General features: G+C 46.4%; 1 protein-coding gene across 1 annotated transcript; it reads right to left on the bottom strand.

Moving 5' to 3' along the window:
• Positions 1-22,728: 22,728 nt before the first annotated feature.
• Positions 22,729-108,886, bottom strand: LOC138651133 (zinc finger protein 287-like). Its single transcript, XM_069741148.1, has 10 exons — positions 108,799-108,886; positions 74,678-74,805; positions 72,564-72,684; positions 72,289-72,402; positions 70,477-70,590; positions 63,982-64,089; positions 55,823-55,927; positions 52,722-52,838; positions 49,159-49,266; positions 22,729-23,936 (listed from the first exon to the last, which is right to left on the bottom strand). Exons 2-10 carry the CDS (start codon positions 74,699-74,701, stop codon positions 23,158-23,160), a joined length of 1,590 nt encoding a protein of 529 aa, XP_069597249.1. The 5' UTR covers positions 74,702-74,805; positions 108,799-108,886; the 3' UTR covers positions 22,729-23,157.
• Positions 108,887-144,179: the final 35,293 nt, after the last annotated feature.

Genomic DNA, 144,179 nt, shown 5'->3' on the forward strand with positions numbered 1-144,179 from the left:
TCAAACTTTCAAGGAGAAATGCATGTACATGATGTCCTGGCTTTACTCTTAAAATAAGGGCCACCTGATTCATACCTGTTTCTTCACAGAATGATTGACCTTACAAATTGAACTCCACACTGCTATTTTCAACACCCCCCACCTCCCCAGGGATTCAATTCATATTTTAATACATAGACTAAAAACATGCAGATCATGAATGCAGAGTCCGTTTTTCTTAGAATCTATGGCACCAACTGGTAAATTGTTTGACATGTTGTAATATAATTTAAACCAAAAATAATGATTAATCCAGTTAGTCATATTGGACTGCTATTATTTTGAACATTACTGTATACACTGCTGCTATGTATATATTAATATATCATGATCCAAAGCTTTATGTTTGCCTTTTAATTAAACACCCTTTTATTCAGCCACGTTTTACATTTAACCATGTTCTGAGTAATATAGTCCCGTGCTGTGTGCATGAGCTTTTTCAGTCTGTTTGGTCCATCTTGTGTCACATCTTTATCCGTGCCTGTCTCAGATCACGTGACCAGCTACTGATCATGTGACGTCCTGTGTGTTCGGAAGACCGTTCGCGTAATTTGATCTAGCCTCCTGGATGATGCCCTGCATGCACGGGATTCACCGCTGTAGTCCCAGAAAGGAAAAGGGCTACTACCATTGGCCCAGACTGATATAAAAAGTGCCTCCTACTGATCTAACACTAGGTCCCCTGACGAAGGCCAACACCAAAATATTATGACATGGCGCCATTCCAACAGGAAAAGATGAACACAGGTTTGAATGTATGCCCTATACTTTTTAACTATGTACTACTGAGCTTTATACAGTATGATCATTTACCCCATCTCCACATGTTGTGTGCTGCCCTTTGTGTGTACTCCTCGTTCCTAACCACCTTTTGATATTTATTATGACAAATAAAAGATATCTTTTATTTACCCATGGCTATGCATTATTTCTGAATAGGTTTCTTATTATGTAGGAGTAGAGACCCCGATTCTAAATGCTGGGTCACTTCTGCTCTGCTAGTTCTCTTAATGATAATAAAAAAATAGAAAAAACGCAATAGCACTCACCAATCAGTGGCAATTCAAACGTCCTTTATTAGAACATGCAGCAAATCATCTTCACGGTTCAAGGGAGGGAGTGAAAGTAGGAGTGTGACAGGCAAGACGACGACGATCGTTTCGCGCTAATACCAAGCGCTTCCACGGGTCTGTGTCCAGGAGGAAGTGACGCCTAGATAAGCAGGTAAGAAACAACCAGCTCCTCCCACGCCACCTCCCCCCGGGACAACCACAGTGCACAGTGTGTGTAAAATAACAAAAAACAAAACAATTAAAGACAACAACGGCTAGAGCACCTTATTACACACAGCAATATAGAATAAGAACGGTAGCCAATTATAATAGACCAATCTATCCAGAATACTAATTATGTCCTCTATTCCAAGACATACAAAGGAATCCACACCTGAATTCACCTGACTCCGAGAAAAAAAAAAAAAAAAAGGCAGAGAAATATGTATACGGCTTACAAATACTTGCTGAATAAACCTGTACAAAACAGAATAATTACTTACAACCACAAGAGTACAAGATGGGGATCAATCTAGGATGACGATCAATATAGAACAGCAAATATACGCAAAAACAACGTTAGCGTTCTATAAAAAAACAGACATGTCAACACGATCATTGAGACCTGCCGGGCCAGTGGCTCTTGTCCGTATGATCCATTTAGTTTCTTGCCTCAGTAAGATTTTGTGCAGATCACCACCCTGCGCCGGTAGATTAACTCTTTCAAGGCCCGCAAACATTAACACCTCTGGGTTACCCTGGTGTTCTTCTCTTATATGCTCAATTAATCTCGGGACACCTTTCTCGGTTTCAATAGATTTAAAATGTTCACGGAAGCGTACATATAGGCAGCGGATCGTCTTACCAATGTAGAACCTCCTGCAGGGACAGAAGACCACATACACCACATGCTGCGTTTTGCATGAGATGAAGTACCGCACTTGATGCATAATGGGGCCAATATGTACCGTTGGACCCTGCATATGAAACTGGCAGAACCGACAGTGGCCACAGCGGTAGTTACCCAAAGGTGCGGCACGTTCCAGCCATGTAGATCTTTCTTTCGTGATCCGATTATGTACTAGCGAATCTCTAATACGTGCACTTCGTCTATTAGATACTAAAGGGCCCCCTATGGTCCTCCCTGTAAGATCCCTATCTCTCTCCAGTACGTGCCAATGTCTGCGAATAGACGCTCTTATTTCCCTATCTAATGGGCCGTATTGAAAGCAGAAAGTAAACCGTTGTCCGGAAGCATCAGGTCGCCTCCCCTTACTATCCGGTGATAACATCTCAACCCGTTTTACGGCGGACCTCAATAGCTCCTCTGGGTAACCTCTGTCACGAAACCTCCCACAAAGCTCCTTAGACTGGCGTTCATAGCCTTCTTGCGTGTTATTTACTCGCCGTGTTCTCAACAGATGGCGATATGGCAAAGAACCCTTAGTGTGGTGAGGATGAAAACTATTAAAATGAAGAATAGAATTTACCGCGGTGGGTTTCCGGAATATGGAAGTGTGTATGCTACCATCTACCACCTCCACCATGACATCTAAGAAATCAAGATGGAAACCCCCGTTTACATTTGCCCCTCCATTAACCCAGAGGTGTTACTGTTTGCGGGCCTTGAAAGAGTTAATCTACCGGCGCAGGGTGGTGATCTGCACAAAATCTTACTGAGGCAAGAAACTAAATGGATCATACGGACAAGAGCCACTGGCTCAGCAGGTCTCAATGATCGTGTTGACATGTCTGTTTTTTTTATAGAACGCTAACGTTGTTTTTGCGTATATTTGCTGTTCTATATTGATCGTCATCCTAGATTGATCCCCATCTTGTACTCTTGTGGTTGTAAGTAATTATTCTGTTTTGTACAGGTTTATTCAGTAAGTATTTGTAAGCCGTATACATATTTCTCTGCCTTTTTTTTTTTTTCCTCTGAGTCAGGTGAATTCAGGTGTGGATTCCTTTGTATGTCTTGGAATAGAGGACATAATTAGTATTCTGGATAGATTGGTCTATTATAATTGGCTACCGTTCTTATTCTATATTGCTGTGTGTAATAAGGTGCTCTAGCCGTTGTTGTTTTTAATTGTTTTGTTTTTTGTTATTTTACACACACTGTGCACTGTGGTTGTCCCGGGGGGAGGTGGCGTGGGAGGAGCTGGTTGTTTCTTACCTGCTTATCTAGGCGTCACTTCCTCCTGGACACAGACCCGTGGAAGCGCTTGGTATTAGCGCGAAACGATCGTCGTCGTCTTGCCTGTCGCACTCCTACTTTCACTCCCTCCCTTGAACCGTGAAGATGATTTGCTGCATGTTCTAATAAAGGACATTTGAATTGCCACTGATTGGTGAGTGCTATTGCGTTTTTTCTATTTTTTTATTTACATGGACACTTTGTTTCACGCAAGCACCGCCTTTCACCTGATCGGACTACCTTTTGTTGGGAAACTCTCCACATTGAGTTTATAATCTCTGCAAAGTCGAGCTGTGCCGCTCACTTTTTTTCTTTTTCTGGTCTCTTAATGATAAGCCCATTCCATGTAATACTCCATATTCATGAGCTCTGCTTAACTTTTTCCCCCATTATTGATTGCAGCTTTCTGCTCAAGCATAATGTAGGAAGAAAACTGTCAAACTAAAGTTGGTTTTAATCCTTAATGTCTATCTAGTTAACGTAATAATCTAATCGATTTTCTAATATACTTCAATTATAAAGTCTCTATTGTTCCCTTTTTTACACTGCTTTGTTATACTGCGATTTAGATGTTGTTTCTTTTTAGAATTTCCTGCCACTGCTGAATCCCCACCCTGCGGCAAAGCATCACCAGTAAGGTCTGTTTCAGGGGCTTGGCTAGTCCGTGCTCTACTGAGCATGCGTCGGTTGTCAATTCCAACACATGCTAAGTATGTGCTCACTGTGCGGTATTCCTTTTAAATCAACAGTGAGTGTTCTCCCTCACCAGTTCTAATGGAACAGTGATGAACCGGAATGAGAGCGCACTGTCAATCCACACTGTAAAGGAAAGGTGTTGAGCATGGAGACCAAAGATCAGCTTAGCCCATGAAATGGACATTACTACTGATCTTCATTTCAGGGTTTCAAGGTAAAGATAGCGGCTGTGGCAATGACCGCAGCAGCGGCCCACTGTTGATAATCCCAGCATGCAGTGGGGAAGAGGTATGGAATATCTTACTGCACTATTAAATAATAAAGTGCTTTGAAGAATTTTGGAGTTTTTGGGATGTTTATTGGTTACAGAAAGATTACAGATAGATGGTCACCTCGGTTGTGGCATTACAACTCAAAGTCATATCAATTAAATAGCTCCCCTTTACTTTGTCTTACGTGTGCGATTTTTTAATTTTGGTTATTAAGCTTTTGGATAAGTATTTCCATATTGTTATTTCTCAGCTTTGCCTTTACTCTATATTGCTGAATTGTATTAAGTGTAATTTGATTACATTGGTTGGAAAGTTTTTATGGATTTAAGCTATGTGCACACGTTCAGGATTTCTCGCAGAAAATCCCTGAGAAAAAAACTGACATTTTCTGCAAGAAAAATGCATGCGTTTTTGCAGCGGTTTTTTCCGGACACTTCCCAATGCATTTTGTAGTGGGAAATCCGCAAAAAACCCACAAAATTAATGAACATGCTGCCGTTTTTACCACGATGCGTTTTTTTCGTGGAAAAAAACGCATCATGTGCACAAAACATGCGGAATTCATTCTAAATGATGGGATGCTTATTGTATGCATTTTTTTTGCGGTTTTATAGCGTTTTTATCGGGAACAACTGCGAAAAAATCGCAACGTGTGCACACAGCCTTGTACTGTAAACCCTAATGAATAATCAGATTAAAAAAATAAACGTCATCAAAACGGAGGGAAAAAAAGCAGGAAAATAGAATGGAGGGACTTTATAATTTAAGTATATTACAAGTGTTTAAATTATTACATTAAATAGATAAATATATAGGATTTCATTCAACTTTGGCTCTGGACCACCCATTTAAAATTAATTCTCTTACTGTGTAAGCCATAAAAGATGTAGCAGACTTGGCCTACGGCTACTTTCACACATCAGGTTTTTGCCGTCAGGCACAATCCGACGAATTTGGAAAAAAACGGATCCGTATTTTTTCTATTAGACTTGTATTAGCGCCGGATGGCCTAACGTTTCATCCGTTTTATGCCGTATCTGTCGAAAATTAGTTTTCCGGCGTACAGAGGAACGTTTTTTCTGTCTGGTGAAAAAACGCACAGCAACGGTTCTGGCAAAAAAAAAACGGATGAAACGTGAGGTGAAATAAGTGAATCCGGCTACCGATTCTGTTTTTTTACCTTGAGCATGGCCTGTAGCTGCATTTTCCCATTCTTGATTTTTTTTTTCTCTCTTTCCCAGTTCTGATCCGGCCAAAAAAAAAAAAAAAAATTGATCCTTTGCATCAATTTTTCAAAATTTACAACGGATCCGTTTTTTTTCAAGAGTTGCCGGACTCAATGACGCCGAAAACCTGATGTGTGAAAGTAGCTTTACTCGTGCATCAGTCTTCCGTTATATATATATATACATATATATATATATATATATATATATATATATGTATATATATATATATAAAAGACAGGAAACAAAGGAATAGGTAACAAAAAAAGGAGTTTATTGGAAGATATTACAGGATTTATGACAACCATAAAGAATCACATATACAAACTCAACTCCTAAGAAGCACTCATTCTAAATGGGAAGGTTACAGTAACAGCTAACAATCGTCATCTAGAAGTACCTTAGGTTCTATTAATTTCAGACACACAGAAAACCAAGTAACATGCGTAACACGTGTTGAAGAGCGATGCATGTTACACACAACACTGATAGACATATACAACAACAGTTGTAAGACTGATCTTTTTTTCCCACAAGACAAGAAAATTAAAAAAAATAAGCGAAAAAACAGTAAAGACTTTGCATATATAATATTTGGTTTCAATGTCTTCATTGTAACTGGGTACAGTAACGTATTAGACTGCTTCAAAAGCAGGAAAACAAAATTGGAAGAGGGGAATTATATAAACTATATCTGAACTTGCATTCACTGTACTGAATGTTCTCAAATTAAAATTAGCTGCAGTCTGGACTTCAAATTTTAATTTAAAATGCATGATAAATAGTATTTTAAGAGTGCTAGACAAATGTGAAATTAGTATGATGAAATGTATCGTACATAGGAGATAAAATGAGTGATAGACAATACTGTGGAGTGCTTACAAATTAACAAAATAACTTTAAAAATCTAGTTTCAATTAAAAATTCAAGACAAACGAGGCATTTTTTTTTATATCCAGGGGTACAGAAAATCTTATTTGAAAACAGTGGGTCTCGCTACCCAATGTGACAATTTGAATGAGAAGGATATAGTTAACCAAGGGAATAATGGTAGCGTCAAGGGGTGGTTTTAAAGCATCCCTTTTTAACAATGTGAGCGGGCAATTGGCAGGGAATCATTCTATGACATCTATATGCCTTATTTAAAATAATCAACAAGGCCAGAGTATAAATGATGGAAAAAAACCTGCAAATAATTTATTCAATGTAACAGTCGACATCTTAAAATTACTAAGATATGCGTTAGAAGAAAAGTTGCATGTAAAGAAGCTGCGGAGACACCATCACGTGTTTCTCGACGCAAGCAGTGAATAGCCAGGCCTTTCCCCGGGAAAGGCCTGGCTATTCACTGCTTGCGTCGAAAAACACGTGATGGTGTCTCCGCAGCTTCTTTACATGCATCTGCATATTTCCCATAAGAAATGGGGGCAGTGTTCTGGATCACTGCGTTGAGAAACACGTGATGGTGTCTCCGCGGTGTTGGATGTTTTGGTCTCCCCGAGGCCAATCATCTGTGCCTTTTTAGAAGAAAAGTTGGTTATCATACTTACCATTGTTGCTTTTTCTCCTAAAAATGTAACACATTTTAACTGTTTGGAGATCAGATATACAGATTCAGATTGGGGAAACCAATACGATTAGACAATTAAGAGGAAAAAAAAAAATTGATTGATCCAGGGAATCATCATGCTTATAGAGAATATCCCTTTGGAGTCTGCAATTAAAAATCTGAGGTCTATGGTCGATTCTACTGGGAAAGGCCTCCAATTTAGTTTTTAAAACCCGTTTCAGATCGATAAATCTTAAAAGAGAATCTGTCAGCAGGATCTTACACCCAAACTGTATTAGGCATGCAGCTGTTGCAAACAAAAGTCCATAAGATATCTTTACTAGCCAGTCTGTCCATCTGTTACTGAAAAATTACTGCTTAAATTAATATCTAAATGAGGCTGAAGTGCTTTCGGCGTGTGGAAGCACTTCCCCAGCTATATATCGCATCCAGTGTCGCCTTCTGCTACTTGAATGACAGGTACTTTGCTTGAAGTCAAAGCAGCAAAATTGTCAGTCGAGCAGCAGATGGTGCTGGGAGATTAAGCTGGGGAGAGCAGAGGCTTGGGGAAGTGCTTCTACATACCAAAGCACTTGCATATTAATTCAAATGGTGATTTCTCTGTAACAGACTGGTTAATTGAAGATATGGATGGACTTGTATTCTCAATAGCGGTGTGTATATGAGTAGTTTGGGTTGGGAGAGGGTGTGAAATCCTGCTGACAGATTCTCTTTAAGTAAATTTGGCATTTATGACAGCAAAAAATAAATGTAACATTCAAAAAGAGATAACTTCTTTAGTGAAGGGTTTGAATACAATGAGTAGGATTCAGCATTTGACAGCAGTGCTGGTGAGTTATCCTTAGCGCAAAAGCAGAAGTGCAATCTTGCCATTACTCCCAACCTTCTCAAAGACATGAAGCACACTCAGTTCGGCAGAGTGTGCAATGGCAAGAGAAGCCTCTTTCAAATGCCTCTTTGGGAACATAAAATTGAATAAGTTGCAATCCAACATGCCCGATACTCTATAAACCAATTGTCACCAGCGTGAATCGGGTAACCCAACTGAAGTCAGCAGGTGAGGCCAACTTTTCTTTTTTTTTCTTCCCAACTTCACTTTAATGGGAAGGCACCAGTACTGCTGTCACAACCCATATCACATCTTATAAAGTGGTAGAAAGGATGCAACTTCAAATTAGCTTAACAAAACTAGCCAACACTATTCAAAAGAATGGAAGGAAATGTACATACAACACTGTCAAGCCTCATTGTAGAGCTGCAGAAGCCTGAAACCTGAAGTGCAGAAATTATGTAAATGCTGAAATCAGTCAAGTGTATGGTTGTGAATAACTAGAGGGTCTGAGCACTGGTTTTGATGAAGGGGGCAGTTATTTATGTAATCTTGGTCTGGGGCATTTCCCCCAGCTACCTCTCTGTGGTATATTAAGCTAAGGGCACAAGCACATGGCCATGGTACAGACATGTAGTATGGTGCCCTTGCACTACTAGGAGCAGACAATATATTTTTGATCTTAAAAAAGTAAATTGGGTAAAGTCTAAACACAAACTGAACTTCTGAGTTCTCCCTCGGAAGCAATGCTTTTCTGGTAGATAATGGTGCCTCACAGAGGAACAATATGGAGGCAAACAGAGTGCCTACAAGTCACTAATATTGACCCATAAAAACTCAATGCCATGTTAGTGTTTGGGCAAACAACTTTCCTAGAGTCAAGCTCCATCACGGAGTGTTCAGACCAAGAAATGGTTGAAAACAGGGAACAAAATTTTATGGACAAATGCAGTTATAGCCGAAAGTGTTGGCACCCTTGAAATTGTTCCAGAAAGTGAAGTATTTCTTCCAGAAAATTATTGCAATTACACATTTTGATATAAACAGAAAAAAAGTAATTAGACATTTCACAAGAAACCCCATAAATAAGCCAGACAAAATTCTTAGCATCCTCAGCTTAATATTTTGATTGCATACCCTTTGGAATAAATAACTGCAATCAATCACTTCCTATAACCACCAACAAGCTTCTTATACCTCTCAACTGGAATTTGGGATCACTCTTATTTTGCAAACTGCTCCAGATCTCCCATAGTTGAAGGGAGCTTTCTCCCAATTTTAAGATATCTCCACAAGTGTTCAATGGGATTTAAATCTGGACTCATTGCTGGCCACTTCAGAACTTTTTAGCACTTCATTTCCATCCAGTTCTGGGAGCTTCCTGAATATGTTTGAATATGTTTGGGGTCACTGTCCTGCTGGAAGACCCATGACCTAGGAGGCAAACCCAGCTTTCTGACACTGGGCACTGCATTGTGACAAAAAATCATATGGTAATCTTCAGATTTCATTATGCCTTGCATACAGTCAAGGCACCCAGTGCAACAGACAGCAAGACTACCATAAAACATCTTTGAACCTCCACCATATACCATATTTCACTGTAGGTACTGTGTTCTTTTTTTTGCAGGCCTCATTTGATTTTTGCTAAACAGTAGAATGATGTACTTTACCAAAAAGCTCTATATTGGTCTAACCTGTCCACAAGACCCTTTCCCTGAAGTATTTTGGCAAACTGCAGTCTATCTTTTTTTATGTCTCTGTGTCAGCAGTGGGGTCCTCCTGGGTCTCCTGCCATAGCGTTTCATTTCAAATATCGTTGGATAGTTCAAGCTGACACTGATGCACCATAAGAGTTCAGGAAAGCTTGAATTTCTTTGGATTGAGGCTGCGTATCCACTATCCAGCGTTGCAACGCTTCATCAATTTTTCTCTGTCGTCCACATCCAGGGAAATTAGCTACAGTACCATGGGTTGTAAACTTCTTAAGTTGCGCACCTAGGTCAAAGCAACATCAAGATCCCTGGAGATGGATTTGAAACCTTGAGACTGTTGATACTGTTTAACAATTTTGGTTCTCAAGTCCTCAGACAGTTCTCTTCACCTTTCTGTTCTCCATGGTAAGTGTGGCACACACAGACACACAATGCAAAGATTGAGTCAGCTTCTCCCATTTTTATCTGGTTTCAGGTGTGATTTTCATATTGTCCACAACTGTTACCTGCCACAGGTGAGTTTGAACAAACATCACATGCTTGAAACAAAGTTGTTTACCCACAATTTTGGAAAGGTGCCAACAATTTTGTCCTGCCCATTTTGGGGATTTTGTGTAAAATTACGGTATGTCCAGTTTGCTTTTTTTTCTGTTTTTTTGTGTTGTTCTAGTATAGACAAAAGAAATTAATATGTATATAACAAAAATGTGTAATTGTAATAATTTCCTAGGAGAAATACCTAATTCTCAGAAACATTTTCAGCCATGACTGTATATACTTAAAAGGATGGTCTAGTTAAAACAAGTTTTACCTCATCTGCACGATAGGTGATAATTTGCTGATTGGGTTGTGTCCCATTGCTAGGAGCCTGCACCGACTAACAGATTGGTGAATTTTGATCCCCGACCATATACTGTACTTTAATCACCATTACAAAATGGCATGGCAGGATAGATGCCCGACCACCACTCCATTCATTCTCTATCGTGCTGGCAGAAGAAGACAAGAACAGTGTTCGACTGGCCCAGGAGGAATAAATAGAATACAGGTCAATCATCCGTAATGATGCTCCATTCTAACGGGGATAAAAGTTCCAAAGTTAGTGCCAATTAGTGCGACTGCAGGTGGTCAAACCTGAGCCAAGCAACATAAACAGGTAATAACTTGTTTGAACTGGAACACCCCTTGTAGTTTTGGTGTCCTTGTCAGTCAAATTGGTTTTAATGCTGTGAAGTTAACACCATATATTAGCCTCTATCATACATTTAAATAGTCATTTATTTTTTATACCCGTGAATTTGTAGGACCTACCGATAGTGTAACTAAATAAGCCACATTTCTTAAAGGTTTACACAGTTTACCTAAAAGTTTTGCCCAAGCATCTGAAGGTCAAACATATACAAAACTTGCATGGGAAGTGGCGTGCCATGTAGCACACAAACATTTTCACTGACACACAAATAAGGAAAACATCGATATTAAAACCCAGGCTTCTGAACAGACATACTTAAGATAAAGGTTCACTTTCTTAAATTGAGTAGAAAGAATCAGGAAGAAATGGATATTGTTGTAACCAAGAAAATGATACAATAAAAAAAAAGTAACAAACAGTAACATATATTATATGTTCTCCACAACGCGCCAACTTGGATACCACGTGGGAAATTTCGGCAGATTAATTTCCTATTCAGGAGTTTAGTATGGGGGAGACAGCACCCGCGTATTAGATTGGAGACGCTCCAGCGACCCAAAGAAGATGGTGGATTGGCTTTGCCCAACCCTGGAATATATTTCCTTGGGGCCCAATGCCAACATTTAAAGGGCTGGGCACATGGGGTGTCTTCCAGTGCGGTACAGCATCTGATGGAAGAGGTGACGAAAAGATGTCCAGTGATACAATGCTTAGAAGATTGATCCCTGGGTGCGCTTGGGAAAACGTATCCAACTATATTTCTGATACGCAAGCTGTGGTATAGAGTGAAACAAATTTGTGGGGTTACATGTCTAAGTTTTCTCCGTTATGGTATAATAATAATTTACCGGAGATTGTGGCGTTGGGAGTTCTTTCAGAGTGGCAGGCCAAGGGAATTCAATATGTGCATCAGATAGAGGAGCAGCATGAGCTGAAGTCTTTTTCCAGGTTGCAGTTGGAGTATGGTCTTAGGGCTTCCAGGGACTACCAATATGCGCAGATGAGACACACGTTTCGAGCTCAAAACAGGGGGGACTGCCTTAAAATCCAAGGTGATTTAGTGTTGGAATATGTGTGCGGTGAGAGGACCACGAGGAGGGTTATTTCCCCCTATATAAAGATCTACTACATACTTATTTACTGGGATTCCCGATCAAGGCGAGAGCTAAGTGGGAAAGAGAGTTAGGCCGCCTGGAGGATGAAACGTGGGAGTGGGTGCTGGAATGGATACCAAAATTGTCATTGAGTGAACTGTATAGGCCGTCTCAGATTTATATTATACATAGAGTGTACAGGTCTCCGGACGTTTTGTATAAAGCAGGGTTGCAAGCTAATTCTGAATGCCCGAGGTGCAAGAATGAAAATGCCAGAATATTTCACATGATGTGGCCGTGCCCAAGACTGGCTGTTTTTTGGTTGGTGGTTTTGAGTCGTGTGGAAGGAGAGTATAGGTGCAAGGTACCAAGGGAACCGTTGGTGTGTTTGCTGGGTTATGTAGAGGAGATTAGTGTGGATAACACCCTGAAAATAGCAATTGCTAGATTATTATATATGGCTCGAAAGCGAATAGCAAGGAACTGGATAAAAGTATCTTAATTATGTGAAGCAGGGTCTTGCTTTGGAAAAAGGGGTTTATAAGAAGAGAGGGAAAATGGAAGTGTTCGACAAATTGTGGACTTCTTGGCTTGAAATGGATTGAAAGCTAGATAAAGGGGTAAAGGCGAAAATGAGTTAGGGGCCTATTGTTGAAAGAAATATTGTATACGCGGTCTTAATGGTGTTGGGGTCCAGTATGTACCTTTGGGTGACTTGTTAATAAAAGAGCGTGAGCTGTCTTATTGGGATGGGGGGAAGGGGGGGTTAAGTTGGGGTTGATGGGGTTTGTTACTGTTAAAATCTGAAATGAAAATATTATTGTAACATGAACAATGTGATATTATTCTTAATAAAAATCTATTTGAGTTAAAAAAAACAAACAGTAACATAAGGTCAAATTAAAACTCAGTGTAGTTTTCACGACAGTGCAGCCACCACGATCTATCTACATGACTCACACAACTCATTGTCGCTGCAATCACTTTTTGCATGTAAAGCTTTATTTTTATATATATATATTTTATTTTACTGTGTTTTTTTTTTTTTTTTTACTTTTAAGAAGACGTGCAGCCTACACTACTTATAAAAAAAAGCTTCTATCCCTAACCTCTACAGCCTGATGAGTAATGGACCAAGGACGCTTCTCCCTTAAACTTGATCAATTCAGAAAATCTGTGATTACCTAGAACAACAAACAGTTATGGCGGTAGAGCAGCTTTGAAACAGTTATTCTGTTGAATCAAGAGGTTTCTAGATAACAAACCACTGTGGATTTAAGACTGCATAGAGCAACAGAAACCACGTCAGTACGATCACGTGTGATGGTTGAACACACGTGTCCCTTAGGATCCGGATACAAACGTAGAGTCTTTTGTGCAAACATGAGTAACTTTTAACACACTAGAGTAGAAAAGAAAATTTGAAAAATAACTTATATAACATTTATATTAAAGTTGTCATCACAAGGAGCATAAAGCAGAGAATCCCATGAACTCAAAAGAAAAGTGAAAGAATCAAGACCATGTTGAGTGCCCATCTTGTCGTGCTATGTTTATTAATAAGAAGGTCCATAAAGGGGTTGCGTTGTTTTGAAACTGCATTACTAAATACGCTAATAGAGAATCTTAAGGATAGTTTCTCTTGTCAGGTCCCTCACATATTAGCCTAAGCGGCTACATAAAAGGATCTCACTATCGAGGTCTTGAAACGCTGTATAATTACACAGTCTATTGATTCAAATATGATCTGTGCATAATTTTCTAGGTCATAGAGCCGTAACTACAATGAATATATGAAACTGGGTTCCTTGATCTCTGGAGAAATCAATGCGTGGAAAACACTTCCGAAAACAATATATACATGGTGCTAAAGGGATCAGGTTTGACCAATCGAAATCTAAGACCCGTTTTAAAAAAAAAAAACGTTTGTTGCCATTGGTAGAAACAGCTACAGTCATTGCATGAATTCATTGCCATCTGAGGAAACCATGTTGGTATTCAAGGCTAGCCTTCCTATGGATACGCACTTACAATGTACTGTTTGGGAGGGGGGTACTCATTTCCCCTTGTTATGGCTTGTGTTGAAAGAAAACCCCCTAATGAGGACGGGTACTACAGAAATTAAATTACACTTTTCCTCACTCTCTGCAAATTGCCAGAGGAGACAGTAGGTCAACAAATGCCAATAGTTATCTCCTGAATTATCCAGCACGTGAAGCAACACGGAAGTAGAAAATCCAAACTATAAAAGGAACTTGCATAACAATCCTTGATTTCAATAAGTTGGCACCCAAGTCCTGCACATTGAAAGGATTTTCAGAAAATCTAAACTAATGGTCTATCAATAGGATGGCCCATTCATATGTGATTCCTGCAGGATTGATCCCACGGAGGCCCATTGATCAGTCGAATGCAGGGTCCTCAGGACTCCAGCAATTGCTTTGCTCCAATAAGTATTACATAGGAAGAGTATCAAGTTCGCAAATGTCACTGTGTCCGATAATGAAACTCATTCCTGTTCAAGTAAATGGGACTGACCTGGAGTACTAAGAATACGTATACCGACAAGCTACAGTCTCTGAATACATACTCACTGGAGCACTGCAACCACTTTTTCTTCTGATCTGTTTGATTCGGAGGGATGGATTACTAACACAGTCATGGCTGACACAATTTTGGTTTTCATAACGTTTGCGGCTTCAGTTTTTATAGTGGAAATTAAACATTAACTCTAGATTGTTAGGAACAGTGATCAGATGATTTGTAAAAAAAAATTGCAAAAGGCATTCCATGCCATGAAATGTAACCACAAAATCCACACATCTACTATATTTCAGCCCTGCCACAAAATGGCCCAGTTAAAACATTTCATTGATCGTCAGTCAATATAATTCAATCAGCATGACAAAGTGATAGGAGCAGACTGGTTGCTTTAAGACAGGGCTGGTGCTTGAAAAAAAATGTCTTCTTCTATTAACCATTGTTTCTGTTTCTGTGCAGTCATCATAGCATGGCATCAAAACGATTTTTTTTTAGGCTTCTAAGATTATACCTATATCAATAATTTATCAGATTATAAAGAACTATTAATAGAGACTTTCAACTGCTGTAAAGAAGGTTTCAGGACACCTGAAAGTCCAGCAATGTCTACTAAAGAGGATTCGACTACGGGATTGCTCAGGCATGGCAGCAGGCTGGTATCGGTGCATTTCCATGCACACCAAAGTGAAGTTTTTTTTGGAGGCTGGTGTCAAAAAGAGGGATTTTTGGTTCTTACCATAAAATCTCTTTCTTGGATCCTTCATTGGGGGACACAGGTAACCATGGGTGTATGCTTATGTCACTAGGAGGCTGACACTATGCAAATAAAGAAGAAGTAACTCCTCCCCGGCATTATACACCCTCCGACAGGCACTAGGCAACTCAGTTGGTGCAAAAGCAGTAGTAGGAACAGGTAATATAAAAAGTCAACCTATGTACCAACCCACAACAATGGCACAGCCAACACGGTACAACTTCAAGGGAGGGTGCTGTGTCCCCCAATGAAGGCTCCAAGAAAGCGATTTTACGGTAAGAACCAAAAATCCCTCTTTCTTTCTCGCTTCATTGGGGGACACAGGTAACCATGGGACGTCCAAAAGCAGTCCCTAGGGCGGGATATTCTGCAGAAAAAGAGGAGTTAGGTCGGCCTGTGAGAAACCGCCGCCTGCAGTATCCTCATACCCAGGCTCGCGTCCGCGGAAGCCTGAGTATGCACCCCGTAGAATTTAACAAAGGTGTGCAAGGATGACCACGTAGCGGCCTTGCAAACCTGCGAGGCCGAAGCTTGGTGGCGAACTGCCCAGGAAGCTCCCACTGCCCGGGTAGAGTGAGCCCTCAGCCCCGAAGGAGGCTGTTTGTCCTGGGCACGGTATGCCTCCAGAACCGCCGAACGGATCCAACGAGCAATCGTGGACTTGGAGGCGGGAAGTCGCTTTCGACGCCCATCCGAGATGACGAACAGAGGATCGGCCTGACGAAAAGAGGCAGTTCTGGCAAGGTAAATCCTGATAGCCCTGACCACATCCAACTTGTGAAGCGATTTCTCCAAGGGATGAACCGGGGAATGCAAAAGGAAGGGAGGACAATGTCCTCATTGATGTGAAAGGATGAGACTACCTTCGGTAAGAAGGAAGGAACCGGACGAAGAACCACCTTGTCCTGATGCAGGACTAGAAAGGGAGAACGACAGGATAATGCCGCCAGTTCGGACACCCTTCTGATGAAGGTGATGGCGACCAAAAAGGCTACCTTCCAGGATAGAAGCGAGAAGGAAACGTCCTGAAGCGGTTTAAAGGGCGCCCGCTGGAGGGCGTCTAAGACGAGATTGAGATCCCAAGGCTTGACAGGAGAACAGTAAGGGGGAGCTATATGAGCAACCCCCTGGATGAAGGTCCTCACCTGAGGTAGGGAAGCTAGGTCTCTTTGAAAAAGAATGGATAGAGCGGAAAACTGACCCTTCAAGGTGCTAAGGGAAAGACCCGAATCTAGGCCCGTTTGAAGGAAGCTGAGAAGGGAAGGAAGGGAAAAGGTCATAGGAAACAGATTGTTGTCCTGGCACCACTGAAAAAAGGCCTTCCAACATCTGTGGTAAATACGCGAGGAAGTCTGTTTCCTCGCCCTTATCATAGTCTGGATGACGCTATGCGAAAAACCCACGTTCTTCAGGACCGCGGCCTCAACCGTTAAATTCAGAGACTGAGAATTCGGGTGGGAGAGGGGCCCCTGTGAAAGAAGGTCCAGAATATTTGGAAGCCTCCACGGAACGTCCGATAGCATGTTCACCAGTTCCGCGTACCAGGCCCTGCGAGGCCAATCTGGCGCTACCAAGAGTACGGGGACTCCTTCTGTCTTGATCTTTTTTACTACCCTTGGGAACAAGGGGAGAGGCGGGAACAGATAGGGCATCCGGAACTGGGCCCATGAGATCACGAGAGCGTCGCATCCGACGGCCCTCGGATCCCGAGATCTGGAGACGTACTGGGGAACCTTGTGGTTTGCCCGGGAGGCCATCAAGTCTACGTCTGGAACGCCCCACCGCTGGCAAATCTGGCTGAAGATTGAGGGAAGAAGAGACCACTCGCCCGCAACGATGCCCTGGCGACTTAGAAAGTCGGCCTCCCAATTGTCCACCCCCGGAATGTGGATGGCTGACATAGAGGGGATGTGATCCTCCGCCCATCTGAGAATTTTTGCCACTTCCATCATGACTTGACTGCTGCGAGTCCCTCCCTGGTGGTTTATGTATGCCACGGCCGTGGCGTTGTCCGACTGCATGCGGACCGGCTTTCCAGAGAGGAGGGGCTCCCAGCGGATGAGGGCTAGGAAGATGGCTCTGATTTCCAAGAGGTTGATAGGGAGGCGCGCCTCCTGAGCCGTCCAGCGGCCCTGGGCTGTGAGGTGGAGAAAGACCGCTCCCCAACTCTGAAGACTGGCGTCAGTGGTAATCACCTGCCAGTGGGGAGGGAGGAATGACCTCCCGCGCAGAATGGAGGTGGACAGCGTCCACCAAGAGAGGGACTGCCTCACCTTGTAAGAGAGGCAAAAGGGACGGTCCAGGGAAAACGGATTCCTGTCCCAGGCAGATAGAAGGGCCAGCTGGAGGGGACGAGAGTGGAACTGGGCATAGGGGACCGCCTCGATAGAAGCGACCATTTTCCCCAGAACCCTCATAGCGAGGCGGAGAGACTGAGGATTCGGGCCCTTTAGTGCTCTGACACCCTGACGAAGAGAAAGGAACTTCCCCTTGGGGAGGAAGACCTGAGCCTGAGAGGTGTCGAATTCCATGCCCAGGAACCCCAGACGCTGGGTTGGAATCAAGGAAGACTTCTGGTAGTTGATTAACCAGCCGAGGCGAACTAGCGAGTCCAGAGTAAGCTGGAGGCTCTGGCTGCAATCCCGATGAGACGAGCCCTTGATCAAGAGGTCGTCGAGGTATGGGATTACCAGGATCCCCTTTGAGCGCAGAATGGCCATGACAGCTGCCATGACCTTCGTGAAGACCCTGGGAGCAGACGCCAGCCCGAAAGGGAGGGCCGTGAACTGGTAATGATGCTCGTGGATCGTGAACCGGAGGAACCTCTGATGCTGTACGCAAATCGGAACGTGAAGGTACGCATCCCGAATGTCCACTGAGCACAGAAACGCTCCCGGCTCCATGGACGCGATGACTGAGCGCAGAGATTCCATTTTGAAGTGCCGAATCCGAAGATGGCGGTTCAATCGCTTGAGATCCAAAATCGGAAGTAGAGCCGTCCTTTTTTGGAACCACAAAAAGGTTTGAGTAAAAACCCGAAAATTGTTCGCAAGGAGGCACAGGTACTATGACTCCTGAGATGAGGAGTGACTCGACAGCCTGGAGAAGCCTTTGGAGATGAGAGGGCTGTATGGGAGGACGAAAGAGCATGAAACTGCTTCCTGGGGGCGAAGAAAATTCTATTTTGTAGCCTGACGTGACGATCTCCCTGACCCAGGCGTTGTCGACTACTGAAAGCCAAACTTCTGAGAACAGAAGAAGGCGGCCTCCCACCCTGGAAGGAGTTCCAGGTGGGGGCGACCCGTCATTTATTAGAAAACCTGTGGCCCCGAGATCCCGATTGTTTTTCGGGGTGGCTCTTGGCTCTCCAAGGCGGCCTGAAAGAAGGTTTTCTTCTGTCCCCTTGTGACGAGGAATGGTCCTGGGTGGGATTTCCTGAAGAGGCAAAGGACCGAAAGGGACGAAAGGACTGAGGGCCCCTCCTATTGAAGGGACGTTTCGGCTTGGACTGGAGTAAGGAGGTACTCTTACCACCCGTAGTGTCCAAAATAATTTGATCTAGTTGTGTGCCGAAGAGTCTGGGACCCTGGAAAGGTAGACCAGTGAGCGATTTCTTAGAAGCGGGGTCAGCGTTCCATGCCTTTAGCCAAAGAATCCGGCGAATGGCGACAATATTGCCGTTAGCCCTGGTAGAGCAGGCCGCTGCATCAAGGGAGGCATTCATGAGGTATTTTCCTGCCAGTGAAATCTGATCCGCTAATTCGGACAGTTCCTCAGCAGGAGCAGAAGCTAAAATGCCCCTGCGCAGGGTCTTGGCCCAGGCTGATACAGCCTTGGCTACCCATGACGAGGCGAAACTAGGGCAAAGAGAAGCTCCGGAAGCCTCAAATGCCGATTTTGCTAGTGCCTCGAGCTGTCTGTCCGTGGGGTCCTTAAGGGAAGCCGCGTCCGGGATAGACAGAACTGTCTGAGCGGATAGCCTGGACACAGGTGGGTCGACCCTAGGAGACTCGGACCATTTGGAGACAAGGTCGGAGTGAAAAGGGTATAATATGTCAAGCCGTTTCCTGCCAGGGAAACGCTTGCCAGGGTTTTCTCAGTGTGTAGAGGTAGTGTTGTCAAACTCCTTGTGATTAGGAAAAAACCTAGAGGGACATTTAAACGCAGTGGAGACGTCCTGAGAGCTCGCTTCATCCTCCTTAAGATCAAGCGTCTGAATGATAGCCGAAATAAGGCTATCAACCATCTCCTGTGTTCCGGAAGTCTGATCTGCATCCGAGTCAGATTCTGACTGGGAGGAAAGGTCAGACCCGATGACCGCCTGCGAGGAGGGGGAACGGGCAGATAGGGGAATCCTGTCCAGGGAACTGGACGAGGATCTAGATAAGGTCCGTTTTCTGTCTCTTTTGTCCGGTCTGCCTCTGTGAGGGTCTAGGACAGGTGCGAGCGAATCGCCGTGTGAGGCGTTCGTGGCACTGGTGGCATTAGAGAGAAGCGGGATACGTTCAAGTGCCTGGACCAGGGACTGAGACACCTTAGTCAGGTCAGACACTGATTGAGACATTGCAACAGCCCACTCCGGGGGAGGGGGGGTGCACTCATCCTAGGACCTGGGAGCTTCCTGAGGGACGGACATGTTGGGAGGAACGCAGGACAGGCAGAAGGGTGAAGGCTGACCTGAGGTCCACTTTTTCTTACAGTGAGCGCAGGCGTAATGGATGGCCGAGGGGGCAAAGGCCGGGGTGGGGTCGGACATAGGTGGATATTACCTTGTCCATGGAGAAATACTGCCAGGTGGAGTACTAGTAGCTCTGAGCCTGCTGATGGACAGCAACAACGGTAGCCGCAGGTGCCTGTGTTCCCAGAGAAAATCCTGTGTCCCACACGGTGAGCAGACGCTGACAGGGAGCAGGAAGCAGGAGAAAAGAGCGCGGGGACAGTGCGACGCCGTGGGCGTGCACAGACACCAGGGGAATAGAAAGGAACGCCCCCTAAGATGCTGAGAACGTGGCGGCCGCAATACCGTCGGTCGCCACAAGAGGGCGCTCAAGCGCCAAAAAGAAAGAAAAAGCCGGGATAAACAGAGAGAAGCTGAACGTCCCGGCCGCAATACCGCCGGCCGCCACAAGAGGGCGCTCAGGCGCCAAAAAGAAAGGAAAAAGACCGGGAGACAGAGGAGAAATGGCGGGCGGGCGCCTGCAAGTTTGAATAAAGAGGGGGAAAAAGATGCTAGCGTTTCTGTTCCCATTCCTGCGGCGATAGCGCGCCCCAGCGCTGAGAATGCGGCCCTCTCCCTACTTGGTCCCCTTATCAGAAAGGAGGTCTGGTAAGAGGCGATCACTGCTGGGCAGGTGGTGGAGGGGGGAGGGGGGTTTGTTGATTGAAGATCCCCTACCTGAAGATGAGGAAACATCAGGATCCCCGGTGGAGTAGAGGGTCCTGGAAGAAGTCCTCCTTCCCGCGCCACGAACTCCGGCACAGAAGACTGCGGGGAGAGGGTCACTGGAAGTGACCGCCGACTTCCTCTCAGCCCACTCCGAGGAGAGGGATGAGGAGGGGAAACGGGCAGGACCGGCCACCGAGAAGGTGGTCACCCTGAACACCCGAATGGGTGACAGGGGACGAAGTCCTGCCCAGCGGGTCCGAGAGGGTGCGATGTGGGTGATACCACACTGCTCTCTCGGCCGCTCAAGTGGGGAAAACAGGGTGAGAAAACTGCACCCTGTTACCCTGAAGAAAATATCTGAAAAAGAAAGAGGAAATGATTAATAACAAACAACAAATCCCTGTAAAAGAAATGCGGATCTGGGGTTAGATCCAGGTCCGCCTCCTACAGACACTAAGCAAAAACGGAGTTGCCTGGTGCCTGTTGGAGGGTGTATACTGCCGGGGAGGAGTTACTTCTTCTTTATTTGCATAGTGTCAGCCTCCTAGTGACAGCAGCATACACCCATGGTTACCTGTGTTCCCCAATGAAGCGAGAAAGAAAAAAGGGCAACGTAACTTCTCTCCAAGAAAAACCATTAAGGGCAGACAGACATTCTCCAGAAAGTACAGGAATTGGACTCAAGAGAACTGGATTCAAGTTATTTTCTCTGATGACGCCCCGTCCGACTGTTTGGAACATCTGGAAGCATGACTGTCCGCAGAAGGAATGGTGAGCGCTACCATGAATCCTGTGACTGCCAATAGTAAAGCATTCTGAGACCGGTTTTGTGTGCGGGCTTCTTGCCCATGGAGGGGGCTCCCTAACAATTTTGCTTAAGAACACTGCCATGAATAAAACATGGGATCTAATCATCCTCCAAGAGCAACTTCCAACCATAAAGAGCAATTTGGTGATGAACAATGCTTTTTTCCACCATGTTTGAGACCATGTCACGAGGCAAAATTGTCTTTTTTGACAGCACATTGATATTTTGGGTCCAAGGCCAGGAAATTCCCCAGATCTCAATCCCAATGAGAACCTGTGGTCAGTGCTCGATAAGCTGGAGGGCAAACAAAACACAGAAATTGTGATAAGCTCCAAGCACTGATCACACAGGAATGGGTTATCAGGACTTGGCCTAGAAGCTAATATCCTGCTGTCAGGGCGAAGGGCAAAAGTCTTGAAAAATCAGGGACATCTGTAAATATTGAGTCTTTACATAATTGCGGATAGTTGTACTCTAGTAACCAGAGAAACATTTGAGTAAAAGAGCTAAAAACAACTAAAGCAGAAAACTGTGTGCCGACCAAAATTTGTGTCAGTCTCAAAACCTGTCGATAACTGTAGAGGAGTATATTCCCAACAAAAACCCTTTAATTAGTGAAAACTGAATTTGACTTGTTAAATATATAGTCCACGTTACAAGGAAAGCTGAATAATTTAAAGAGCCAAAAAAGGCAGAGCAAATTAAAATCCTCAACAATTATAACAACCAGGACACAGTAGTATAAAGTTAATTAAAGAAATTCACTCCATTCCCCCCCCCCCCCCCCCCCCCATCAAAAGAAGGGAAAAAAAAAAGAAAGAAAAAGCAGATTCAAACATTTCATGGTCTTCAATCCAGGAAATTATTCTAGTCTTAACGGACAAAAATAACCCCCACAAAAAAAAAAAAAAATAAATAAACCACACCATTAAAACATGGAGGTTTACGGAACATCTTCCAACATTGCCTACATAGAAGCACAGATCAGGAGCACTACTGTACGATAACTTATGCCTGGAGGTTACAGAATACCGTTTAGCAGGATGTTTAGTGTATAAGGTCAAACCTGTTACCAAAAGACCTGATGGAGCATTGTGCACCCCAAGATATACTATGTAATAAATAACAGAACAAAAACATTTCCCCGACCAAATCTAGAAGTTTGCAGTCATTTGTTTTTAAAAATAGAGGCAATCTTCTTTTCTCCCTATGATCAAACAACACAATGACCATATTGGAAAACAAAAAAAAACAAAAGAAAAGAATGTATCATTGAGGTTTTGTAGTTTGGAGGGTGAGGTTGGAGGAGGAGAATATACTGTTGTATATATACAGAAAGTCTTTTTTTTTTTTTGCTTTAACCCCTGAAAAATTACTAGTGAAGAAATGGTCAAGATTTCCAGCCCTGACACTGAGCTCTATATAACTCAACTGTTATATACAAATTAGTTACAACATTTATATATATTTTCTTAGAACATAAGGCTAGAAAAAACATTGGAGCAAATGATTCATATTCTAGAAATCTCTAAAATACTTCTCATGTTTTGAGGTACTTTCTTTTGTATGTATCTTATCTTCTTGGAGTAGCACCTGTCAAAAAAATACTAGTCCAAACAAACTAGATTAAACAGTAAAATCAGCCTGCGAGTCGACAACGAAAACTGTGTAGTGTGCATTTAAAAATAAGTAGACTTAGTGAACAGGAATAAGTGATTCCCAGGCACTTTACGGTTATCCCGGCCGATCTTTCGTCAACGAGAACCTGATGTGAGATATTGGATTAGTTTATTAGGACCAGCTTGCCATCTATCTTCTTTCTCTTTTTCGAATGGGTTTGCTCATGTGTTAAAAGGTTTATCTTTTGCGCAAAACCTTTACCGCAGGTGATGCATACAAAGGGCCGCTCTCCGGTGTGCAGCCTCTGGTGAGTAGTAAGATTTGCCTTCTGGCTGAAGCTCTTGCCACACTCTGGGCATTCAAAAGGCTTCTCCCCCGTGTGTATTCTCTCATGCCCGATAAGATTACTGTTATTCTGGAACCGCTTTCCGCAAAACCGACACACAAATCGTCTCTCCCTCGCAAACGTCTTATGTGACTGCATGATCGGTGCGCCGGGGAGGACATTCTTTCCATACACGACGCACGTTAAAGACTTTGCTACAGATACATTTTTGATGGAGATGGAATGAGGAAACTTGTCATCCACAGGAAGTTTTAGACTGGATTCAACTCTCTGCTGGGGTCGGAACTGAACCATTGAGCCGTCGTACTGTTTCATTTTCATTTTGTGGGTTCCTTGATGAAGCCTCAGATCGCTTACTCTTAAAAATCTCTTTCCACATTCAGTGCAGTTGAAGGTCCTCTCAAGCTCCCTGGAAATACCTGGCCTGTAATGTCTCTGCGTAAGGTCTTCTTTCTGACTCACCGGCCACCGGACTAATCTTTGGCAGTATCCACTGGTTTTCATGTTGTACTGGATTTTCACTTTGTTTTTTGAAGGAATATTTCTTAGGTTAAATTTTTCAGTGCTGCGTTGGCTCTCGATAATCAATTCATCATCTTATTTTGGGAAGAAAGAGAACAAAATTACAGTATTTTAGACTGTGATAATAAAAATACAATGCGTAGAAGTCTTCTCTTTGGAATTTGGATTGTTTTTCATGAATAATTAGATAATAAAAATCTAGGCAAATGACTAATAATGATGAGTCAGAAATATGGCGCCACTAATACCATCAACCCCCCAATTTTTTTTATTTTAATCAAAGTTTTAAACAAGTAATTCAATAAACTACTATCACACTCAAAGCAGTTTTCCCATTACATTAGATAATGCAGTATAGCTAGGATATGCCATAATTCATGGATAGATTTAAGGGACACCACCAGTCCTTAGATTGAGGAGGCCTAAAGCGAACTGTGATGCCTCTAGTTAGAGAACTTAGCCCCCTAATTCACTGGATGGGAAAGGGACTCTCATACCAGAACTCCATTGAAAACAGCGTACTTACATATTCTAGTAATATACCATCATGCATTTTGAAAATATGCCTTTAAGATCTTGTATGGATATCAAAGTATAGCTGAAAGGTTGTAGGAATGAATCCCATTCAAAACCCAAAGACTTTCCATTTTTGCACTTTTGTTTTTTTTTTCCTCTCTGTCTTTTAAGAGCCATCATAACCTTTTTTTTGTTCCATCTACACGCCCATACAAGTGCTTGTTTGTGGGACGAGGTGTTCTGTTAACACGGTTCAAAATACAATTCAATGTACTAGAAAATGGGGGGAAAAATCCACAAAGCGGCAAAATTGGGAAATCCCTCCACCCACCTCACTTTCTGCAGTAAAATGACCTGGCAGTATTATTCTTCAGGTTAGTTTGATAATGGTGATACCAAATTTGCATATATTTGCTATTTTGTTTTTTAATGTGGTGAAAAATTTTTTTGGGGGAAATTCTTAAAAAAACAAAAACAAAACAAAGTTCGCTTGTGTCACCATTTTCTGAGACATTTAACATTGTCAATTTTCGCTTAATAAAGCTGTGTAAGGCTTGTTTTTGTGCACGGTGAGCTACCATTTTTAGTGATAGCAGCTGGGTACATACGCCTTGATAGCTTTCTGCCTTTTTTAGCAGTGTTGCAGCAAAGAACCATAATTCTGACATCTACATTATTTTATTTACAGTGTTTATTGATCAGGTTAATTATTTATTTTAATAGATCTGACTTTTTTTGGAGGCACGGCAATTCCATGTATTTTTCTTATTATTATTTATTTTTAAGGGAAAAATGTTGGCGATTAGAACTTTTATACATTCCATTGATTAAAACATAACTTTTAATATAATAACTAAAACTGGATAACTTAAGTGATGATAAAAAAAAAACACAAAGTGATAAAGTGCTTGTGCTAAGGTTACCAGTGCTCGGTAAAAAATGGTTTGGTCTCATCACTTTCAGTTGTACCATTCTTTACTCTAGTGGGTTTTGACGTGACCAGTCAGATCTGACATATGGGTTACCAGCTATTGCAGGAATTCATAGCTTCCCAGACACTTTCTACTCCCCTGATGAATCCCCCCATACGGGGGAGGAAATGCGTAGCGAGTGTGGTGATGGCGCTACCCGAGTGGGTTGGGGGACACTCGCTTGGCACGGGATTAAAGCACTCAGGCATGGTTACTCCACATAAACAGTTTATTAAACGTCAAACCGCATCACAAACAGCTCATTACAGTTCATTAGAACTGTAGAACCGTAGAATGTAAGTCCGCAAGGACAGGGTCCTCTCCCCTCTGTACCAGTCTGTCATTGTAAATTTATTTTCTGTTAATAGCTATAACCCTGTATGTGAACCCTTTTCTCATGTACGGCACCAAAGAATAAATGGTGCTATATAAATAAATAATAATAATTATATATATCAACGGAACACATTAACCACCAACAGCCTGTTCCAATGGCAGATACGTCTCTGCCCGTAACCCCGTTATCTGAAGTTACCTTAGGGTACCGTCACACTATACGATTTACCTACGATCACGACCAGCGATATGACCTGGCCGTGATCGTAGGTAAATCGTAATGTGGTCGCTGGGGAGCTGTCACACAGACAGCTCTCCAGCGACCAACGATGCCGAGGTCCCCGGGTAACCAGGGTAAACATCGGGTTACTAAGCGCAGGACCGCGCTTAGTAACCCGATGTTTACCCTGGTTACCAGCGTAAAAAAAAACAAACAGCACATACTTACATTCCGGTGTCCGTCAGGTCCCTTGCCGTCTGCTTCCCGCACTCACTGACTGCCGGCCGTAAAGTGAAAGTACAGCACAGCGGTGACGTCACCGCTGTGCTCTGCTTTCACTTTACGGCCGGCAGTCACTGAGTGCGGGAAGCAGACGGCAAGGGACCTGACGGACACCAGAATGTAAGTATGTGCTGTTTGTTTTTTTTTTAGTTTTACGCTTGTAACCAGGGTAAACATCGGGTTACTAAGCGCGGCCCTGCGCTTAGTAACCCGATGGTTACCCTGGTTACAAGCGAACGCATCGCTAGATCGCATCGCTAGATCGGTGTCACACACACCGATCTAGTTAAATAAATAAGGCAGCATGCTGCAGCGCTAGAACATACAAACTTGAAATACGAAATTTGAACTGCATTACTGCACTAGAAATATGAAAAATGAGAGCGTTTAGCGCATAAAAATGGCCAATTTTATGTGTACCTGGTAGCCACTTTACGGCATCTCTCTTATTCCAGGTCCTACGCTTGCCTTACCTCGCTGAGAATAAACGTCTCCATCTGAATGGGTACATGTGAAACCTCTTCCTAGACTAAAATTCTCTCTCTCTATGGAGGGGTATTGGACCTGCTGTAATTAAAACACCTGTGGCTAGAAGGCGGAGTGCACGATCAGAAGGCTAGAGAATACATTTCAAAAACCTGACCTGCACATCCAAACATAGACTAAGTGTGAACAGGTGCTGAACCTAGAGTCGCCAACTCGTATATAGTTAAATAAATAAGGCAGCACACTGCAGCGCTAGAACATACAAACTTGAAATACGAAATTTGAACTGCATTACTGCACTAGAAATATGAAAAATGAGAGCGTTTAGCGCATAAAAATGGCCAATTTTATGTGTACCTGGTAGCCACTTTACGGCATCTCTCTTATATCAGGTCCTACGCTTGCCTTACCTCGCTGAGAATAAACGTCTCCATCTGAATTTCGTATTTCAAGTTTGTATGTTTTAGCGCTGCAGTCTGCTGCCTTATTTATTTAACTATATACGAGTTGGCGACTAGGTTCAGCACCTGTTCACACTTAGTCTATGTTTGGATGTGCAGGTCAGGTTTTTGAAATGTATTCTCTAGCCTTCTGATCGTGCACTCCGCCTTCTAGCCACAGGTGTTTTAATTACAGCAGGTCCAATACCCCTCCATAGAGAGAGAGAATTTTAGTCTAGGAAGAGGTTTCACATGTACCCATTCAGATGGAGACGTTTATTCTCAGCGAGGTAAGGCAAGCGTAGGACCTGGTATAAGAGCGATGCCGTAAAGTGGCTACCAGGTACACATAAAATTGGCCATTTTTATGCGCTAAACGCTCTCATTTTTCATATTTCTAGTGCAGTAATGCAGTTCAAATTTCGTATTTCAAGTTTGTATGTTCTAGCGCTGCAGTGTGCTGCCTTATTTAACTATATACGAGTTGGCGACTCTAGGTTCAGCACCTGTTCACACTTAGTCTATGTTTGGATGTGCAGGTCAGGTTTTTGAAACACACACCGATCTAGCGATGCCAGCGGGAGATCCAGCGACGAAAGAAAGTTCTAAACGATCTGCTACGACGTACGATTCTCAGCAGGATCCCTGATCGCTGCTGCGTGTCAGACACAGCGATATCGTAACGATATCGTTGGAACGTCACAAATCGTACCGTCGTAGCGATCGAAATGGCAGTGTGTGACGGTACCCTTACAGGAGCTAAGGCTCCACACACTGACTCTCAGTGCTGGTTCCCAGGGGAAAGCTGCCTCACTGGGGTCACTGTCCTTGTGACCAGGGCATCTCAGATAGTCCAGACCCGCAGTAGGAACTGTAGCTTCCCCAACACAGTAGCCATCACAGGCTATGTAGATGCGGCCTCACCAAACGCTTTTCAGGAAGTCCAGTCCCAGGCACTTCCAACAGACAGGCCATCAGCCCATGGTCTCACCAGGTGCTTCCAGGACTCCAGGACAATCCAACACACTGACCATTCCAGGACTCTCACACTCAGCAGGTGCTTTCAGGAATCCAGTCCATCCCAGGACATTCCAACACACAGGCTATTCCAGGACTCACACTCTGAACCTTCCAGGTCCATACACTCTCAATCATGTGACCCACACCCTGGTCACATTATGTAGCTGTAACCACTCCCATAGGTGGGAGGTGTATGTGTGGCTAGTTTGAACCGTCCAGCTCTTCAAACTAGCCTTGATAAACCCTCCCTTATAAGTAAACACAGCAAAGACTTGTGGAACTTTAAGTCCCAGCACAATCATATAATTTTGGGCTTACAGCGCAGAGCACTTCTGCGACACATACCGGCCATTTACAACAATGCCAGTCCCTAATTTGCCATCATAATTATGCCTCCAAGTACATTCTGAAGTGCACACACAGCGCTCCCTGGCTGTAACATGGGTCACTGCACCACAGGAGATACAACACATGCTGGTGGGTATATCTCAGCAGCCTTACTTGGGGACTGCCCTTGTAAGAGCAAGAGCAATACAGGGGATTTTAGGAGAATCCCCCTCCTTATACTTACTCTTTATGCTCCTGCGTGCCTGTGACATGCGGAGAACAAGTTCAACTAAAAGTGGTGAGACCAAACCATTTTTTACCGCGCACTGGTAACCTTAGCACAAGCACTTTATCACATAGTATTTTTTGTTTGTTATCACTTGATATATCCAGTTTTAGTTATTATATTAAAAGTTATATTTTGGTCAATGGAATCTCTCCTGGCTAATTGGCCTATTTCTCCTGTGAGTATTGATTAGTGGGCTATACTGACCATACTATTGCTGACTGTGATATCAACGTTTATATATGTATTTTTACTGTATCTTTTAGTCCTCTTAGGGGACTGTAAATTGAGATCATTTGATTGCTTATACTATATACTGAAATGCCACAATACGCTTTACAGGTCCTTCTCAAAAAATTAGCATATAGTGTTAAATTTCATTATTTACCATAATGTAATGATTACAATTAAACTTTCATATATTATAGATTCATTATCCACCAACTGAAATTTGTCAGGTCTTTTATTGTTTTAATACTGATGATTTTGGCATACAACTCCTGATAACCCAAAAAACCTGTCTCAATAAATTAGCATATCAAGAAAAGGTTCTCTAAACGACCTATTACCCTAATGTTCTGAATTAACTAATTAATTCTAAACACATGCAAAAGATACCTGAGGCTTTTATAAACTCCCTGCCTGGTTCATTACTCAAAACCCCCATCATGGGTAAGACTAGCGACCTGACAGATGTCAAGAAGGCCATCATTGACACCCTCAAGCAAGAGGGTAAGACCCAGAAAGAAATTTCTTAACAAATAGGCTGTTCCCTGAGTGCTGTATCAAGGCACCTCAATGGTAAGTCTGTTGGAAAGAAACAATGTGGCAGAAAACGCTGTACAACGAGAAGAGGAGACCGGACCCTGAGGAAGATTGTGGAGAAGGACCGATTCCAGACCTTGGGGAACCTGAGGAAGCAGTGGACTGAGTCTGGTGTGGAAACATCCAGAGCCACCGTGCACAGGCGTGTGCAGGAAATGGGCTACAGGTGCCGCATTCCCCAGGTAAAGCCACTTTTGAACCATAAACAGCGGCAGAGGCGCCTGACCTGGGCTACAGAGAAGCAGCACTGGACTGTTGCCAAGTGGTCCCAAGTACTTTTTTCTGATGAAAGCAAATTTTGCATGTCATTCGGAAATCAAGGTGCCAGAGTCTGGAGGAAGACTGGGGAGAAGGAAATGCCAAAATGCCTGAAGTCCAGTGTCAAGTACCCACAGTCAGTGATGGTGTGGGGTGCCATGTCAGCTGCTGGTGTTGGTCCACTGTGTTTCATCAAGGGCAGGGTCAATGCAGCTAGCTATCAGGAGATTTTGGAGCACTTCATGCTTCCATCGGCTGAAATGCTTTATGGAGATGAAGATTTCATTTTTCAGCACGACCTGGCACCTGCTCACAGTGCCAAAACCACTGGTAAATGGTTTACTGACCATGGTATTACTTTGCTCAATTGGCCTGCCAACTCTCCTGACCTGAACCCCATAGAGAATCTGTGGGATATTGTGAAGAGAAAGTTGAGAGACGCAAGACCCAACACTCTGGATGAGCTTAAGGCCGCTATTGAAGCATCCTGGGCCTCCATAACATCTCAGCAGTGTCACAGGCTGATTGCCTCCATGCCACGCCGCATTGAAGCAGTCATTTCTGCCAAAGGATTCCCGACCAAGTATTGAGTGCATAACTGAACATTATTATTTGATGTTTTTTTTGTTTGTTATTAAAAAACACTTTTATTTGATTGGATGGGTGAAATATGCTAATTTATTGAGACAGGTTTTTTGGGTTATCAGGAGTTGTATGCCAAAATCATCAGTATTAAAACAATAAAAGACCTGACAAATTTCAGTTGGTGGATAATGAATCTATAATATATGAAAGTTTAATTGTAATCATTACATTATGGTAAATAATGAAATTTAACACTATATGCTAATTTTTTGAGAAGGACCTGTATATTGCAAAAGTAATGGTCTCCTCTGAAGCTCAGCCACTGATCTTCTACGTGGCACTGTAATGGCAGGCACAGGGGCTATCAGTGGTTCCGTGGCTGCCATATCAACCTCCCATGATTCCATGGGCGTATAAAACAGCAGACCCCCTCACCCATGTACTGAAAATGATGGTGTCAGAGATAAACCCAGGTATTTAAAAAGTTAGCAGCGAGTGGAGCTCAGCTCTATTTGCTGCTGTTAGAGGAAAATAATGGCTGAGTAACATAACCGGTAGTGCTGAGCGAATATACTCGTTATTCGAGATTTCCCGAGCACGCTCGGGTGACCTCCGAGTATTTGTAAGTGCTCGGAGATTTAGTTTTCATTGCCGCAGCTGAATGATTTACAGCTACTAGCCAGCATAAGTACATGTGGGGATTGCCTGGTTGCTAGGGAATTCCCACATGTAATCAAGCTGGCTAACAGATGTAAGTCATTCAGCTGCTGCAAAGAAAACTAAATCTCCGAGTACTTACAAATACTCGGAGGACCCCCGAGCGTGCTCGGGAAATCTCGAGTAATGAGTATATTCGCTCATCACTAATAACCGGCATCAAAGAGAGGGACCCAATATTGGGCATAAAAGAAAAGCAATTTAGTGAAGGGGTTAAACATATTTTGAATTACTGCTGTATATTAATGAGCTATAATAATAATAATAATAATAATAATAATAATAAAAGGAAACTGGTCATGTTGGGAAATGCTAATTACCTGCAGACATGATAAGTTAGTAGTTATTATTATTTATTATTAAAGCGCCATTTATTCCATGGCGCTTTACATGTGAGGAGGGGTATACATAATAAAAATAAGTACAATAATCTTGAACAATACAAGTCACAACTGGTACAGGAGGAGAGAGGACCCTGCAAGCGAGGGCTCACAATCTACAAGGGATGGGTGAGGATACAATAGGTGAGGGTAGAGCTGGTCGTGCAGTGCTTGGGTCGATCGGTGGTTACTGCAGGTTGCAGGCTTGTCGGAAGAGGTGGGTCTTCAGGTTCTTTTTGAAGGTTTCGATGGTAGGTGAGAGTCTGATATGTTGTGGTAGAGAGTTCCAGAGTAGGGGGGATGCACGGGAGAAGTCTTGTATGTGATTGTGGGAAGAGGAGATTAGAGGGGAGTAGAGAAGGAGATCTTGTGAGGATCGCAGGTTGCGTGCAGGAAAGTACCGGGAGACTAGGTCACACATGTATGGAGGAGACAGGTTGTGGATGGCTTTGTATGTCATGGTTAGGGTTTTGTACTTGAGTCTCTGGGTAATGAGGAGCCAGTGAAGGGATTGACAGAGGGGGGAGGCCGGGGAATAGCAGGGGGAACAGATGGATTAGTCGGGCAGCTGAGTTTAGAATAGATTGGAGGGGTGCGAGAGTGTTAGAGGGGAGGCCACAGAGCAGGAGGCTACAGTAGTCGAGGCGGGAGATGATGAGGGCATGGACTAGGGTTTTTGCAGATTCTTGGTTTAGGAATGTATGGATCCATGAAATATTTTTGAGCTGAAGGCGGCAGGAAGTGGAAAGGGCTTGGATATGTGGTTTGAAGGAGAGATCAGTGTCAAGGATTACCCCGAGATAGCGAGCTTGTGGGACTGGGGAGAGTGGGCAGCCGTTTACTGTAATGGATTGGTTCGTTGGGGGTCTCGTAAGATGGGGGAAAGATGATGAATTCTGTTTTGTCCATGTTAAGTTTTAGAAATCTAGCAGAGAAGAAGGATGAAATAGCGGATAGACATTGAGGGATTCTGGTTAGTAGGGTGGTGATATCTGGTCCAGAGATGTAGATCTGCGTGTCGTCAGCATAGAGATGATACTGAAAACTGTGAGATTCTATGAGCTGTCCCAGGCCAAAAGTGTAAATGGAGAAGAGCAGGAGCCCTAGAACTGAACCTTGCGGGACTCCGACAGATAGGGGGCAAGGTGAGGAGGTGGTGTGTGAGTGGGAGACGCTGAACGTCCGGTCTGTCAGGTATGACGAGATCCAGGATGGGGCCAAGTCTGTGATGCCAAGGGATGAGAAGGTCTGCAGCAACAGGGAATGGTCCACTGTGTCAAAGGCAGAGGACAGGTCCAGGAGGAGGAGGATAGAGTGGTGTCGCTTGCTCTTGGCGGTTAATAGGTCATTGGTGACCTTAGCTAGGGCAGTTTCAGTGGAGTGGTGTGACCGGAAGCCTGATTGTAAGCGGTCGAAGAGGGGGAAGGAAGATAGATGGGAGGACAGTTCAAGATGGACGTGTTGTTCCAGTAGTTTTGAGGCATAGGGGAGAAGTGATATAGGGCGATAGCTAGATACAGAGGATGGGTCAAGACAGGGCTTTTTGAGGATAGGTGTGATTGAGGCATGTTTAAAGCTGGAGGGGAAAACACCAGTTGTCAGTGATAGGTTGAAGAGATGGGTTAGGGTTGGGATGAAGACTGTGGCGAGGTTTGGGATGAAGTGGGAAGGGATCGGGTCAAGTGCACAGGTGGTGAGATGCAATCTTGAGAGTAGAGTGGAGAGTCAATCTTCTGTAATGGTGGAGAAGTTGGTTTTGGAGGTGGAGGGCTGGGTAGATGGGAGGAAGGGCTCTGGGGGTTGTCGACTAAAACTGTCTCTGATGTTCTCAATCTTCTGCTTGAAAAATGAGGCAAAGTCTTCAGCTGAGATGAGTGGGGAGGGAGGACGCTGGGGGACGAAGGAGAGAATTAAAGGTGTTGAATAACTGTTCAGGGTTGTGAGACAGGAAGGATATGAGAGATGAGAAGTAGGTTTGTTTTGCTGTGGCGAGTGTGGTCTTGAAAGTAGTGAGGGACTATTTGAATGCGATAAATTGCTCGTTGGAGTGGGATCTTTTCCATCTCCGCTCAGCAGCCCTGGAAGTTCGCCTCAGTTCTTTGGTCAGGCTGGTGTACCAGGGCTGTCTGTTGATTTTGCAAGCTTTGGTATGTGTGAGAGGGACAAGAGATTCCAAAGCTGCAGCTATTGTGGTGTTATACAGAGCGGCAGTGTCATCCGCACTGTGTAGGGAACTTATGTCTGTGAGAGGGAGGAGGGATTCAGAGAGAGTGTAGATCAAGGTGTTTAAGATTTCTGCGAGGATGTGCAAGTTTGTGAGGTGGGGATTGTAGACAAGGAGTGGAGAGGGAAGAGAATATGAGTAGATTGTGGTCAGGAAGAGGTGAGTTAGAGAGATTAGAAAGGGACCAGAGGCGGGTGAAGATAAGGTCCAGTGTGTGACCATCTTTGTGAGTGGCTGCAGAAGACCACTGAGTGAGGCCGAAGGAGGAAGTGAGAGATAGTAGTAGTTAAATAACATTTAAATCCTACCTGGCTGCTTTACTGGTGCAGCAGTTACAAGGAGAAAATGATCTTATATCCTCTCTGTAGTCACCCATGTCGCTCTGAAGTCATCAGGTGGGGCAGGGAGCGGTTACAATCACAGCTCACTATAATATTAGCCCGGCAGTAATCACTCTCCAGAACTTGACTGACAAAAACTGATGAGCTGGCTGTCAATGAATCTGCCGGGAAGTGAATAGTTACCATAACTGCTCCCTGCGCTGCCCCAATGAAAGGACGTGAGCAGCCGCTGGGAGGATAGAAGACCATATTCTCCCTGTAGCCGCTGCTCCAGTAGGCAGGCAGGCATGACTGATGCCATTTAACTTCAGCTTAATGACATTTCTGCAGGTATGTAGCATTTCTGGACACAAAAATTTCCTTTAAACTCATACTCTAATTTGACATTTTTACACCCATGGAGGCGCTAACATGAAGGTATATAGATGTCACATTTGCTGCCAATTGCTTTATTCAGAGAGTAATTCATGCTGAACATATGTGTTTGTAATAAAGTAATGCTATGTCCATGCCTCCATCATACAGGTGATGTTTTTCAATCATTGATACGTGGCCAATTAAGACACTGGAGCCACACTACCTTACCCAAGGCAGCCACATGTGGCACTTTATTGGAACTCACATTATTCTCCTTATCAGTATGCTAGTAGCTGCATTATATTCATACATTTTCTTACATTATACAATTGCACTTTATGCTACAAGTTAAGAATCATACGTATTGAGTAAGAACCCTTACTATTAGGAGGTATGGTGTAGCCATGGAGAGCTGGTTTGATCGTTTTGTACAGCACATGGAGGCTTTTTTTTTTAATCACTTCATAACCGGCAATGTTTTTTTTTTTTACCTTCATTTATTACCTGATCCATAACTTCTTCTTATTTTTTATTATTGGCATGACCATGATGGCATACATTTTTGTAGGACGAATTGTAGTTTTGAATAACGACCTTCATTTTACGTAAACATTTTAAATAAACAATAAAATGGTAGGAAAAAAATAAATCTCACAGTGCAGCGGTAAGTTCACCAGCAGAAATTTTTCATACCTCCTGGTGAACTCTCTGAGCTCAGCGTTGCATCGTGAGGCTCAGCGTTGCATCGTGAGACTCATGCTCACTGTGCTAGCTGTGATCTCACCGAGGTCACCGTAGTTCAAGGGCCCGACTGGGTACGCAGCCTCAGTGACCGGCAGTAACCTCGATGACGTCATCGCTAGTCACCCAAAAGTGGATTACGGCGTGGGGCAGAATGACGGACAGGCGAGGGATTTGGTTGTTTTTTATTTATTTATTTTTTATAGGAGACCATGGCTTCAGAATAATGGGCGTTAGGTGCGTATAACTGTGTTTGTTATTTTTAAGTAAAAGTGTATTTTTTTTTATTTAAAATAAAAAAATATCCTGGCTGTGTGTATATTTACTATACAACTATTTGATTTGTAATGGATAGTTGTCTTATAGACGCCTCTCCATAACAAATCTGTAGGCTAGATGTCACCAGACAATACAAAGGTGACATCAACCCCACAAATATGAACCCCACTTGCCCCCGCTACAGGGCAAGTGGGAAGAGCGGGGCAAAGGGCCAGAATTGGCGCATCTAATAGATATGCCTTTTCTAGGTGGCCGCAGGCTGCTATTTTTAGGCTGGGGGGGGGGGGGTCAATATTTATGGCCCCATGCCAGCATGAGAATACCAGCCCCCAGCTGTCTGCTTTACTGTAGTTTCAAGTGCCACCATTCACTTTACCACATAATGTACTGAAAAACGGAAAGACAAAAAGTCCAAGTGGAGGGAAATGCTGCAAAAAAATGCAATTCCACCAATGCACTTTGAGTTTTGTTCAGTGAGCAGTAAACATGATTAGCAAGCTCAGTACGATTAAAGGGCATGTCAGTAGGATCAAGCCAGCTCTATAGGCACACAAGTCAGAGAAAGTTGAAAATGACACCTTGATATCTGCAAACTGATGTCTTATTCCAGAGGTAATTTTTATATAAGAAAAAGGTGTTTTAACTGTAAAGATCTATTGGTGGGACATAGATCTCCCTGAGAATCAGTTTCCAGTTTCTCACCCAACCACTTGCACCAGTGACCCCATTCTGCCACATCTCCTCCAGTCCCTTTCCCCGGCTGTCACCTCTCACCTAACAAAAATATTCAACCTTTCTCTCACTTCCGGTATTTTTCCATCATCATTTAAGCATGCCATCATACATCCATTACTTAAAAAACCATCCCTCGATCAAAACTGTGCCGCTAATTATAGACCTGTCTCTAATCTTTCTTTCATCTCTAAACTCCTCGAGCGCCTGGTCCACTCCCGTCTTACCCGCTATCTCTCAGATAACTCTCTTCTAGACCCTCTTCAATCTGGTTTCCGCTCTTTACACTATACTGAAACTGCCCTCACTAAAGTCTCTAATGACCTACTAACAGCTAAATCTAATGGTCACTACTCCATGCGAATTCTCTTGGATCTCTCCGCAGCATTCGACACTATGGATCATCAGCTCCTCCTCACTATGCTCCGCTCCATCGGCCTCAAGGACACCGTTCTCTCCTGGTTCTCCTCCTATCTCTCTGACCGATCCTTCACTATCTTTTGCTGGTTCCTCCTCCTCTCACCTTCCCCTTACTGTTGGGGTTCCTCAAGGATCAGTCCTAGGCCCCCTCCTTTTCTCTTTGTATACTGCCCCTATTGGACAAACAATCAGTAGATTTGGTTTCCAGTACCATCTCTATGCTGATGACACCCAATTATACACTTCTGCTCCTGATATCAAGCCTGCCTTTTTAGGAAACACCAGTGATTGTCTTACCGCTGTCTCTAACATCATGTCCTCCCTCTATCTGAAACTGAACCTGTCAAAAACTGAACTCCTCGTGTTCTCTCCCTCTACTAACCTACCTTTGCCTGACATTGCCATCTCCGTGTGTGGTTCCACCATTACTCCCAAGCAACATGCCAGCTGCCTTGGGGTCATCCTTGATTCCGAGCTTTCATTCACCCCCCACATCCGATCACTGGCTCGCTCTTCTTATCAGCATCTCAAAAACATTTCTAGAATTCGCCCTTTTCTTACTTTTGACTCTGCAAAAACTCTTACTGTTTCACTTATTCATTCTCGTCTGGACTATTGTAACTCTTTACTAATCGGCCTCCCTCTTACAAAACTTTCCCCGCTCCAATCTGTCCTGAATACTGCAGCCAGGATCATATTCCTCACCAACCGTTACACCGATGCCTCTACCTTGTGCCAGTCATTACACTGGTTACCCATCCACTCAAGAATCCAGTACAAAACTATTACCCTCATCCACAAAGCTCTCCATGGCTCAGCACCACCCTACATCTCCTCTCTGGTCTCAGCCTACCACCCTACCCGTGCCCTCCGCTCCGCTAATGACCTCAGGTTAGCATCCTCAATAATCAGAACCTCCCATTCCCATCTCCAAGACTTTACACGTGCTGCGCCGATTCTTTGGAATGCACTACCTAGGTTAATACGATTAATCCCCAATCCCCACAGTTTTAAGCGCGCCCTAAAAACTCATTTGTTTAGATTGGCCTACCACATCAACGCATTAACCTAACTATCCCTGTGTGGCCCATTCAAAAAGAAAAAAAAAAAAAACAATCAGGTTCCTCGCAACATGTTCTCATATACTTTATGCAGTATTAGCCCACTGTGTCTGCACTGCTACATACTTTTTTTTATCAGATAGATTTTTATTATCCGCAAAGAATAAACAATCAGAATATTTCTCATGGCAATGTTTCATTAAACATTTACAGATAACTTTTTCCCCCCCGACCCAGAGCTCCCCCACCCTGCCCAACCCGAGACCTCAGCCAGAGCCACCCCACTTCCCATCATCATACAACCATTTGAATAAACATCCGTTATATTTCCATTGAATACTAGGTTCCCTATATTCTCATTTATCATCCTAATTCAAGTCCATCCACGGTTGCCACAGCTTGTGGAAGATGTCCAGCTTATTCCTTTTGGTGTAGATACTTTTCTCCAAAGTAAGTATATGCTCCGCTTGCTTAAGAAAGTCTCTTCTTGTTGGAGGTTCCTCTCTAATCCAAAATTTGGCGATCAATTTCCTAGCAATGAATAACAATTGTGCAATAGCTATTTTAAACATGTTGTCCGTAACAATTTCCTCCACATATCCCAATATGCAAGTCAGTGGAACCCTAGGGACAGAACATCCATACACCAGTTCAATACGATTTAAAACAACTATCCAGAAGGAGGACAGTCTAGGGCACTGCCACATCATATGCAATATCCCCGCCTGGGATTGTGAGCACCGAGGGCAGTCCGAGTTCTGCCTAAGCCCAGCCTTGAACAACCTGTCAGGGGTTCTATAGGCCCTATGGATTACGAATAACTGTGATAGCCTGCCTGGTTCACTCATTGATATCTTGGGCACATATTCTAGGACCGACTCCCATCTATCATTGTCAATTATTCCCAATTCAGCTTCCCATTTCCCTTTGGCTCGGATGGGATATTTTTCCAGGAAAGAAAAAAGTAGAAACCCATATATTTCTGAAATCGCCCCCTTCGTGCAGCTATTCTTAAGGATATAGTCGATCATGAGATCAATCTGTACCACTATGGCTCCCCTTTTATTCTGTGCCTGATAAGCATGAGAGATACGATTATACTGGAACAATTCAGACCGTGGCAACTGAAATTCTTCCTGCAACTCCTCAAATGTTTTAAGTCTGCCCTGACTTATCAGCTGCCCCAGCCATTTAATACCTGCTGCAGACCAAAAGTGAAAACCCTCCCTCTGCCTAAATTCCGGTAGATAAATGTTGTCCCAAATAGGCGAGAATCTGGTGAACCCACTCACTTCCCTAATGAGTTTGACTTTTTCCCATACTCTGTGAATTAATTTGATAGTGCACCCATGTGAACCCATTTTTTTGAATTGTCCTCCCTCCAAACTGTCACTCAAAACGTCTGCCTGTAGTAAGAACCTCAAGCTATTAGGTATTTGCACACTCCCTGCCTCCTCCCCCCATCCTTTGAGATGTTGACACTGTGCTGCTAAGAAGTATAGCCATGGATTAGGAAGTGCAAGACCCCCCTCTGTTTTGGCCCTCTGAAGTATCTCCTGTTTAAACCTAGGACTCTTTCCTCCCCATATTAATTCCCCAAACAAAGACCTAATCTTACGGAATCTGCATTGTGTAATCCAAATGGGAGAGTTATGTAGCACGTACAACAACTGTGGCATTACAATCATCTTTAAGAGGTTCACCCTACCAACCACCGATAAATGTAATTTGTTCCATGCCGCAATCTTGGTACGAATTTTCTGCATTAATGGACTTAAATTCAGTTCCTCAAAGGTAGTTAGAGGAAGAGCAATCTGAATACCCAAATATTTGAATTTTTGAACAATCTTTAATTTTGTGGTTATCGCCCTCTCTCCACTGCCCATACTGTCCCCCTCAATCAACAACATACAAGACTTATCCCAGTTTATTGTGAGACCCGAAAACCGACCAAACTCCTCAATCAAAGCAACCGCATTGCACAGGGACCTTTCAGAATCCTCCAGGAACAACAAAATATCGTCAGCATATAATGCAATTTTGTCTTCCCTCCTACCATAGATGTAACCTCTAACCTCCTGAGCACCTCTTATTTTAGCCGCTAACGGCTCCACGGCCAGAGCGAAGAGCAACGGGGACAGCGGACACCCCTGTCTGGTACCCCTAAACAGCGGGAAACTCTCTGACAAATTATTATTAACTCTAATTTTTGCCATTGGGAACGAGTACAGCAACTTAACCCAGGAGATGAATTTTGGACCAAACCCCAGGCGATCCAGTACCGACCACAAGTAACTCCACTCCACACAATCAAAGGCCTTGTGGGCATCTAAAGACACCACAACTCTTTTTCCGGCATTGTCTGCAGGAATTTGCATATTTAAAAATAGCCTTCTCAAGTTAATTGCCGTGGATTTATTGGGCATAAAGCCAGACTGGTCTGGGTGAATCAATTTATCGATCACTTGGGTCAGCCTGTTCGCCAGGGCCTTCGCCAAAATCTTTATGTCAGCCGTTAGAAGTGAAATTGGTCTATACGACTCCGGCTGTTGAGGATCTTTATCAGCTTTAGGAATAACCACCACGATGGCCTCTCTCATTGATGGGGGCAGCACTCCCCTCTCCAACGACTCAGAGAACACTCGCTCCAATTTGGGCATTAACTCTGCATTAAGAATTTTATAAACCTCTACTGGGATACCGTCCGTCCCCGGAGCCTTGCCCCCCGCCATATTCGCCAAAGCCGCCTTCAATTCTTCCTCCCCAAGCGGTCTATCCATCCACTCCCTTTCCTCTCTACCTAGTCTGGGTAAGTCAACCTCTTTCAGATATCTATTCATTTCCTCAGGACTTTTATCCACCCTAGAGGAATATAATTTACTATAAAATCTCCGAAAAACGTCTAAAATTTCCCCCCCCTGAGTAACCGTTTTACCTTCCTCTGTTCTTATGGAGTATACATGTGAAGAATCCCGCTGCGCAGAAACCACCACCGAGAGCAAATGTCCTACCTTCTCTCCCTCAGAATAAAATGTTTCCTTTTGAAAGGCTCTCAACCTATCTGCCCTACGCATATGGAGTTCATCGACCGCTACCTGAGCCGCCCTCATACGAAGTTGTGCTTCTCTTGAATTCTGAGAGGCCAGTGTCTCTTCCGCCACCCTCAGTTCCTCCATCACTGCATTGTCTTGAATTTTAGACTTAGTTTTATGTCTCGAGATGTCCCGGAATAAAATTCCTCTCAGGTATGCCTTCATGGTGTCCCACACTACAAGATTCCCCGCACTCCCTTCATTTATCCTGAAAAACTCCCCGAGTTCAGTTCCCACCTGTTCCATATCCAAATACTGTAGCCAGGAGGGGTGAAATTTCCATCCCAACCCCGTCAGACCACTCTTCCCAGTCATTTGTACAGAGACCAGTACTGGGCTATGGTCCGATATTACTCTAGGCCTATACTCCACCTCATGTATTAGATTATTCACCCCCCCATTTCCCAAAGCCACATCAATGCGAGATAAAGATCCGTATGTTGCTGAATAACATGAGTAGGCATATGTCCTAGGATTACGCACCCGCCACAAATCTATCCATCCTATTTCTCTTAGATAATTTCCAAAAGGAGTAGAGTTCCCTTCACTTCTCAACTCTGCATGTCTACCCTTGTCCCAGTGATCATTAGATATATTGTTCACATCCCCCACTATAAGGAGGGGCACCCCATCCCACCTACCCGTAATTTCCAGAATCTCCTGTATCTTTTTCTTGGAATATGGTGGTGGAATATAAATTGACACAATACAAATTAACCTGTTAAATATCTTGCATACTAAAAACACAAATTGGCCGTCTTTATCGGTGGTTACCTCAATCTCTTCAAACGGAACACTAACGTGTATCAAAATTGACACACCTCTGGCATAATTTGAGAACGTTGAGTGATACGCCTTTCTCACCCATCTCTTCTGTAGAATAGCAACCTTTTCCTTCACTAGGTGAGTTTCCTGCAGACATATCACTGAAGGCCTCTGTTTCAGTACATATTGGAAAATAGCTGTTCTTTTAGTAGCATTTGCAAGGCCCCTAACATTCCAACTTAGGATTTTAACCTCCCCACCCATTATAGCTTATAGAAACAATGAATGAGTTCAAGCTCCCTAAGGTCTCAACCCCAACTCCCACCCCCTCCCTCCTCCCCCCCCCCCATCCCCAATTCCCAACTGAAATAACTCTCTATCTCTCCCCTCTCTTTAAGCCCACCCAACTCCTCTCTACTCTTAGAATATCAAAATAAACTCTCCCTCTCAATTTGAGATCTGGGAACGCTGTTTCACAGCCTAACGATAAAAACTCTGCGTTCCTTCAGCTCCCCCGCCCACCATAGCCAAAATGCAAATTTCGTTGCGCCGCCGAACACAACCTGATGATATCAATATACCATAAAGTCACAGTATAAGTACCAGTTAACTATCAAACCAAACATAACAGTGAAGGGTTAACAATTGCCTCAGTAGCACTTAAATCAGTTTCAGCGGGTCTGCCCCGTTTTGACATGCTTAGTATTGAGATCCAGCCATTGTGACGCCTCCTCTGGATTTTGGAAAAAATGCACCCGATCCAGAGCCACCACCCTTAATTTTGCTGGGTAAATCATTGAATAACGGACATCTAAGTCTCGCAACCTCCTCTTGACCTCTCCAAACTTCATCCGAAGCTTTTGGACCGCCGCAGAGTAATCCGGATAAAGGGAGACCCGATTACCATCAATGGTCAGCTCATCACAATTCCTGGCTTTCCTCAACAAAATGTCTCGGTCCTGATAGTTCAGAATTTTAGCCAAGATAACTCTTGGGGCCGAGCCGGGGGGGAGGGGTCTGGTGGGCACACGGTGCGCTCTTTCAACGGCAAACATCTTAGTAAGGCCATCTCCACCCACAGCGTTTTTTAGCCATGCCTCAATATAAGCCGTGGGGTTGCTCCCTTCCGCCTTTTCTGGGACCCCCACAATCCTTAGGTTGTTCCTGCGGGATCGGTTTTCAAGGTCATCAGTCTTAAACTCCAGATCAGCAATACGTTGAATATACTTTTTTTCCCTGTTTAACAATTCACCAATCCGATCTTCTGCACTCCCAACCCTTTCTTCCACCTCTTCCACTCTCTTTTCAACTTTACGCATAGCAGAGTTTAAAGCGACCATCTCTCCCTTTAATTCATCCGCTCGTAGGTTTAGAGCCCCCAGGGCAGACTTACAGTACATCACCACTGAAAATATGTCCTTCAGAGTCGGCTCCTCCATTTCTGGCATGTCAGACTGTGCAGGCAGAACAGCTCCTGCGGCCCTTGTAGGAGATCCCTGGTCTGACCCACTGCACTGTAGCTGAGCCCCTCCTTCCTGCTGATCACCGGGGGCACCAGCTGCTCCAGACTCCACACTTCCAGCCTCTGACTGTAGATTTACAGCCTCCTCTGACCTGGCAAATCGCTCCAACTTAGCAATCACATCCATCTTCCTCTGATAAGCAGCGCTTGCCCTCGCCGCCTCCTCTGCAGTCTCAGCGCCATCTTGGGCCTGTGAGCTTCCCGCAGCTGTCAGCTCCTTCTGTCTCCTGCGTGTCATCCTCAGATAAGATTCCGTTCCTTCGGGTCACACCTCGCTCCCCGAGACTATGTGCACTCCTGAGAGTATGATTTGCGCTCGGCGGCGCCTCTAAGGGGTTAATACAGAGATAATGAAGCGGGAGAGCTCTGTTGCACGTCTGTTCACATCGCCTGCTAGGCCACGCCCCCGCACTGCTACATACTTAGGCAGTTAACTGGTTCATGCAGCTTTACATGAACACCCGAGCCTTACACTATGGCTGGTCCGAATAACTAAAGCAATTGTTACCATCCACCTCTCGTGTCTCCTCTTTTCCTCATAGTCTGTAAGCTTGCGAGCAGGGCCCTCATTCCTCTTGGTATCTATTTTGAACTGTGATTTCTGTTATGCTGTAATGTCTATTGTCTGTACAAATCCCCTCTATAATTTGTAAAGCGCTGCGGAATATGTTGCGCTATATAAATAAAATTATTATTATTTTACATGAAAGGAGGTGTTACCGGTACGAGACATGTAACGACTGACAGTCTGCTCTCCTGATCTACATGTGTCACGCTGGTGAGCACATATTTCATATAAAATAAGCTCTGGAGGCAGATTCTCGGGGAGATTTATGTCCCGAACATAGATCTTAAAGGGGTTATCCAGTCTAAAACTACAAGTCTTCAGTCGCTCTGTGTGACTGCAGACTTATGAATCCTCACATCGCGGGGCACTGTGCGCTATTAGGATTCTCCAATATCAGCGCTGGTAACAGTGGTCATGTGACCGCAAGTATGTGATATGCATACTCCTGGCCACAATCAAACTAGACGGTTTCCGGCCTCGCTCAATACACTTGCATTCACTGAGGCAGCGCCCATCTAGTCTGGTTGTGACTGGGAGTATACATATTGCATACTTGCTTCCCGGCACGGAAACTGGAGACTCCTCGCAGCGAGTGCGATGAAAGGATTCACAAGTCTGCAGTTACATAGAGTGACTGCAGACTTGTAGTTTTAGACCGGACAATCCGTTTAGCGGCTCATTTACAGACTAACAAAAATGTGGCTTTCTCTGGAATAAGACATCAGATTGCAGATATCATCGGTAACAATTTATTAAAGCCTCTATGACCTGCATGTCCATATAGACTGCTTAAGAGGGTTGATCCTACAGATTCGGAAGACAAAATTATTTAGCGCTTTAATATTTTAGCAGCTAAAAAAAAAAAATTACGTGTCACGTGTAGCTCTATTTTTTTTGGCGCTAGAGCGGCGAGAGGATTTTTCTTTGTGTGGTGAGTGATTGTTTTCATCAGTATAATTTTGGGGGTACAGAAGATTTTGTTTGCTTTTTACTGCATTTGGGGAGGGTGAGTTGCAATGATAAAAAGACCCAGCAATTGTCTGTTTTGATTACAAGTGCAGTGAAATTGCAAAAAAAAAGTGCAACTCCGCTATTGTTTTTTTTACCATGTTCACTAAATGCTAAAACTGACCTGCCAATATGATTCTCCAGGTCATTACGAGTATGCAGATACCAAACATGTATAGGTCCTTTTTTTTATTTAAGTGGTAAAAAAAATCCAAAGTTTGCAAAAAAAAAGAGAAAAAACAGCGCCATTTTTCGAAATCTGAGGCTGGTTGAGGGAGAGCTAACTTTTTTTTTATCGACACTATTTCGGGGTAGATACGATGTTTTGTTAGCCCGTTATTGCAAATGTTAAAGTAACAAAAAAAACTTAACTATGGCTTTTTCATATTTCTTGTTACGCAGTTACCGATCGGATTAATCATTTTTATATTTTGATAGATCGGGCACTTCTGAATGCGGCGATACTTTCTGTTTTTCTTAATTGTTTTATTTTGAAAGGGGTAAAAGGGGGGGTATTTGAACTTTTATATTTTTTTAATTTTAAAAAACGTGTTTATTAGTTTATTTTATACATGATTCAATAGTCTCCTTAGGAGACTTGAAGGTGCGATCTTCTGATCGCTTGTGCTACGCATACACATAGATGGCATAATCATTATATCATAAATTTTACAAATGTTGGTACGTGCAAGCACTTTTTTTTTTATGGCAAGTCTATGGAAAGATGGGTGTGCACAGCCAAGTGAGCTGTTCGGAACTTGTGACAAAAGACTTATTTAATAACAATCCAAAAAGTTAATGACACTGCTATAATGACATAACAGACTAACAATTGTCAAGATGTGAAGTATTGAGAGGTTTAAAGTGCACTTGTCATTCTGAGTTTATACACATCACCTAGGCGTGCTATAGATTTCAGAAATGCTTACTTTTTTAATGTTATTTTTCTTTTTACTTAATATATTTCCTCCCTTTCCTGTTGGCATTTTCTGCCTGTGGTTCCAGTATGCATATGACTCAGCAACAATCCAGTAGGGTAATGGTCCCAGGTACTGTAGCTTTGGGGAAAGGACAGAAAAGGTAATTACAAATGTCACTGCTCGTTGTGATACATGCAGTGTAGTCTTTTAGGGAATGACAGGTGCACTTTAAAGAGGTACTGCATATCTGGGAGTTAGTTACATGAAAAAGTTTGGGCACCCCTATTAATCTTAAGCTTAATGTTTTATAAAAATTGTTTTTTCCAACAGCTATTTCAGTTTCATATATCTAATAACTGTTGGACACAGTAATGTTTCTGCCTTGAAATGAGGTTTATTGTACTAACAGAAAATGTGCAATCTGCATTCAAACAAAATTTGACAGGTGCATAAGTATGGGCACCCCACCAGAAAAGTGACATTAATATTTAGTAGATCCTCCTTTTGCAAAAAAAAACAGCCTCTAGTCGCTTCCTGTAGCTTTTGATGAGTTCCTGGATCCTGGATGAATGTATTTTTGACCATTCCTCTTTACAAAACAATTCCAGTTCAGTTAAGTTTGATGGTCGCCGAGCATGGACAGCCCTCTTCAAATGATCCCACAGATGTTCAATGATATTCAGGTCTGGGGACTGGGATGGCCATTCCAGAACAGTGTAATTGTTCCTCTGCATGAATGCCTGAGTAGATTTGGAGCGGTGTTTTGGATCATTGTCTTGCTGAAAGATCCATCCCCTGCGTAACTTCAACTTTGTCACTGATTCATGAACATTATTGTCAAGAATCTGCTGATACTGAGAGGAATCCATGCGTCCCTCAACTTTAACAAGATTCCCGGTGCCGGCATTGGCCACACAGCTCCAAAGCATGATGGAACCTCCACCAAATTTTACTGTGGGTAGCAAGTGTTTTTCGCCATGCATAACGCCTTTTTGTATGACCAAACAACTCAATCTTGGTTTCATCAGTCTGCAGGACCTTCTTCCAAAAAGAAATTGGCTTCTCCAAATGTGTTTTTGCATACCTCAGCCGACTCTGTTTGTGGCGTGCTTGCAGAAACGGCTTCTTTCACATCACTCTCCCATACAGCTACTCCTTGTGCAAAGTGCGTTGTATAGTTGACCGATGCACAGTGACACCATCTGCAGCAAGTTGATGCTGCAGCTCTCTGGAGGTGGTTTGAGGATTGTCCTTGACTGATCTCACCATTATTCTTCTCTGCCTTTCTGATGTTTTTCTTGGCCTGCCACTTCTGGCCTTAACAAGAACTGTACCTGTGTTCTTCCATTTCCTTACTATATTCCTCACAGTGGAAATTGACAGGTTAAATCTCTGAGACAGCTTTTTGTATCCTTCCCCTGAACAACTATTAGACAGTTGTTTTGAGGAGCCCATGATGCCACTCTTCAGAGGAGAGTCAAACAGGAGAACAACTTGCAAGTGGCCACTTAGCTTTTCTCATGATTGCATACACCTGAAGTTCAAAGCTCAATGAGGTTAGAATACCAAAAAAAGTGCTTTAGTAAGTCAGTAAAAAGTAGGTAGGAGTATTTAAAACAAGAAAATGATAAGGGTGCCCATACTTATGCACATGTCAAATTTTGTTTGAATGCAGATTGCACATTTTCTGTTAGTACAATAAACCTCATTTCAAGGCAGAAACATTACTGTGTCCAACTGTTATTAGATATATGAAACTGAAATAGATGTTGCAAAAAAAAAAAAATTTTTTATAAAACATTAAGCTTAAGATTAATAGGGGTGCCAAAACTTTTTCATATAACTGTATCTGTCACTTTGTGGCCTAAATAATCAGTAATACCCAACAATACCGGAATACAAAACACATCAATTATTGAAAAAAAAGTGCTGTCCTACAAAACTCGTTTATACTTTTATGATCCAACTGTAGTAAAGATCATTGCTAAAACCGCGAGCATCAAACATCAGTCTGCAAGGAGAGAGTGCCATATATGTACAGAAAAATGAATGAGCGCTTTAGAATTGGTGAGTTTGCTCACTGCGCCATTTTCAATACTCCGACTTATCTTTATGCAGAGCACCAGTGGATGGTTGCATGAAGTGTTGTCATAGGATCATGAAAGAAAAAGCTTTTGAATTTGATAAAGCAGAAGGATTGTTTCCTGATATATAACATTTGTGAAAATGTACACTAATGGTTTATAAGTCATTATACGAAGTGAAAAGAATCATCGGATCACAAAATTGTGTGCTCATTAGTTGAGAAATGTTGAAACGCTCCCTTATAAAAGCTCATGGATTGCAAAGTATCAGTCGCGGTCAAGATCTTCATGAAGGGGACGCAATCACAGCAGCATCTCCACAGTGAGAATCACCTACCCCACGGCCCACCACTAATTAGTCCCTTCAGCAAGGTAACAGCATCACGTGATGACACATGGGGAAGACAAAGCTCGTACAATTGCCATTTTGAAATAAAAAAAAAAACAGATGTTTCATTCCCATTTGAGAGGAGTGAAAAAATTAGTTCGGAATCGAATTCTACTCAAAGTTACAAATATCCACATTCATCAAAAAGAATGAGCTTCAGCATAAATTCAGCAAAACGGCAGCCACTCGCCACCATTTATCTGAACCATTCAACGCCAGCCAAATGTTATAAAAATAAAAAAACGTTATACTCACCTCACTGCTGACCTCTAAGGCTCCTCCGCTACTCACCATAACTTCAGATCCTCCACCACTTGCCATGGAAACTTTCTATCTCGTGCACTGTGATGGGACTTCCGGGGGAAATGACGCCTAGAAGGGTTCTGCACACGTGCGTGAGAGGTCACAACGTACGCTATGATGCCGTGAACTCCATGTGCAGAATCCTCCTTGGCTCTGTAACATCCAGAAGTCTAAGCACAGTGCGGGAGATACAAAGTTTCCATTGTGAGCAGCAGGGAATCTGAAGATGCAGCGAGGACCTGGATGGGTGGCGGTGAGCAGCGGAGGGGCTGGAGAGGTCAGCGGTAAAGCCAGGATAACAATTTTTTTAAAATATTCTTTTTTGTTATGCTCTAGGGTCTGGAGAGGCCCCAGAGAATAATAAAAGTACAAGAAATTAGGAAAGAATAAATTCTTCACAAATCGATTTTCCTGGAGAAAACTTGACAAAATGCAAATTAAAATTTTCCCCAATCTGCTCAACTCTAGTTCTCAGTGAAGACAAGTTGCCACCAGGCCAGGAGAGATGTTCTTTGGTTGGATAGGAATCTTATCTATCTGGACACCCTGGATCAGCTATTTGTGCCATCAAGATGAATGAACTTGAAATGATGAGCTTTCAATACAATAACATATATAAAGGGAAAAAAAAGAAAGTGGCGTATGTGTAGTTTGGTGTTTTTATGCCATCGGATAACCCGCTAAACAGTGTAAGCGAAGATTGAAAAAACAAATACTGTTTTCTATTAAGGTGCCTGTCCCCCTCCTAAAATAAAGGCACAGACAATAATATTCCTGAAATGAACAATTCCCAGAAGCAAGTTGAGAAAACTCTAGCCTTTGTGAAAGTCTTAAGAACTTACCTACTGTATAATTTATTACATCTCTTCCATCCAAACAAATATTTTCACTGTTGGACGGCGGCTCTTTTGATTTCATTCTTAGTGTGACAGGTTCAATGCTGGGAAACTCTACAAAGAGAAACAAATTAAGTCCAAAGGAAATACTAATTATGGGCATTGATGGCATATTCATAAGATATGCAAATTTAGAGGAGGAGCATTTTGTGGCCTATACGTCTCCTTATGACAACTTGGCACTCTCTATAAGGAGACTTTATATCAGAGGTCTCTCACATAGCCAAATGAGGCCTCTTGCTTTGCACTGATGAGGGGCAAATGCCCCAAAACATGGGTCTGCAAATGGAATGTCTGGTTTGGATTCCAGAAGAAACATTTTGCAACACATCTCATATTTTGTCACAGACATTATATATATATATATATATATATATATATATATATATATATATATATATATATATATATATATATATATATATATATATATATATATATATATATATATATTACAGTATAGACCAAACGTTTGGACACACCTTCTCATTTAAAGATTTTTCTGTATTTTCATGACTATGCAAATTGTAAATTCACACTGAGGGCATCAAAACTATGAATTAACACATGTGGAATTATATACTTAACAAAAAAGTGTGAAACAACTGAAAATATGTCTTATATTCTAGGTTCTTCAAAGTAGCCACCTTTTGCTTTGATGACTGCTTTGCACACTCTTGGCATTCTCTTGATGAGCTTCAAGAGGTAGTCACCGGGAATGGTTTTCACTTCACAGGTGTGCCCTGTCAGGTTTAATAAGTGGGATTTCTTGCCTTATAAATGGGGTTGGGACCATCAGTTGTGTTGTGCAGAAGTCTGGTGGATACACAGCTGATAGTCCTATTGAATAGACTGTTAGAATTTGTATTATGGCAAGAAAAAAGCAGCTAAGTAAAGGAAAACAAGTGGCCATCATTACTTTAAGAAATAAAGGTTAGTTAGTCCGAAAAATTGGACAAACTTTGAAAGTGCAGTGGCAAAAATCATCAAATGCTACAAAGAAATTGGTTCACATGAGGACAGCCCTAGGAAATGAAGACCAAGAGTCACCTCTGCTTCTGAGGATAAGTTTATCTGAGTCAACAGCCTCGGAAATCGCAGGTAAACAGCAGCTCAGATTAGAGACCAGGTCAATGCCACACACAGTTCTAGCAGCAGACACATCTCTACAACAACTGTTAAGAGAAGACTTTGTGCAGCAGGCCTTCATGGAAAAATAGCTGCTAGGAAACCACTGCTAAGGACAGGCAACAAGCAGAAGAGACTTGTTTGGGCTAAAGAACACAAGGAATGGACATTAGACCAGTGGAAATTTGTGCTTTGGTCTGATGAGTCCAAATTTGAGATCTTTGGTTCCAACCACCATGTCTTTGTGTGACGCAGATAAGGTGAACGGATGGACTCTACATGCCTGGTTCCCACCATGAAGCATGGAGGAGGAGGTGTGATGGTGTGGGGGGGCTTTGCTGGTGACACTGTTGGGGATTTATTCCAAACTTAAGGCATACTGAGCCAGCATGGCTACCACAGCATCTTGCAGCGACATGCTATTCCATCCGGTTTGCGTTTAGTAGGACCATCATTTATTTTTCAACAGGACAATGACCCCAAACACCTCCAGGTTGTGTAAGGGCTATTTGACTAAGAAGGAGAGTGATGGGGGACCTGGCCTCCACAGTCACCTGACCTGAACCCAATCGAGATGGTTTGGGGTGAGCTGGACCGCAGAGTGAAGGCAAAAGGGCCAACAAGTGCTAAGCGTCTCTTGGAACGCCTTCAAGATTGTTGGAAGACCATTCCCGGTGACTACCTCTTGAAGCTCATCAAGAGAATGCCAAGAGTGTGCAAAGCAGTCATCGAAGCAAAAAGGTGACTACTTTGAAGAACCTAGAATATAAGACATATTTTCAGTTGTTACACTAATATATATATATATATATATATATATATATATATATATATATATATATATATATATATATATATATATATATATATACACACACACACACACACACATATATATGTCCGTGACAAAATATAAGATGTGTTGCAAAATGTTTCTCCTGGAAAATGGTCTTCTTGATCGGTTCTTTCCCTACCTCCCACCATAGCCTTCACTTCATGTTCCGCTCCCTAGAGATAAGGGAGTTTTGAACTAAATAATGATGAATGACCTCTTCTAATTGATTTAAATGGAAAATGCCTAATTTTGCTGCAGTACTAAATAGGCATACAAGTGTCACATTAGGTATGCAAATTGCCTCCCTTTTAGAAAAGAAGAGGAAATGAACTGTAGTACCACCTATTGGGCGTAGTAGTCCTAAAAGTGTATGCATGCACGTACGTACGTACATATATATATATATATATATATATATATATATATATATATATATATATATATATATATATATATATACACACACACACACACATACATACCTACATGCATACTAGATGGTGGCCGATTCTAATGCATCGGGTACTCTAGAATATGCATGTCCATGTAGTATATTGCACAACCCACATAGTATATCGCCCAGTCACGTAGTATATGCCCAGTCACGTAGTATATTGCCCAGTCACGTAGTATATTGCCCAACCACGTAGTATATTGCCCAGCCACGTAGTATATTGCCCAGTCACGTAGTATATTGCCCAGTCACGTAGTATATTGCCCAATCACGTAGTATATTGCCCAGCCACATAGTATATTGCACAGCCACGTAGTATACAGCACAGAGCCACGTAGTATACAGCACAGAGCCACGTAGTATACAGCACATACTGCCCAGTCACGTAGTATAGTGCCCAGTCACATAGTATATTGCCCAGCCAGGTATGTAACAGGTTAAAAAAAGACTTAAAATAAAAAATAAACATATACTCACCCACCGAGGGCCCCTTGTAGTCCTGGCGCCTGTGTGCGGTGCACGCGGCAGTTTCCGGTCCCAGGGTTGGTATGAGCGCAGGACCTGTGATGACGTCGCGGTCACATGACCGTGACGTCATAGCAGGTCCTTCTCGCATAGCATCTGTGGCACCAGAACCTGCCGCTTGCACTGCCGAGGAGATGGTGCACGTCGGAGGGTGAGAATAACGTTTTTTTTTTATTATTATTTGTAACATTAGATATTTTTACTATTGATGCTGCATACGCAGCATCAATAGTAAAAACTTGGTCACACAGGGTAAATAGCAGCGGTTACGGAGTGCGGTACCCGCGGCCCGTTACTGCCGGCATTAACCCTGTGTGAGCGGTGAATGGAGGGGAGTATGTGGGCGCCGGGCACTGACTGCATGGGAATAGGGAGGGACTAATCTGACTGTGGCCGACGCTGATTGGTCGCGGCAGCCATGACAGGCAGCTGGCGAGACCAATCAGCGATTTGCATTTCCAAGACAGAGGCCACGACCAATGAATATCCGAGCCAGACAGAAAGACAGAAGGACAAACAGAAGTGACCCTTAGACAATTTGCATGCTGTGGTCATCTCTGCACTCACCTTTCAAAATAACATTTTTTTCACAAATGTTGTAGGGCTTCTCAATTATGTACTTTTGTGGAACTGCAACCATACTTGTCTTATTAGTACCAGAGGTAGATGCTCTGTGTCCTTGTACTAGGAGTGAAAAACAAATATTTTAAAATAAAGCAGATCAGTAACACTACTATTCTGTGACAGTCTACTTGACAGAATAGATGTATAGCTATATATGCTGAATCAGAAAGAAGAGTAAAACTCACTAATATTGTGTGGCTTTCCCTTGTGCCAACAAATCACAGCTTGGACCACTCAGTCCACCTTTGGTGACCTCTGAAGGTAAAGACATCAGCAGCAGAAGATCTTTTTAGCCTTGGAAGTTTTGAGGGGAGATCTCCATGGATTAGACTTTTCATGCCTCTCCTCAACAATCTATGCAGTGTGGCGGACTGCTATGCTGCTGAAAGGGGCCACTGCTATTAAAGATTGACATGTATACCCCCCTTCATGGCAATGGCAAAGATACATGGTCATGAAAACCAGGACCTTAGGCTTCCCACCAGAACACTGCCTTGCGTAACACACTACCTCTGTCGGCTTGCCTTCGTCTAGTGCCGCCAGGTAACCTCTCCCTGGCCACCCACATGAAGTAAATGAAAAAAAGATTCTTCCTACTAGGTCATTCTTATATTTCAGTCCATGTTGCAAATCTGCCAATGCAGTTGACAGGGTTTGGTGGAGCAGGTTGGCAAGCCGTGATGCATTGTGTACTACAACGCATTTTGGTCAATCAGTAGTGTTTTCATCAATTTTTTTCCTGCAGTAGCGCTTCCATGAGATCATACAGTATTGGCTAGAAGTAGCTGCCTACGAGCACCAATAAGCATTGTGCACCCATGACCCCGGCGATGGGTCAACTATGATCCTTTCTTGATCCACTTAAGTAGGGACAAACCACTGAATAACCAGAAACTTCCCAAAAGACCTGACATTTTAGAGATGCTCTGACCCAGTCTTGTAGCCATCACAATTTTAGATGTTACTACAGTTATTCAGGTTCTAACACTTCCAGTCTTTCCTACTTCTAACATATTAAAGGGAATCGGTCACCACTTTTTTGGCATATCATGTAAAAATATCATTCAATTCAGTGCCAACTCTGCATTATAACAGTACTTTTGATCCACTTTGACTCCCCACCTTTGACCAATAAATACGGTTTATATTCCTCCCGCGGTGTATGTAAATCAGCTCGGTCCGATGGGCGGGTCTTATTGTCCGTCGCCCCCCCTCCTGGCTTGCTCTACACATTCTTTTTGGGGAATTTGTTAGTTTTGGCGCATGCGCATTCAAATGGCCTCTTGCTCATGCGCAGTATGCTTTGCCCAACTGGGGGCAAAGCATACAATCGTTATTGCGCATGCGCCGGCATACGCCATGACTTTCTATGGCCCACAAGTATACAAGTACACTTCCGGGCCATAGAAAGCAATCGCGTATGCCGGCGCATGCGCAATACTGTTTTTCGGCTTTGCAAGTCTAGAACTGACCATTTAGTTGCTGCACAGTAGATTCCGACTGCCACTCCACTGCCATGATCAAATCAATGTGCTTCCTTTTTCCTGACCGTTTTTCACAGAGCAGCAGCCCCGGAGCACCGGAGAGCAGCAGCCCCTGAGCACCAGAGAGCAGCAGCCCCGGAGCACCGGAGAGCAGGAGCACCGGAGAGCAGGAGCACCGGAGAGCAGGAGCACCGGAGAGCAGCAGCCCCGGAGAGCAGCAGCCCCGGAGAGCAGCAGCCCCGGAGAGCAGCAGCCCCGGAGAGCAGCAGCCCCGGAGAGCAGCAGCCCCGGAGAGCAGCAGCCCCGGAGCACCGGAGAGCAGCAGCCCCGGAGCACCGGAGAGCAGCAGCCCCGGAGCACCGGAGAGCAGCAGCCCCGGAGCACCGGAGAGCAGCAGCCCCTGAGCACCAGAGAGCAGCAGCCCCGGAGCACCGGAGAGCAGGAGCACCGGAGAGCAGGAGCACCGGAGAGCAGGAGCACCGGAGAGCAGGAGCACCGGAGAGCAGCAGCCCCGGAGAGCAGCAGCCCCGGAGAGCAGCAGCCCCGGAGAGCAGCAGCCCCGGAGAGCAGCAGCCCCGGAGAGCAGCAGCCCCGGAGAGCAGCAGCCCCGGAGAGCAGCAGCCCCGGAGAGCAGCAGCCCCGGAGAGCAGCAGCCCCGGAGAGCAGCAGCCCCGGAGAGCAGCAGCCCCGGAGAGCAGCAGCCCCGGAGAGCAGCAGCCCCGGAGAGCAGCAGCCCCGGAGCACCGGAGAGCAGCAGCCCCGGAGCACCGGAGAGCAGGAGCACCGGAGAGCAGGAGCACCAGAGAGCAGCAGCCCCGGAGAGCAGCAGCCCCGGAGAGCAGCAGCCCCGGAGAGCAGCAGCCCCGGAGAGCAGCAGCCCCGGAGAGCAGCAGCCCCGGAGAGCAGCAGCCCCGGAGAGCAGCAGCCCCGGAGAGCAGCAGCCCCGGAGAGCAGCAGCCCCGGAGAGCAGCAGCCCCGGAGAGCAGCAGCCCCGGAGAGCAGCAGCCCCGGAGAGCAGCAGCCCCGGAGAGCAGCAGCCCCGGAGAGCAGCAGCCCCGGAGAGCAGCAGCCCCGGAGAGCAGCAGCCCCGGAGAGCAGCAGCCCCGGAGAGCAGCAGCCCCGGAGAGCAGCAGCCCCGGAGAGCAGCAGCCCCGGAGAGCAGCAGCCCCGGAGAGCAGCAGCCCCGGAGAGCAGCAGCCCCGGAGAGCAGCAGCCCCGGAGAGCAGCAGCCCCGGAGAGCAGCAGCCCCGGAGAGCAGCAGCCCCGGAGAGCAGCAGCCCCGGAGCACCGGAGAGCAGCAGCCCCGGAGCACCGGAGAGCAGCAGCCCCGGAGAGCAGCAGCACCGGAGCACCGGAGAGCAGCAGCCCCGGAGCACCGGAGAGCAGCAGCCCCGGAGCACCGGAGAGCAGCAGCCCCGGAGCACCGGAGAGCAGCAGCCCCGGAGCACAGCAGCCCCAGAGCAACGGAGAGCAGCAGCCCCGGAGCACCGGAGAGCAGCAGCGCACCAGAGAGCATATTATTCTCAAACAGATTTCTTGAAGAACATAAGCAGATCTCACCAGATGCATATTTGATACCACGTTTACCATCAATCTGCAAGTTTTTCTTTGAAGGGTGTTCTTGAAAATTAACCCGACGAGGAACTGGTGGCGTTGAAGGATAACCTGTAACAGATACAAAAAATAAATAATATTCTGACTGCAATTTTTGGGGCAAAATATATTAGCCACTATCACATTTCAACTCAGACGCAAAGAGATCCTTAACCCCTTTCTACCATTGGACGTACTATTCCGTCCATGTGGGGTGTGCCCTACTTCCCAAGGACGGAATAGTACGTCCAGAGCGATCAGCCGCTCTCACGAGGGGATTCTCGGACCGCCCCCGGCACATTGCGATCAAACATGATCGCAGTGTTCCGGCGGTATAGGGAAGCATCGCGCAGGGAGGGGGCTCCCTGCGTGCTTCCCTGAGACCCTCGGAGGAACGCGATGTGATCACGCTGCTGCGAGGGTCTCTTACCTCCTCCTCCCTGGATCCAAAATGGCCGCGGGGCTGCATCCGGGTCCTGCAGGGAGGTGGCTTACCAGCGCCTGCTCAGAGCAAGCGCTGGTAAGCGTCACTGCTGTGCCTGTGTGATCGCTGATCTGACACAGTGCACAGCAAAGTGTCAGATCAGCGATCTGTCAATAAAATGTGTTTTATTTTCACGGCTCTGCGTTATAAACTGTAGTGAAACACTTGGGGGATCAAAGTTCTCACAACACATCTAGATAAGTTCCTTGGGGGGGTCTAATTTCCAATATGGGGTCACTTGTGGGGGGTTTCTACTGTTTAGTTACATGAGGGGCTCTGCAAATGCAATGTGACGCCTCCAGACCAATCCATCTAAGTCTGCATTCCAAATGGGGCTCCTTCCCTTCTGAGCTCTGCCATGCACCCAAACGGTGGTTCCCCTCCACATATTGGGTATCAGCGTACTAAGGACAAATTGGACAACAACTTTTGGGGTCCAATTTCTTCTGTCACCCTTGGGAAAATACAAAACTGGGGGCTAAAAAATAATTTTTGTGGGAAATTTTTTTTTATTTTCACGGCTCTGCGTTATAAACTGTAGTGAAAACACTTGGTAGTTCAAAGCTCTCACAACACATCTAGATGAGTTCCTTAGGGGGCCTACTTTCCAAAATTGGGGGTGAACAGATCATTTTTGTGAAAAATATGATTTTTTATTTTTACGGCTCTGCATTATAAACTTCTTTGAAGCACTTGGTGGGTCAAAGTGCTCACCACACATCTAGATAAGTTCCTTAGGGGGTCTACTTTCGAAAATGGTGTCACTTGTGGGGGGTTTCAATGTTTAGGCACATCAGTGGCTATCCAAACGCAACATGGCGTCCCATCTCAATTCCTGTCAATTTTGCATTGAAAAGTCAAACGGCGCTCCTTCCCTTCCGAGCTCTCCCTTGCGCCCAAACAGTGGTTTACCCCCACATTTGGGGTATCAGCGTACTCAGGACAAATTGTACAACAACTTTTGGGGTCCATTTTCTCCTGCTACCCTTGGTAAAATAAAACAAATTGGAGCTGAAGTAAATTTTTTGCGAAAAAAAGTTCATTTTTATTTAACCCCTTCCCGACCCATGACGCCACGTAGGCGTCATGAAAGTCGGTGCCATTCCGACCCATGACGCCTATGCGGCGTCATGGAAAGATCGCGTCCCTGCAGATCGGGTGAAAGGGTTAACTCCCATTTCACCCGATCTGCAGGGACAGGGGGAGTGGTAGTTTAGCCCAGGGGGGGTGGCTTCACCCCCTCGTGGCTACGATCGCTCTGATTGGCTGTTGAAAGTGAAACTGCCAATCAGAGCGATTTGTAATATTTCACCCATTATAACGGGTGAAATATTACAATCCAGCCATGGCCGATGCTGAAATATCATCGGCCATGGCTGGAAATACTAGTGTGCCCCCACCCCACCCCTCCGATCGCCCCCACCCCCCCGATCTGGCCGGTACACTGCTCCGGCTCCCCTCCGTCCAGTGCTCCGCTCCCCCCCCGTGCTCGTGTCCGCTCCCCCCGTGCTCCAATCACCCCCCCATGCTCCAATCACCCCCCCTGCACTCCGATCCACCCCCCCCCCGTGCTCCGTTCCACCCCCCCGTGCTCCATTCCAGCCCCCCCGTGCTCCGTTCCACGCCCCCCGCGCTCCGTTCCACCCCTCCCGCGCTCCGATTCCCCCCCCCGTGCTCCGATCCCCCCCCCCCGTGGTCCCCCCCCACCCCATCATACTTACCGATCCAGCCGTGGTCCCGTCCGTCTTCTCCCGGGCGCCGCCATCTTCCAAAATGGCGGGCGCATGCGCAGTGCGCCCGCCGAATCTGCCGGCCGGCAGATTCGTTCCAAAGTGCATTTTGATCACTGAGATATAATCTATCTCAGTGATCAAAATAAAAAAAATAATAAATGACCCCCCCCCCTTTGTCACCCCCATAGGTAGGGACAATAAAAAAATAAAGAAATTTTTTTTTTCCACTAATCTTAGAATAGGGTTAGGGGTAGGGTTAGGGTTAGGGTTAGGGCTAGGGGTAGGGTTAGGGTTAGGGGTAGGGTTAGGGTTAGGGGTAGGGTTAGGGGTAGGGTTAGGGGTAGGGTTAGGGCTAGGGTTAGGGTTAGGAATGTGCACACGTATTCTGGTCCTCTGCGGATTTTTCCGCTGCGGATTTGATAAATCCGCAGTGCTAAACCGCTGCGGATTTATGGCGGATTTACCGCGTTTTTTTCTGCGCATTTCACTGCGGTTTTACAATTGCGATTTTCTATTGGAGCAGTTGTAAAACCGCTGCGGAATCCGCACAAAGAAGTGACATGTTGCGGAATGTAAACCGCTGCGTTTCCGTGCAGTTTTTCCGCAGCATGTGTACAGCGATTTTTGTTTCCCATAGGTTTACATTGAACTGTACACTCATGGGAAACTGCTGCGGATCCGCAGCGTGTGCACATACCTTTAGAATTAGGCTATGTGCACACGGTGCGGATTTGGCTGCGGATTCGCAGCAGTGTTCAATCAGGTTTACAGTACCATGTAAACATATGAAAAACCAAATCCGCTGTGCCCATGGTGCGGAAAATACCGCGCGGGAACGCTGCGTTGTATTTTCCGCAGCATGTCAATTCTTTGTGCGGATTCCGCAGCGTTTTACACCTGTTCCTCAATAGGAATCCGCAGGTGAAATCCGCACAAAAAACACTGGAAATCCGCGGAAAATCCGCAGGTAAAACACAGTGCCTTTTACCCGCAGATTTTTCAAAAATGGTGCGGAAATATCTCACACGAATCCGCAACGTGGGCACATGGCCTTAGGGTTAGGGTTGGAATTAGGGTTGTGGTTAGGGTTAGGGGTGTGTTGGGGTTAGTGTTGTGGTTAGGGGTGTGTTGGGGTTAGGGTTGTGATTAGGATTATGGCTACAGTTGGGATTAGGGTTAGGGGTGTGTTGGGGTTAGTGTTGGAGTTAGAATTGAGGGGTTTCCACTGTTTAGGCACATCAGGGGTCTCCAAACGCAACATGGCGCCACCATTGATTCCAGCCAATCTCGTATTCAAAAAGTCAAATGGTGCTCCCTCACTTCCGAGCCCTGACGTGTGCCCAAACAGTGGTTTACCCCCACATATGGGGTACCAGCATACTCAGGACAAACTGCGCAACAATTACTGGGGTCCAATTTCTCCTGTTACCCTTGTGAATCTAAAAAAATGCTTGCTAAAACATAATTTTTGAGGAAAGAAAAATGATTTTTTATTTTCACGGCTCTGCGTTGTAAACGTCTGTGAAGCACTTGGGGGTTCAAAGTGCTCACCACATATCTAGATAAGTTCCTTGGGGGGTCTAGTTTCTAAAATGGGGTCACTTGTGGGGGGTCTCTACTGTTTAGGCACACCAGGGGCTCTGCAAACGCAACGTGACACCCGCAGACCATTCCATCAAAGTCTGCATTTCAAAAGTCACTACTTCCCTTCTGAGCCCCGACGTGTGCCCAAACAGTGGTTTACCCCCACATATGGGGTATCAGCGTACTCAGGAGAAACTGGACAACAACTTTTGGGGTCCAATTTCTCCTGTAACCCTTGGGAAAATAAAAAATTCTGGGCTAAATAATTATTTTTGAGGAAAGAAAACGTATTTATTATTTTCACGGCTCTGCATTATAAACTTCTATGAAGCACTTGGGGGTTCAAAGTGCTCACCACACATCTAGATAAGTTCCTTTCAGGGTCTAGTTTCCAAAATGGGGTCACTTGTGGGGGGTTTCTACTGTTTAGGCACATCAGGGGCTCTGCAAACGCAACGTGACGCCCGCAGAGCATTCCATCAAAGTCTGCATTTCAAAACGTCACTACTTCAATTCCAAGCCCCGGCATGTGCCCAAACAGTAGTTTACCCCCACATATGGGGTATCACCGTACTCAGGAGAAACTGGACAACAACTTTTGGGGTCAAATTTCTCCTGTTACCCTTGGGAAAATTAAAAAATTCTGGGCTAAATAATTATTTTTGAGGAAAGAAAACGTATTTATTATTTTCACGGCTCTGCATTATAAACTTCTATGAAGCACTTGGGGGTTCAAAGTGCTCACCACACATCTAGATAAGTTCCTTTGGGGGTCTAGTTTCCAAAATGGGGTCACTTGTGGGGGGTTTCTACTGTTAAGCCACATCAGGGGCTCTGCAAACGCAACGTGACGCCCACAGAGCATTCCATCAAAGTCTGCATTTCAAAACGTCACTACTTCACTTCCGAGCCCCGGCATGTGCCCAAACAGTGATTTACCCCCACATATGGGGTATCAGCGTACTCAGGAGAAACTGGACAACAACTTTTGGGGTCAAATTTCTCCTGTTACCCTTGGGAAAATAAAAAATTGCAGGCTAAAAGATCATTTTTGAGAAAATAATTTTTTTTTTTATTTTCATGGCGCTGCGTTATAAACTTCTGTGAAGCACTTGGGGGTTCAAAGTCCTCACCACACATCTAGATTAGTTCCTTTGGGGGTCTAGTTTCCAAAATGGTGTCATTTCTGGGGGATCTCCAATGTTTAAGCACACAGGGGCTCTCCAAACGTGACATGGTGTCCGCTAATGATTGGAGCTAATTTTCCATTTAAAAAGCCAAATGGCGTGCCATCCCTTCCGAGCCCTGCCGTGCGCCCAAACAGTGGTTTACCCCCACATATGGGGTATCAGCGTACTCAGGACAAACTGGACAACAATATTTGGGGTCCAATTTCTCCCATTATCCTTGGCAAAATAGGAAATTCCAGGCTAAAAAATCATTTTTGAGGAAAGAAAAATTATTTTTTATTTTCATGGCTCTGCGTTATAAACTTCTGTGAAGCACCTGGGGGTTTAAAGTGCTCAATATGCATCTAGATAAGTTCCTTGGGGGGTCTAGTTTCCAAAATGGGGTCACTTGTGGGGGAGCTCCAATGTTTAGGCACACAGGGGGCTCTCCAAACGTGACATGGTGTCCGCTAACAATTGGAGCTAATTTTCCATTCAAAAAGTCAAATGGCGCGCCTTCCCTTCCGAGCCCTGCCGTGTGCCCAAACAGTGGTTTACCCCCACATATGAGGTATCGGCGTACTCGGGAGAAATTGCCCAACAAATTTTATGATCCATTTTATCCTACTGCCCATGTGAAAATGAAAAAATTGAGGCGAAAATAATTTTTTTGTGAAAAAAAAGTACTTTTTCATTTTTACAGATCAATTTGTGAAGCACCTGAGGGTTTAAAGTGCTCACTAGGCATCTAAATAAGTTCCTTGGGGGGTCTAGTTTCCAAAATGGGGTCACTTGTGGGGGAGCGCCAATGTTTAGGCACACAGGAGCTATCCAAACGCGACATGGTGTCCGCTAACGATGGAAATAATTTTTCATTCAAAAAGTCAAATGGCGCTCCTTCCCTTCCGAGCCTTACCATGTGCCCAAACAGTGGTTTACCCCCACATGTGAGGTATTGGTGTACTCAGGAGAAATTGCCCAACACATTTTAGGATCCATTTTATCCTGTTGCCCATGTGAAAATGAAAAAATTGAGGCTAAAAGAATTTTTTTGTGAAAAAAAAGTACTTTTTCATTTTTACGGATCAATTTGTGAAGCACCTGGGGGTTCAAAGTGCTCACTATGCATCTAGATAAGTTCCTTGGGGCGTCTAGTTTCCAAAATGGGGTCATTTGTGGGGGAGCTCCAATTTTTAGGCACACGGGGGCTCTCCAAACGTGACATGGTGTCCGCTAAAGAGTGGAGCCAATTTTTGATTCAAAAAGTCAAATGGCGCTCCTTCCCTTCCAAGCCCTGCCGTGCGCCCAAACAGTGGTTTACCCCCACATATGAGGTATCAGCGTACTCAGGACAAATTGGACAACAACTTTCGTGGTTCAGTTTCTCCTTTTACCATTGGGAAAATAAAAAAATTGTTGCTAAAAGATAATTTTTGTGACTAAAAAGTTAAATGTTCATTTTTTCTTTCCATGTTGCTTCTGCTGCTGTGAAGCACCTGAAGGGTTAATAAACTTCTTGAATGTGGTTTTGAGTACCTTGAGGGGTGCAGTTTTTAGAATGGTGTCACTTTTGGGTATTTTCAGCCATATAGACCCCTCAAACTGACTTCAAATGTGAGGTGGTCCCTAAAAAAAATGGTTTTGTAAATTTCGTTGTAAAAATGACAAATCGCTGGTCAAATTTTAACCCTTATAACTTCCTAACAAAAAAAAATTTTGTTTCCAAAATTGTGCTGATGTAAAGTAAACATGTGGGAAATGTTATTTATTAACTATTTTGTGTCACATATCTCTCTGGTTTAACAGAATAAAAATTCAAAATGTGAAAATTGCGAAATGTTCAAAATTTTCGCCAAATTTCCGTGTTTATCACAAATAAATGCAGAATTTATTGACCTAAATTTACCACTAACATGAAGCCCAATATGTCACGAAAAAACAATCTCAGAACCGCTAGGATCCGTTGAAGCGTTCCTGAGTTATTACCTCATAAAGGGACACTGGTCAGAATTGCAAAAAACGGCAAGGTCTTTAAGGTCAAAATAGGCTGGGTCTTGAAGGGGTTAAACACCTGAAGGGTTAATAAACTTCTTGAATGTGGTTTTGAGTACCTTGAGGGGTGCAGTTTTTAGAATGGTGTCACACTTGGTTATTTTCTATCATATAGACCCCTAAAAATGACTTCAAATGAGATGTGGTCCCTAAAAAAAAATGGTGTTGTAAAAATGAGAAATTGCTGGTCAACTTTTAACCCTTATAACTCACTAACAAAAAATATTTTGGTTCCATCAAATTGTGCTGATGTAAAGTAGACATGTGGGAAATGTTACTTATTAAGTATTTTGTGTGACATATCTGTGATTTAATTGCATAAAAATTCAAAGTTGGAAAATTGCAAAATTTTCGCCAAATTTCCATTTTTTTCACAAATAAACGCAGGTAATATCAAAGAAATTTTACCACTATCATGAAGTACAATACGTCACAAGAAAATGTCAGAATCACCGGAATCCGTTGAAGCGTTCCAGAGTTATAACCTCATAAAGGGACAATGATCAGAATTGTAAAAATTGGCCCGGTCATTAACGTGCAAACCACCCTTGGGGGTAAAGGTACCTTCACACTGAACAACTTTCCAACGAGGACGACAACGATCCGTGATAGCGTGATAGCGTCCTGGATAGCGATCTCGTTGTGTTTGACACGCAGCAGCGATCAGGATCCTGCTGTGACATTGCTGGTCGGAGCTAGAGGGCCAGAACTTTATTTGGTTGTCAGGTCGGCGTGATTCGTCATGTCTGACAGCAAAAGCAACGATGCCAGCAATGTTTTTTTCATGGAGCAACAACCAGCGAGAACGATAAGTACGTCACTGGATCGCTCCTGCATCGTTCTGCTGTTGCCGGTGTTTGACGTCTCCTAGCGACCTAAACAGCGACGCTGCAGCGATCGGCTTGTTGTCTATATCGCTGCAGCGTCGCTTAATGTGACGGTACCTTTAGACTCTCAACTCAAACCCATGCCAAAAAGGAGGAAGCAGTCAGAAAATCAGATCAGGGAACAAAATGTGTCCAAAACAATCCTCACCCCACAGTAAACTGGAGGCCACGTGACTGTTTGCACTTGGAGTTGGAGTTTCACTGAATGGCCACTTACATTGTTCCGTGTCATCCAAGCATTCAACATCTGAGATAACAGTATAATCTTCAAGAGGTGTCTCGTCCTTAACAGCCATGTATTCTCCAAATCTGTCTATAAATTTACCTGGTGCAAAGTCAAAATAAATTCGTATCAACTACATGTCTAAAATTGGTTATGAAAAAGAGAAAGCTAAAGGTAAAGAACAGAAAAAGAATGCGTTTTCATTTAAAGGAGCTGTTCATCACCTAGACATAACCTCACTGCCTCAATGATTAAAGTATATTAGCACCTTTGCATTAGTGAATACGTTAATGATTCTGATGTCCTAAGCAAGTTGAGGTGAACTTCTAATTTAAAAGGGCTCTCCAGAAATACAACACGGATTACTCATTCTTAAGTAAGACCACCAATATAAGAAAGGCAGGAGTCCAATTACTATATATTGGAGAAGTGAACAGACAACTTTCAGCAAATTCAGCTCAAGTTTGCTGTATACACATTAATGGGGAGGGGTACACAGTGTCTCTAGCCCCTTGACAACAATTCTTAAGACAATTCGAGCAAAATAAAATCATTTGTGTGACTTGGCGGCAATTTGCGGTCATGCGACTATTTTTACAGTTGTTATTTGACCGTTCTTCCAAAGAACTTTATTAAAATTTTTAAAATAAAACAAACTGGGAAGATAGGATAGAATGGGGTGGGAGGGGAAGGAAATGGATGAAGGGGAAAAAAGGGAGGGGAAATAGAGGACAATAATAGTAAATTAGATCCAGTAACAGTTCCAACCTTTTTGTATTACATTCTAAAAGAAATACAGTTGAGATAGAAACTCAAGCAATTAAGGATATTATTCTAACCATCTATGCCATTTTTGTGCATATTTATGAAAACAAACATTAACCACCGCTAATTTATCTTCAAACGTTTTATGTAATATCATTCTATCAATTATATCCTTTAGGGAAGGGATAACTGGGCTTTTCCAATGGAATGCAATACAAATTTTTGTGACCAATAATAAATGGATTATTATTTGTCTATTGGTAGATTCAAATCTGATCTGATTCCAATGAAAGAGTAAAGCCGATTGGGGGGAAAGGATAAAGATATTTATTTTTTGCATTTTGCCAATTAGGAATGAAACCTTTCTCCAAAGGGGTTTTATTTTAGGGCAAAGCGAGTAGATGTGAAATAAGTTGCAGTGTTGGCCACATCCTCTCCATGTTAATGGTGTTTCAGCGTTTATCAATGGCAGTCTAGATGGGGTATAATACCATTTTTGTAAAAAAAATTTAAATATTATTCTTGTAAAGCTACTGAAATTGTTGAAGAGTATATATTATATATATATATATATATATATATATATATATATATATATATATATATATATATATTTATTTAAAACTCCAGAAAATGTTGATCTGTAAAGGACGTTTTTTTTAAAGAGAAAGTTATTTACTTGGTCGTTAAGAATCAATTAATTTAAAAAAGCAGAAGAGGGCGCATTAATCTTAAGTTTAATATAATTAAAAGGGAAACAAGTTGTCAATAATGAGAAAGTTTAGTGGTTTACACCATTAAAGGCGATTTCTAGAACAAGCCAAGAGGGTGAATAAGATAAAGGCCACCAAGGGAGTCCAGCTCCTCCATGTAATTTACTTTTAACCCCTTACCGGCATCGGACGTACTACACCGTCCGATGCTGGCTCCCCTGCTTTGATGCAGGGCTCCGCGGTGAGCCCGCATCAAAGCCGGGACATTCAGCTGTTTTGAACAGCTGACATGTGCCCGTAATAGGCGCGGGCAGAATCGCGATCTGCCCGCACCTATTAACTAGTTAAATGCCGCTGTCAAACGCAGACAGTGGCATTTAACTACCGCTTCCGGCCGGGCGGCCGGAAATGACGTCATCGCCGACCCCCGTCACATGATCGGGGGTTGGCGATGCTTGTGAATGGTAACCATAGAGGTCCTTGAGACCTCTATGGTTACTGATTGCCCGTCGCTGTGAGCGCCACCCTGTGGTCGGCGCTCACAGCACACGTGCAATTCTGCTACATAGCAGCGATCAGCAGATCGCTGCTATGTAGCAGAGCCGATCGCGTTGTGCCTGCTTCTAGCCTCCCATGGAGGCTATTGAAGCATGGCAAAAGTTAAAAAAAAAAGTTTAAAAAAATGTGAAAAAAATAAAAAAAACATAAAAGTTTAAATCACCCCCCTTTCGCCCCAATCAAAATAAATCAATAAAAAAAAATATCAAATCTACGCATATTTGGTATGGCCGCGCTCAGAATCGCCCGATCTATCAATTAAAAAAAAGTATTAACCTGATCGCTAAACAGCGTAGCGGGAAAAAAATTCGAAACGCCAGAATTACGTTTTTTTTGGTCGCCGCAACATTGCATTAAAATGCAATAACGGGCGATCAAAAGAACGTATCTGCACCGAAATGCTATCATTAAAAACGTCATCTCGGCACGCAAAAAATAAGCCCTCAACCGACCCCAGATGATGAAAAATGGAGACGCTACGAGTATCGGAAAATGGCGCAATTTTTTTTTTTTTTTTAGTAAAGTTTGGAATTTTTTTTCACCACTTAGATAAAAAATAACCTAGTCATGTTTGGTGTCTATGAACTCATAATGACCTGGAGAATCAAAATGGCAGGTCAGTTTTAGCATTTAGTGAACCTAGCAAAAAAGCCAAACAAAAAACCAATGTGGGATTGCACTTCTTTTGCAATTTCACCGCACTTGGAATTTTTTTCCCGTTTTCTAGTACACGACATGCTAAAACCAATGATGTCGTTCAAAAGTACAACTCGTCCCGCAAAAAATAAGCCCTCACATGGCCATATTGACAGAAAAATAAAAAAGTTATGGCTCTGGGAAGGAGGGGAGCGAAAAACGAACACAGAAAAACGAAAAATCCCCCGGTCATGAAGGGGTTAAACAAAATGTTAGTTGCTATTCTAGCCCTTTTTTCCCCCCAAACAAATTTATAAGTGTTTGGATATTAGTTGTGTTGTAGATATGCTTAAAGGGAGAGACCTGAAAAGATATAGAATTTTGGGTAATATGATTGACTTAATCATAATTTTTCCCTAACAAGACAAATCTTTCTCTTCATAGAAGTTTAAATCGTTGGTGATGGTATTTGTTGAAATGGTTATGTTAGTAGGGATCAATGAATCGATATTTTTGGTAAACTTCAATCCTAGGTATGTAAATTCTCTCTCTTCCCAGATCCAAGGGGTATTTTTTTTTTATTATATCTATTTGCGAATTGTTCATATTAAAATGAAGAGTTTGGGATTTTGATTCATTAATTTTGAAATATGAAACTGGGGCGAAGTTCTTGAAATATTTTAGGATTTTTGGAATAGAGTTACTAGGATTTGTTAGGGTCAGGATAATCGTCAGCATTAAAGGGAACCTGTCACCCCCCTCAGGCGTTTTTAACTAAAAGAGCCACCTTGTGTAGCACTAATGCTGCATTCTGTCATGGTGGCTCTTTTAGTTGGGGTCTCTGCCAACGCTGAAATAATCGTTTTTATAACGATAAAGACATGACCCCCTGACAAACTGCAGGTATGAGGGGCAAATTCTAAAAATGATTATTTCAGCGTTGGCAGGGACCCCAACTATAAGAGCCACCTTGACAGAATGGCACAACCCCTTTAAGTGACATATGCAACCAAAAATCCAACCAATCAAGGGTTGGAATTTGTGTGACAGTCACATCTCATTCTCAGTAGTTTGTGGGTTAGAACTTGACCGAAATGGCAACAGATGGGATAGAATTATCGGTAAGATATGATGTTGCCCAATGAAAAGATCGAAAAATGGGATTATGGGATTAAAGGGGTTGTTTGGTCCTGACCTAAAAGTCTACAGTCATAAGTCTGTGTGCTGTGAGGATTGCCCAATGCTGCGCCAGTCATGTAACTAAGTAAGCAATATCCCCACTCCTGGCCACATTCAGACTGACGACGACATATTTCACATAAAATAAGCTCTGGAGGCAGATTCTCGGGGAGATTTATGTCCAGCCCATAGATCTTAATGGGGTTGTGCAGTCTAAAACTACCAAGTGACTGCAGACTTATGAATCTTCACATCGCGGGGCACTGTGCGCTGTGAGGATTCTCCAATATCAGCAGCGGGATCAGTGGTCATGTGACTGCAAGTATGTGATATGCACACTCCTGGCCACAATCAGACTAGACTGTTTCCAGCTTCGCGCAATACACTTGAATTGTGTGAAGCCGCGTCCATGTATTCAAAATATAGCCAAGAATATGCATATTTATGGTCACATGACCGGTGCGGCATCGGAGAATGCTCACAGCACGCAGACTTATGACGGCAGACCTGTAGTTTGATGGGGTTTTTCGGTTTTAATCTGTATGTTAATAACGTTACTCTGCTGCCGGCAACCTTACTGAAAGTCCGGGAGAAACTGGATATTATCCGTTGGCATTCAGTGATTGAGGCAGTGCCTGGAGCGACAAGAGTGACAGCTCACAGCATGGTGAGTGGCGCTATAAGCACGCCCTGGCATTCTGATAGCTCGATTTGCATAGATGACCTGTCATGCTGGAACGTATCTACAGCCGCTGCCCACGGTTTACTGAGCAATGACTGTAGCCGCTGCCCACAGTGTACTGAGCGATGACTGTAGCCGCTGCTCACGGTGTACTGAGCGATGACTGTAGCCGCTGCCCACAGTGTACTGAGCAATGACTGTAGCCGCTGCCCACAGTGTACTGAGCAACGACTGTAGCCGCTGCCCACGATGTACTGAGCGATGACTGTAGCCACTGCCCACGGTGTACTGAGCGATGACTGTAGCCGCTGCCCATGGTGTACTGAGGGATGACTGTAGCCGCTGGTCACAGTGTACTGAGCGATGACTCTAGCCGCTGCCCACAGTGTACTGAGCGATGACTGTAGCCGCTGCCCACGGTGTACTGAGCGATGACTGTAGCCACTGCCCACGGTGTACTGAGCGATGACTGTAGCCGCTGCCCATGGTGTACTGAGCGATGACTGTAGCCGCTGGTCACAGTGTACTGAGCGATGACTCTAGCCGCTGCCCATGGTGTACTGAGCGATGACTGTAGCCGCTGCCCACAGTGTACTGAGCGATGACTGTAGCCGCTGCCCACGGTGTACTGAGCGATGACTCTAGCCGCTGCCCACGGTGTACTGAGCGATGACTGTAGCCGCTCCCCACAGTGTACTGAGCGATGACTGTAGCCGCTGCCCACTGTGTACTGAGCGATGACTGTAGCCGCTGCCCACTGTGTAGTGAGCGATGACTGTAGCCGCTGCCCACGGTGTACTGAGCGATGACTGTAGCCACTGCCCACAGTGTACTGAGCAATGACTGTAGCCGCTGCCCACGGTGTACTGAGCAATGACTGTAGCCGCTGGTCACAGTATACTGAGCGATGACTCTAGCCGCTGCCCACGGTGTACTGAGCGATGACTGTAGCCGCTACTCACGGTGTACTGAGCTATTACTGTAGCCGCTGCACACAGTGTACTGAGCGATGACTTTAGCCGCTGCTCACGGTGTATTGAGCTATGACTGTAGCCGCTGCCCACGGTGTACTGAGCGATGACTGTAGCCGCTGCTCACAGTGTACTGAGCGATGACTGTAGCCGCTGCTCACGATGTACTGAGCGATGACTGTAGCCGTTTCTCACGGTGTACTGAGCGATGACTGTAGCCGCTGCCCACGGTGTACTGAGCAATGACTGATGCCGCTGCCCACTGTGTACTGAGCGATGACTGTAGCCGCTGCTCACGGTGTACTGAGCGATGACTGTAGCCGCTGCTCACGGTGTACTGAGCGATGACTGTAGCCGCTGCCCACGGTGTACTGAGCGATGACTGTAGGCGCTGCCCACGGTGTAATGAGCGATGACTGTATTCTCTCTCTCTCTCAAGTCACTGTAAACTCCATGTTAAAAATAAAAACCGGATCCTGCAGAAAAATGGATCCGTTGCATCAGTTTTTTCACTATTTGCAACAGATCCGGTTTTTACAACATTAGCCGGATTGTGCCTGAAACAAAAAACCTGATGTGTGAAAGTAGCCTAAGGCGACCAGACCGCATTGTAGCACTATTATCCTGCTAATTAACCCTATATCGGCATGTAAATAGTGTTTGGGGACATGACAACCTACAGTTAATATCACTTGCGCACACAGTATTTAAGAATCTGAATCCTGACTTTGGTTCCCATAAAGTTCTGAGTGCTTCTGTACCTCAGAAAACAAGAAATTTGAGACACCAACTCCATATTAAACAAGTATACTGTCCCACATACATTCTTGGGAAAAATACTGGACACAGCTGCACCATACAATGCACACAAGACAGCAACTTCAGTCTCCGTTGCGCACATGAGATCTAATAGAGATCTACTGAACACCTGAACAATGTGATAACAGATCACTACACAATGCACCTATTTTCTAAGGAATCTTACTTGTGCTGGGAGAAGACGTGCTCCCTTTGCCATCCTGTTCATAGGAGTTCTTCACTCGCTGCTTCTCACCAAGTTTGACAGTTAATAAAATATCAGGATTCACCATACCACACTCTAGATGGAAGAAGAGAAAAGAAATAAGACACATTCCCTATAACGTCCACCTCAGCCATGAAATACTAGGAAATCTTTACCAAAATCTTCCCAGCCTAATAATACAGCATACTGAACCTGAGAAGACATGATGGTGGCTCATATAATAATAATCTGTTCTTATATTACTTTGTGTGTACTATAAAACCATTAACCTCGCTATGCCGGGTATGCATTGTCCCCTCATCCCTGTCCTGCTATGTGTGGCTCCCACCGTCCTGTCCTGGTATGTGGCTCCCCCGTTTTGTCTTGGTATGTGTGGCCCCAACGGTCCCGCATGGCTCCCACCCCCCATCCTACTCATCCTCCTCGCGCGTCCCTGCATCTCTGTCCCGGCAGCTCTTCCTTGTTCCTGTGCTCAGCGGTCACGTGGTACCTCTCATTAAGGTAATGAATATGAACTCCATGCCAATGGGAGTGGAGGCGCGTGCATATTCATTATTGAGCGGTACCACATGACCGCTGAGCACAGAAAGAGCTGCCGGGACAGAGATGCAGAGACGGAGGGTGAGTATTGATGTGTTCTGGAAGCTGGCGGATGCAGCTGTCACTGTGCTACAGCCGCCGGCTTCCCCGCCGGCTTTCTGGACAATGCCGAGGTGGGCGTTTTGAGCACACAAAAAATGTGCTGAAAATCTCGGCTTATACACGAATATATATGGTACATAAAGTAAAATCACCAATATTTAGGTGAAAAATTTCCAGCCGCGCTAACGCTCTGGTGGTCTTCAGCATTCCTGCAGCCATGATGATGTCACATACTTTCAAGTGATTGGTGTAGCTGTCCACAGTTCCCCGTGGTCACATGCAGTACATGCATGCATTACTCTGGAGACTAGTTATTGGCTGCAATGAATGATATATGTGATGTCGTCACTGCAGGATCGGTAACAAGGGATTTAATGGGCGAGTTTTATTTTTTTATTTTAACCAGGATTGACAGGTCTCCGCGTGAGGCTAGGCAGCATGTCAGAGATCATACAACCAGTATTTAATACATGCTCCCCACGGATTGGGCAGCATGTAACAGATGACAATTTCTCTTTAAAACAATTCCTGGGGTGTGTTCCTCCCCCACCCCCATTATGTTGCCGCTGCTATGATTGGTCAACATTATACAGAGGAGGAAATACACACCCCCAGAGAAAAATATCGGAGGACGCCACCCTGGACTTAACATAAATTATAACCTAATCTTTACAAGCTAATATCTCCACAATAAAGGTTAGAAATTAAAAAAATAAAAACTATTATCCTGCATCTTTTTTAAATGTTTGCCTATTTTATTATGTTCACCATTGTGGGAGGGGTTTGAGGTTTCCAGATGTTTTTGGCCGATTCATCAATTTTAATTTATTAAAAGTTTAGACTAAAGTTAGACTAAAGATTTTATGTATGCCAGATATTTTGGTGCAAATTTTGTAATATTTTAGAGGAAAATGTCACTTTTCAAGCTAAAAAAAAAGTCACAAAAACAGGTTAAAGACAAAGAGAGAGCATTTTTGATTTTGCCCAAAATTTATGAATTTAGCATCTAAAATGCCAACGAATACCACAAGACTAAAAAAAAAAAAAGAAGCAAATTATGTATCAGGCCATGTATGTTTTAATAATCAGAAGACTAAAAAAACAAACAACATAAATTACAACAAAACTCACCAGAACCAACAATATTCAAGTTTTCATTTCTTCCTACGACATGGAGGCTTTTCCGACAAGGCTCCTCTTCTGGCTGTATCCTTAGGAAGTTGTTGGGATTTAGGATGACAAAGCCTAAAAGACAGGAAAATAAATTGCCTGGGTGTATCAACGAGGAAACTTCTGAAACTTCCCGCCATACATTGAACATTCGCGTCTTGGAGTGTGGCCACAAATTCAAGGTAAGGAGTGAATAATTCGCAAGCTGCACATTGTATAAGATGTGAATACAATACCCAGAGAGATGAGGATGCCATGAATTTCTTTAATAACGCCAGTGTACAGGTCTTTCTGCCACCCTTCAAGGAGATCCCATTCCTTCTCCGAAAAATAAACAGCAACGTCTCTAAATATCACCTACAAAAAAAACATGATAGCGTGAGACATGCTACAAAACAGTGCTATAGTAAGGTTTACTGCTGCGGAGACCATTACTTCATTCTTCCAGATATGCAGATTAATAGACTTGCAGTCAAGGCTGTGGAGTTGGTAAGCCAAACCTCCGACTCCTCAATTTCCATGACACCGACTCCACCAAAACGGGCTCTGACTGACTCCGGCCAGGGCTGTGGAGTCGGTAAGCCAAACCTCCGACTCCTCAATTTCCATGACACCGTCTCCACCAAAACGGGCTCTGACTGACTCCGGCCAGGGCTGTGGAGTCGGTAAGCCAAACCTCTGACTCCTCAATTTCCATGGCACCGACTCCACCAAAATGGGCTCCGACTGACTCTGGCCAGGGCTGTGGAGTCGGTAAGCCAAACCTCCGACTCCTCAATTTCCATGACACCGACTCCACCAAAATGGGCTTCGACTGACTCTGGCCAGGGCTGTGGAGTCGGCAAGCCAAACCTCCGACTCCTCAATTTCCATGACACCGACTCCACCAAAACGGGCTCTGACTGACTCCGGCCAGGGCTGTGGAGTCGGTAAGCCAAACCCAAACCTCTGATTCCGATTACTCAATTTCCATGACACCGACTCCACCAAAATGGGCTCTGACTCCGGCCAGGGCTGTGGAGTCAGTAAGCCAAACCTCTGACTTTGATTACTCAATTTCCATGACACCGACTCAAACTGCACGAAAATGGGCTCCGACTCCACAGCCCTGCTTGTAGTCACAAATGCTCATAAATGGTAACTGTACTTTCAACAAACTTTACATGAATTAATAGTACAGGTGAATATAAGAAACCTTGTAATATATCTTATCAGAGAAATGTGCTTCTTTCTCCACTTATTAGACACTTCAACCTCTTCCCTCTGAACTTGGCATCCAAGCAGGAAAAAAAAAAAAAAGAGAACAAGACCGTCTTTTTCAGATAAGACAGACTGCAGGCTCACTTTGGCATCATGTGACAGAACCTATTTTACTCTATGAAGAGGGGAGAGTGCCAGAGAGACACAGAAAGGCCGTGCTGAGCTTTCTACTTCACTCCACTGCTGTATTCACATCTACGCCGATCAGTACTGCTGTGTGATTTCCTCTATACTGCTGCTGCGTCTCTATGTGATAAAATAGGAAGGAAGAGCAGAAATTCATCTGAGTGCTGTGTATGGGACAGATCCTCCCACTAGCTCAGAGTGGATTGCAACTAAGACCTCCTTCACACGCTCCATATAAAGAACGTACGTGAAAAACGGTATTGGTGTCATCAGTGTTTTCCATGTGACCATTTTTGTCATCAGTGTTTTTCCGGTATGGATAAAGAAAAGCTTCTCCTATACTTTGCAATGTTAAACACGGACAGCCCACAGATGGTACACTGATGCCTTCTGTGTGCTGTATGTGTTTTTTTAATGGACCCATAGCCTTTTCATCCATGCTGCCGGAAAAAAACGGACACACGGTTCGTTTCCAAATAGGGACATGTGCATAACTCCATAGATTACAATGGGCATGTGTGGCATCGGTGAAAAACTGGTCAACGTGCAGGATACAGGTCATACAATGGTTAGAGACGGTGTCATTCCTCATGTTCACACAAAGAACAGCTTATTCTCAAAAAGGGGTAGTTATATAAAAAAAAAACCATTATCTACATGCTCTAAGGGAAAAAAAAAAAGTACACAGCGCCACACCTGGACATGTTTAGTATTGCAGCTAAACTCTACTAAAGTACCGTACATAGAGTGGAGTAGGGATACAACAGACAACACGTTGACAATGTGGTGCAGCTTGTGGCAGAAAGTAATACGTGTTTTTTTTTTTTCAATCCTGTATAATACAACTATTTACATAATACCAGAAAACGTTCAGTAACATACTGCGTGGCCTTGTACTACATGATCTATATAGATTGCAGAAAACATTTTATTATATATTTAAATATCGAAAACACTAAATTACCGTAGGGGATACATGGCCGGCCATGTTTGTACCCGTTTCTTCGTCTTATCAGCAAAAAGGGTGAAAGGAGAACGACGAGTGTGTGAAGGTCAAAGCCACATCCGGCAGTAAACGACTTCTATGCCAGCCTGAAAGTAAAACACAAGTCTTAAAGTGGATTCTTCACTGACTTGGCCCCCAGCCGGAGGGCCCATGTTACCAGTAGAGTCATCATCATCATTTTTCAAAATGTTACATTTCAGTCCTCAAATATTTTCCTTTCAAGGTTTGCTGAGCGTTTAAGTCCACAGCATGTCAATTCTTTGTGCGTTTTTGACCCATTGAATGCACGGGGAAAAAAAATGCACTAAAAACGCAACGGAATTTTCCGCAGCGTTTTTTTGCTGCCAAGAGATGCAGAAACCTTGCAGAAATTTCTGCGAGAAATTACTCAACAGCCTTATACTCCGCTAGGAAACTGGAGTACAACTGCGAAGAAATATTGCAAACAAAAAAAAAAAAAAAAGTAAAATGATGAATTAGACTAAAACAACTGAATAAGGGAAAAAAAAACACCCACAAAAAAAAAGCAGACAAACCTAGTACATTTAAAAAGGTGCACATTAAATAATGAAGAGCAAGTAAGAATGTTACTATGAGAATCATTTTACCCCCAAAAAATGGCGCAAAGACAACGGGGCCTATACGTTTTTCACCATACAGATAAGCTTGGTATAAAAAGAAAGGGAAAGAAATGTAACTTGCATAAAACCAGGAGGATGACTGGAACAGCAGCATGGGGACATCAGGTCAGGAGCTTAATCCTGAGGATGGACAGCTTCTTATTTTATTTTCTTCTTACTGTATCAAATTACTTATTTTACCAAAACAAATGGGAGTGTGTGATCCCACTGCTGAAATATCGGCCTGTGTACTGCGGCTCTACCAAGGCCTCTTAATCAGACAATGCCGAGAAACATGGAGGACAGATTCCTCCATAACTGATGATAGCTAATCCGTGTATCCGCTCCACTGCTCTTTACACATGTGCTCCATTGTGAAGGCGAGCAAAAAGATTTGCAAGACCCTGGACCAGTAATCCAATCCACCGGGCCAGCGCCCTCTGGTCGGTGGTCACTGGACCAGGATCCTAGGAATCTTTTTGCTTAAACCTGATGCAATGTATTGTAGGCAAAAGATTACATGGCAGTTGATCTCACCTGTAGTCTACGTGTCTGATTAAAGGGAATCGGTCAGCAGATTTTTTGCTATGTAATCTGAGAACAGCATAAGGTAGGGGTTAAGACACCAAATTCATTGATGTGTCACATGTCAGGCTGTGTGCTGTTGCTTAATTACACTGAATAGAAGGTTTTATCACCTGGTGATTATCACTGACCGGACTATAGCAGAGTGTGCATACTAATACTTAATACTTCCCGTTATAAGTATCTGTCTATAGACAATATACATATAGAGCCTGGTGTGGGAGGGGGCAGCTGTAGTGTGGGCGGGGGCAGCTGTGGTGTGGGCGGGGCAGCTGTAGTGTGGGCGGGGCAGCTGTAGTGTGGGCGGGGCAGCTGTAGTGTGGGCGGGGCAGCTGTGGTGTGGGCGGGGCAGCTGTGGTGTGGGCGGGGCAGCTGTGGTGTGGGCGGGGCAGCTGTGGTGTGGGAGGGGGCAGCTGTGGTGTGGGAGGGGGCAGCTGTAGTGTGGGAGGGGGCAGCTGTAGTGTGGGAGGGGGCAGCTGTAGTGTGGGCGGGGCAGCTGTAGTGTGGGCGGGGCAGCTGTAGTGTGGGCGGGGCAGCTGTAGTGTGGGCGGGGCAGCTGTAGTGTGGGCGGGGCAGCTGTAGTGTGGGCGGGGCAGCTGTGGTGTGGGCGGGGCAGCTGTGGTGTGGGCGGGCAGCTGTGGTGTGGGCGGGGCAGCTGTGGTGTGGGAGGGGGCAGCTGTGGTGTGGGAGGGGGCAGCTGTAGTGTGGGAGGGGGCAGCTGTAGTGTGGGCGGGACAGCTGTAGTGTGGGCGGGGCAGCTGTAGTGTGGGCGGGGCAGCTGTAGTGTGGGCGGGGCAGCTGTAGTGTGGGCGGGGCAGCTGTAGTGTGGGCGGGGCAGCTGTAGTGTGGGCGGGGCAGCTGTAGTGTGGGCGGGGCAGCTGTAGTGTGGGCGGGGCAGCTGTAGTGTGGGCGGGGCAGCTGTAGTTCGGGTGGAGTTCGTTTTCTCACCTCTGCTGCATTGCTAAATCTAAAAACCCTGTCAGAACTGCTGCACCCAGTAAGCTAAGTGGTACATTGTTGGATTCAGGGTCTCTTTGCCAACATTATGCTGCTCTCAGATGAGGTCGCAAAAACTTGCTAACAGATTCCCTTAAAGGGCAGTCAATGGTATAATTCAAAGCAAAATCTGTTCCGTGCTCGCTTCGATTTACATAGCCACCGGCCCTATGCTAATAAAGAAACTTATCCCCAAGATTTCCCAATACAGACTAATTCCACCACCTTTAATGCCTGTTTTACTGCAGTCAAGCATCCTGTATACAAGCTCCCAACTACCTCTGCATACCTAGAAAAATGTTTAAGATTCCACCATACGCCGCGGCCCGGTGGGCATTGTAGGTCTTGGCCCGGCGCCTCCTCTATTCCCACTATCGCTGTCCTCCTGCCATGACTGATGACGCATCCTATGACATCCACACAGCGTTCCTGTGCAGTGTGAACACAGACCTACGAAGACGTGCTCCGCTCTGCACTGCCAAGGGCAGACTACATAGAACATCCCATAAGGCACACTCGGCGACCTTAGTTCCGGGCCATCGCCTCGCTCTGCGCATACGCATTACAGGATGTAGGTGTGCCCAGAGCGGGGAGAGCGGGGAACGCCTGCGCCAGAACGAGAGTGGTGGCACTGTACTGATGACGCAGTACACATCATCCTCGTCAACGAGCAAAAAAGAGGAAAGGGACGATAAACTGGTCAAAAAGTAAGGAACAAAATATATACTTTATTGCTAAAAAATGAGTTAACAACTGGTGAGGGGGAAAGGGTTGTACATTGCATGTCACACATTATATACTGTAGCAACGGCAGCGCATTCACGTGGGAAAGTGGCAGAGGAGAATTAAGGCTGCAACGTGACAATAACCATTGATATCACCATAATATCCATTCAAGGATATCTGGAAATAAAAAAACAAACAAACAAAAATAACTTGGGACACAATCAGTCCTATGCATAGTGATTCTCTGCCGAGTAATCGGAAAAAAACAACAACTTTGTGGCCCAAAGCCGTACACTGCAGAGAAGACTCCGTCTGCGTAGGAAGGAAACAGACTGTCTAAAGGAAATGGCGCCATTTTATCAGAAACCGAATGTGACCTGAAGCCCAAAACTAAAGGCTCATTTACAAGGATACATTTCTAGAACAAGCAGTAATCGACATGCCCACAATTGAGACCCCCATACGGAATGCATATTGTCGGCAGCACATTCCTGGATGATGAGCTTCACGGCCAGAACCATCGAGGATGCACATAAAGGATATAATCTGCTGACAGATGAGCTTGGACTTGTTCATCGGCCGATCTGTGGCATGCTTTTTTGGGCCAGTTATCAAAAATGTGTGCACTTGTAAAAAAAAAAAAAAAAAAAAAAAAACACAAAAACCTTTGCTGGCCTAACTAGATGGCAGTTTACATAAAGGAAAAGGCAGAAATACAGATCCACATAGCTTGGGATGGAATTATACAGTATGTTATATTCACCATGTTAGGAAGAATTTTACAACTGGTATTTAATGTAAACCCACACCCACCCAACATTACCCTTTCCTGACACGCCGCTATCGGCCTCATATTAAAAGCTTTGCTGCTTTGAAGTGTTTAAAGCCACTTTCCTATAACTAAATCCTTATAACAGAACAATGTAAAGACTTGGGCCACTCCCAAAAAAACAAAAAAAAACAAACCTATTTCCAGGCAGTGGCCAAAGCATTTTCTTCTGTAAAGTCATTACTTAAATTTCTACCCCAATAAATGCAAGAACAAAGCCAAACACCAGGGAGTCCCCGAGGGCAGGTTCATACACGTGAAATCAGTTTTCACTGCATTCAAGCTAGAAACTACATCAACGATGACAGACACTATGGCAACAGGACGTAGTGCCAGACCTGGGCAGGCCTGGAAAGCACTGGCGATAGCGGTGTACCGCCCCACAGGATTCACATCGGCTCAATGTCCCCAGTATCTGCATCCTCAGAATACATACACTGTGGAATAACAGACCAAAAGTTTGGACACACCTTCTCATTTAAAGATTTTTCTGTATTTTCATGACAATGAAAATTGTACATTCACACTGAAGGCATCAAAACTATGAATTAACACATGTGGAATTATATACTTAACAAAAAAGTGTGAAACAACTGAAAATATGTCTTATATTTTAGGTTCTTCAAAGTAGCCACCTTTTGCTTCGATTACTGCTTTGCACACTTGGCATTCTCTTGATGAGCTTCAAGAGGTAGTCACCAGGAATGGTTTTCACTTCACAGGTGTGCCCTGTCAGGTTTAATAAGTGGGATTTCTTGCCTTATAAATGGGGTTAGGACCATCAGTTGTATTGTGAAGAAGTCTGGTGGATACACACTACACACCGATAGTCCTACTGAATAGACTGTTAGAATTTGTATTATGGCAAGAAAAAAGCAGCTAAGTAAAGGAAAACGAGTAGCCATCATTACTTTAAGAAATGAAGGTCAGTCAGTCCGAAAAATTGGGAAAACTTTGAAAGTGTCCCCAAGTGCAGTGGAAAAAAACCATCAAGCGCTACAAAGAAACTGGCTCACATGAGGTCCGCCCCAGGAAAGGAAGACCAAGAGTCACCTCTGCTTCTGAGGATAAGTTTATCCGAGTCACCAGCCTCAGAAATCGCAGGTTAACAGCAGCTCAGATCAGAGACCAGGTCAATGCCACACAGAGTTCTAGCAGCAGACACCTCTCTACAACAACTGTTAAGAGGAGACTTTGTGCAGCAGGCCTTCATAGTAAAATAGCTGCTAGGAAACCACTGCTAAGGACAGGCAACAACCAGAAGAGACTTGTTTGGGCTAAAGAACACAAGGAATGGACATTAGACCATTTGAGATCTTTGGTTCCAACCACCGTGTCTTTGTGCGATGCAGAAAAGGTGAACGGATGGACTCTACATGCCTGGTTCCCACCGTGAAGCATGGTGGAGGAGGTGTGATGGTGTGGGGGTGCTTTGCTTGTGACACTGTTGGGGATTTATTCAAAATTGAAGGCATACTGAACCAGCATGGCTACCACAGCATCTTGCAGCGGCATGCTATTCCATCCAGTTTGCGTTTAGTTGGACCATCATTTATGTTCAACAGAACAATAACCCCAAACACCTCCAGGCTGTGTAAGGGCTATTTGACCAAGAAGGAGAGGGATGGGGTGCTACGCCAGATGACCTGGCCTCCACAGTCACCAGACCTGAACACAATCGAGATGGTTTGGGGTGAGATGGACCGCAGAGTGAAGGCAAAAGGGCCAACAAGTGCTGAGCATCTCTGGGAACTCCTTCAAGATTGTTGGAAAACCATTTCCGGTTACTACCTCTTGAAGCTCATCAAGAGACTGCCAAGAGTGTTCAAAGCAGTCATCAAAGCAAAAGGTGGCTACTTGCTTTGATGAATTGTTAAGTATATAATTCCACATGTGTTAATTCATAGTTTTGATGCCTTCAGTGTGAATTTACAATTTTCATAGTCATGAAAATACAGAAAAATCCTTAAATAAGGTGTGTCCAAACTTTTGGTCTGTACTGTACATCTATACTTAAAAGGTACATATTAATCAATGCATCTTGGAAAAATAATAATTTCCACAACTGAATATATTAAAAAAAATGTCCATGTGCTGGGATAATCTTATAAATGTACCCCTAGTGTGTAATGGCTGTGTCTGATCTTACCACAGATCCTAGGCAGGAGAGGAAGCAAAAGAGAGTATACAGACAGGTATCACAGATGCTGCATTTTGTGAGGGAAAACATTGTATTCAAATAGGCAGGAACATTTCTGATCTCACAGAAAGAATCAGCTGTGATCCTGTGCTGTCTGGTCTGTATACTCTTTTGCTTCCTCCCCTGCCCAGGAGATGTGGTATGATCAAACCATGTCCCTGTAGGATCAGACACAGCCATTACACAGTACACAGCAGGGGCACATGTGTAAGCTCTGAACAGCCCCGCGTGAATAGAGCGCGGTCATGGTCATAGCAGCTCCATTCATTCTTTTGAGAGCGCCAAACGCCAGTTCAATGCAGCGCTCAGCTATCTCTAGAGGACCCGTTACGTTCTCTCTTCTGCACCTGATAAATCTATGAGTGCGTGTATAACATCGGATATCACCCGAGTGCAGTGCGATTCCCGCCAACAGAGGAGATGGAGAAATTAATTTCTCCGTCTCCTCCGCAGCTGTGCTTCTCATGTGAGGCTCAGAGCACAGTAGCATGACACTTGGCTCACGCTCTCAGCTGGCGAGTATCATTACCATAACGCATCCGAAGTGATACACTAATGGGAATCCGGCCTAATGGGAATCCGGCCTAACGCTCGCCTTACATGTCTAATATACTGACCGTGCTCAGACTGCAATGCATGGCCTGATGTGCCTCATCATATACGGATATTAGGCAGTTAGGGTCAGGAAGCCCACGGTGGAGCATGTGAATGTAGCCTCAGGGTATGTGCACATGTTGAGTGCAGATTTTTCTGTGGGAAAAACTAGAGCACTGGCAGGATAAATGCTGCAAAATACACTTGGCTTTGACATCCTGCAGATTTGAAAAGTCAAATTATAAACTGTGCAACTTGTACGGACATCTCGCTGATGTGGGGGCTGGAGCAAAAAGGAGAATGTAAGGCTGTGTGCCCACTTTGCGTTTTTTATAAGTTTTTGCCGTGTTTTTTGCCGCAGCGGAAAAGCATAAAAACCGCCTTCCCATGCAATCCTATGGGATTCCGCAGTTGCTGTGCCCATGCTGCAGATTTTCCCAATGCGGAATCGCATAGCGGTAAAACACGTAGCATGTTCACTATTTCTGTGGAATCGTGGCGATTCCACCTCCATAGGATTGCATTGAAATGCTCACTTTATGCATGTGGCTATGCCCACCATGTGTAAAGTGAGCGCTTCATGTGCGGATGGTACCCAAGTCTGGAAGAGAGGAGACTCTCCTTCAGGTCCTGGGATCCATATTTCTGTAAAAAAAAAAAAAAGAATTAAAATAAAAAATATGGATATACTTACCTTCTGATGGCCCTCGGAGTCCCCCCGCCTCTCAGCGGTGCATGCGGCGGCTTTCGTTCCCAGGGATGCATTGCGCGAAGGACCTGAGATGACGTTGCGGTAACGTGACCGTGACGTCACAAAGGTCCTTCGCGCAAAGTATTCCTGGGAACGGAACATACCGGGAGCGCCGCTGAGGAGATCGGGGGCCGTCAGAAGGTGAGAATAACTCGTCAAGCACTATGCTTGACAAGTGTGACCAACCTGTCAATCACTTTTCCAAGGAATGCTTCAAATCGCTTGGAAAATGCAAGCATTCTGCAAGCTAAAAACGCTTGTGTTTTGCGGGAAAACGCATGCGAATTCTGCATGTGTTTCACCTGCGGCAGGGTGTTGCGGAAATGCTGCAGACATTTCCGCAGCATTTCTGCAACGTGGGGAACACTCCCCCAGTCATTTTTAAAAACACACTGTGGATAGTGCCGTTTAGAGCACAGGGTGTGTTACTGCATATATAGATACTCCTTGGCTAAAAATACTCCTTAAAACCTGCTACGAGGTGTATTTTTATTTTGCTGAAATATATTTAGAGCGACTTCTGGCTAGAAAAATGTTCCACGAACTCTGCACTAGATGCCTGTGTATGGACGCAATACAGGGAGACAGTAAGGCAAACACATCCTAGAATAATCCAAATGGAAAAAAGCAGTAATTGTGCCGGCTCCACAGAAACAGCCGCAACGTGTGAACTCAGCCGTAGGCCAGTCGTAAATAGCGACCGGCTGCTCGTCCGCATTGTGGACGGGTGCAGGAGCTGCCTGCTTTTACCATCCGTTCATGGAGGCCTAGCTTACAAAAGGAGTCTGCAGTTAATGTCTTGGTGGCAAATACCACAGGATGCCTTTAGGTCTGGTGGAATTCAGGTCTCAGCAGAATACAGCGGTTTCAGTAGTTTAAGAGGACCTGCACAATTTGGTATCAGCTGATATTTTACTGGGAGGAAACACAGGGATTCAGATAAGGTTGTCCGAGTAGTGGACAACCCCTTTAATAAACTCACCAATGGCCATCTTCCATGGTTTCCAGCGCTGTTCTGGTACTTTTCTTGTTCACATTACTGAAGAATCAACTCTCTGGCCCCATTGCCTATAACAATGCACATGGAGTCACAGTGCGCTCTGTTGTACATAATTTTCATCCCTATATGCAAAATTGAGGTGGCACCAAGACGTAGTCTACTAAATCTTGCTGGCCCCCTCCAATAAGCCTTAGTGGCAAAAAATGATGTAAAACAGAAAGCACTGCGACTCGATCTGCATCATTATAGTCAATGTCCCCGTCAGCACATACACCCAAATCTCGTTTTACCAGGGCTCAGAGCCAAGACCTGATGGAGTCATGGAATATAGGGTCAAATGCTATGTGAACATAGTCTTAATCCAATCAATATGTACTGTGATCACCCTTTACCTTAAAATCAGGAACAATTATTCACACTTGCACACAGTTTTAGAAGCAACTTGGCAGGGAGGTTGTTCCAAACATCGTGGGAAAAGTAACCACAGATCTTCTGTGGATGAAGGCTTGCACTAATCTTTCTTCATGTACCGTATATACTCGAGTATAAGCCGAGATTTTCAGCCCAAATTTTTGGGCTGAAAGTGCCCCTCTCGGCTTATACTCGAGTCACGGTAGCGGTGGGGTCGGCAGGTGAGGGGGTGAGGGCGCTGAGGTATACTTACCTAGTCCCAGCGATCCTCGCGCTGTCCCTGCCGTCCCACGGTCTTCTGTGCTGCAGCTTCTTCCCCTCTTCAGCGGTCACGTGGGACCGCTCATTACAGAAATGAATAGGCGGCTCCACCTCCCATAGGGGTGGAGCCGCCTATTCATTTCTCTAATCATCGGTGCCGGTGACCGCTGACAGGAAGAGGCTGCAGCACAGAAGACGGGGAGGAAGGCGGGGAGCGCCAGGATCGCTAGGACTAGGTAAGTATGGCATATTTACCTGTCCACGTTCCAGCTGCCGGGCGTCGCTCCATCTTCCCGGCACCTCCATCTTCCCGGCGTCTGCGCTCTGACTGTTCAGGTCAGAGGGCGCGATGACGCATATAGTGTGCGCGGCGCCCTCTGCCTGATCAGTCAGAGCAGAGACGCCGGGAAGATGGAGGCGCCGGGACCGGACGCTGGGAGCTGCAATCAAGAAAGGTGAGTATGTGTTTTTTTTTTTTTTATTGCAGCAGCAGCGGCCATGGCACAGATTTATGTGGAGCATCTATGGGGCAGTATGAACGGCACACAGCACTATATGGGGGCAGTATGAACGGCACACAGCACTATATGGGGGCAGTATGAACGGCACACAGCACTATATGGGGGCAGTATGAACGGCACACAGCACTATATGGGGCATCTGTGCAGCATCTATGGGGCAATATGAACGGTGCAGAGCAATATATGGGGCATCTGTGCAGCATCTATGGGGCAATATGAACGGTGCAGAGCAATATATGGGGCATCTGTGCAGCATCTATGGGGCAATTTGAACGGTGCAGAGCACTGTATGGGGCATCTGTGCAGCATCTATGGGGCAATTTGAACGGTGCAGAGCAATATATGGGGCATCTGTGCAGCATCTATGGGGCAATTTGAACGGTGAAGAGCAATATATGGGGCATCTGTGCAGCATCTATGGGGCAATTTGAACGGTGCAGAGCACTGTATGGGGCATCTGTGCCGCATATATGGGGCAATTTGAATGGTGCAGAGCAATATATGGGGCATCTGTGCAGCATCTATGGGGCAATATGAACGGTGCAGAGCACTGTATGGGGCATCTGTGCAGCATCTATGGGGCAATTTGAACGGTGCAGAGCACTGTATGGGGCATCTGTGCCGCATATATGGGGCAATTTGAATGGTGCAGAGCAATATATGGGGCATCTGTGCAGCATCTATGGGGCAATATGAACGGTGCAGAGCATATATGGGGCACAGATATGGGGCAATATGAACGGTGCAGAGCACTATATGGCACAGCTATGGGGAAATAATGATCTATTTTTATTTTTGAAATTCACCGGTAAATGCTGCATTTCCACCCTAGGCTTATACTCGAGTCAATAAGTTTTCCCAGTTTTTTGTGGCAAAATTAGGGGGATCGGCTTATACTCGGGTCGGCTTATACTCGAGTATATACGGTAATTCCCGATTCAATTATGTTGAGATCGGAATTCTGTGCAGGCGATATCATCACTTCCAGGAGTCCTTGTTCTTAGTTCATGTCACAAATCACATACATTGCAAGACTAAGCACAGCAACAAAAGGAAAAGGTAGTTATACTGCATCAGCAAGGTCCCTTCCAGGCTAAGATTTCAAACCAGACTACGGTTTAATGAATTTCTGTTTTAGCTATTTGAAGAATAATTAATAGGCTACGATGAGGACCCTAGATAAATAGGTAGTGGACAGCCAAGGAAACATAGTGCAGCAGATGTAAGACACATCATGCCTACTTCCCTTCAAAATTGAAAGACGTCTAGCAGTACCATCAGCTCAGAACTGAGAACCAGTGGGTCCCAGCTTACACCCATGCACTGTTTGGGGAAGTCTGGCTAGATGTGGACTTCGTGAAAGAATTGCAGCCAAAAAGCCATAACTTTCACAAGGGAAAGTGACCAAATTAAGATGGAGAGCAGTACAATAATAAGTGTCCCAAAGCAACAGTGAAGCATGGGGGAGGTTCACTACCAGTTTGGGGCTATATTTTAGCAAATGAAGATGTGGATTCAGTCAATATTAAAGGAGTTGTGTGGTAAAAACCAATAAGTCTGCAGTCACTATGTGTGACTGCAGACTTATGAATCCCTCAGCACATGCACGGTGCGCCGCGGGGATTCGCCTGTTTGAGACCCGGGTATGGAGGGTATGTATGAGTTATACATACCCCGGCCAGTGGGGGCGACCTTGCTCTCCAAACACTTGTATTGAGCCGACGCCATGCCTCAAGACGCGAGTGTATGGAGAGCGAGGCCGTGCCCACTAGTTGGGGGTGTGTATAACTCAAATACCCTCCGTTCCCAGAGCTGAAACTGGTGAATCAACGCAGCACACAGTGCGTGTACTGAGGGATTCATAAGTCTGCAGTCAGAGTGACTGCAGACTTATCAGTTTTGACCAGACAACCTTTTTAACGGTGTACTCAATGCTGAGAAATACAGGCAGATGCTTCCATCATGCAATAGCATCAGGAAGGCATCTATTCTGCAGAACAACCCCAATCATACAGCCAATGGCATTATTCACTTGCATTTGTGGATTACTTAGCCAAATCATGCCCAATATGAATGCAGTGCCACCTGAGGGCCCGTGGCCCTTGTGCACATGTATTTCTCCAGAATCTCTCAATCATTTCACGATTTCATGACTTAACATGGACAAAACAGAATTCATCATCTTTCCCCCATCTCACTCGACTCTCCCAACAAACCTATCTATTACAGTAAATGGCTGCTCACCCTCCCCAGTCCCACAAGCTCGCTGCCTCGGTGTAATCCTTGACTCTGATCTCTCCTTCAAACCACATATCCAAGCCCTTTCCACTTCCTGCCGATTTCAACTCAAAAACATCTCAACCTAGAATCTGCAAAAACTCTAGCCCATGCCCTTATCATCTCCCGCCTTTACTGCAACCTCCTGCGGTGTGGCCTCCCCTCTAACACTCTCACACCCCTCCAATATCTTAAACTCTGCTGCCCAACTAATCTACCTGTCCCCCCGCTATTCCCCGGCTTCTCTTCTCTGTCAATCCCTTCACTGGCTCCCCATTACCTAGAGACTTCAGTTCAAAACCCTAACCATGACATGCAAAGCCATCCACAACCTGTCTCCTCCATACATCTGTGACCTCGTCTCCCGGTACTTTCCTGCACGCAATCTCCGATCATCACAAGATCTCCTTCTCGACTCCCCTCTTATCTCTTCTTCCCACAATCGCATACAAGATTTCTCCAGCGCATCCCCCCCTACTCTGGAACTCTCTACCCCAACACATCAGACTCTCGCCTACTGTGGAAACCTTCAAAAGGAAGCTGAAGATCCACCTCTTCCGACAAGCCTAGAACCTTCAGTAACCACTGATCCACCAAACCGCTACACGACCAGCTCTACCCTCACCTATTGTATCCTCATCCATCCCTTGTAGATTGTGAGCCCTCGTGGGCAGGGTCCACTCTCTTTCTGTACCAGTTGTGACTTGTATTGATTAAGATTATTGTACTTGTTTTTATCATGTATACTCCTCCTCACATGTAAAGCGCCATGGAATGAATGGCGCTATAATAAATAATAATATTATGTTCTGTAATTGTTGGAATATTCAAAGTTTTTGCAGTTTTACATTTTTCTGAAATTGGCCACAATTTTTAGACACAGTTGTTCCCAGATTGGTGAACCTCTGACCATCTTGGATTCTGAGAGACTCTGCCTCTCTAATGTGCTCTTTTATAGTCATGTGACTAAATAGAAGACTGACCCTCCAACTGTTTTCCATTACTGACACTAACCTTTACAGCCTTTTAACCCCATGTTAACTTTTTTTTTTTTTTTTTTTTTAGATGTGTTGCTGCCAACAATTTCTAAATCAGCTTTTTTTTCAATTGAAATGTAAAAATGTCTGTCTTTCAACTTCTGATCTGTGTTCTATGCTTAGTTGTGTACAACATATGCTGATAAAAGATTTCCAAAGCATTGGATTCTTGCTTTCTTTACATTTTACAGTTTTGCAACTTTTTAGCAATTGGAGTTATTTACCGTATATAGGTGTATGTGGACACCCACAGGAGGGGAGGGTGAAGAATAGCTCATGACTACTTTTGTACAGTATGTAATCATATTATTAAAAACATACGCACACAGGTGAGTCAAAAATATTCGCACTTTGGCTGAAGAATTTATTTTACACAACTTTCAGAAAAGGGAAATACATAATTTTTCTATATAAAACGCCTAGCTTTTCCATAAACTTTGTCCATCTGTCAGCAAGCTTTCATATTCTCTCATTAAAAGATATTTTAGGCTGAGCTGCGATCCATTAATGTGTTGTCCTCACCTTTTCATCAGATGTGAATCTTAAGTCTTTGTAGGGCTTCTTTCAGGGGACATAACCCACGGTCACTCATCAATCCAACAAACAGTTCACGTGTACGCTCAGTGTTGTCATCAGTTGTGGATGGGCCTCCTTCACGGCTGACACTAGTGTGGGCATGCTTGAACTTCTCTGCCCATTCAAAAACACTTCATGGCAAACCACTTTCTCCATTCTGTGCACAAAGTATTTGATAAATATCGGCATCAGACATTCTCTGACCAAGGCTGTGGAGTCGGAGTCGTAGCCCATTTTGGTGGAGTTGGTGCCATGGAAAAATGATAATTACTTACCGGTAATTTGATTTTCTAGAACCATGACAGCACCTTACGTGAGAGATGGCATCCGCCCCCAGGAACAGGAAGCCTGCAGCAGAGATAAAAGAAGGGGGTGGCACCTCTCTCCTCAGTTTGTTTCAGAGTATGGAAGATGACCGCCTTGTTAGTACACACACGTATGTTACACTCATTTTGTATAGTCACTTATTTGTTTCTATATATGCATATTCCCTTTTTTTTTTGCATCTCACAACCATCACTGAGATGGGGCGGGAATTAATGCGGTGCTTTCATGGTTCTGGAAAATCAAATTACCGGGAAGTAATTATCTTTTCCCTTCACCATGACAGCACCGTACGTGAGAGGAAGAAATAGAAAGACTCCTAGTGTGGGACAACAGCAGATAGCACTTTCCTCACAAAAGAAAGGTTTGACAGACTTAAGTCTAGCCTAAAATGTCGGAAGAAGGTGGAGGGTGAAGACCATACCGCCGCTCTACAAATCTGTTCCACGGAAGCATTTGCCCTTTCTGCCCAGGATGTGGTGATAGCACGCGTGGAGTGAGTCGTAACACCCAGTGGGGGAACTTGACCAGAAGAGGAATATGAAAGTGAAATAGCCGCACGCAACCACCGTGCAATAGTTGACCTTGAGGCCTTTTTTCCCCGTTTGTCCCCTGGAAGGAGACAAAAAGGGCTGATGACTGACGCCAAGTTTTTGTGGCTTCTATGTATAAAAGCAGGCAGCGTCTGACATCAAGACAATGGAAGGTTTGTTCTCCCTGGGATATTGGTTGAGGACAAAATGAGGGCAAAATTATGTCCAATTATGTCCTGGTCTCTATGGAATTTTGAGTTGACCTTTGGAAGGAAGGCCGGGTCAGTTTAAATAATCACTTTGTCATCCTGAAAGGTAGTGTAAAGGTACCGTCACAATAAACGATATCGTTAACGATATCGTTGCTTTTTGTGACGTAGCAACGATATAGTTAACGAAAACGTTATGCGTGACAGCGACCAACGATCAGGCCCCTGCTGGGAGATCGTTGGTCGCTGGGGAATGATCAGGACTTTATTTCGTCGCTGGATCATCCGCTTACATCGCTGAATCGGCGTGTGTGACGCCGATTCAGCGATGTCTTCACTGGTAACCAGGGTAAGCCCTGCGCTTAGTAACCCGATGTTTACCCTGGTTACCATTGTGAAAGTAAAAAAAAAAAACACTACATACTTACATTCTTGTCACGTCCCTCAGCGTCAGCTTCCCTGCGTCCCCCAGTGTCAGCGCCGGCCGGCCGTAAAGCAGAGCACAGCAGTGACGTCACCGCTCTGCTTTCCGGCCAGCACTTACACAGTGCAGGGAAGCTGACGCTGGGGGACGCGACAGGAATGTAAGTATGTAGTGTTTGTTTTTTTTACTTTTACAATGGTAACCAGGGTAAACATCGGGTTACTAAGCGTGGCCCTGCGCTTAGTAACCCGATGTTTACCCTGGTTAAGCGGGGACTTCGGAATCGTTGGTCGCTGGAGAGCTGACTGTGTGACAGCTCTCCAGCCACCACACAACGACTTTCCAACGATCACGGCCAAGTCGTATCGCTGGTCATGCTCGTTGGTAAATTGTTAAGTGTAACGGTACCTTAAGGGGGATTTACCGAAATAGATTGCAGCTCGCAGGTACGTCGAGCTGATGTTAGAGCAACCAGGAGGACCGTTTTTAGGGTTAAGGCCTGAAATGGAAGAGAGAGGCTCAAAGGGGGGGAGGTTAGGGCATTTAAAACTAAATTTAGATCCCAGGGAGCCACCTTAAGTAGTAATTTTGAGGGTCTGGCTGCAAAGGAGGCTCGGATGAACCTATAGACCCAAGGGTGGTCAGAAAGTTTTTGATCAAACAAAGCACCCAGGGCGGAGACTTGCACTTTTAAGGTGCTAGTAGATAGCCCCCTTTCTAACCTTTTTTGAAGAAATTCTAGAATTCCTTAACTTCTTGGCTCGTTTCGGACAATTGTCGCCCCGAGAATTCCAGGAATTTCTGCCAAATTTTCTGGTATTTGTCTCACGTGACCTTTTTCCTGCTGGCGAGCAACGTGGTCACCAAAGGGTTCAAGAATCTCTTTGCAAGTAGGAGCCCCCTCTCAAGTTCCAGGTAGCGAGATGGAGCCTGTGTACTTGAGGGTGTTGTACTGGTCCCTGGTGTAGGAGGTTCGGAGTATTCGGAAGGATCCATGGGTCTGAGATAGACATGCGTCTGAGCCACGTGAACCATGCCCTTTTTGGCCAAAAGGGAGCGACAAAGATTACTCGTGCCTTTTCTTCCCGGATTTTCTTGAGGACTGTCGGGATTAATGGTATCGGGGGAAACGCATATGCTAGACGAAAGTTCCATCGGTACAGAAGCGCATCCACGCCCTTCGGGTGTTCTCTTGGGTTCAGAGAGTAGAACTTCCTCACCTTCCGATTTTCTTTTGTGGCAAACAAGTCTATTTCTGGAGTACCCCAGCTGGCACAGATTTTCCCAAATATTTCCTGGTTCAGGGACCACTCTCCTTGATGTAATATGTGACGGCTTAAGAAATCAGCTACCAGATTCTCTGACCCTTTTAAGTAAGTTCCCGCTAAGGAAAGGTTTTATGCCCATATGAACAGTTCTTTGGCCTCTGCTATAATGGATGCTGATCTTGTGCCCACTTGCCGATTTATGTAGGCTATAGTTGTGTTGTTGTCGGACACCACCACGTTTTCCCTGTATTTTTTCCCCTATATGAAGAAGTGCTTGCCTCACCACTGACAGTTCTTTTAGACTGGAAGATGGTGCTCTCATTGATGCCCCCCATTGACCCTGTAGGACTTGACCCTCTAGGTGTGCTTCCCACCTCCATGGGCTTGCATCGGTAGTTAGCACCACTGGATTCTGCACTGACCAAGGCACTGCGTTGTTTAAATTTTCTGTTATCAGCCACCATCTTAATGAGTCTTGAACTCTTGGTGACAGAAGAATTTTCCGACTCAAGTTGTATGGATTTTTCATTTGCTCGGGTAGTATCTGCCAATGCAATTCTCTCGTGTGGGCTTGCGCCCACCGGGTCGCTGGGACTGTTGCTGTTAGAACACCCAAGAGTGACATTGCCTTTTGTAGCAAAATGGACTGTCCCAGTTGGAACAGTTGTATTTTTTGTTGAATGGCTTGAATTTTCCTCTGCGGGAGGACACTCTTGTTTGACTGAATCTAATTGGATCCCGAGGAATTCTTGAGTCTGAGCTGGGACTAATTTTGATTTTTTTAGGTTTACTATCCAGCCTAGCTTGGTCAGTACTTCCAGTACTCTTGTGACTGTTTTTACGCAATTTTCTTTGTTGTCTGCTATTACAAGAAAATCATCCAAATAGGGTACCAGTATTATATCTTCAGAAATAATTTTTGTAAATATACGCGGAGCTATAGCCACACTGAAGGAAAGGCATTGGTATTGCAGATGGGTGGGAATTTTTGCAATGTTTACCACTAATCTTAGGTACTGTTGATGTTGGCCAGCAATTGGCACATGGTAATAAGCATCTGTAAGATCTATTACTGCCATGTAACAGTCCGGGTCGAGTACTTTTATTGCCGTTCTTAGAGTTTCCATTTTGAAGCTCTCCACTTAAATATAGCGGTTTAGTGCCTTTAAGTTGAATATTGCTCTCAGCGAGCTGTCCAGTTTTGGCGTGAGGAACAAGGTGCTGTAGAAACCTTTCCCTATCTCCTGTGAGGTACTCTTATTAGGACCCCTTTTTGTATGAGGAGACGGACATCTCTCTGGTGTGGCCTGATTTTTTTCCGCCACCTGGGTCATTATCATGCGACTTGGCGGGGGACTGGAGAATTGGAACCGTAGACCTTCCGACAATAAGCTGGTTACCCATTGCGAAGCTGGTAATGCTGCCCAGTGGTGGACGAACAATTGGAGTCTTCCCCCCCTCTGGGATTTTGGCGTCATTGGTGTTTGGGGTCAGGTTTGGGGGGAGGCTTACTGAAGAGGAATCCCCTCTCTTTCCAGGGTCTGCCCAGCATGGATCTATCGTCCGATCGGCCTCGGCCGCCTCTATATCCGGACCCACGAAAGGACGAGCGAGACGTATCCCACCGGCGTCTAGGAAAGGGAGGAGGCGAAAATGTTTTTTCTTGTCTGATGCCTTCTCTAGGATTTCATCTAAGGCTTTGCCAAAAAGAATCTGTCCTGTTATGAACAGGTGATTCAGAACCACAATGGACCTAGTGGTTAAGAGCACACAAAGTGACCTGATAGTTACTAACATAGGACGAGCTCTGAGACGTGGGAACTCTGCTGACCGCAATCCTTAATCCTATCATACCACACTAGAAGTAGCCGTGGATTGTGCCTAACGCTCCCTATGCAACTCGGCACAGCCTGAGAAACTAGCTAGCCCTGAAGATAGAAAAATAAGCCTACTTTGCCTCAGAGAAATTTCCCAAAGGAAAAGGCAGCCCCCCACATATAATGACTGAGTAAAGATGAAAATACAAACACAGAGATGAAATAGATTTAGCAAAGTGAGGCCCGACTTACTGAATAGACCGAGGATAGGAAAGATAGCTTTGCGATCAGCACAAAAACCTACAAACAACCACGCAGAGGGGCAAAAAGACCCTCTGCACCGACTAACGGTACGGAGGTGCTCCCTCTGCGTCTCAGAGCTTCCAGCAAGCAAGAAAAACCAATATAGCAAGCTGGACAGAAAATATAGCAAACAAAAGTAACACAAGCAAAACTTAGCTCATGCAGGGCAGACAGGCCACAAGAACGATCCAGGAGAAAGCAAGACCAATACTGGAACATTGACTGGAGGCCAGGAACAAAGAACTAGGTGGAGTTAAATAGAGCAGCACCTAACGACTTAACCTCGTCACCTGAGGAAGGAAACTCAGAAGCCGCAGCCCCACTCACATCCACCAGAGGAAGCTCATAGACAGAACCAGCCGAAGTACCACTCATGACCACAGGAGGGAGCCTGACCACAGAATTCACAACACTGTCCCTCAAAGGGTACTGCACAGAGTTTGACTTTTGATTGGAAGCCTGCAGTCCAATTTTTTAGCCACAATGCTCTGCGTCCTGAGTTGGATAAGGCGGGTTAGGGAGGGCTTCCTTGCGTAGTGCACAAGCTCTATTTCTTCTGTTTTGAGGTAGCTTTCCTTCCCTAAAAAACACATGGTGTATAGGACATCAGTATATGTGTATTGTGCCTCTTCATTCATCTTGGGTACAGGTACTGCCGGTATGTCAGGATCCGCTGCGGACTCTGCCATATTTGGGAGGCAGTTGCCGCATTCACTTATCCCTTTATAAGGCAGGAGCGGTGTGCGCGCCTCTGGAGCAACTTCCGCCCGGAAGTGTCCAGCACACCGGCTCCTCCGGCGTGTGACGTCACTTCCTGTGCGACCGGAAGTCGTCACCTTCACTTCGGCGCCAGCGTCATTGAAGGACACGCCCCTTTTCCGGACCAGCCTCATGAACGGAGTGGACGCCGGAAGTCCACCGGGGGGGGGGGGGGGATGAGGCGTGGCACGCAGCAGCTCCCTAGGCCCCAGGATTCCCAGACAGCACCGTACGTGATGCCGCTGAGTACGGCCGCCCCACCGCAGACCTCAGCCTCCAGACTGGCGATCATCAGAGGGAGATCCCTCTGAAGGGAAGCACTCAGCCACAGGCATCCACCTGCAGGAACAGGAAAGAAAAACTGAGGAGGAGAGAGGTGCTGCCCCCTTCTTTTATCTCTGCTGCAGGTTTCCGGTTCCTGGGGGAAGATGCCATCTCTCAAGTACGGTGCTGTCATGGTGAAGGGAAAATTGAGGAGTCGAAAGGTTTGGCTTACCGACTCCATAGCCTTGGCAGAAGTCATCTAATGGGCTCCAAATATTCTCTGCAGCAAGACAACGACCCCAAACATACAACCAATATCATTAAAGGGACTCTGTTACCCACTGGGATGTTTTTAGCCTATTAATATGGGCATACATGTGATATAAATGGTACAAAGTCATACCTGTATGCCTCATATCAGCAGTATTCTTGAGGAGAAATCCTCTTATTCTGTTATGGTAATGAGTTATTCCAGGCTCCGGGGCATGCGGTGCCTCGAAGAAAACTCTGCCTCCGGTCTTCATTATCATTCCAGCCCCCTCCCATCAGTGTCACACTGCTCTGTGACATGTAGTGGTGGCTCCGCAATCCCCAGAGCCTGGAAGAACTCATTACGATAACAGAATAAAAGATGATTTCCCCACAAGAATACTACTGATATGAGGCATACAAGTTTAACTGTTTTTACCATTCTATTACCTGTATGCCCATATTAATAGGCTAAAAACATCCCAGGGGGTGACAGATTCCCTTTAAAAACTATCTTCATTGTAAAGAACAAGGAGTCCTGGAAGTGATGATACGGCCCTGAGCTCTGATCTCATCCAGCCTGTTTGGGAGTACATGAAGAGACAGAAGGATCTGCACAAGCCTTGTACACAGAAGATCTGTGGTTAATTCTCCAAGATATTTGGAAGAACCTCCTGCCGAGATTCTACAATAACTGTGTGCAAGTGACAAGTGCACCGAGAAGAACTGATGCTATTTTGAAGGCAAAGGGCGGTCACAACAAATATTGATTTGATTCAGATTTCTCTTTTGTTCATTCACTTTTGGGTTAATTGATAAATTTAAACTTATCGCTTCTATTTTTTAAAGCTTTCTTACTTTGAAGCATTTTTACACACCCATTTTAAGTTTTGTATAAATGGAGAGTACACGAGTACATACATAGTAGTGTAAAACCCTTAGGCTGGGTTCACATTGCGTTGGGCGCGTCCGTTAGACGGACTACATTACACTGCGGCATTAACGCGGTGTAACGTAGTCCGTTAAGGCCACCATTAATTCCTGTATCGGACGCATCGCTAGGGATGTGCCGTCATTGAGTGACGGACCCTGCAACGCAGGGTGCAGCGTTTCCGGGTCCGTCACTGCTAGCGCAGACAGAGCATCTGCTAGCTCTATCTGCGCTGGCGCGCTGCCATACCGGCACTTGCGTTTACAGCAGCCCATTACCGTATGTGTTGAACGGGCTGCTGTAAACGCAATGTGAACCCAGTCTTAGTGTTTTATAACTGGCCTATATACCTCAAGCTGCTGTACGTACACACATATATATATTCTATAACTAGTCATGTATACATCTACACCATGTATCCAATAGAGAGAGGGAGGAGATGGGCTGTAGACATACACAATATAAATACACTGTATAGACGTTCATAGGACTAGCTGCACACTTGTAGAATACAGTGTATACATACATAAATGGGAGGACATATCAGTGATGCACGCTGTCCAAAGAAGGTGGAATTGTGCAATATGACTGCAAAAGGCCCGTATACTGTCCTTGCCCAGGGGCCTCTTCTGTCTGTGTCTGCCTATGCATATATGCATAGGAGATTGAGTGTAGGGATACATGGTATAGACTAGCACATCACTATTTGTACTGTTGTAGAATACATAGATATATATATCTATTGAGATGTGGTATATGGATACATAGTATACATTTATGACTAGCTGCACTTACAGAATACAGTGTACATATATAGCACATAACTATTTGTACGGTTGCAGAATGCAGCAAAATATATATACCGTATATACTTGAGTATAAGCCGACCCGAGTATAAGCCGACCCCCCTAATTTTGCCACAAAAAACTGGGAAAACGTATTGACTCGAGTATAAGCCTAGGGTGGAAATGCAGCATTTACCGGTGAATTTCAAAAATAAAAATAGATCATTATTTCCCCATAGCTGTGCCATATAGTGCTCTGCACCGTTCATATTGCCCCATATCTGTGCCCCATATATGCTCTGCACTGTTCATATTGCCCCATAGATGCTGCACAGATGCCCCATATAGTGCTCTGCAGCGTTCATTGTGCCCCATAGATGCTGCACAGATGCCCCATATAGTGCTCTGCACCGTTCATATTGCCCCATAGATGCTGCACAGATGCCCCATATAGTGCTCTGCAGCGTTCATTGTGCCCCATAGATGCTGCACAGATGCCCCATATATTGCTCTGCAGCGTTCATTGTGCCCCACAGATGCTGCACATAAATCTGTGCCATGGCCGCTGCTGCTGCAATAAAAAAAAAAAACACATACTCACCTCTCTTGATTGCAGCTCCCAGCGTCTCGTTCCGGCGTCTCCCCGCTCTGACTGATCAGGCAGAGGGCGCCGCGCACACTATATGCGTCATCGCGCCCTCTGACCTGAACAGTCAGAGCGCAGACGCCGGGAAGATGGAGGGACGCCCGGCGGCTGGAACGTGGACAGGTGAATATAACATACTCACCTAGTCCCAGCGATCCTCGCGCTGTCCCTGCCTTCCTCCCAGTCTTCTGTGCTGCAGCCTCTTCCTGTCAGCGGTCACCGGCACCGCTGATTAGAGGAATGAATAGGCGGCTCCGCCCCTATGGGAGGTGGAGCCGCCTATTCATTTCTGTAATGAGCGGTCCCACGTGACTGCTGAAGAGGGGAAGAAGCTGCAGCACAGAAGACGGGGAGGAAGGCAGGGACAGCGCGAGGATCGCTGGGACTAGGTAAGTATACCTCAGCGCCCTCTCCCCCTCACCCGCCGACCACATCGCTACCGTGACTCGAGTATAAGCCGAGAGGGGCACTTTCAGCCCAAAAATTTGGGCTGAAAATCTCGGCTTATACTCCAGTATATACGGTATATATTTTTTTATTATTTATTTACACCTACATATAGACAGGAGGTGGGTTGTATGGAGACAGTATAGCAGTGTATAGGACTGCTTGTACAGCTACAGTATACAGTGTGTGTATATACAGTGGGTACGTAAAGTATTCAGACCCCTTTAACCCCTTTCTGACATCTGACGTACTATCCCGTTGAGGTGGTCTGGGCCCCTATGACCACTGACGGGATAGTACGTCATCACCGATCAGCCGTGCTCACGGGGGGAGCGCGGCCGAGTGTGAGCTGATTACCACAGCTGACATACGGCACTATGTGCCATGTGCCAGGAGCGGTCACGGACTGCTCCTGGCACATTAACCCCTGGAACACTGCGATCAAACATGATTGCAGCATTCCGGTATCATAGGGAAGCATCGCGCAGGGAGGGGGCTCCCTGCATGCTTCCCTGAGACCCTCGGAACAACGCTATGTGATCGCGTTTTTCCGAGCGTCTCATACGTCCTCCTCCCCGGATCCAAGATGGCCACGGGGGTCCTTCCGGGCCCTGCAGGGAGGTGGCTTGCGAGCACCTGCTAAGAGCAGGCACCAGCAAGCCTCCTGCACTGCTTGTCAGATCGCTGATCTGACACAGTGCTATGCAAAATGTCAGATCAGCGATCTGACACTATACAGTGATGTCCCACCCTGGGACAAAGTACAAAAAAAAAAAATTACACTGTGCAAAAATATAAAAAGAAAAAAAAAAAATATTGTTCCAAATAAATACATTTCTTTATGTAAATAAAAAAAACAAACAATAAAAGTACACTTATTTAGTATCGCCGTGTCTGTAATGACCCAACCTATAAAACTGTCCCACTAGTTAACCCCTTCAGTAAATACCATAAAAAAAAAGGCAAAAATAATGCTTTATCATCATACCGCTGAAAAAAAAGTGGAATAACACGCGATCAAAAAGACAGATATAAATAACCATGGTACCGCTGAAAACGTCATCTTGTCCCGCAAAAAACGAGCCACCATACAGCATCATCAGCAAAAAAATTAAAAAGTTATCGCCCTAAGAATAAAGCGATGCAAAAATAATTATTTTTTATATAAAATAGTTTTTATTGTATAAAAGCAACAAAACATAAAAAAAATGATATAAATGAGGTATCGCTGTAATCGTACTGACCCGAAGAATAAAACTGCTTTATCAATGTTACCAAACACGGAACGGTATAAAAGCCCCCCCCCCACCAAGACATTCAGGAATTGCTGGTTTTTGTTCATTCTGCCTCACAAAAATCGGAATGAAAAGCGATCAAAAAAAGTCATGTGCCCGAAAATGGTACCAATAAAAACGTCAACTCGTCCCGGAAAAAACAAGACCTCACATGAGTCTGTGGACCAAAATATGGAAAAATTATAACTCTCAAAATGTGGTGACGCAAAAACTAGCATCTTTTAGTGTGTGACGGCTGCCAATCATAAAAACACGCTATAAATAGTAAATCAAAACCCCTTTTATCACCCCCTTAGTTAGGGAAAAATAATAAAATTAAAAAAATGTATTTATTTCTATTTTCCCATCAGGGTTAGGGCTGGGTCTAAAGTTAGGGTTTGTAATACATTTAGGGTTGGGATTAGGGTTAGGGGTGTGCTGGGGTTAGGGGCAGTTACGGTTGGGATTAGGGGCATGTTCGGGTTAGGGGTGTGGTTAGGGTTATGGTTGGGATTAGGGTTAGGGCTGTGTTCGAGTTAGGGCTGGAGTTACAATTGGGGGTTTCCGCTGTTTAGGCACATCGGGGGCTCTCCAAACGCAACATGGCGTTGGATCTCAATTCCAGACAATTCTGAATTGAAAAAGTAAAACAGTGCTCCTTCCCTTCCGAGCTCTACCGTGTGTCCAAACAGGGGTTTACCCCAACATATGGGGTATCAGTGTACTCAGGACAAATTGGACAACAACTTTAGGGGTCCAATTTCTCCTGTTACCCTTGGGAAAATACAAAACAGGGGGCTAAAAAATAATTTTTGTGGAAATTTTTTTTTTTTTTTACGGCTCTGCGTTATAAACTGTAGTAAACATTTGGGGGTTCAAAGTTCTCTCAACACATCTAGATGAGTTCCTTGGGGGGGGGTCTAGTTTTGGAGACAGTATAGCAGTGTATATATACACAAGAGGTGGTTTATGGAGACCGTATACCAGTGAATATATATACAGAAGGTGGGTGTATGGAGACAGCAGTGTATATGTACAGAAGGTGGGTGTATGGAGACAGTATAGCAGTGTCTTTGGTATATGGAGAGGGTATAGCAGTGTATATATACAGGAGGCAGGTGTATTGAGACGGTATAGCAGTGTATATACAGGAGGCGGGTGTATGGAGACAGTATAGCAGGGCAGGTGTATGGAGACGGTATAGCAGTGTATATACAGGAGGCGGGTGTATGGAGACAGTATAGCAGTGTATATATACAGGAGGCAGGTGTATGGAGACGGTATAGCAGTGTATATACAGGAGGCGGGTATATGGAGACTGTATAGCAGTGTATATACAGGAGGCGGGTGTATGGAGACAGTATAGCAGTGTATATACAGGAGGCGGGTGTATGGAGACAGTATAGTAGTGTATATATACAGGAGGCAGGTGTATAGAGACGGTATAGCAGTGTATATACAGGAGGGGGGTGTATGGAGACTGTATAGCAGTGTATATATACAGGAGGCAGGTGTATGGAGACACTATAGCAGTGTACATATACAGGAGGCAGGTGTATGGAGACGGTATAGCAGTGTATATACAGGAGGCGGGTATATGGAGACAGTATAGCAGTGTATATATACAGGAGGCAGGTGTATGGAGACGGTATAGCAGTGTATATATAGGAGGCGGGTATATGGAGACAGTATAGCAGTGTACATATGCAGGAAGCAGGTGTATGGAGACGGTATAGCAGTGTATATACAGGAGGGGGGGTGTATGGAGACAGTATAGCAGTGTATATATACAGCAGGCAGGTGTATGGAGACGGTATAGCAGTGTATATACAGGAGGGGGTGTATGGATACGGTATAGCAGTGTATATATACAGGAGGCAGGTGTATGGAGACGATATAGCAGTGTATATATACAGGAGGCAGGTGTATGGAGACGGTATAGCAGTGTATATACAGGTGGCGGGTGTATGGAGACAGTATAGCAGTATATATATACAGGAGGCGGGTGTATGGAGACAGTATAGCAGTGTATATACAGGAGGGGGGTGTATGGAGACAGTATAGCAGTGTATATATACAGGAGGCAAGTGCATGGAGACGGTATAGCAGTGTATATACAGGAGGGGGTGTATGGAGACAGAATAGCAGTGTATATATACAGGAGGCGGGTGTATGGAGACGGTATAGCAGTGTATATACAGGAGGCGGGTGTATGGAGACGGTATAGCAGTGTATATACAGGAGGCGGGTGTATGGAGACAATATAGCAGTGTATATACAGGAGGGGGGTGTATGGAGACAGTATAGCAGTGTATATATACAGGAGGCGGGTGTATGGAGACGGTATAGCAGTGTATATACAGGAGGCGGGTGTATGGAGACAGTATAGCAGTGTATATACAGGAGGGGGGTGTATGGAGACAGTATAGCAGTGTATATATACAGGAGGCGGGTGTATGGAGACGGTATAGCAGTGTATATACAGGAGGCGGGTGTATGGAGACAGTATAGCAGTGTATGTTACTGGTGGCACATCGGGGGCTCTCCAAACGCAACATGGCGTTGGATCTCAATTCCAGACAATTCTGAATTGAAAAAGTAAAACAGTGCTCCTTCCCTTCCGAGCTCTCCCGTGTGTCCAAACAGGGGTTTACCCCAACATATGGGGTATCAGTGTACTCAGGACAAATTGGACAACAACTTTAGGGGTCCAATTTCTCCTGTTACCCTTGGGAAAATACAAAACTGGGGGCTAAAAAATAATTTTTATGGAAATTTTTTTTTTTTTTTTACGGCTCTGCGTTATAAACTGTAGTAAACATTTGGGGGTTCAAAGTTCTCTCAACACATCTAGATGAGTTCCTTGGGGGGGTCTAGTTTTGGAGACAGTATAGCAGTGTATATATACAAGAGGTGGTTTATGGAGACCGTATACCAGTGAATATATATACAGAAGGTGGGTGTATGGAGACAGCAGTGTATATGTACAGAAGGTGGGTGTATGTAGACAGTATAGCAGTGTCTTTGGTATATGGAGAGGGTATAGCAGTGTATATATACAGGAGGCAGGTGTATTGAGACGGTATAGCAGTGTATATACAGGAGGCGGGTGTATGGAGACAGTATAGCAGGGCAGGTGTATGGAGACGGTATAGCAGTGTATATACAGGAGGCGGGTGTATGGAGACAGTATAGCAGTGTATATATACAGGAGGCAGGTGTATGGAGACGGTATAGCAGTGTATATACAGGAGGCGGGTATATGGAGACTGTATAGCAGTGTATATACAGGAGGCGGGTGTATGGAGACAGTATAGCAGTGTATATACAGGAGGCGGGTGTATGGAGACAGTATAGCAGTGTATATATACAGGAGGCAGGTGTATAGAGACGGTATAGCAGTGTATATACAGGATGCGGGTATATGGAGACAGTATAGCAGTGTATATATACAGGAGGCAGGTGTATGGAGACGGTATAGCAGTGTATATACAGGAGGCGGGTATATGGAGACAGTATAGCAGTGTACATATGCAGGAGGCAGGTGTATGGAGACGGTATAGCAGTGTATATACAGGAGGGGGGGTGTATGGAGACAGTATAGCAGTGTATATATACAGGAGGCAGGTGTATGGAGACGGTATAGCAGTGTATATACAGGAGGGGGTGTATGGATACGGTATAGCAGTGTATATATACAGGAGGCAGGTGTATGGAGACGGTATAGCAGTGTATATATACAGGAGGCGGGTGTATGGAGACGGTATAGCAGTGTATATACAGGAGGGGGGGTGTATGGAGACAGTATAGCAGTGTATATATACAGGAGGCAGGTGTATGGAGACGGTATAGCAGTGTATATACAGGAGGCGGGTGTATGGAGACGGTATAGCAGTGTATATACAGGAGAGAGGTGTATGGAGACGGTATAGTAGTGTATATACAGGAGGCGGGTGTATGGAGACAGTATAGCAATGTACATATACAGGAGGCGGGTGTATGGAGACAGTATAGCAGTGTATATACAGGAGGCGGGTGTATGGAGACAATATAGCAGTGTATATACAGGAGGCAGGTGTATGTAGATGCTATAGCAGTGTATGTTACTGGTGGCAGGTGTATGGAGACGGTATAGCAGTGTATATACAGGAGGCAGGTGTATGGAGACAGTATAGCAGTGTATATACAGGAGGCAGGTGTATGGAGACAGTATAGCAGTGTATATACAGGAGGGGGGTGTATGGAGACAGTATAGCAGTGTATATATACAGGAGGCGGGTGTATGGAGACAGTATAGCAGTGTATATACAGGAGGGGGTGTATGAAGACAGTATAGCAGTGTATATATACAGGAGGCAGGTGCATGGAGACGGTATAGCAGGGTATATACAGGAGGCGGGTGTATGGAGACAGTATCGCAGTGTATATACAGGAGGCGGATGCATGGAGACAGTATAGCAGTGTATATATACAGGAGGCGGGTGTATGGAGACAGTATAGCAGTGTATATACAGGAGGGGGGTGTATGGAGACAGTATAGCAGTGTATATATACAGGAGGCAAGTGCATGGAGACGGTATAGCAGTGTATATACAGGAGGGGGTGTATGGAGACAGTATAGCAGTGTATATATACAGGAGGCGGGTGTATGGAAACAGTATAGCAGTGTATATACAGGAGGGGGGTGTATGGAGACAGTATAGCAGTGTATATATACAGGAGGCAGGTGTATGGAGACGGTATAGCAGTGTATATACAGGAGGGGGTGTATGGATACGGTATAGCAGTGTATATATACAGGAGGCAGGTGTATGAAGACAGTATAGCAGTGTATATACAGGAGGCAGGTGTATGGAGACGGTATAGCAGTGTATATACAGGAGGCGGGTGTATGGAGACAGTATAGCAGTATATATATACAGGAGGCGGGTGTATGGAGACAGTATAGCAGTGTATATACAGGAGGGGGGTGTATGGAGACAGTATAGCAGTGTATATATACAGGAGGCAAGTGCATGGAGATGGTATAGCAGTGTATATACAGGAGGGGGTGTATGGAGACAGAATAGCAGTGTATATACAGGAGGCGGGTGTATGGAGACAATATAGCAGTGTATATACAGGATGGGGGTGTATGGAGACAGTATAGCAGTGTATATATACAGGAGGCGGGTGTATGGAGACGGTATAGCAGTGTATATACAGGAGGCGGGTGTATGGAGACAGTATAGCAGTGTATATACAGGAGGGGGGTGTATGGAGACAGTATAGCAGTGTATATATACAGGAGGCGGGTGTATGGAGACGGTATAGCAGTGTATATACAGGAGGCGGGTGTATGGAGACAGTATAGCAGTGTATGTTACTGGTGGCACATCGGGGGCTCTCCAAACGCAACATGGCGTTGGATCTCAATTCCAGACAATTCTGAATTGAAAAAGTAAAACAGTGCTCCTTCCCTTCCGAGCTCTCCCGTGTGTCCAAACAGGGGTTTACCCCAACATATGGGGTATCAGTGTACTCAGGACAAATTGGACAACAACTTTAGGGGTCCAATTTCTCCTGTTACCCTTGGGAAAATACAAAACTGGGGGCTAAAAAATAATTTTTATGGAAATTTTTTTTTTTTTTTTACGGCTCTGCGTTATAAACTGTAGTAAACATTTGGGGGTTCAAAGTTCTCTCAACACATCTAGATGAGTTCCTTGGGGGGGTCTAGTTTTGGAGACAGTATAGCAGTGTATATATACAAGAGGTGGTTTATGGAGACCGTATACCAGTGAATATATATACAGAAGGTGGGTGTATGGAGACAGTATAGCAGTGTCTTTGGTATATGGAGAGGGTATAGCAGTGTATATATACAGGAGGCAGGTGTATTGAGACGGTATAGCAGTGTATATACAGGAGGCGGGTGTATGGAGACAGTATAGCAGGGCAGGTGTATGGAGACGGTATAGCAGTGTATATACAGGAGGCGGGTGTATGGAGACAGTATAGCAGTGTATATATACAGGAGGCAGGTGTATGGAGACGGTATAGCAGTGTATATACAGGAGGCGGGTATATGGAGACTGTATAGCAGTGTATATACAGGAGGCGGGTGTATGGAGACAGTATAGCAGTGTATATACAGGAGGCGGGTGTATGGAGACAGTATAGCAGTGTATATATACAGGAGGCAGGTGTATAGAGACGGTATAGCAGTGTATATACAGGAGGCGGGTATATGGAGACAGTATAGCAGTGTATATATACAGGAGGCAGGTGTATGGAGACGGTATAGCAGTGTATATACAGGAGGCGGGTATATGGAGACAGTATAGCAGTGTACATATGCAGGAGGCAGGTGTATGGAGACGGTATAGCAGTGTATATACAGGAGGGGGGGTGTATGGAGACAGTATAGCAGTGTATATATACAGGAGGCAGGTGTATGGAGACGGTATAGCAGTGTATATACAGGAGGGGGTGTATGGATACGGTATAGCAGTGTATATATACAGGAGGCAGGTGTATGGAGACGGTATAGCAGTGTATATATACAGGAGGCGGGTGTATGGAGACGGTATAGCAGTGTATATACAGGAGGGGGGGTGTATGGAGACAGTATAGCAGTGTATATATACAGGAGGCAGGTGTATGGAGACGGTATAGCAGTGTATATACAGGAGGGGGTGTATGGATACGGTATAGCAGTGTATATATACAGGAGGCAGGTGTATGAAGACAGTATAGCAGTGTATATGCAGGAGGCAGGTGTATGGAGACGGTATAGCAGTGTATATACAGGAGGCGGGTGTATGGAGACAGTATAGCAGTATATATATACAGGAGGCGGGTGTATGGAGACAGTATAGCAGTGTATATACAGGAGGCGGGTGTATGGAGACGGTATAGCAGTGTATATACAGGAGACGGGTGTATGGAGACGGTATAGCAGTGTATATACAGGAGGCGGGTGTATGGAGACGGTATAGCAGTGTATATACAGGAGAGAGGTGTATGGAGACGGTATAGTAGTGTATATACAGGAGGCGGGTGTATGGAGACAGTATAGCAATGTACATATACAGGAGGCGGGTGTATGGAGACAGTATAGCAGTGTATATACAGGAGGCGGGTGTATGGAGACAATATAGCAGTGTATATACAGGAGGCAGGTGTATGTAGATGCTATAGCAGTGTATGTTACTGGTGGCAGGTGTATGGAGACAGTATAGCAGTGTATATACAGGAGGCAGGTGTATGGAGACAGTATAGCAGTGTATATACAGGAGGGGGGTGTATGGAGACAGTATAGCAGTGTATATATACAGGAGGCGGGTGTATGGAGACAGTATAGCAGTGTATATACAGGAGGGGGTGTATGGAGACAGTATAGCAGTGTATATATACAGGAGGCAGGTGCATGGAGACGGTATAGCAGGGTATATACAGGAGGCGGGTGTATGGAGACAGTATCGCAGTGTATATACAGGAGGCGGGTGCATGGAGACAGTATAGCAGTGTATATATACAGGAGGCGGGTGTATGGAGACAGTATAGCAGTGTATATACAGGAGGGGGGTGTATGGAGACAGTATAGCAGTGTATATATACAGGAGGCAAGTGCATGGAGACGGTATAGCAGTGTATATACAGGAGGGGGTGTATGGAGACAGTATAGCAGTGTATATATACAGGAGGCGGGTGTATGGAAACAGTATAGCAGTGTATATACAGGAGGGGGTGTATGGAGACAGTATAGCAGTGTATATATACAGGAGGCAAGTGCATGGAGACGGTATAGCAGTGTATATACAGGAGGGGGTGTATGGAGACAGTATAGCAGTGTATATATACAGGAGGCATGTGCATGGAGACGGTATAGCAGGGTATATACAGGAGGCGGGTGTATGGAGACGGTATAGCAGTGTATATACAGGAGGCAGGTGTATGGAGACAGTATAGCAGTGTATATATACAGGAGGCGGGTGTATGGAGACAGTATAGCAGTGTATACATACAGGAGGCAGGTGTATGGAGACGGTATAGCAGGGTATATACAGGAGGCGGGTGTATGGAGACAGTATAGCAGTGTATATACAGGAGGGGGGTGTATGGAGACAGTATAGCAGTGTATATATACAGGAGGCAGGTGTATGGAGACGGTATAGCAGTGTATATATACAGGAGGCGGGTGTATGGAGACAGTATAGCAGTGTATATACAGGAGGGGGGTGTATGGAGACAGTATAGCAGTGTATATATACAGGAGGGGGGGTATGGAGACGGTATAGCGGTGTATATACAGGAGGGGGGTGTATGGAGACAGTATAGCAGTGTATATACAGGAGGGGGGTGTATGGAGACAGTATAGCAGTGTATATATACAGGAGGCGGGTGTATGGAGACAGTATAGCAGTGTATATACAGGAGGGGGTGTATGGAGACAGTATAGCAGTGTATATATACAGGAGGCAGGTGTATGGAGACGGTATAGCAGTGTATATATACAGGAGGCGGGTGTATGGAGACAGTATAGCAGTGTATATACAGGAGGGGGGTGTATGGAGACAGTATAGCAGTGTATATATACAGGAGGGGGGTATGGAGACGGTATAGCGGTGTATATACAGGAGGGGGGTGTATAGAGACAGTATAGCAGTGTATATACAGGAGGGGGGTGTATGGAGACAGTATAGCAGGGTATATACAGGAGGCGGGTGTATGGAGACAGTATAGCAGTGTATATATACAGGAGGCAGGTGTATGGAGACAGTATAGCAGTGTATATATACAGGAGGCGGGTGTATGGAGACGGTATAGCAGTGTATATATACAGGAGGCAGGTGTATGGAGACAGTATAGCAGTGTATATATACAGGAGGCGGGTGTATGGAGACAGTATAGCGGTGTATATATACAGGAGGCGGGTGTATGGAGACAGTATAGCGGTGTATATATACAGGAGGCGGGTGTATGGAGACAGTATAGCAGTGTATATATACAGGAGGCAGGTGTATGGAGACAGTATAGCAGTGTATATATACAGGAGGCGGGTGTATGGAGACAGTATAGCGGTGTATATATACAGGAGGCGGGTGTATGGAGACAGTATAGCGGTGTACATATACAGGAGGGGGGTGTATGGAGACAGTATAGCAGGGTATATACAGGAGGCGGGTGTATGGAGACGGTATAGCAGTGTATATACAGGAGGCGGGTGTATGGAGACAGTATAGCAGTGTATATATACAGGAGGCAGGTGTATGGAGACAGTATAGCAGTGTATATATACAGGAGGCGGGTGTATGGAGACAGTATAGCGGTGTATATATACAGGAGGCGGGTGTATGGAGACAGTATAGCAGTGTATATATACAGGAGGCGGGTGTATGGAGACAGTATAGCAGTGTATATATACAGGAGGCGGGTGTATGGAGACAGTATAGCAGTGTATATACAGGAGGGGGGTGTATGGAGACAGTATAGCGGTGTACATATACAGGAGGGGGGTGTATGGAGACAGTATAGCAGTGTATATACAGGAGGCGGGTGTATGGAGACAGTATAGCAGTGTATATACAGGAGGGGGGTGTATGGAGACAGTATAGTAGGGTATATACAGGAGGCAGGTGTATGGAGACAGTATAGCAGTGTATATATACAGGAGGCGGGTGTATGGAGACAGTATAGCGGTGTATATATACAGGAGGCGGGTGTATGGAGACAGTATAGCAGTGTATATACAGGAGGGGGGTGTATGGAGACAGTATAGCAGTGTATATATACAGGAGGCGGGTGTATGGAGACAGTATAGCGGTGTATATATACAGGAGGCGGGTGTATGGAGACGGTATAGCAGTGTATATATACAGGAGGCGGGTGTATGGAGACAGTATAGCAGTGTATATATACAGGAGGCGGGTGTATGGAGACAGTATAGCAGTGTATATATACAGGAGGCGGGTGTATGGAGACAGTATAGCAGTGTATATATACAGGAGGCAGTTGTATGGAGACAGTATAGCAGTGTATATATACAGGAGGCGGGTGTATGGAGACAGTATAGCGGTGTATATATACAGGAGGCGGGTGTATGGAGACGGTATAGCAGTGTATGTTACTGGTGGCACAGATGCAGAACACAGTATATATATTTAGGTAGATCCCAGGTCGCGGGCAGTGTACAGCCCCGGACAGTCGCCACACACCCGCACATGGCTCCTGACACGGCCAGGCTACGGGCTCGCACTGACAGCCGGGTCTCCGGTGATGCTCCGGAGGATGCTGCTCGCAGTGACACGGCCACAGCTCCTGACACCCGGGCCTTGTCTCTGCAGCAGCCAGGGGGCGGGGCCTGACATCTTGCTCCGCGCACAGACGACTATGGCCCTGGGGCAACGTGTAACTACGGAAACCGAGCACAAAACAGGTGAGTAGCGGGAAGAGGAGTATCCGGCATCGCCATACTCACCGCACACACATCACCAAGTCCGGGAGCCTCCAGCACACAACATTCCCAGCTGCATCCTTCACCTACTCCGGATCCACATTCTGGGAATAGAGATCCCTCCGCCCATTGACCATAAACGGGAGCTCCGTGATGCGCCCAACGCGAGCCGTTGGGTGTGTTGCGATCACGTCACGAACGTCACTATGTAGCCATGCTCCTTTCTGGAAAAGTAGTCCGTGAAGCGAGAGGATCTTCGCGCTGTTCGTCTGCTCCATCTCGCCGTGACGCTTTGTACCGGGCAGAGAGCAGAGCACACTCGTGGGGAAACCTGTCCACAGAAGTGTCCGTGGTCATCATTATGAGACTAATGATCTATAGTGTAAGGATGCAGACAAAGTATGAGCTCCAGAAGCCATGGAGAACAGTGGCCATTTCCATCCAGCACCTCTGGGCATAATGACCTGGAGCTCTGTTCTGTCACACTGAAGGTGACGGAGTGTCTGTTCGGTAATAGTCGGCATTTTTACCAGTTTTTATAGTTGTGGGATTAAAACCAGTATCCAATACCCTGCAGGGAGTTCTGGGTTAACGAGCGGTCCCCAGTATAAGGCTGCCGTCACACTATCAGTATTTGGTCAGTATTTTACCTCAGTATTTGTAGCCAAAACCAGGAGTGGGTGATAAATACAGAAGTGGTGCATATGTTTCTATTATACTTTTTCTCTATTTGATCCACTCCTGGTTTTGGCTCAGGAATACTGATGTAAAATACTGACCAAATACTGCTAGTGTAACGGCAGCCTAAGACCTCCATCATGGCTGCAGAGCTTCTCTTTGGTACCCAACACGTGTGTGCGCTACTTATAGAAAGGGAGCATATCGCTAGGGGTAGGAACTGTGGGGTCCAGCCTCAGGAGCCCCCCATCCAGAGAGTGAAGGGGCTGCAGCACTGAGTCTGTGAGGTGTGGCCACTAGAGCCCCCCATCCAGAGAGTGAAGAGGCTGCAGTACTGAGTCTGTGGGGTCCGGAGCCCCCCATCCAGAGAGCGAAGGGGCTGCAGCACTGAGTCTGTGGGGTCCGGAGCCCCCCATCCAGAGAGCGAAGGGGCTGCAGCACTGAGTCTGTGAGGTGTGGCCTCCGGAGCCCCCATCCAGAGAAAGAAGGGGCTGCAGTACTGAGTCTGTGGGGTCCGGCCTCCAGAGCCCCCCATTCAGAGAGTGAAGGGGCTGCAGCACTGGGTCTGTGGGGTCCGGCCTCCGGAGCCCCCCATCCAGAGAGTGAAGGGGCTGCAGCACTGAGTCTGTGAGGTCCGGCCTCTGGAGCCCCCATCCAGAGAGAGAAGGGGCTGCAGCACTGAGTCTGTGAGGTGTGGCCTCCGGAGCCCCCCATCCAGAGAGTGAAGGGGCTGCAGCACTGGGTCTGTGGGGTCCGGCCTCTGGAGTCCACCAACCAGAGAGAGAAGGGGCTGCAGCACTGGGTCTGCGAAGGTGTGTCCTCCAGAGCCCCCCAGCCAGAGAGTGAAGGGGCTGCAGTACTGAGTCTGTGAGGTGTGGCCTCCGGAGCCCCCCATCCAGAGAGTGAAGGGGCTGCAATACTGAATCTGTGGGGTCTGGCCTCCAGAACAGCCCCATCCAGAGAATGAAGGGGCTGCAGCACTGAGACTGTGTGGGTCTGACCTATGAACCCCCATCTTGAGAAAAAAAAGAACCTTCCTGTATACATCTATGCAGAAAGCCCCCGCTGTTCATTTTTGCGGCAAAAAAAGTATTGCTGTCTTTGTAAACGCATGCGTTTTTAAGCACATGCATTTGGTTGCGTTTTTAAACGCATGCGTTTCCATAGAAAAAAACAAGTCTACACACTGATAAGCCACCCCCCACCATCAAGGTGATAAAGGGATCCTAACCCTAACCCCCCACCATCAAGGTGATAAAGGGATCCTAACCCTAACCCTAGGGATCCAAACCCTAACCCTAGGAATCCAAACCCTAACCCTATCCCTAGCTATTTCTATTTATAGTGGGTTTTCTAGTTGATTTTGATGATTGGCAGCTGTCACACACTTCTCATCATGCGTTTCAAAAACGCTAACGCAGGAAAAAACGCATGTAAACGCGTCAAAACGCCGCTTTTTTTTTACCGCATACGAAAACGCATGCGTCTAAAAAACGCAGCGTTTGCACGCGTTTACATGCGTTTTTTTCACCACCTGCGTTTGCATTTTAAACGCTGCGTTTTTAAACGCAAATGTGAAACTAGCCTTACATAAATCATCCTGTAATATAAAATTGTCCTCCTCTGTATTGATTGCCCTGCAGAGTTTAGTGTCATCTGCAAATATTGAAATTCTACTCTGAATGCCCCCTACAAGGTCATTAATAAATATGTTAAAAAGAAGAGGGCCCAATACTGACCCCTGTGGTACCCCACTGCTAACCGCGACCCAGTCCGAGTGTGCTCCATTAATAACCACCCTTTGTTTCCTATCCCTGAGCCAGCTCTTAACCCACTTACACATATTTTCCCCTATCCCCATTATTCTCATTTTATGTATCAACCTTTTGTGTGGCACCGTATCAAAAGCTTTTGAAAAGTCCATATACACTACGTCCACTGGGTTCCCTGGGTCCAGTCCGGAGCTTACCTCTTCATAGAAGCTGATCAGATTAGTCTGACATGAACGGTCCCTAGTAAACCCGTGCTGATACTGGGTCATGAGGTTAGTCCTCTTCAGATACTCAAGTATAGCATCCCTTAGAATGCCCTCCAGGATTTTACCCACAGTAGAAGTTAAGCTTACTGGCCTATAATAATAAATAATAATAATCTTTATTTTTATATAGCGCTAACATATTCCGCAGCGCTTTACAGTTTTGCACACATTATCATCACTGTCCCCGATGGGGCTCACAATCTAGATTCCCTATCAGTATGTCTTTGGAATGTGGGAGGAAACCGGAGTGCCCGGAGGAAACCCACGCAAACACGGAGAGAACATACAAACTCTTTGCAGATGTTGTCCTCATAGGCCTATAATTACCGAGTTCATTTTTTTGTCCCCTTTTTGAATATTGGCACCACATTTGCTATACGCCAGTCCTGTGGCACAGACCCTGTTATTATGGAGTCTTTAAAAATAATGGTCTATCAATGACTGCACTTAATTCCTGCAGTACTCGGGGGTGTATCCCATCCGGGCCCGGAGATTTGTCAATTTTAGTGATTTTTAGACACCGCCACACTTCCTGCTGGGTTAAGCAGGTGACATTTAATTGGGAATTTTTATCACTAGTCATATTGTCTGCCATGGGATTTTCTTGTGTAAATATTGATGAAAAAAAGTCATTTAGCATATTGGCTTTTTCCTCATCCTCATCCACCATCTCACCCAGACTATTTTTAAGGGGGCCAACACTATCATTCTTTAGTTTCTTACTATTTACGTAGTTAAAGAATATTTTAGGATTATTTTTACTCTCTCTGGCAATGAGTTTCTCTGTCTCAATCTTTGCTGCCTTGATTTGCTTTTCACAGAATTTATTTAATTTTCTGTATTTATTTTATGCCTCCTCACTACCTACTTCCTTTAATTCTCTAAATGCTTTCTTTTTGTCACTTATTCCGCCCCTCACAGCTCTATTTAGCCATATTGGTTTCTTCCTATTTCTAGTATGTTTATTCCCATACTGTGCACAGGTCCTATCCAGGATGCTAATAAACGTCTCCCATTTTCTTTGTGTATTTTTGTGTCTCAGGATATCGTCCCAGTTAATTGCACCAAGATCCTCTCTCATCCGTTGGAAATTTGCCCTCCTGAAGTTTAGTGTCCTTGTAACCCCTCTACTACACATCTTTTTAAAGGATACATGAAAACTTACTATTTTGTGATCGCTATTACCCAAGTGACCCCCAACCCTTATATTTGCTATGCGGTCTGGCCTGCTGGTTAATATTAGGTCTAGCAGTGCCCCCCTTCTTGTTGGGTCCTGAGCCAGTTGTGAAAGGTTATTGTCTCTCATAGTTATCAAAAACTGATTACCTTTGCTGGAACTGCAAATTTCTGTTCCCCAATATATTTCAGGGTAGTTGAAGTCCCCCATAATAATGACTTCCCCTTGAGTCGCAGCTTCATCTATTTGCTTTACGAGGATATTCTCCATTGCTTCCATTATTTTTGGAGATTTATAACAAACCCCTATCAGTAATTTATTATTTTTTTCCCCCTCCCCTTATCTCCACCCACAGGGACTCTACATTTTCATTAGATTCACCTATATTATCACGCAGGATGGGTTTTAAGGATGATTTTACATATAGACACACCCCTCCCCCTCGCCTATCCATTCGGTCATTTCGGAACAGACTATAGCCCTGCAAGTTAACAGCCCAGTCATGGCTCTCATCCAGCCACGTTTCAGATATCCCCACCATGTCATAATTATGCTCCGACAACATTAATTCTAATTCGTCCATTTTGTTGGCGAGGCTTCTGGCATTAGTATACATGCACTTGATGTTCCTCTCTGTACCTCTATTCTTTCTTAAATTATTAACTGTTCTAACCCCAGCCCCCCATGCCACCGCCACCCCCATCTTCCTTATTTGTCCCCAGGTCTCTATCTGCACGATCTTCCCCTCCTATAAAATGAATACCCTCCCCCCCAATCCCTAGTTTAAGCACTCCTCCAACCTTCTAGCCATTTTCTCCCCCAGCACAGCTGCACCTTCCCCATTGAGGTGCAGCCCGTCCCTAGCGTAGAGCCTGTAGCCAACTGAGAAGTCGGCCCAGTTCTGCAAGAACCCAAACCCCTCCTTCCTACACCAATTCTTGAGCCACTTATTAACCTCCCTAATCTCTCGTTGCCTCTCTGGCGTGGCACATGGTACAGGCAGTATTTCGGAAAATACCACGTTGGAGGTCCTTGCTTTCAGCTTGCAGCCTAATTCCCTGAAATCATCTTTAAGGACCTTCCACCTACCTCTAACTTTGTCATTTGTGCCAATGTGCACCATGACCGCTGGGTCCTCACCAGCCCCTCCCAGTAATGTGTCCACCCGATCAGCGATGTGTCGGACTTGAGCGCCAGGTAGGCAGCACACCGTTCGACGATCCCTGTCTTTGTGCCAGATTGCCCTATCTGTTCCCCTAATAATTGAGTCCCCCACTACCAGCACCTGTCTGGCCTGCCCTTCTCTCCTATTTCCCTTCTTACTGTAGCAGTCACTCCTCCGGCTTTCAGAGGACATGCCTGGCTGCAGCAGTGCTACCCCTGTACTGGCACCCCCCTCATCTGCCAACTTAGCAAACGTATTGGGGTGTTCCAGATCAGGACTAGCCTCCCTGGCACTCTTCCCTCTACCCGGCCTTCTAACTGTCACCCAGCTTGCTACTTCACCGTCCTGCAGCTCCATCCTACCATCCCCCGCCTCATCTATCTCATTGAGCGTCTGCTCAGTGAGCAGATGACTCCTTTCCATGTTGTCTATGGATCTCAGTGTTGCCAGCTGCACATTTAGATCCAGAATCTGGGCTTCCAAATGCTCAACATGCTCACATCTCGCACAGCAGTGTGCACCCTCGACCGGCTGCTCAAGGACTGCATACATGTGGCAAGATGTGCACCGGATGGCATTAGCAATAGAGGAGCACATTTCCTAATGGGTATCGCACCAGACAGAAACGTTAAACAAAAAATAAATAAATGCAAAGTCCAAAGTCACTGAATCACAAGTCACACTTACCGCCGTTCACACTTACGCTCCGGTCACACTCAGCTCGCTCACACTCGCTATGCTGAAGATTTAAAGAATTTTTTTTTTCTTTTTCCCCTCAGTTGCAATCCACCTTGCTGCTCAATGCACTTCCAAAAAAACTGCATTTTGTGATTACTTACTTTGTTATCTTTGTGTAGTATTTAAATTTGTTTAGTGATCTGAAACATTTAAGTGTGGCAAACATGCACAAGAATAGGAAATCAGGAAGGGGGCAAACACTTTTTCACAAAACTGTATGTGTGATAACGATATTTGATGCTGTCAATCGTGCTATTTCCATAAATAAAATGCAAATTAAGAGGCAGTCCTTAGTTCTCTGCTTCATAATACCACTAAGTGTACAGATAACTAGAGGGAGGGGATAAAAAGTACAGGCAAAGCAAATAATACAGAAAAGCATGCAAATTAGCAACTACTATGGAAGGATTTTACAAACAAACGCTAAAGGCCCCTTCACATTAAGCGACGCTGCAGCGATACCGACAACGATCCGGATCGCTGCAGCGTCGCTGTTTGGTCGCTGGAGAGCTGTCACACAGACCGCTCTCCAGCGACCAACGATGCCGGTAACCAGGGTAAACATCGGGTTACTAAGCACAGGGCCGCGCTTAGTAACCCGATGTTTACCCTGGTTACCATGCTAAAAGTAAAAAAAAACAAACACTAGATACTTACCTACCGCTGTCTGTCCTCCAGCGCTGCGCTCTGCTTCTCTGCTCTCCTCCTGTACTGTCTGTGAGCCGGAAAGCAGAGCGGTGACATCACCGCTCTGCTTTCCGGCTCACAGACAGTACAGGAGGAGTGCAGAGCACAGCGCTGGAGGACAGACAGCGGTAGGTAGGACAGACAGCGGTAGGTAAGTATGTAGTGTTTGTTTTTTTTTACTTTTAGCATGGTAACCAGGGTAAACATCGGGTTACTAAGCGCGGCCCTGCGCTTAGTTACCCGATGTTTACCCTGGTTACCAGTGAAGACATCGCTGGATCGGTGTCACACATGCCGATCCAGCGATGTCAGCGGGAGTCCAGCGACCAAATAAAGTTCTGGACTTTATTCAGCGACCAACGATCTCCCAGCAGGGGCCTGATCGTTGGTCGCTGTCACACATAACGATTTCATTAACGATATCGTTGCTACGTCACAAATAGCAACGATATCGTTAACAATATCGTTATGTGTGAAGGTACCTTAAGGTCGTTGTTATCATTAAGACCAAATGCCCCTAGACAGTTCATTTTTATTATCCCTATTGCCTTGCATTTTAGGAGGGCTTCATACCTGTCCCCATCTACTATTTCATTACCCCCAAATGTGAGAACATTGAGATTACATTCATTTTTTTTCTAAAATAAAAACAATTGATGCCTTTGAGCTGTGGTGTCTGAGGAGACTTCTTCCAATCTCATGGACAACGAGAGTCACTAACAAAGATGTTCTTGATCATAAAAACTCAGAAATGTCCCTGAAAGATGAAATCCACAGACATAAACTGATCTGCTTTGGACATGTGATGAGGGCTAACTCACTAGAAAGGGACAGGATAGTTGGAATGGTCAGTGGCTATAGGAAATGGGGGAAACCAAAGACCTGTTGGATGGACACCATAATAAATAACACGGGAATGGGCATCAAATAAGTGTAAGAAGCTGTGGAATAAAGGGAAGCATGATGAGAACTGGTCTATAGACTATCCAAGGGTAGGACATCATTGAATGGACAGCACCAGACATCATGTGATATTAATATTAGGGACCTGATGACTGATGAAATAGATCTGAAATGTACCCCAAAGCATGTCTGCATGCCCCTTATGGATTTTCTTATATATATATATAAAAAAATGCAGGTTCGTTTTATTGTGTATGTTACGAATATCATTCTGCTCAATATCAAGTTCCTTATTGAAATGTCTATGTGGAAGTGTCATTTATTTTACAAAAATATTTAGAATTGAGAGTCCTCAGTGGTTTTAGTTTACAAATATTTACAGTCGTTACATAATACACATTTAACATTGTCTTCGGGGTAAACCTTTAATCCAATTATTTTTGGGGGAGCGAAACGCGAGGTGTAAGATTTTTTTTGTATGTCTGAAAGTCACAATGAGTCTTATTTTAGCTGTTTCTCCTAGGACGGTGTCATTTTCTATCATACCAATTTTTTTAGTCGTACTTTTTCTCTTTTTAGAACAGTAGATCTGTTCTTCCTCTTTGCCTTTTTGAGGGTTTCATTAAGTTGAATTACAGTGCTCAACGTGCTGTCCGATTCTTAGATTGAACACGTCCTTAGAATAGAGCTCATCTGAATAAACCTTCAAACAAAATAATTGGCCATAAGGGACAGGTTTTGTTTGCATGGTCGGGGTGGAAAACTGCTGTAATATAGAGCAGAAGTGCACTGGTAGCAGTAGGCTTTTCATAGCTTTGACAGCCTCCCTCTAATTTTACATGCACATACAAAAATTCGCGGCAAACACTGTCACATTTGCTTGTGACTACCATATTCATGTTATTAGCATTATTCAACTAGTCAAAAAAAGTTGTATATTCTCTTTTAGTTCCTTGCTACACTACAAGATATCATCCACTTTCCTAAGAAGAGATTTTAAATTTCCGAGAAGAGGATTTTTATGTCAAAGATAAAGGTTTCTTCAAAGAGAACCAAAAACATATTGGCCTATATACAGGATATGTGGAGCACCCATCGCTGTTCCATTTCTCTTTAAGAATCATTTTCCATTACATTGCAAGGAATTACTTGTTCGAAATTGTAACGGAAGTGGTGGAACCATTGTGCCATGGTCCAAGGAGAGCCTGGTGGCTGGTTACTAGGTGATTACCTGACTCCTCACTAGAGCCCTTGATGGTGGGGTTAGGCTTGACTCCTGATGAACACCAGGTGCTACTCCAGGTGAGACCACAGACACACGGCAGCTGAGCCCCAAGAGACAGGTAGCTGGAACGGCCCAGTAGGAGAGTACGGCTGATATACAGACTGGTATGGCAGGAGCAGGCAGGTCCAGCTAATGATGATGTTCGTCCTTCGTTTTCAAAGATGACCATGACTTCAGGGTTAGAAGAGAATTAATAGTTATGGGTCCGGAGGTGGCTGATGAGTCCAATCCGGGCCCTGAAGGTTCGCCCACATATTTGACATAAGGAAGCAGATGTGGTCAGTACACCAGATTCTGCTTGTGCCTTGCGTACAGCACGCTTTCTTTTTGCGTCACAGATTTTCCTATCTTCAGCTGCACGTGCTCCTGAGGTGATCCTGCCCCGCTGTAATGTGAATATAAAAATGGCTATTTTGAGTCCATTTTGAAATATACTGAATGCATACAGACTATTACAGAGCAGCATGTCTTGTCATACATTTACAGACAGACAATGCTCATTGTGACACAATCTTGAGAGCTGTTTATTTATTGTCTGAAGACCTTTGAGTTTGCAAACATTTTGTTTGTTATTCTAATACAAGGTTTATTTAACCTCTGTCTGTGGTGGGTTTATCTAACCCTTGTGGGCTTTTATGTATCTATGGGTTTATGGCCCATTGTCTGATGTATGACATATCTTGGTCTCATCTTATCTTGAAAGCTGGCCACTTGAAGGGCAGGGTGAAACCAATGTTAAACATAGTGCAAATTACTATATAAGGCCAGAGAAACATGACTAAAGGTACCTTCACACATAACGATATCGTTAACGATATCGTTGCTTTTTGTGACGTAGCAACGATATCGTTAAGGAAATCGTTCTGTGTGACAGCGACCAACGATCAGGCCCCTGCTGGGAGATCGTTGGTCGCTGAACAAAGTCCAGAGCTTTATTTCGTCGCTGGATCTCCCGTGGACATCGCTGGATCGGCGTGTGTGACACCGATCCAGCGATGTCTTCACTGGTAACCAGGGTAAACATCGGGTAACTAAGCGCAGGGCCGCGCTTAGTAACCCGATGTTTACCCTGGTTACCAGCGTAAAAGTAAAAAAAAACAAACACTACATACTTAGCTACCGCTGTCTGTCCCCGGCGCTCTGCTTCTCTGCACTCCTCCTGTACTGGCTGTGAGCGTCGGTCAGCCGGAAAGCAGAGCAGTGACGTCACCGCTCTGCTTTCCGGCCGCTGTGCTCACAGTCAGTGCAGGAGGAGTGCAGAGAAGCAGAGCGCCGGGGACAGACAGCGGTAGGTAAGTATGTAGTGTTTGGTTTTTTTTACTTTTACGCTGGTAACCAGGGTAAATATTGGGTTACTAAGCGCGGCCCTGCGCTTAGTAACCCGATGTTTACCCTGGTTACCCGGGGACTTCAGGATCGTTGGTCGCTGGAGAGCTGTCTGTGTGACAGCTCTCCAGCGACCACACAGCGACGCTGCAGCGATCCGGATCGTTGTCGGTATCGCTGCAGCGTCGCTTAATGTGAAGGGGCCTTTAGACAGAAGCATAAACTGGTGAACCTGTACTTACATGTGTACAGTGTTTGATACCTGCATAAGTGGGGACGCCCGTGCAGTGTTGAGAATTTTCCAGGGGTTCTCTGTCTTGGTGTTTGCTTCTCTGATTTTCCAGACAGATGATGTTTAAAAGCTCCTTGGTGACTGATGATGTGAGTATATGTACTTAATCATTATATGTATTTAATCCTTATATGTTCTTAATCATTATATGTATTTAATCCTTATACTGTATGTACTTTGTATCTTAAAATATACAAATGTGTATTCAATCATACCATCCAATCATATTATTCCTTTAATTTTGTACTTTGACATATAACACAATTTTATCACAAATAGTAGCCTTCTTTAAAGTCGTATCTGAACCTTAGTGTTAAAAACTTGGCAATACACCCGCCAACCTGGACGATCCAGGGCAAGCTCTTCCCATTCATTGGTGTTAACTTCCAGGTTTTTGAGAGACACTTTAAGGCAGTCTTTATAGCGCTTCTTCTGCCCCCCAACTGCTCGCTTTCCTTGGCACAGTTCTCCGTACAGCAGTTGTTTCGGTAGTCGGCTGTCCGGCATTCGGACCACATGTCCAGCCCACCTGGCTTGGACTTTCAGCAGGAGAGTGTAAACGCTGCAGAGCACAGTTTGTTCCAGAATTGCCGTGTCTGGGACATTGTCTTGCCACCTGATGTGGAGGAGTCTGCGGAGGCAACTCATGTGGAAATGATTAAGCTGTTTAGCATGCCGGCTGTACACTGTCCAGATCTCGCTAGCATAGAGAAGTGTGGTGAGGACCACCGCGCAGTAGACCTTCAGCTTGGTGGTAAGGCTGAGTCCCCTTCGTTCCCAGACGTTCTTACGCAGTCTCCCAAAGGCGGCACTGGCTTTGGTGATTCTGTTGTTAATCTCAGCGTCTATGGTTACTTCACGGGAAAGTGTGCTGCCTAAGTAGGTGAAGTTATCGACTGCTTTGAGGTTTTGCTCCTTCACCGTGATACGTGGCTCCTTGTACAGTTTTCCTGGAGCCGGTTGATGCATAACTTCGGTTTTTCTAATGTTGATCCCGAGACCAAAACTGTCACAGGCTTGCGAAAAACTGTCCATTTCATGCTGCATCTGCTGTTCCGTGCTAGCGTTAAGTGCACAGTCATCAGCAAATAGTAATTCACGGATAACAGTCTCATGCACTTTCGTAACCGCCTTCAGGCGTTTTGGGTTGAATAGCTTGCCATCAGTCCTGTACCTAACCTGGATTCCATCTTCACAGTTGTTAAAGGCATCACTTAACATTGCAGAGAACAGCATACTGAACAGGGTTGGAGCCAGCACACAGCCTTGTTTTACGCCATTTGTTACTGGCAAAGCCTCAGATACGACTCCATCGTTCAGAACCTTCACCATCATGCCATCATGGAACTGCCATGATCTTCCACAGGCCATCTCTACTGACTGTGTCAAAAGCCTTGGTCAAATCAACAAAAGTTACATAAAGGTCACGGTTAGTGTTGAGCGATACCTTCCGATATCGGAAAGTATCGGTATCGGATAGGATCGGCCGATATTCAAAAAATATCGGATATCGCCGATACCGATACCCGATCCCAATGCAAGTCAATGGGACCAAAATATCGGAATTAAAATAAACCCTTTCTTGCCTTGTAGGTTCATTCTACATGAAGGAAAACAACTAAGAATAATGCCGGATGTATTTGGGAAGGTGGCGGAGACATTAAAGTCATAGAGGTTTATCCCAATCAAATAGAATAGCATGTTTTTTGGGTTTTTTTAAGACGTTCGGAGTGACAAAGATATTGACTATGTAAATTTTTTTTTTTATTTTGTCAGATATTGATGTTTCACTATTCCACGCCCTTCCCCTTCTTTTTTTTCTTTTTTTTTTTTTCTTTTCCCACACTTTCACTTCATCATCATCAGCATCTTTGACATCAACTTCTTCACCTTATTCATCTTCTTCTTCATCCTTTACCTTTTTTTTTTATTTTGATTACATTCTTCATATTCATTTTATTCAACTATTATTATTCTTCCTATTCTACATATTCTTTTTATTCCACTGTTATTATTCTTCCTATTCTACTTCTTCATCATATTCTCATTTGTGACAGGCATTCCCGTAGTTGTTATCTATAAAAGTTGGAAGATTACACCTTCTGTTCTGCCAGTCACAAAAGTTACATTTGTCCGCGTTCAGTTTGGCCTGCGGCATCAGGCTTTATCCAGGGGCACCACGAGGAGGAACGGACTCACCCCCATACACTGCTTAGTCTTCTTCTGCATATAATTTAGATAATATCTTTTGCTCTGATATTAAGTCTTATGCTTAATGTTCTTCTGCTCTTTGTTCTGCAGCCTCTTGTTCTTCTGCTTCTCGGTCTTCCATGTCGTCGTCTCCAGGGTCGTCGTCTCCAGTGTCGTCATCTCCGCCGTCGTTGTCTCAGCCGTCGTCGTCTCCGCCGTCGTCGTCTCCGCCGTCGTCGTCTCCGCCGTCGTCGTCGTCATCGGGGTGGTCTTCCGGGTCGTCGTCGTCGTCATCGGGGTGGTCTTCCGGGTCGTCGACTTTAGGGTATTCAACTTGGAAATGTAGCAGAAGGTACAAGAAGGCTGAGAAAATGCCAAGAACCAGCTGATGGAACTGGAACTCGGATGGCTACCCGAAGGTTCAAGAGCCTATGGAACTACCGAGGACCAGCTGACGTTACTGGAACCCGGTTACTAAGCAGGAGGTACCCGTGCTAAAAAGCACTACCAAGGACCGCCTGACGTTGGCGGAACTCGGATACCCAGAAGGAGGCACCTAAGCCAAAGGCTCTGCCCGGAACCAGCTGACGGTACTGGAACCAGGATGGGGAGCAGAAGGTACAAGAGCAAAAGACACTGCCGAGAACCAGCTGACGGTGCTGGAACCAGGTGGTGGACCTGAAGGCCACAGGAGAGGAGAGAACAGCTAGGCCGCGAGGCAGCCGCAGTTACCGAACCCCAACAGTCCTACAGGGGGAGCTGGGCCTACTGGCACTACAGAACCAGCCTTGACTACCAATTCACGCAGCCCACATAGGAAGCTCCTAAACTGGAGGCACCCTGGAGTTGGCTAACCCGACAGCACCACGACGGGGCAAGCATAGGCGTCTCAGTGAGCTTGACACAAACCGGAAACAGCTGACGGTGCTGAAACCAGGCTTGGCACGAGGGAGTACCTGTGTCAAAAACACTGCCGAGAACCAGCTGGCGTTGCTGGAACCCAGATGCGTTGCCCCAGTGTGCAAGAGCCAATGGCACGACCGAGGATCAGCTGACGGTGCTGTAACCCGGTTACTAAGCTGTAGGTGCCCGCGCTTAAAAGCACTACCAAGGACCGCCTGACGTTGGCGGAACTCGGATACCCAGGAGGAGGCACCTAAGCCAAAGGCTCGGCCCGGAACCAGCTGACGGTGCTGGAACCAGGAGGTGGACCCGAAGGCCCACAGGAGAGGAGAGAACAGCTAGGCCGCGAGGCAGCCGCAGTTACCGAACCCCAACAGTCCTACAGGGGGAGCTGGGCCTACTGGCACTACAGAACCAGCCTTGACTACCAGTTCACGCAGCCCACATAGGAAGCTCCTAAACTGGAGGCACCCTGGAGTTGGCTAACCCGACCGCACCACGACGGGGCAAGCATAGGCGTCTCAGTGAACTTGACACAACCCGGAAACAGCTGACGGTGCTGAAACCAGGCTTGGCACGAGGGAGTACCTGTGACAAGAACACTGCCGAGAACCAGCTGGCGGTGCTGGAACCCGGATGCGTTGCCCCAGTGTGCAAGAGCCAATGGCACCGAGGACCAGCTGACGGTGCTGGAACCCGGTTACTAAGCTGTAGGTGCCCGCGCTTAAAAGCACTACCAAGGACCGCCTGGCGTTGGCGGAACTCGGATACCCAGGAGGAGGCACCTAAGCCAAAGGCTCGGCCTGGAACCAGCTGACAGTGCTGGAACCAGGTGGTGGACCCGAAGGTCCACAGGAGAGGAGAGAACAGCTAGGCCGCGAGGCAGCCGCAGTTACCGAACCCCAACAGTCCTACAGGGGGAGCTGGGCCTACTGGCACTACAGAACCAGCCTTGACTACCAGTTCACGCAGCCCACATAGGAAGCTCCTAAACTGGAGGCACCCAGGAGTTGGCTAACCCGACAGCACCACGACGGGGCAAGCATAGGCGTCTCAGTGAGCTTGACACAACCCGGAAACAGCTGACGGTGCTGAAACCAGGCTTGGCACGAGGGAGTACCTGTGACAAGAACACTGCCGAGAACCAGCTGGCGGTGCTGGAACCCAGATGCGTTGCCCCAGTGTGCAAGAGCCAATGGCACCGAGGACCAGCTGGCGGTGCTGGAACCCGGTTACTAAGCTGTAGGTGCCCGCGCTTAAAAGCACTACCAAGGACCGCCTGGCGTTGGCGGAACTCGGATACCCAGGAGGAGGCACCTAAGCCAAAGGCTCGGCCTGGAACCAGCTGACGGTGCTGGAACCAGGAGGTGGACCCGAAGGCCCACAGGAGAGGAGAGAACAGCTGGGCCGCGAGGCAGCCGCAGTTACCGAACCCCAACAGTCCTACAGGGGGAGCTGGGCCTACTGGCACTACAGAACCAGCCTTGACTACCAGTTCACGCAGCCCACATAGGAAGCTCCTAAACTGGAGGCACCCTGGAGTTGGCTAACCCGACCGCACCACGACGGGGCAAGCATAGGCGTCTCAGTGAACTTGACACAACCCGGAAACAGCTGACGGTGCTGAAACCAGGCTTGGCACGAGGGAGTACCTGTGACAAGAACACTGCCGAGAACCAGCTGGCGGTGCTGGAACCCGGATGCGTTGCCCCAGTGTGCAAGAGCCAATGGCACCGAGGACCAGCCGACGGTGCTGGAACCCGGTTACTAAGCTGTAGGTGCCCGCGCTTAAAAGCACTACCAAGGACCGCCTGGCGTTGGCGGAACTCGGATACCCAGGAGGAGGCACCTAAGCCAAAGGCTCGGCCCGGAACCAGCTGACAGTGCTGGAACCAGGTGGTGGACCCGAAGGTCCACAGGAGAGGAGAGAACAGCTAGGCCGCGAGGCAGCCGCAGTTACCGAACCCCAACAGTCCTACAGGGGGAGCTGGGCCTACTGGCACTACAGAACCAGCCTTGACTACCAGTTCACGCAGCCCACATAGGAAGCTCCAAAACTGGAGGCACCCTGGAGTTGGCTAACCCGACAGCACCACGACGGGGCAAGCATAGGCGTCTCAGTGAGCTTGACACAACCCGGAAACAGCTGACGGTGCTGAAACCAGGCTTGGCACGAGGGAGTACCTGTGACAAGAACACTGCCGAGAACCAGCTGGCGGTGCTGGAACCCAGATGCGTTGCCCCAGTGTGCAAGAGCCAATGGCACCGAGGACCAGCTGGCGGTGCTGGAACCCGGTTACTAAGCTGTAGGTGCCCGCGCTTAAAAGCACTACCAAGGACCGCCTGGCGTTGGCGGAACTCGGATACCCAGGAGGAGGCACCTAAGCCAAAGGCTCGGCCTGGAACCAGCTGACGGTGCTGGAACCAGGAGGTGGACCCGAAGGCCCATAGGAGAGGAGAGAACAGCTAGGCCGCGAGGCAGCCGCAGTTACCGAACCCCAACAGTCCTACAGGGGGAGCTGGGCCTACTGGCACTACAGAACCAGCCTTGACTACCAGTTCACGCAGCCCACATAGGAAGCTCCTAAACTGGAGGCACCCTGGAGTTGGCTAACCCGACCGCACCACGACGGGGCAAGCATAGGCGTCTCAGTGAACTTGACACAACCCGGAAACAGCTGACGGTGCTGAAACCAGGCTTGGCATGAGGGAGTACCTGTGACAAGAACACTGCCGAGAACCAGCTGGCGGTGCTGGAACCCAGATGCGTTGCCCCAGTGTGCAAGAGCCAATAGCACCGAGGACCAGCTGGCGGTGCTGGAACCCGGTTACTAAGCTGTAGGTGCCCGCGCTTAAAAGCACTACCAAGGACCGCCTGGCGTTGGCGGAACTCGGATACCCAGGAGGAGGCACCTAAGCCAAAGGCTCGGCCTGGAACCAGCTGACGGTGCTGGAACCAGGAGGTGGACCCGAAGGCCCACAGGAGAGGAGAGAACAGCTAGGCCGCGAGGCAGCCGCAGTTACCGAACCCCAACAGTCCTACAGGGGGAGCTGGGCCTACTGGCACTACAGAACCAGCCTTGACTACCAGTTCACGCAGCCCACATAGGAAGCTCCTAAACTGGAGGCACCCTGGAGTTGGCTAACCCGACCGCACCACGACGGGGCAAGCATAGGCGTCTCAGTGAACTTGACACAACCCGGAAACAGCTGACGGTGCTGAAACCAGGCTTGGCACGAGGGAGTACCTGTGACAAGAACACTGCCAAGAACCAGCTGGCGGTGCTGGAACCCGGATGCGTTGCCCCAGTGTGCAAAAGCCAATGGCACCGAGGACCAGCTGACGGTGCTGGAACCCGGTTACTAAGCTGTAGGTGCCCGCGCTTAAAAGCACTACCAAGGACCGCCTGGCGTTGGCGGAACTCGGATACCCAGGAGGAGGCACCTAAGCCAAAGGCTCGGCCCGGAACCAGCTGACAGTGCTGGAACCAGGTGGTGGACCCGAAGGTCCACAGGAGAGGAGAGAACAGCTAGGCCGCGAGGCAGCCGCAGTTACCGAACCCCAACAGTCCTACAGGGGGAGCTGGGCCTACTGGCACTACAGAACCAGCCTTGACTACCAGTTCACGCAGCCCACATAGGAAGCTCCTAAACTGGAGGCACCCTGGAGTTGGCTAACCCGACAGCACCACGACGGGGCAAGCATAGGCGTCTCAGTGAGCTTGACACAACCCGGAAACAGCTGACGGTGCTGAAACCAGGCTTGGCACGAGGGAGTACCTGTGACAAGAACACTGCCGAGAACCAGCTGGCGGTGCTGGAACCCAGATGCGTTGCCCCAGTGTGCAAGAGCCAATGGCACCGAGGACCAGCTGGCGGTGCTGGAACCCGGTTACTAAGCTGTAGGTGCCCGCGCTTAAAAGCACTACCAAGGACCGCCTGGCGTTGGCGGAACTCGGATACCCAGGAGGAGGCACCTAAGCCAAAGGCTCGGCCCGGAACCAGCTGACGGTGCTGGAACCAGGTGGTGGACCCCAAGGCCCACAGGAGAGGAGAGAACAGCTAGGCCGCGAGGCAGCCGCAGTTACCGAACCCCAACAGTCCTACAGGGGGAGCTGGGCCTACTGGCACTACAGAACCAGCCTTGACTACCAGTTCACGCAGCCCACATAGGAAGCTCCTAAACTGGAGGCACCCTGGAGTTGGCTAACCCGACCGCACCACGACGGGGCAAGCATAGGCGTCTCAGTGAACTTGACACAACCCGGAAACAGCTGACGGTGCTGAAACCAGGCTTGGCACGAGGGAGTACCTGTGACAAGAACACTGCCAAGAACCAGCTGGCGGTGCTGGAACCCGGATGCGTTGCCCCAGTGTGCAAGAGCCAATGGCACCGAGGACCAGCTGACGGTGCTGGAACCCGGTTACTAAGCTGTAGGTGCCCGCACTTAAAAGCACTACCAAGGACCGCCTGGCGTTGGCGGAACTCGGATACCCAGGAGGAGGCACCTAAGCCAAAGGCTCGGCCCGGAACCAGCTGACAGTGCTGGAACCAGGTGGTGGACCCGAAGGTCCACAGGAGAGGAGAGAACAGCTAGGCCGCGAGGCAGCCGCAGTTACCGAACCCCAACAGTCCTACAGGGGGAGCTGGGCCTACTGGCACTACAGAACCAGCCTTGACTACCAGTTCACGCAGCCCACATAGGAAGCTCCTAAACTGGAGGCACCCTGGAGTTGGCTAACCCGACAGCACCACGACGGGGCAAGCATAGGCGTCTCAGTGAGCTTGACACAACCCGGAAACAGCTGACGGTGCTGAAACCAGGCTTGGCACGAGGGAGTACCTGTGACAAGAACACTGCCGAGAACCAGCTGGCGGTGCTGGAATCCAGATGCGTTGCCCCAGTGTGCAAGAGCCAATGGCACCGAGTACCAACTGGTGGTGCTGGAACCCGGTTACTAAGCTGTAGGTGCCCGCGCTTAAAAGCACTACCAAGGACCGCCTGGCGTTGGCGGAACTCGGATACCCAGGAGGAGGCACCTAAGCCAAAGGCTCGGCCCGGAACCAGCTGACGGTGCTGGAACCAGGTGGTGGACCCCAAGGCCCACACGAGAGGAGAGAACAGCTAGGCCGCGAGGCAGCCGCAGTTACCGAACCCCAACAGTCCTACAGGGGGAGCTGGGCCTACTGGCACTACAGAACCAGAATTGACTACCAATTCATGCAGCCCACATAGGAAGCTCCTAAACTGGAGGCACCCTGGAGTTGGCTAATTCGACCGCAACACGACGGGGCAACGCATAGGTGTCTCAGTGAGTTTGACAGTACCCGGAAACAGCTGACGGTGCTGGAACCAGGCTGGGCACGAGGGAGTACTCGTGAGAAAAACACTGCCGAGAACCAGCTGGCGGTGCTGGAACTCAGATGCGTTGCCCCAGTGTGCAAGAGCCAATGGCACGACCGAGAACCAGCTGACGGTGCTGGAACCCGGTTACTAAGCTGTAGGTGCCCGCGCTTAAAAGCACTACCAAGGACCGCCTGGCGTTGGCGGAACTCGGATACCCAGGAGGAGGCACCTAAGCCAAAGGCTCGGCCCGGGACCAGCTGACGGTGCTGGAACCAGGTGGTGGACCCCAAGGCCCACAGGAGAGGAGAGAACAGCTAGGCCGCGAGGCAGCCGCAGTTACCGAACCCCAACAGTCCTACAGGGGGAGCTGGGCCTACTGGCACTACAGAACCAGCCTTGACTACCAATTCATGCAGCCCACATAGGAAGCTCCTAAACTGGAGGCACCCTGGAGTTGGCTAACTCGACCGCAACACGACGGGGCAACGCATAGGTGTCTCAGTGAGTTTGACAGTACCCGGAAACAGCTGACGGTGCTGGAACCAGGCTGGGCACGAGGGAGTACCCGTGACAAAAACACTGCCGAGAACCAGCTGGCGGTGCTGGAACTCAGATGCGTTGCCCCAGTGTGCAAGAGCCAATGGCACGACCGAGAACCAGCTGACGGTGCTGGAACCCGGTTACTAAGCTGTAGGTGCCCGCGCTTAAAAGCACTACCAAGGACCGCCTGGCGTTGGCGGAACTCGGATACCCAGGAGGAGGCACCTAAGCCAAAGGCTCGGCCCGGAACCAGCTGACGGTGCTGGAACCAGGTGGTGGACCCCAAGGCCCACAGGAGAGGAGAGAACAGCTAGGCCGCGAGGCAGCCGCAGTTACCGAACCCCAACAGTCCTACAGGGGGAGCTGGGCCTACTGGCACTACAGAACCAGCCTTGACTACCAGTTCACGCAGCCCACATAGGAAGCTCCTAAACTGGAGGCACCCTGGAGTTGGCTAACCCGACTGCCACACGACGGGGCAAGCATAGGCGTCTCAGCGAGTTTGACACAACCCGGAAACAGCTGACGGTGCTGAAACCAGGTTTGGCACGAGGGAGTACCTGTGACAAAAACACTGCCGAGAACCAGCTGGCGGTGCTGGAACCCGGATGCTTTGCCTATCAAACATTGTCTTCCTACAGCCCCAACTAGCGGTGTTGGAGCAAAGGGTAAGCAGGGGGAGCAGAGTGTAGGCCGAAGCCTGCACTGGAGTCAGCTTTGTGTCTGCGTTGCGTTTGCAGGACACTTTGCCGGCTACACAGTGGGGGAACAGCAGGCGGTGCTGAACCCCACTAACACATTGGCTGGTGTTTTTCTCTGTGCAGCTAGCACTTCCGGGCAAAAACTAGCGTTGTTACAGCCCAGGGTCAGCAGGAGGAGGAGAGGAGCAGAGTGTAGGCCGAAGCCTAGTTGAACCAATTTCAAAGGTAACCTTTAACCCCCCCTCAGGTGTTACAAAGTACAAGAGCCACACCTTGTGCAGCGTTAATGCTGCACAAGAAAAGGTTGCTCTATTAATTTGTCTACTTGCACACGCTGAATGCAACACGTACACAATTTAGCCCATTCTACAGTCATACTGTAGTTGAGGCGTGACTTGTATTTTTAAGGAGACGCAGCATAGGTGTCCCAAATAACGCCTTTGTGCTTGGCGCTGCTTCCTGAGCGTTGTTTTTTGCTGTACAGGAGTCTGCGCTCTTGTGTTATCCCTTGGCAATGCCCTGTTAGCGCTGCCCGTCTTATGACCTCATTTCATGTTGGCCGCTGCGGTTAACGATGGCCATAAATCCCAGACCCACACTGCCTTTTCATAAAGTCACACTGCGGTGCTGGGATTCGTGGCCTTGAGCAGTAAAGATTTTCGACGCTCACACACGTCCTTACACCTGCTTCAGACTGGGCGGCCTCTGCTGATCCCTTTTCGCATGCCGCGGCCAGGAGGCCGCACAGTCTGAAGAAGGCGGAAGGAGATGAGTGACGACAGGCGAACATATGCACTGCTCGTGCCCATAAACCACACCCTCGCTGACAAAATAAATAAGACAACTAGGGGCGTTGTTTCACGCAGGGCGGATGCACAGGCGCAGCCAGCTAACCATGATGTCAAAAGACGGGAAGCGCTACCAAGGGGGGTGCTGCGTATAATTACAAAGGAAAGTCACACCTCAGGGACAGTGGAATGGTCTCAATGAGACACATTTTGTACGTGTTGAGTTCCACGTCGGCAAGGAGAAAAAGTCAGCCACCTTGTACAAATGCAGCAGTACTGCTGAACAAGGTGGCTGTTATACATAGAAACACCTGGGGGTGGGGGGCAGGCTCCCTTCAATTTCAGTTCATGTGCCTGCATGGCGTTTGCAGGGCACGTTGCCGGCTACACAGCTGGGGAACAGCTGGCGGTGCTGAACCCCACTAACACATTGGCTGGTGTTTTTCTCTGTGCAGCTAGCACGTCCAGGCACAAACTGGCGGTGTTAGAGCCCAGGGTCAGCAGGAGGAGGAGAGGAGCAGAGTGTAGTCCGAAGCCTAGTTGAACCAATTTCAAAGGTAACCTTTAACCCCCCCTCAGGTGTTGCAAGGTACAAGAGCCACACCTTGTGCATCATTAATGCTGCACAAGTAAATGGTTGCTCTCTTAATTTTGCTCCTTGCACACGCTGAATAAAACACGTACACTATTTAGCCCATTCTACTGTAGAACAGTAGTGGAGGCGTGACTTGTCTTTTTAAAGAAAAGCAGCACAGGTGTCGAAAATAACACCTTGGTGCATGGGCGCAGCTTCCTGAGCGTTGTTATTTGCTGTACAGGAGTCTGCGCTCTTGTTATCCCTTGGCCATGCGCTGTGAGCGCTTCCTGTCTTCTGACCTCATTTCATGTTGGCCGATGCGGTTAGCGGTGGACATGAATCCCAGACCCACAGTGTGTTTGGAAAAAATCACACTGCGTGGCTGGGATTTGTGCCCTTGTGCAGTTAATATGTTTGCCGCTCACACATGTCCTTACACCTACTTCAGACTGGGCGGCCTCATCTGATCCCTTATCTCATGCCGCGGCCATGAGGCCGCACAGTCTGAAGAAGGCGGAAGGAGATGAGTTAAGACAGGCGAACATATGCACTGCACATGCCCATCAATAACACCCTCGCTGCCAAAATATATGAGACAACGAGGGGCGTTGTGTTGGGCAGGGCGGACGCACAGGCACAGGCAGCCAACCAATGATATCAGAAGACGGGCAGCGCTACCAAGGGTGGTGCTGCGTATCATTAGAAAGGAAAGTCACACCTCAGGGACAGTTGAATGGTCTCAATGAGACACATTTTGTACGTGTTGAGTTCCACGTGGGCAAGGAGAAAAAGTCAGCCACCTTGTACAAATGCAGCAGTACTGCTGTACAAGGTGGCTGTTATACATAGAAACACCTGAGGGTGGGGGGCAGGCTTCCTTCAATTTCAGTTCATGTGCCTGCGTGGCGTTTGCAGGACACGTTGCCAGCTACACAGCAGGGGAACAGCTGGCGGTGCTGAACCCCACTAACACATTGGCTGTTGTTTTTCTCTGTGAAGCTCGCATTTCCGGGCAAAAACTAGCGGTGTTAGAGCCCAGGGTCAGCAGGAGGAGGAGAGGACAAAGTGTAGGCCGAAGCCTGCACTGGTGGCAGCTTTTGGTCGGTTGTGCCAGCGTGGCTTGTGCTGGACACGATGCCGGCTACACAGCAGGGGAACAGCTGGTGGTGCTGAACCCCACTAACACATTGGCTGTTGTTTTTCTCTGTGAAGCTCGCATTTCAGGGCAAAAACTAGCGGTGTTAGAGCCCAGGGTCAGCAGGAGGAGGAGAGGAGCAGAGTGTAGGCCAAAGCCTGCACTGGTGGCAGCTTTTGTTCTGTTGTGCCTGCGTTGCGTTTGCAGGTCACGTTGCCGGCAACACAGCTGGGGAACAGCTGGCGGTGCTGAACCCCACTAACACATTGGCTGGTGTTTTTCTCTGTGCAGCTAGCACATCCGGGCAAAAACTGGCGGTGTTAGAGCCCAGGGTCAGCAGGAGGAGGAGAGGAGCAGAGTGTAGGCCGAAGCCTAGTTGAACCAATTTCAAAGGAAACCTTTAACCCCCCTCAGGTGTTTCAAGGTACAAGAGCAACACCTTGAACAGCATTAATGCTGCACAAGTCTAAGGTTGCTCTCTTCATTTTGCTCCTTGCACACGCTGAATAAAACACGTACACTATTTAGCCCATTATACTGTCAAACAGTAGTGGAGGCGTGACTTTTCTTTTGAAGAAGACGCAGCACAGGTGTCAAAATTTACACCTAGGTGCTGGGCACAGACTCCTTACCGTTGTTATTTGCAGTACAGGAGAGTGCGCTCTTGTGTTATCCCTTGGCAATACCCTGTTAGTGCAGGCCGTCTTATGACCTCATTTCATGTTGGCCGGTGCGGTTAACGATGGCCATAAATCCCAGACCCACAGTGCCTTTCCATAAAGTCACACTGCGGTGCTGGGATTCGTGGCCTTGTGCAGTAAATATGTTCGCCACTCACACATGTCCTTACACCTGCTTCAGACTGGGCGGCCTCAGCTGATCCCTTATTGCCTGCCACGGCCATGAGGCCGCACAGTCTGAAGAAGGCGGAAGGAGGGGAGTGAAGACAGGCGAACATATGCATTGCTCGTGCCCATCAATCACACCCTCGCAGTCAAAATATATGAGACAACGAGGGGCGTTGTGTCGGGCAGGGCGGACGCACAGGCAAAGCCAGCCAACCAATGATGTCTGAAGACGGGCAGCGCTAACAATGGGGGTGCTGCGTGTCATTAAAAAGGAAAGTCACACCTCAGGGACATTGTAATGGTCTCTAATGAGACACATTTTGTACGTGTTGAGTTCCACGTGGGCAAGGAGAAATAGTCAGCCACCTTGTACAAATGCAACAGTACTGCTGTACAAGGTGGCTGTTATACATAGAAACACCTGGGGGTGGGGGGCAGGCTCACTTCAATTTCAGTTCATGTGCCTGCGTGGCGTTTGCAGGTCACGTTGCCGGCTCCACAGCAGGGGAACAGCTGGCGGTGCTGAACCCCACTAACACATTGGCTGGTGTTTTTCTCTGTGCAGCTAGCAATTCCGGGCAAAAACTAGCGTTGTTAGAGCCCAGGGTCAGCAGGAGGAGGAGAGGAGCAGAGTGTAGGCCGAAGCCAGCACTGGTGGCAGCTTTTGGTCAGTTGTGCCAGCGTGGCTTGTGCTGGACACGATGCCGGCTACACAGCAGGGGAACAGCTGGCGGCGCTGAACCCCACTATCACATTGGCGGGTGTTTTTCTCTGTGCAGCTAGCACTTCCAGGCTACAACTGGCGGTGTTATAGCCCAGGGTCAGCAGGAGGAGGAGAGGAGCAGAGTGTAGGCCGAAGCCTAGTTGAACCAATTTCAAAGGTAACCTTTAACCCCCCCTCAGGTGTTGCAAGGTACAAGAGCCACACCTTGTGCATCATTAATGCTGCACAAGTAAAAGGTTGCTCTCTTAATTTTGCTCCTTGCACACGCTGAATAAAACACATACACTATTTAGCCCATTCTACTGTAGAACAGTAGTGGAGGTGTGACTTGTCTTTTTAAAGAAAAGCAGCACAGGTGTCGAAAATTACACCTTGGTGCATGGGCGCAGCTTCCTGAGCGTTGTTATTTGCTGTACAGGAGTCTGCGCTCTTGTTATCCCTTGGCCATGCGCTGTGAGCGCTTCCTGTCTTCTGACCTCATTTCATGTTGGCCGATGCGGTTAGCGGTGGAAATGAATCCCAGACCCACAGTGTGTTTTCTAAAAATCACACTGCGTGGCTGGGATTCGTGGCCTTGTGCAGTAAATATGTTTGCCGCTCACACATGTCCTTACACCTGCTTCAGACTGGGCGGCCTCATCTGATCCCTTATCGCATGCCGCGGTCATGAGGCCACCCAGTCTGAAGAAGGCGGAAGGAGATGAGTGAACACAGGCAAACATATGCACTGCACATGCCCATCAATCACATCCTCGTTGTCCAAAAAAATAAGACACCGAGGGGCATTGTTTCGAGCAGGGCAGACGCACAGGCGCAGCCAGCTAACCAATGATGTCAAAAGACGAGCAGCGCTAACAAGGGTGGTGCTGCGTATCATTAGAAAGGAAAGTCACACCTCAGGGACAGTGGAATGGTCTCAATGAGACACATTTTGTACGTGTTGAGTTCCACGTGGGCAAGGAGAAAAAGTCAGCCACCTTGTACAAATGCAGCAGTACTGCTGAACAAGGTGGCTGTTATACATAGAAACACCTGGGGGTGGGGGGCAGGCTCCCTTCAATTTCAGTTCATGTGCCTGCGTGGCGTTTGCAGGACACGTTGCCAGCTACACAGCAGGGGAACAGCTGGCGTTGCTGAACCCCACTGACACATTGACTGGTGTTTTTCTCTGTGCAGCTCGCATGTCCGGGCAAAAACTGGCGGTGTTCGAGCCCAGGGTCAGCAGGAGGAGGAGAGGAGCAAAGTGTAGGCCGAAGCCTGCACTGGTGGCAGCTTTTGGTCGGTTGTGCCAGCGTGGCTTGTGCTGGACACGATGCCGGCTACACAGCAGGGGAACAGCTGGCGTTGCTGAACCCCACTGACACATTGACTGGTGTTTTTCTCTGCGCAGCTCGCATGTCCGGGCAAAAACTGGCGGTGTTCGAGCCCAGGGTCAGCAGGAGGAGGAGAGGAGCAAAGTGTAGGCCGAAGCCTGCACTGGTGGCAGCTTTTGGTCGGTTGTGCCAGCGTGGCTTGTGCTGGACACGATGCCGGCTACACAGCAGGGGAACAGCTGGCGGTGCTGAACCCCACTAACACATTGGCTGTTGTTTTTCTGTGTGAAGCTCGCATTTCCGGGCAAAAACTAGCAGTGTTAGAGCCCAGGGTCAGCAGGAGGAGGAGAGGAGCAGAGTGTAGGCCGAAGCCTAGTTGAACCAATTTCAAAGGTAACCTTTAACCCCCCCTCAGGTGTTGCAAGGTACAAGAGCAACACCTTGTGCAGCATTAATGCTGCACAAGTAAAAGGTTGCTCTATTTAGTTTGCTCCTTGCACACGCTGAATAAAACACGTACACTATTTAGCCCATTATACTGTCAAACAGTAGTGGAGGCGTGACTTGTCTTTTTAAGGAGATGCAGCACAGGTGTCAAAATTTACACCTAGGTGGTGGGCGCAGATTCCTGAGCGTTGTATTAGCTGTACAGGAGTCTGCGCTATTGTGATCCCTTGGCCATGCGCTGTGAGCGCTGCCTGTCTTCTCACCTCATCTCATGTTGGCCGTTGCGGTTAGCAATGGATATGAATCCCAGGTCCACAGTGTGTTTTCAAAAAATCACACTGCGTGGCTGGGATTCGTGGCCTTGTGCAGTAAATATGTTTGCCGCTCACACATGTCCTTACACCTGCTTCAGACTGGGCGGCCTCAGCTGATCCCTTATCGCCTACCATGGCCAGGAGGCCGCACAGTCTGAAGAAGGCGGAAGGAGATGAGTTAAGACAGGCGAACATATGCACTGCACATGCCCATCAATCACACCCTCGCAGCCAAAATATATGAAACGAGGGGGGTTGTGTCGGGCAGGGCGGACGCACAGGCACAGGCAGCCAACCAATGATGTCAGAAGACGGGCAGCGCTACCAAGGGGGGTGGTGCGTGTCATTAAAAAGTAAAGTCACACCTCAGGGACATTGTAATGGTCTGTAATGAGACACATATTTTACGTGTTTAATTCTACGTGGGCAAGGATAAAAAAACAGCCACCTTGTACAAATGCAGCAGTACTGCTGTACTAGGTGGCTTTTATACATAGAAACACCTGGGGGGTGGGGCCAGGTTCCCTTTAATTTCAGTTCATGTGCCTGCGTGGCGTTTGCAGGTCACGTTGCCGGCTACACAGCAGGGGAACAGCTGGCGGTGCTGAACCCCACTAACACATTGGCTGGTGTTTTTCTCTGTGCAGCTAGCACTTCCGGGCAAAAACTAGCGGTGTTTGAGCCCAGGGTCAGCAGGAGGAGGAGAGGAGCAGAGTCTAGGCCGAAGCCTGCACTGGTGGCAGCTTTTGTTCTGTTGTGCCAGCGTGGCTTGTGCTGGACACGTTGCCGACTACACAGCAGGGGAACAGCTGGCGGTGCTGAACCCCACTGACACATCACCTAGTGTTTTTTCTGTGTAGACAACACTTCCAGGTGGCAACTGACAGTGTTGAAACCCAGGGAATCAAAGAGGAGCAGAGTGTAGGCCGAAGCCTGCAGTGGAGCAAGTTGAAAGGGAACCTTTAACCCCCCCCCCCCAGGCATTTGTTGCTGAAAGAGCCATCTTGTACAGCAGTAATACTGCACATGGAAAATGGTGGCTCCGAAAATTATGCTCCTTGCAAACGCTGAAGTACACACTCATATAATGTGTCCCCTCACACCGTCAAACCATCCCGGAAGTGGGACTTTCCTTTGTAATGTGACACAGCACAGCCGTCATTCCAACCCCCTTGGTGCCGGGCGCCACCTCCTCAACGTTGTTTGGTTCTGTCACGGAGCCCGCGCTGTAATGTTATCCCTTGGCCATGCACAGTTAGCGGTGCCCGTCTTCTGACATCATGTAGGTGTCAGGCTGGCAGTGCCTGTGCGTCCAAGCTGCCCGAGATCCAACCTTGCAGTGTAATCTAATGTAGTCCCACTGCGGGCCAGGGATCCATGGGCATGCGCAGTGCATATCATCGCCTCTCACTCACCTCCTTCCTGCTTCTTCAGACTGTGCGGCGTCACGGCCGTGGCATGCTATTAGGGATCAGCTGACGCCGCCTAGTCTGAAGAAGCGTGAAGAAGGGGAGTGAGAGGCTAGTATATGCACTGCGCATGGCCATGGATACCAGGCCCACTGTGGGATCACATTAGACGACACTGCGAGGTGTGATTTCGGGCAGCGTGGACGCACAGGCGCAGCCAGGATGACAACAAATGATGTCAGAGGACGGGCAGCGCAAACTGTGCATGGCCAAGGGATAACATAACAGCGCAGGGTCCATGACGGAATCAAACAACGCTAAGGAGGCAGCGCACGGTGCCAAGGGGGTAGCAATGACGGCTGTGCTGCGTCACATTACAAAGGAAAGTCCCACCTCCGGGACGGTTGGACGGTGTGAGGGGACACATTACATGAGTGTGTAGTTCAGCGTTTGCAAGGAGCATAATTTCAAGAGCGACCTTTCCCTTGTGCAGTATTAGTGCTGCACATGGTGGCTCTTTCAGTAACAAACGCCTAGGGGGGGGGGACAGGTCCCCTTACATTTTAGTTGTGCCAGCGTGGCGGTCGCATGACACGTTGCCGGATACACACCTGGGGATCAGCTGACGTTACTGAACCCCAATAACGGAGGAGCGACTGTTGACTGTGCACACAGCACTTCCAGGCACCAACTGGCGGTGTTAGAGCCCAGGGACAGCAGGAGGAGCAGATTGGAGGTATTGCCGCACACACAGCTGGGGATCAGCTGACGTTACTGAACCCCAATAACAGAGGAGCGACTGTTGACTGTGCACACAGCACTTCCAGGCACCAACTGGCGGTGTTAGAGCCCAGGGACAGCAGGAGGAGCAGATTGGAGGTATTGCCGCACACACAGCTGGGGATCAGCTGACGTTACTGAACCCCAATAACAGAGGAGCGACTGTTGACTGTGCACACAGCACTTCCAGGCACCAACTGGCGGTGTTAGAGTCCAGGGACAGCAGGAGGAGCAGATTGGAGGTATTGCCGCACACACAGCTGGGGATCAGCTGACGTTACTGAACCCCAATAACAGAGGAGCGACTGTTGACTGTGCACACAGCACTTCCAGGCACCAACTGGCGGTGTTAGAGCCCAGGGACAGCAGGAGGAGCAGAGGAACAGAGTGTAGGCCGAAGCCTGATTGGAGCAAGTTGAAAGGGAACCTTTAACCCCCCCCCCCAAGACGTTTGTAGCTGAAAGAGCCATCTTGTGCAGCACTAAGGATGCAAAAGGAAAAGGTGGTTCTTTTAATTATGCTCCTTGCAAACACCGAAGTAAACACTAAAAATGTGTCCCCTTATACCGTTAAACTGTCCCGGAGGTGCAAATTTCCTTCGTAATGGGACACAGCACAGCTGTCATTCCTATCCCCTTGGTGCCGTGCGCTGCCTCCTCAGCGTTGTTTTAAGCTGTCACGGAGCCTGCGCTGTTCTGTTAGCCCTTGGCCATGCCCAATTAGCGCTGCCTGTCTTCTGACATAATTTGGTGTCAGGCTGTCAGTGCCTGTGCGTCCACGCTGCTCCAGATCCCACCTCGCAGTCTCGTCTAACGTAATCCCACTGCGGGCCTTGGAACCATGGGCATGCACAGTGCATATCCTCGACTCTCACTCCCCTCCTTCCCTCTTCTTCAGACTGTGCGGTGTCACGTGGCATGCTATTAGGGATCAGCTGACGGCGCACAGTCTAAAGAAGGCGGAGGGAAATGAGCGAGAGCCCGAGGGGAAGATATGCACTGCGCATGCCCATGGATCCCAGGCCCGCAGTGTGACTCAATCAGAAGACACTGCGAGGCGGGATCTCGGGCAGCGCGGCCGCACAGGCGCAGCCAGCCTGACACCAAATTATGTCAGAAGACAGGCAGCGCAAATAGGGCATGCCCAAGGGATAACAGAACAGCGCAGGCTCCGTGACAGCTTAAAACAACGCTGAGGAGGCAGCGCATGGCACCAAGGGGGTAGGAATGACGGCTGTGCTGCGTCACATTACGAAGGAAAGTCCCAGCTCCGGGACAGTATAACGGTATCAGTGAACACATTTTATAAGTGTTAAGTTCTGCGTGTGCAAGGAGCTAAAAAAAAAGAGCTACCTTTTCCTTGTGCAGCATTACTGCTGCACAAGATGGCTCTTTCAGTAACAAACGACGGGGGGGGGGACAGGTTCCCTTACATTTAGGTTGTTGTGCCAGTGTGGCGGTCGCAGGACACATTGCCGGCTACACAGCTGGGGATCAGCTGACGTTACTGAAACCCAATAACACTGGGTCGTATGTTTTTACTGTGCAGCCTGCACTTCTGAGCCGCAACTGGCGGTGTTGGAGCCCAGGAATAGCAGTTCAGGTGGTAGAAAGATGAACACAGCAGGAGACCTGGATGACACCCAATTACTTAATCAGGCAGAGGAGTGGCAAATTCCTGCGAGATCCAGGCCTGGTTCATTTTCAGGAAAGTAAGCCGGTCAACGTTATCGGAGGATAGTCGCATGCGACGGTCTGTTAGTACACCACCTGCGGCACTAAAGACACGTTCCGATAAGACACCAGCCGCAGGGCAAGCCAGCACCTCCAATGCATACTGGCTTAGCTCTGGCCATGTATCCAGCTTAGAGACCCAAAACTTGAACGGGGAAGAGCCGTCTGGGAGTACAGTAAGAGGGCAAGCCATGTAGTCTGTCACCATCTGACGGAACCGTTGCCTCCTGCTGACTGGAGCCGCCGGTGATGGTGTAGACATTTGGGGCGGGCACACAAAAGTGTGCCAGAGTTGTGCCATACTGGGCTTGCCTTGGGCAGAGGCACTGCTTCTGCTCCCTCTTTGGGCAGAGCCTCCCCCACTGCCTCGACGCACTGAGCTGCTTTGTAAAGCACTAGCAGCACTCCTCTCAGTTGGACAGGAGAAGATGATGGAATTCACCAGTGTGTCGTGGTACTCCCGCAATTTACGCTCCCGGGTCAACGCAGGGATGAGGTTTTGGACGTTGTCCCGGTAGCGAGGATCGAGGAGGGTGAACACCCAATAATCAGGCATGTTGAGAATGTGGTCGATGCGGCAGTCGTTTCTCAGGCACTGCAGCATGAAATCCACCATGTGCTGCAGAGTGCCAACTGGCCCAGAAACGCTGTCCCCTGCTTGAGACATGATCTCTGCCCGCTCGTCATCACCCCACCCTCGCTGTACACACTGACCACTGGACAATTGTGTCGCTCCCTCCTCTGGACGGAGCTCTTCCTCCTCCATTGACTCCTCCTCATCCTCCTCACAAATTGGCCCCTGCGTACCCCTTTGTGAGGAACCACGTGGCGCTGACTCTCCAGAAGCTGATGGAAAAGGTGACTCCTCATCCTCCACCTCTTCCACAACATCATCCCTTAACCCTTGCAAAGTTTGCTGAAGCAGGCAGATAAGGGGGACAGTCATGCTGACTAGTGCATCATCTGCACTTGCCATCCGCGTGGAATAATCAAAAGGACGCAAAACCTAGCAGACGTCCTTCATAGTGGCCCACTCTGTGGTTGTGAAGTCTGATCGGCGCTGACTGCGACTTCTTTGCGCCTGATGCAGCTGGTACTCCATAACTGCTTGCTGCTGCTCACACAACCGCTCCAACATATGTAACGTGGAATTCCACCGGGTAGGTAGGTCACATATGATGCGGTGTTCCGGAAGGCGGAATCGGCGCTGCAGAGCAGCAATGCGGGATCTGGCCAAGCTGGAACGCCGCAAGTGAGCACACTCTAGGCGGACCTTGTGCAGCAGGGCATCAAGATCCGGATAGTCCCTCAGAAAACTCTGCACAACCAAATTGAGCACATGTGCCAGACATGGGATGTGAGTGAGGTTGCCAAGGGCCAAAGCTGCCACCAGATTTCGGCCATTGTCACACACTACCATGCCTGGCTGGAGATTCGCTGGCAGTAACCACACATCGCTCTCCTGCTTGATGGCATTCCAGAGCTCCTGCACTGTGTGGCTTCGATGCCCCAATGAAACTAGTTTCAAGACGGCCTGCTGACGTTTGGCCACGGCTGTGCTCATGTCGGTCATAGGTAAACGTTCACGGGTCCATGTGGAGGTGGACTGTGACGGATCCTGCAGAGAGGAATCTGAGGAACTGGTGTAAGAGGAGGAGTCGATGCGTACAGACTGGATTCCTGCAATCCTTGGAGTGGGCAGGACACGTCCTGCGCCACTCGCACGATCTGTACCTGGCTCAACAACATTAACCCAATGGGCAGTGAGGGAAACATATCGCCCCTGTCCATGCTGACTGGTCCACGCATCGGTGGTGAGGTGGACCTTGCTACTGACGGCGTTCAGTAGCGCATGTTTTATGTTTGCCTCAACATGCCTGTGCAGGGCAGGGACAGCCTGCCTGCTGAAGTAAAAGCAGCTGGGCACCTTGTACTGTGGGACTGCCAATGCCATCAAGTCACGGAAGCTGTCAGTCTCCACCAGCCTGAACGAGAGCATTTCCAGGGACAACAGTTTGGCAATGCCTGCATTCAGAGCCTGTGCTCGGGGGTGGTTGGCCGAGAATGCCCGCCTTTTCTCCCATGCCTGTACTACCGATGGCTGTAGAGTAGACTGGGAGTGTGAGGATGACTGGGAAGGTGGTGCTGTGGGTGGAATTACACAAGGTCTCTGGACAACAGTGCCAGAGGTTCTTCCATGGCGATCCTGGGAGGAAGCCAAACCAGCTGTGCGTGAGCTGGAGGAAGAGGCAACACGAGCTGAAGAGGTGGTAGCTGCCGCTGTTGGTTGGCCTACATCTTCAGTCTGTTTCTGTAACTCCACCGCGTGCCTGGTCCGCACATGTTTCCACATATTTGTGGTATTGAGGTTGCTGACATTTTTCCCTCTTTTTACTTTCTGATGACACAGCTTGCATTTGACAAAACAAATGTCATCTGCAACTGTGTCAAAAAAGGACCAGGCACTGCAAGTCTTGGGAGCGCCCTTTTTGGCTTTGGAAAGAGACAGGCTCCTAACGGGTGCCAAAGTGGAGGCTACAGGCTCCGCAGTCTTCCCCCTCCCTCTCCCTCTTTGGCCCGTAAGGGGAAGCTCTTCCTCAGAGCTGCTCCCACCACCTTCCTGTTCCTCACGCCACGATGGGTCAAGGACCTCATCATCTCCACTACCCTCTGCCACCAACTGCTCCTCCTGGGTAGTCTCGGCAGCACAGTACGCATCAGAAAGCGGCACCTGAGTTTCATCATCAGATGCGTACTGCGCTGTGGTCACCGGAGGCACTGGCCCACCTGCCTCTTCAGAGTCAGAGAGAAAAAGCTGTTGGGCATCACTGCACACTGCCTCTTCTTCCATTTCTCCAATGCTGCTTGGCTGGCCCCCTGTTTCCAAGCCAAGAGATTCAGAGAACAGAAGTAGAGACGGCTCCTGTCCTGGGCTCTCTGACTGCCTGGCCAATTTGGCAGGTGGTGAAGAGACAGATGGCTGCTCTCCAGTGCTCTGTGCCTGAGAGGATGTGGCACTAACTGAAGTCGATGCCGAGGCGTTAGCTGCCATCCACCCGACAACGGCTTCAATTTGGTCTTCACGCAGCAGCGGTGCACGGCGCTCTCCGACAAAGCTGCGCATGAAGGACTGTTCCCTGCTGAAACTGAGTGACGACGAGTCACCGGCGCCTCTCCCTGCTCCGCGCCCACGCCCACGTGCCTTACTCCCTGCCCTCTTCATCTTGGTTGACAGATAAAGATAAGCAGAAAAGTACTAAGGCCTTAGTGTGCTTATTCCTGAAATGCTCCTCCTAACAGGTGTAAGAAACACTAATGTTGTAAAGTGTGGTCTAAACTTTATTATTTTTCAAATGTGGCCTACACAAGTGTTAAGTTGTGTTTGGTGAACTTTTTTTTTTTTTTGTGCAGATCGGGCTACAGAGCTAGTTTAAATCACACGGAGACCGTGCAGACAGCCGTAAACGGCGCTGCAAGGCCAAAAAAACCTCCTCTAGGTTATCCTATGTAGTGTTTTTCCACTATTTAGCTGGAGACGGGTGGAAAGACACTAATATGGAATTTTTTTTTAAATTTTAAACAGGCTGCACTATTTGAAAAAAAGGAAATTGTTTTTCAAGGTATGAGGCAGTAACGCACCCTGAGCTGAATCCAACCGGCTATAGCTGCACACAGACTACAGGGCGAGCTGCGCTCACACAGAGACCGTGCAGACAGCCGTAAACGGCGCTGCAAGGCCCAATAAACCCCCTCTAGGTTATCCTATGTAGTGTTTTTCCACTATTTAGCTGGAGACGGGTGGAAAAACACTAATAGGGGATTTTTTTTTTAATTTTTAAACAGGCTGCACTATTTGAAAAAAAGGAAAATTTTTCTCAAGGTATGAGCCAGTAACGAACCCTGAGCTGAATCCAACCGGCTATGGCTGCACACAGACTACAGGGCAAGCTGCGCTCACACGGAGACCGTGCAGACAGCCGTAAACGGCGCTGCAAGGCCCAAAAACCCCCCTCTAGGTTATCCTATGTAGTGTTTTTCCACAATTTAGCTGGAGACGGGTGGAAAAACACTAATATGGAATTTTTTTTTAAATTTTTAAACAGGCTGCACTATTTGAAAGAAAGGAAAATTTTTCTCAAGGTATGAGCCAGTAACAAACCCTGAGCTGAATCCAACCGGCTATGGCTGCACACAGACTACAGGGCGAGCTGGGCTCACACGGAGACCGTGCAGACAGCCGTAAACGGCGCTGCAAGGCCCAAAAACCCCCCTCTAGGTTATCCTATGTAGTGTTTTTCCACAATTTAGCTGGAGACGGGTGGAAAAACACTAATAGGAAATTTGAGAAAAAATGTGCAGCAGGCTGCACTATGAGCAAAAAAGGACAACTGTGTGAGGCAGTGTGAACCCCCCCTGAGCTGAATACAACCGGGTATATGGCTGCACACAGACTACAGAGTGAGCTGCACACACACACACACACAGAGACCTTGCAGAACGCTGTTAAAACAGCGCTGCAAGGCAAGAGCAAGGTGAACAGTGAAGAACACACAGCGTTTTGCTAAATTAGCCTTTGGAAAGGAAAATAAAGCAATTAGCTAGCTCAACTGGCCCTCAGTTAGAACACAGCGTCCTGTCCCTAACTGAAATCACAGCAGAGTGAGCGCAAAATGGCGGCAGCGTTTTTTTATAGTGCTGAGTGACATCATTTCAGCAGCCAATCACAGCCTTGCCAGTACTTACATGCCCACCATGCTAAACAGGATGTGCCCACACTTCCAATCATTCCTCATTGGCTGCTGCGTTCAGTTTGAATTCTGGGAACTTCCGATTCCGGTATCCGATACGCGGGAAGTATCGGAATTCGGTATCGGAATTCCGATACCGCAAATATCGGCCGATACCCGATACTTGCGGTATCGGAATGCTCAACACTAGTCACGGTGTAGCTCCTGGCACTTTTCCTGAAGTTGACGTGCTGAAAAGACCATATCTACTGTTCCACGTTTAGCACGGAAACCACACTGGCTTTCGGGTAATAGTCCTTGCTCAAGGTGATGTAAAAGGCGGTTGAGCAAGAGACGAGCCAATATCTTGCCAGCAGTGGACAGAAGGGAGATGCCTCGATGGTTGTCACAAGATTGGCGATTACCTTTCCTCTTGTATATGTGAATTATGCTGGCATCTTTCATCTGTTGTGGAACCTATTCCTTTGTCCACATATATTGGAATAGTTTGGTCACCGTTTGTATCAGAACAGGGCCGCCAGATTTATATACCTCAGCAGGTATAGCATCATTTCCGGGTGCTTTTCCACAAGAAAGTTGTTTTACTGCTTTCCTGACTTCATCTCCACTTGGAAGAAC

This window comes from Ranitomeya imitator, chromosome 10 (assembly GCF_032444005.1).
Source record: "Ranitomeya imitator isolate aRanImi1 chromosome 10, aRanImi1.pri, whole genome shotgun sequence".
Lineage (NCBI taxonomy): Eukaryota > Metazoa > Chordata > Amphibia > Anura > Dendrobatidae > Ranitomeya > Ranitomeya imitator.

Bases quoted from the DNA above. Each gene is read 5' to 3' on its own strand.
- LOC138651133 (XM_069741148.1), bottom strand. From the start codon at position 74,701: ATGGCCGGCCATGTATCCCCTACG. The intron at 72,403-72,563 runs GTATTGTATTCA...CCTGTCTTTTAG, and splicing joins TGGCATCCTCATCTCTCTGG to GCTTTGTCATCCTAAATCCC. The intron at 23,937-49,158 runs GTAAGTTCTTAA...TCCCAAAATAAG, and splicing joins TGTAATAAATTATACAGTAG to ATGATGAATTGATTATCGAG.